The sequence below is a fragment of the Hevea brasiliensis genome, chromosome 15, assembly GCF_030052815.1.
Source record: "Hevea brasiliensis isolate MT/VB/25A 57/8 chromosome 15, ASM3005281v1, whole genome shotgun sequence".
Classification (NCBI taxonomy): domain Eukaryota; kingdom Viridiplantae; phylum Streptophyta; class Magnoliopsida; order Malpighiales; family Euphorbiaceae; genus Hevea; species Hevea brasiliensis.
The window spans coordinates 73,619,168-73,730,742 of NC_079507.1; the positions used below are offsets into that span (position 1 = coordinate 73,619,168).

Genomic DNA, 111,575 nt, shown 5'->3' on the forward strand with positions numbered 1-111,575 from the left:
AGGCGCGAATAAAAGAGTGAATGAGAGATGAGGGTCCAGTCCAGTGGAACTGCATGGACGGGTGGGATATTCAAGGCTTATTGTTTTTATGTTCTTTCTAGTTTTGTCTGGTTGTGGGTGGCCTAATGTATTGTCCATTGTAATAAAGGGCCTGCTACTGCTGCCTGGGCTTCGACCATGGACAAGTTGGTAAGGAAATTAATGAGTGATTGTAGAAGGCTGGGACCATGAAATCCAATGCTCTCATGGGCTAAGGTGAGAGATAAGCTAGGCTTGCGAAATATTGGCCTCAAATATGGTTTGGGCTTTGGGTTGGGCTTACTTTTTATCCATGGGAGGAGGTTTCTCTTCTAAGCCAACATTCCAATATATATATATATATATATATATATATATATATATATATATATATATACAAGTCGAATTTCCAAGTGTTTATGCTAAAAACATAAATGAAATATTTAAAGTTTTTACCAATAAGGTGAATTCCTACTAACATTGGACATTTTCAGTTAATAGGTGTAAATTATATGTAAAATAATAGAATTAGTTATATAAATAAAATCACACCTATTAAGCAAAAAAATTTAATATTTTATATTAAATATTTTCTTAAAATAGTGTTAACAATAATTAAAATACAAAATAAAAAAATTAAAATATATATATAATGAAAATTTTACATAATGAATTTTCTTAAAAAAAAATCAAAATCTCCTAAAAGAATAAAATATAAATATAGATACAATGAAATCTTACTTAATATATGTGATTTAAATTTTAAGGTTTTAATTAATGATAAATGAATATTAATTTTTAAATTTGAAATTTTTAATTGGTCTTATCAAAATAAAGAAAAATAAAAAAAAATTCAAAATTTCTAAGAAATGAAAACTAGGATGCTAAATATATCTATATAATAGGTAAATGCATGAAGGAGGGGAACAATGAGATTGGCTAAAAAGCCCATAGCAATTTAATATTATTACAATAAAAAAAAAATAAATTTAATTGGCTACTATAATTTTTATTAATATTTCTCAACAATTCTAATTCTAATACAATCATAATTCTAAATTATAATAAACATGTATAATTATAATTCAAAAAATCATGAAAGTTCAAATTTTATTTACAACACACATATATAACTAAGTATAGAAAAATATTAAAGTCTAATTTATATATGCCATTTTTTTGTAATAAAACAATTACCTAATAAATTAGTATTTTATTAAATTTTTTGACAAATCTCAATTAAAATTCTTTATACCGTTAATTATTATAAAAGTTAATTGATTATTTATAATAATTATTATCATATTTATTTGCTCAAATTGATTTGTGATTGAAAATTATATCATAAAATTATAAATGGCAAAATATCTAAAATTATAATTATAATTATAATTCTAACATAGTTATAATTTAAATTTTAAAAGTTTAGAATTTGATATAACACATTGATGATGAGAAAAAAGCTAAATAAATCAAGCATATATATCATGAAACTAAATTAGCATAGAATTATAGTAATGTTAGAATTCTTATTTCAGTTTGATAATTCTTCTAAATTGATATTACATAGTTATAATTGGTATTTTTATTTATTTATTTATTTATTACATATTAATAATTAAATTTAATTATAGCACATAAATTTTCATGAAAATATAATCCAATCAAAGATATAATAAATTTTAATTTAATAGATATTTTATAATTTTTAATTTAATAAATATTTTTATTCATAAAATTAATTAAAAAATAATATTATTTTAATTTAAATAATAAAATTTAATATTTAATATTTATATGTAAATTATAAAGATAATAATTAAAAATATAAAATTATCATTGTTATTATTACGTGATATAGTTTTTAGCTAAAAATTATTTTAATTTTCATTAAAAAATTTAATATTTTAAAATACTATAATTTTAAAATTTTTTATTTTTAATGGACTGCTTATTTTTTAATTAAGTAATATTAATATAATATAATATATTAAAATTATTAAAAAATTACATGTAAATAAAATTAAATTATAAATACTAATAACAAATATAAATAAGGAATATAACACATTAAATTAAAAAAAAAAACTAATATATATATATATATATATATATATATATATATATATATATACACATATGCATGTGTATGCGCGTGTTCGTGTGCGTGTTGGGTTTAGTTATAGATGAGAGTGGTAGGCTTTAACGATTGATCTTTTAGTAAAATAAAAATAAAAATAGTTGTGGACTTGTGGTGTTCAAAAAGTTAACTTGCCTACTACTAGCTTAATAGATATTTTGTTTTCGTTTTAAATTAGGGGAATAAAGACTAAATTTGACTATTTGAGATTGATGATATGACCTCAATCACTGAGTTGATTATACACTATAAATCATATCAAAAGTGTTATTAGTGAAATTTTTAGGTAAACATTAATATCTAAATCATAAACAAAAATCCTATACACTCTAAATCATATCAAAACTGTTGTTATTAAAATAGGTGAAATTTTTAGGTAAACATTAATTGCTAAATCATAGACAAAAATCTATTATAGGTGCTATATATATATATATATTTTATCTTATCTATCAAAACTAGAAATATTAAAAATAACTACAAAAATTATCGACTACAGAATTTTGTTAATAAATTGTCAACGCTTTACTGATAAAAAAGAGAAATAAAATTTAAATTAATTTTTACCGACAAAATTACCGATTAATTACCGATCAAAACTTTACCGACGATTTAATTTCATAGGTAAAAGTGGTGCCTAACATTAGCGGCAAAATAAGCGATCAAATAATAAAAATAATGACCAAATGTTTCGTCAGTAATTACCAACGAAACGCTTTTCATAGGTAATAATAATAAAAAAATAGAAAATAAAATTAAAAAAAAAACTTGAGAAAAATTTTTTGTTGGTAATTACCAACGAAAAGTTTTTATAGATAATATTAAGAAAAAAATAGAGAAAAAAATTTCTAAAAAGCTAAAAAATTTTATCTACGAATTTTTTTCGTCGGTAATTACCAGTGAAATACTTTTCGTAGGTAATATTAAGGAGAAAATAGAGAAGAAAAAATCTAAAAAGCTTTAAAAAATTTTTTCATCAGTGATTACCAACGAAACACTTTTCGTAGGTAATATTAAGGAGAAAATAGAAAATAATTAAAAAAAAATACCTACGAAAAATTTGTCATCGATAATTACCAACGAAAAGCTTTTCATAGGTAATATTAAGAAAAAATAAAGAAAAAAATTTCTAAAAAACTAAAAAAAAAATACCTACGAAAAATTTTTCATCCGTAATTACCAATGAAAAACTTTTCGTAGGTAATATTAAGAAAAAATAGAGAAGAAATTTTCTAAAAAACTAAAAAGAAATACCTACGAAAAATTTTTCGTCCGTAATTACCAACGAAAAGCTTTTCATAGGTAATATTTAAGAGAAAATAGAGAAAACAAATTTTAATAAACTAAAAACATTTTATCTACAAAACTATTTCGTCGATAATTACCAACGAAATCCATTTTGTAGGTAATATTAAGAAGAAAATAGAAAAAAAAAATTTAAAAGCTCAAAAAATGTTAGCTACAAATTGTTTTCGTCGGTAATTACCAACAAAACGATTTTCGTAAGTAATATTAAGGAGAAAATATAAAATAAAATTAAAAAAAATACCTACAAAAAATTTATCATCGGTAATTATCAACAAAAAGCTTTTCGTAGGTAATATTTTGAAGAAAATAGAGAAAAAAATTCAAAACAAATAAAAAAATTTATTATTTTAGAGAAAATAGAGAAAAAAATTCTAAACAAATAAAAAAAATTTACCTACGAAAAGTATTTTATCGATAATTACCGACGAAATACTTTTTGTAAGTAATATTAAGAAGGAATAGGAAAAAAAATTTTTAAAAACTTAAAAAATTTTAACTATGAATTGTTTTCGTTGATAATTGCCAATGAAACGATTTTCGTAGGTAATATTAATATTAAGGAGAAAATAGAAAATAAAATTTTAAAAAAATACTTACGAAAAATTTTTCATCTGTAATTACGAGCGAAAAATATTTAGTCGGTAATTCGTCGGTAAATTATAAAAAAATGTGAAATTTTCACATCGTTTTGGAATAGATTGGAGGATAGTAAATTTGTCTATAAAAGGAAAACTACTATCCAACATAGAGTAATTGTGGCATAGTCACATATATGAGGTCTACTTTGGGCCCCACTAGTAATTTTTTTTTAAGTCAATTAAATATTAAAAAATTATAAATTAATATAATTAATAATTAATATTTAATTAAAAAATTAAAAATTAAAAAAATTAAAAATTAATTTGAAAATTTTAAATTAAATTAAAAAAATTAAAAATTAAATTAAATTAAAAAGTAAAGATTAAATTAAAAAATATTAAATAAAAATTAGCTACGAAAATTTATTTTCTTCAGTAATTATCAACAAAAAATTTTATCAGTAAATAATCAATAACTTATAAGAGTAAAATCTCATACGAAATTATCTACAAAAAAAATTTAAATTTACTTATAAAATAATTCGTCGATAAATTTAGCGAAAACATTTTTTCATCGATAAATTTAATAAAAACATTTTTTTCATTTGTAAAAATTACCTATGCTAGTATTTGTGGACAAAAAAATTTCATCGGTAATTCGTCGGTAATCACTAATTACCTACGAAATTTCAGTATATTTAGCCAATAATTTTCATAACTATTTTTTTAATTTCTTGTAGTGCATTCATAATAAATTAAATCTCTCTAAAAAATATTCAATAAATCAAAATTTTCAATAATTCATAATTTTTTAGTAAAAAATCAAAAAAGTGATGACTTAAACTTAAATTTATCAGGTAAACTACAAGATTGAGTTAGGTTGGAAATAATTCATAATTCATACATATGTGATTTTACACTATAATATAAGAGATTTAACATTTACGTAAGTTTTTTTTTTATGAAATATTTTAATACAATGCATAATTTAATAATTATTGAGGAAATTTTAGTAAAGAAAAAAAATATAAATTAAGAAATTTTACTCAGAAAACAACACTAACATCGATAAGTATAACTACTTGCAAAGAAGGGTAATAAAAGCCAATTGAATAGCATAATAATTTTTCTTTTATATCATGTCATACCAAAGTCGGTGTGCTTAATCTCTGACCTCCTTCAGCCATTTCTCGTTATCTTCAAGGCAAAAAAAGCTCACGAAGTAAATTGCATGATGATTATTATTTGTTTTACAGGTGCAAGTATTTAATTATATAATTAAGAATTTAAGATGAAGAAGATGAAGGAGAAGTGAATATATGGAAAGTGAAAAATTCAATTAATTTCTAATTACTTGTCCATTTAAAATATATCCATATATAATTTTTAATAGATTATATTTGTTAAAGGTGGCAGATACGGCTTTTAATTGTTTGGATTCTGATATCCATTTACGTTAATTAATTTGTTTTCTAAGTGCTGTTTTTTAGAGGTTCAAAAGGGCAATTTATTAACTTAATTATTTTTTTTTTAATTAAGTTATACATTACCATTTATTAACTTCTAATTCTATTAATTAAAAGATTAAACCTTTCTCTTGTTATAAGTCACCTAAAGAGTTATAATTTAACTCAATTTTAATTATTTCTATATATGTGCCTTAATTATTTCTATGAGAATTTTAATATAAATATAATTTAAATATATAAAACCCATTTGTATTTAAAATTAAACTTATATTAAATGCATCCATTTATTAATATTATCAGCGGATTTACTTTTATTTTATAATTAATGTTAATTTTACCAAAAAAAAAATTCAGTTTGTGAAGTTGCACAACTAATTAATAAATATTTCAGTTTTCAATTACTAAATCCTGGATAGATAATGTTAGAGTAGGTGGGACATATTTAATTATATGGTTTAAGTTCTGTGCACCATCATTTTCATATATATCTCTATATATATTTTTTATTTTCTTTTTGTAATTAAAGAAAGCAATTAATCCATATATATTTTGATTGGTAAAAGCCAAACATTCAATGCTTTGATATTAGTATGCAAGAACTCAGACAAGTCAGAACAAAAACACCAGAACACTCATGTGAATTTTTCTTGCCTAGAATATGATTTATTATAAATTTAAGATATAAGATATGTAGTAAAGTTATTTATTAAAAATATAAATTTTATATAATTATATTTTAGATTCATAATAAATTAAATTTAAATAAGAATTTTTTTCAGGTATGAACCTCTAAATTAAGAATTTATGAAATGATGTGGCCCAACTGTAAGTGTACAGGCATCTCAAGTAGTATAGAAAATATATCGTTCTCTCAAATAGTTGTATTATAAATTAAATTTTTGATATAAAAAATATATTAATCTAAACTAATTTTGGGCTAACAACTAATTAAATGAAGAGATTGGGAATTAAAGGTTATGTTTGTAAATTCAATAAAAAAAATGCTTGAATAGAAAATTTTATTAAAATTATAAGAAATAAATTGAGTTAAATGCGATATGGCAAGAATTAAAGTAACAAGCAATTAAAATCAATTAACAATCAATAATGATAAAATGATGATTCCAGAGTTTAGGGATTTATATTTAAACTATTTTGGAATTTTGATTAGTTAGCCAAACATATAAAAATTATGGATTTTAAGGAGATTGATTATCAAATCATTTGAAAACTCATTCGAATGAGATAAAGAGTACCTTAATTAATTTAATCTTACTTTCATGGAGTTAAAATTAACCAAGATCCATTAGGTTCTTTAATCAATCTACTAATCCTTAGTCTATTTCTAGATCTAAGTTAATTAAGTCCAGTTTCTTGATTATCTATTACTGGATTTTCTCGTTGGTGCTTCAACCAAGAATTATGAACACAACTTAATGGGATACTATACAAAACATGTCATTAAGCACACAATAAATAGATAAAACCTAATAAAAACCATAAATTTTGGATTAACTAGCTCAAATCCATAAAATATCTTAAATATTACATATCCAACTCCAGAATCTTTAAAATACTACTCACTATCCATATTTAGTATAAGAGATTATAAGCAAAAGAGGAAATAAATTATAAAAATAAACTAAACTAAATAAACTCGATAAATGAAGTGCAGAAAATGTGAAGATGAGAAGAAAAATCCAAAATCCCGATCCAAAAATGGAATTGTCGGCTGCCTTTTCTTTCTTTCCTTATTCTTTCAATTTTTCTTGTTAGAGCAAAAATGAGGTAAGAGTTTTATTTATATTCTCTTATAAAAGCCCTAAAAATAGTGTGTGAGGGTATTGTATGTGTAACAAAAATCCTCCTTCAGTTAATTAATGAGGAAGTGCACAGGCTGTGCAAGTGGTTGTGTAGGATATTGTGCACATTTGGCAGGCTCCAGAGATTTTCTGTGAAGATGCATAGGTTGTGCAAGTTTCGTCAAGTCCAGAGGTCTTCCATGAATGTGGACAAGCAAGCTGCATAGGCTGTGCAAGTTTCGACAATTCTAAAGATCTTTCGTGAAGGTGTACTGGTGACTTGCATAGGCTATGCGACATTCTGTGCAAGTCTTGGCAAGTTTAAACTTTCTTCCATGAAGGTGCACAAGTTGTGCAAGTACCCTGTGTAGATTTCAGCAAATTCAAAACTTCTTTTAATTTATATACAAAAGCTGCAAAGGCTGTACAAATACGCTGTGCAGATTTTGGCAGGCTGTGCAGGTTTTGGTAGGTTTAATTTTTTTAATTTTCAAACTTCATTTTTAGCACTTTTAGACTTGAAAAATACTCTTCACTTGCACAATTACCTTTTAGTCCCTCAAGAACATTATTTTATATACAAAATAAAAACAAAATTATAGATTAGTCTAAAAATTGATAAATATGAAAAATTAAGCAAATAATTAATAAAATTAACTAAAAATGACTATGAAATTCAACCTAAATGATTATATAATATGCATGTATCATGAAACATGCTCACTACGTTGTCAAAGATTAAAGAGTGATTCTATTATGGTCGGTTAAATCATTTTAATTGAAAAATGATTAAATGTTAAATATAATATATTTTTTAATTATATTAATATTAAGATGGAAAATAAATTTTTAAATTAGTTTTTTGATATTTAAAAATATATATATATATTTTTTGAAAATCACTTTTTTGAAAAATTTTCAGACACTGAAATTAAATCCCATGTTGCAACGGCACACTCCAAATTATTTAGAGTTTGAATCCATAAAAAATTTGTAAGAGACAGTTGTCTATCTTTCCTCACTAATTAGGGACATATATGTGTTTCCACAACATGCTGTCCATGTACACGCTACTCACTCTTACATGGTCAGCAATGTCGTTTTCTGCTAGAAGAAATTAACCTAATTTGTACCACCTGCTGAATTTAGTTAGCATGATTAATGCCACTAGCAACTCTTCAAGATTCAAGAATAACCAGCAGGCCATGACCAAACTTCTAATTGAAAGCTTATTTTGAATTCAGCAAGTTAATAAATAATGTCATATACTTCCTTGTCACAGATAAGAAATTAAAAAACAAAAAAAAAATGTGTATGTTTAATTAAGCCGCCAAAATAGTTGACAGCACAAAATTCTAAAGAAATCTATCTACTGGCCAAGGGTTTGTCTTTATTTTCTTAAGACTTAACCAGCAAGTTTTCGCAAATGGTCATGCAACATCCCATAAAATCAAAGCTAATCCATGAGAGATTTATTCCCTTTGTCTATTCACCTTTATAAAAAAAAAAAAAAAGAAAGTATTGTTATTCCTCTATATATAGTGTCATTCAAATGTCACTTACAACTAACATTTTAATATATATATTTATTAACAAACTAGCTAACAGTTGCAGAGTAGATAAATGCAGAAACATTTCAACATCATGAAAATGATAGATCCTTTTTTATTTATTTTTACTAATATTGATTAATCATCATAATCAAATAACTAGCAGATGTATACTACTCATGCATAGACTCATTAAATGTCTAATCTAATCACTGTCTGTAAACTAATTAACCCTTCAACCCCCTGATGTGTATATGTATTGCCTCTTAAAAGGTTTTTCATGGGCTTGATGCATTTATGTATAAAATTTAATTTTCAGCTTCTTAATTATAATTAGCAATAAAATGGCCATTAGTTCCATGACAAGTTTGCATGGATTACGTAGGATTTTCCTTTGTATATATTGTTAGTTGTTCCTACTGTTATAATTATTTAATATATAATTAATAAAGTATGGAAAGAAGAGGAAAGGTGGCACTAAAAAAGGGTCAAAAAGGTAGGCAGAGCGCTTTGTTTACATGCTTGTGTAAGCCATGAACTGGATTCCCTTGTCTCTTAGCAAAGTCTGTATAAAAAATATATCACGGGGAAAAACCAAAGGGCTAACTTTAGGTTTCACTCAAGGCCAAAGAGACATGACGCATTCCTCGTTAAAGATTCCCCATTACTTAAACAAAAGCTGATGGATTCTGATGCAAAATTCATTTCTTTCTCAAACCCATCACTAATTAAGTGGGCGTTGGCTTAAACAACATCAAAGAAATTAAACACAGATAGATTCTGATGATACAAATTAATTTGATGCTCAGCGTTGGCATGCACACATAATTCTTGTTGGCTCTCACTGGCAATTAAAGAAGCTTTTTGTACTATGAATGGTTTTAAAGGCATGTTCGTTTAGAGCTGCCAAAGGTTACCACGTTTGTTTTTTATTTCGTTTCGTAGGGTTGCACATTAGGAATTAGCTAGGACCACATGATATAGTACTGTATAATTAGGTTTCAGTATCTATATTTCTAGGTCTCAGTACTTGAAGCTCCATATGCTTTGCAAGCATCAAGAAAGTCTTGTTTATAGTAGGCAACTTTTCCTGAACTACCCTTTTGATCACAAAAAGAGCAATTAGCTTGTATTTGCGTTAATGACCTTTATCCCCATTGATATTTTGAATCTCTGCGGATGAGCTGTTCCTGAATCGGCTTTTTCAAGAACTTTGCCACTGACAACAGATATGGAGATCAGGTCATCAAAACTTAAAAGGGATGATATGTTCTTAACTTTTTTTTTTTTTTTTTTTATAGGCAATATGTTCTTAACTTGTGACTTATTCTATTTATTATAAGGGGAAATTAGGCTGTACTTACAGAGTCTTTTGAGTTTTATTTATACCAGTTGCCATATTGCAGGCTGACTTGTTTAGGTCGCCCGTCACTATCTTTGCTAGTTGGTCCTTGCTAAGCATTCCGATAAATAGAAAGGCGATGGTCTTATCTATATTTTGGTTCTGCAAATTAAATTTAAGTGTCTATTATATATATAAATGTCAATAATCAGTTAGTGACTACCATAATTGAGCCTGGAGTCCTATATGTGAAGAGAAGATATTGTAGAAGATTATTGCACGGATAAAATCTAGATATATGCTTGATATCAATCTTTTGGAGGATTCCTTGTTTTATGTTTCATTTTAATTTTTTTCTTAATTCTACATTTTGGAGAGTAATGTTGCATATAGATTGTGGCCCTGCCTATCTTTTAGACCACCACAGCCATATTTAGTTGTAATTTTTGACCTAAGTGATTTTTTCTGGCATTGATGATTCATTAAATTTCGATCTTATTCCCTCATCCGATGAAAGGTTGTATGCGCAAGTTATCAAATGATCAGTAGCAGTTTGATATTTGTTGATCAAGTTTTGAAAACATGATGGATTATTGCGTTATTAATTGAGTAATTACAGTAAATGAGAATTTTAAGTATTCCAACTAATAATAATAATTAAACATGATGGAATATGACATAATATTACACAAAAGACATTTGTGAAAACATGTATTTTATAGTTCGGATATACTTTGTTATATAATTATATCCTTCTGTTCCCACCACTGGTTAGTTTAATTGGGAATCAGCAACAGTCATTATCTATAAAAATGGAAGAATTTCTCAGAATATATATATATATAAAGAGACTAGGATTATACATAGATGCACCTCTCTAATTCGAGTCTCTTTCTGACTCCTAAAAAAAAGTACTAGCCAAAATCTTACGGAAAACGGCTATTAAAATAGAGGTTAAGTAAAATGAAGATGAAAAAGAATGTTAGTTCACGCATGTGTAATCACAGAAAGGCAACGAGGAAAAGCTTGGAGGGGTACATGTTGCTTTGATGCATGCTTATGACTGGTGCCATGTTGCAGTCTTTTACTCTAAATAGTGCAACGAATCCTTCATTAAATTCTAAACTTGGAAGTCTCACCCGCAACAAGGCCTCTTTCTTCTTCTTCTTCTAAACTAAAATAAAATTGCAGCGGCAACTTTATAGGCATTAGTTTAAACATTTTAGGGTAGGCCATTTGTTGTGTATCCACATGATTGAGTGCTTCTCCTCTTCTTCTTTTTTCAGCATTGTTTTGAGAGAAGGACAGAAAGAAAGAAAGAGAGAGGATAGGATTCATAAGCACAGGTTAGCACCTAGCCGACAAACAAAAGTTGCATTGGTGGAGGATCACTTCTTTCTTTTTCAAATGGCTTTTAACATGTCCGTACAATTTAGTGATGGTTTGGAAAAAATTTTTTTGGGTTAATGGAAGGCCACACCAAGAAGAGAACAGGATTACGTTTAACACAAACCAACCCAAAACCATTAAACAACTTTTTTTTTTTTTTGTGATCATTCTCTGTCTGAATGATAAACTCTGTGAATTTGAATTAGTTGAAATTTACAGTGCACAATACATATGATGATCACGTTTGAATAATTTGCAAGTTAACATGCAGCAGGTCATATCAGGTGGGACTCACCATGACACACCACCTTTTCTTTGAATCCTTGGTGGGCTCGCTCCGGTGGGGCTGGCCGGTCGCTCTGTCACTAATTTTTTTTTTTTTTTTCCCTCAAACATCATCATTAATCCATGAAGCATATGTTCTCTGCTGAACATTGATTTTCTATTTTTTATTTGCATACTCAACTCCCAAGGTCTGAGGGTGTCACATTTTTACCCTTCACTTTCCACTTCACTATTATTTTCATTTAATTTTGATTACATAAAATAATTATGATATTATTAAAATAATATCTATTAATAAAGACTGGTCAAACTTACAATCCATAATAAATTTAGGCTAAACAGAAGTTGAGCTGACTTTTTATTTCAGAGCTTGTCCATAAATGATTTATTTATTTTTCACATATGAGAATTCGTCATAGATTCCACTTAAATACAAGCAAATTAGAGACGAAAGCATTGAACAATTACGCATGGTCCATTGATATTCGATCGGCATGAATGGCGTGCATTAATAGGATAGAGGGGGTGGACCGATGTTATTCCCTTGAAGACAACCAACCTAGGTTTTAACTCTCAGAGACATGAATCATACACAAAACAATGGTTGGTGTGTTTTCTGTTTTGAGAGAAAAATGTAGGGGAGGGGATCGGGCGGGGGGCGTGGGGAAGAAAAAGGAAAAAACATCACTATCAAAGGATCGAGAAATATACGAGAGAATCCTTTGTTTTTCTGGCGTTTTGTTGGTTTTCTTTTGGAAGCACAGAAAATGGAATAGCAAAGCTGGTAATTTTTGGAGCATTATTACACCTTGTCTGTCTCTCTCTTTATTAACTACATTCATGCCATGCCCATGTGAGGACATTCTTAACAGACCACCAAATTTCTGCCCATATGAGAAATTGAGTGGGATGATTTTTTTTTTTTAATTTAAGTCAAAAACAAGAATATTATAATAAGGATCTCCTTTAGTTCCCCACATATTTTATTTCTTTATTCTCCTTTTCAGTGTGTGGCAGATTAAGAATTGAATATTTCAAGTGGTGTAAAAGCTCCCCTCCACCTCTCTCTCCACACTATGCCTCCAGCACTTTTTGGAGACTACAAATTCGCACCCTAACCCTCACTTATCTTTCATGTTCAATCTCTTCTCCTATACTTCTCCTTCTATTTTTCTCCAGGCAACAAAATCCTCTTCATTTTAAACTCAAAGCTTCACTCCTCTGTTTTTCCTCTGTTTTTCCTCTGCGTCCATACACTCTTGTGGGGTGCCTTTTGCTGTTTTTTTGCCTTTCACTAGTCATATTTGTATCTTACAACTTGTTATAATGTCAACTATAGTTTGCCAAGGTTTGCAGTCTTGTCTTGAGTCTCAACTTGTAGAGTCAAGGACACTGAGGCTCAGATTATCTTCACCAAAACCCCACTTCTCTCAATCCCTTGGATTAGCCTTAAAACCTTTTTCCTTGGACTCCAACACTAAGGAACTCGGCGACAGACTCCACGATGAAGATAAGCATATATCTTCAATCCCAAATCCTGATATGGGTGGGTGGAGCTTCCTTCAGGCTCTATCCAACGCCTCTCAGTGTTCTAAAGAATCAATGGAGAAAGAGAATACATATGTACATCCTCTAATTAAGCGTTACCCCCCAACACTTAGCGAGAAGAGCCTGGAATTATGTACTGAGAACTTAGGTAGCGAATCTGGCACTGATTCTTTCGAGAAGAGCATTTTCTCACTGTCTTCATTCGAGTCAGAAGCAGGAAATTCACCAACAAAGGAGCAACAAAAGCCTCGTCAACTTTTGGGAGCTAGGAAAGCGAATTCTCGTAGTTTTCCACCTCCCTTGACAACGATGAGTGGATCGGAATCCCTTCGAGTTAGGCCCCATCGAGAAGATGGGAGGTTGATAATCAAGGCCGTCAGGGCCCCATCAACCCATGCTTATTTTCAAGCTGAGAGAAGCCATGGCCGCCTTCGATTGTGTTTTGTCAAAGATTCTGCTTCAAATTTTGACTCTATAGAGGCAGCCTCCGCAGAAGAAAATGAAGCAATCACTGAAGCCAAGAATGACAAAGATGAGATTGAAAATGACGTGAATCAGGATGAAAGGGAAGACATGGAAGAAGAAGATGAAGAAGAAGAGGAGGAGGAAGAGGAGGATGATTTTGAAGAACAAGTAGAGGAAGGAAATGAGGCATCCACTGGAAAAGAGAAAGAAAATAGTGGGTACATTGAAAAAGAGGTGGAAGGAAATCATTTGAATGTTGGGGCTGAAATGGGAATGGAAGAGTTACAAAGACCAAGCAGATGCAAAGAAGGTGAACTAGAGAACAAGGGATTGTTAAATTGGGAACCTTTTTGGGTGGCTATATCCTAAAGTTTTATTTTGGATCTCTCTACTATAATCAAATTTTACAATTTTAAGTTTGTCCCTTTCCCTTTTTGCTCCCTTTTAATTTTCTAATGAATTACCCTTTTCTTCTTCTTCCTCTCGTGAATTCCCATTGTTGAGTAAAAACATGCTTGTGCTTGTGGTAGGTAGTTATTATCGTTATCTGAATATCCTTTCTCTTTCCCTGGCCTATCTCTCTTCCCAGACACAGAAAACAAGGTAGGACTCACATCTGAGTTTGTGTGTATGGTTTATGAAACTGAAGAAATCACACACTTACAAATTATTAGATTTTTTTAGAAAAAAAAATTGAAAAAAAAATGTGTTAAAATGGAGAGTTTCAACTATATGAATGTATAAAATTTTAATAAATTATTTTATTACATTATTTTATTATGTCTTACTAAACACGATGTTAATATGTAAAATACCAATTTACAAAAATTAATCAACCTTCTCGCAAATGAAAAGCTTAAATTTAAGTTCTTTTATTCCTTAAATATTAAAAAAAAAGGATGAATTGAAATTAGGAAAAAGACATGAGTTATCATTTTGTTGAGAAATTCTTTTATACATTCATTCCACGGTAAATTCAAAATATAAATATGAAGGATCATATATTAACAAATGAATTCCACTATATATATTATATTTTAAATTTATGGTGAATGAGACTGACGAGAAAATTTTCATTTTATATAGTCTAAGTTTATTGCCATTTTGATCAACTACCATTGCCAAATATTGGAATAAGAATAAAGTTTATGAGGATTCCACCATTAAACTTTTTCCCTACTAAATTAATGTGAAGGAAGCACTTGTAACTCAAATGTGACAGTGATGAAACACCTTGGAAGACATTTTGTATTTGCATGATCATCAAGTTCTTTTTCTTCACCTAACCCACATGGTAAAATTATTATTTTTCTATAGAAAATTGTTTTCTTTGTTTGGAGAGAGAGAGAGCTATATGTTTCATGATCGCGTTATAAAAGTTCTTGCATGTAAATTTTAGCATAAATTTAATTAAGAATTTAGCATTATATTTTTTTTAAAGAATTTAACATTAATTTTTTTTAAAGAATTTAACATTAGATTAAAAATAAATAAAATAATAGATAAAACAACTAAATTAAATTCAGGACCTCATATTAATATTAATATGTAGTATAATCCAGAACCCTAATATTATAATATATGATACAGTAACATCCAAAATATTTTAATAATAAAATTATAATCCATAGATAAATATCCTACTTTATTAGGAATTATGAATTCTATTCTAATAGAATTTCCTTTGAAATATAAATTTTATCTCAAAAACTATATCATTCTCCAAATATAGTCTACCCGATGTCTATATAAAAAATTTAAACCTTCACAATTAGGTACACAGTTCTTTCTAGTCAATTGTTTCCGACTCAATACCAATACTAATTTAAACATATAAGAAGTTGTTCAAATCAATTCACCCAATAAATTCAGACCCACAAGAAAAATCAACAAACAATATCAATATGCAATTTCCACACTATGATGACAAAGAAGGAAAAAGAAGCATCCAAATAATCATGTTCTAACATCATTTTCCAAACCACTGCCTTTTGTTTTTTGTGCTATAAATATAAGTTTTTCGTCAGACCAAAGATCAAAGCATTTACATGAGAATACGATTTTGTCCAAACAAAATAATTAACGTTTTAGTGAAGTCATAATAATTATAAATCTTTCATTTTCAATCAATACCAAAGAATCAAATTCAGTGTTTCAGATATTAATAATTAACACCTTCTTGTCACTGAACTTAAAAATTATTGGCACAATGTCATGTGTTTGTTTTCCCTTACTCATGGACTTAATTTATGATAAAATTAAAAAATTATAAAAGTAATCATATTATATATTTTATATTTTCATATGCATATGTATAAAAATGTAGAAGCAGAGTAACATCTCAATTATATGAATGATAGTAAGCATAACCAATGACTTATCCTCTTTTAGACAAATCAGCACTCAGCAGTACGTGTGATGGTACACTGATGCAAATTAAATCCGTACGGTGAGAGTCTGACAAAATCTTGACATAAACGACCAAATGTCGTCGATAGTAAAAGGTGATGCGTGTTGCCCTCAGCCCTTCACCTCTCAACTTGAAAGCCCAACTCCTCCAATGCAGACTTCACAGAGATAGCAAATAAAAAAGTAATTAAAGTGCAAGTTGAGTTTTCCTTTTTTTCCTTACGAATCATTGTCTGCCAAAACCACATATGGACGATGGGTGTAATGTCCAGTAGCTATCTGAGCGAGGCATTACTCTCTCCAGGCAGCAGCCCCCCGTGATTTATATGCAGTTATGCACACACCCACCTGTCTGCAGAGATTATTATCTTCCTTTTGGTGTCCTCTTCATGAATAGGCATGGTGGTCATTTAATTATGGCAAAATACTGCAAAAATATCTCGGTGATTCTTCGTGCAGTACATAGGTTAAATTTTATGCTGTATATATGGTCCTCATTTTAACACGTATATATACAGATACATCAAGTCTTGCCACTTGTGCTCAAATTTTCAACTCATGGGACTCTTCAATAATTGATTTTTTTCTTCAATACATATATATGAACTCAAACCCTAATTTTCTTTCTTCTTTAAAAATTTCTAATCTTGTGAGCACGTGCATGAACAAAGTGGATAATGGAAGAAGCTCATAATTAAAATAAATAAACCAAAAAGAAGAAACTCTCACTATCCACAGAAACTTAGTGGATGAAAAAGATACGGAATTATAAATTGGAAAAAAAAAAAAAAAAACCCTTCATCTAACTACAAAAGGAAAAGAAAAATCAAAGAGGTTAAGATAGCTGATGGCAATAGGAAAGTGGAAACAAGCATAAATAAAAGGTGATGATTTTAAGGGCTTAAAAATCTCCATTAATGGATGCTTTTGGTGTAAGTATATATTCCACAGTGAATGCAAATGCAATATCCACAAAGCCATCAAGTTTGATATGCTCCATAAGCAAGTAAAGGAAGGTATAGCTGAGGCATTTATATATAAGAAATTAGGTAAAGTCTAAACATTTTTGTAATGAGGGCCATTTGCTAAAAGTGCCATTTTCCTTTCACTTTTTCTATGGATTTCTTGGAAGTTAAGCACTCAAAAGGTTTTGCTTTCTTTTTATTTTCTCTTATTGGGTGCATTTCCAAAGCTTTAATTGAGTTCCATTAATTATTTTCCCAAATTAAAGATTCATATATTATTGGGTGCATTTCCAAAGCTTTAATTTGAGTTCCATTAATTATTTTCCCAAATTAAAGTTTCATATATAAAAACAATTTTAAAAAAAATTAATCATATTTTTAATTAGAAATTTAAATTTTGGTGAAAATTTTGCCAATTTCTTTTTTCTTATAAAAGGGGGAATAATTTTTATGTGGCAAACTAATAGTTTAAATTCTTTTTAGCCGTGTATTTCATTAGATCACTCATTTAGTCTTAGAAATTTTGTCCACTATAAGTAGAGAACCACATCAATTTGCTCAATTTGTGGTTTTAATTGCAAATTTCTTAATCATAATAAAAATCTCAAAGCGCATACATCTAATGGATTTTTCTTATCTAAATTTAATCCATCATAAATTTAAAACACAAGATATATGATGAGACTTATTTATTAAATATATGAATTTTACATATTTATATCTTGAATTTACAATGAATTTAGTTTAGATAATAATTTTTTAAATTTAATTATATACTTCAAATGAAGGGTTAAAAATGGAGAATTATCATAAGAAAATTCAATTTTCTTATGAAATAAGAAAAAAAATGAAAATAATTTTCACAATTTAAAAGAAATTAAACAAGTTAATGAATTTGGGGGTGGAAAGAAAAGAAAAAAAGAGAAAAGAAAAGAAATGAAATTGAAAAGGAAGGGGTTTTGCATTTTTGTGGGCGAAGTTAAACATGGGGTCACCAACGAAAGGATCCAAGCTTAATCATGGAAAGCTACCCTTCAGCCGCCTTAGACCCCACAACAACATCCACTCAACCTTTAAAAATCTAATAATTTTAAATATTTATTAAAATAAAAATAATTAAATAATACTTATTAAATATTTCAAAATTTTAATTAATTAATTTTTTTATTAATTTAAATTGGTTGAACTAATGAACCGGTTCACCGACAGAAAACATTTTAAAAGGCTATATCCAAAGGAAAATTGATGTATTCATTCTTTGGCTATGGATAATATAATACAGTAGGCCCCTCTGCTTCTCAATCACACACAAGACGTACAATCAATTATTTGAATGAACATGCCTTGTATTTTCCCTTAAAATAGCAATTTTACTAATTTTCTTAAGAAATTTTTATTTACACTTAATTTACCTTAAATTTATAATACAGATATAAGACTTATGTACTTAATAAATAGATTCTATTATATATTTTATATTTTTAATTTATAATAAATCAAATTTAGATAAAAAAAATTTAATTATTCTTTAAATGAAATTTAATTTACTCCTCAAATTGAGGGGAAAAGCTAAATCTAAATCCATATAAATTAAGGCTGATTACGTATAAAAATTTACAAAACAAATTAATTGAATCCTGACTCTCTCAAATGTAACCCAAGTAATTAAAAATTATTTGTATATATATATATATATGTTGTGACCCCCATCCCAAGAACACATATTAGCAAGAAATTAAAGAACGTGTACACACACATATGCACATATATGCATATGAAAATGGGGATTACACGACATCATCAATTGTTTGTTAGATCATTAATATTAATTCTTGTGGTTGAAAAATCATTTAGTCACATCCTGCTACTATATGGGAGTGAAATCCTGCACTCCACACATATATAAAGCAATTGAAGCTCTCCTCTAACTCGCTAATTGAATGGCTATCCATATCATCCACCTCATACCCGGTTGTCCATTTCCTTTCAATGCAAATCCTTCAATTTCCACAAATTGCTTTTGGTGATAGTAATAAAAAGTCAAGTTTTGATTGATAATGTGGACTATGGCCTTGTACGTCGCATATTATTCAAATATGAGTGCTTACTAAAGAAGTTTACCAGACGAAGAAACTTCAAGATAAGGACTATATATGAGCCATTCATAAAGTTGGTTTGCAACTACGGCCACTGCGTGCTTATCCATTTCATTTCTGTGTAAGACATGATAGTTGAAACCCTAGCTTGGCCTTTCTTCTTTCTCTATGTGATTACTGATTCCCTTTAATTATTATTATCATAAAAATTTATAGTGAACCGCTGAAAATTGAATTAGGGGTTTTATATCTACAACTCTTGACAAAACACTTTTATTTAGATTGTTGAACTAGTCTGGTTGAACTGTTAGAATTGCAAATTAATTACTATTCTACTGGTTTGATTTTTTGTTCGGTTTTAAAAATATTGCTTACATCATACCTAAGAATGACAATTGACAATAGGGTATTCACGAAAATCACGAACTCGATTAATAATTTTAATATTTAAATTTATCCCAAACCTAATTAAAATTAATCATAAATTACACGTATCAATTACAAACCCAATTATTATTATTTAAATATTATCTAAACCTATTCATTTTTATATATTTTAATTAATAATTTATATTTTAAATTTTATTGATCTTATAAAAAATTTAAATTCTATTTATTGAAAATATAATATTAAAAATTTAATTAACTATTTATATAAACATATTTTAATAAAATATATGTAATATATAAAATTAAACACAATACCAACGGTACTTGATAATTATTTTTTAAAATCGAATACATTTCAAATCTAATTATATATTATTCGAATTCATTTCGAGAGAACTCAATCAATCTGTTGTAATCTCTAGCCATATCAATAGTACAGGAAAAAAAAAAGTTGCAGGAGATGATTTTGCTTGCTTGAGAATATTCAAGGGAATCGTGAAAGATTCAAATAAAGGGGAAAAAAAGGATGATCCTGATATTATTCATTGGTAGGTGACCCGTTCTTTATGGCTTTGGCTTGACCCCAATAACAGATCATAAAGTTTACAGGTTTACTTGTAATTTCATTCACAAAAAAAAGTTTAGAGTTCTCTTCGATTTTACGTTTCAGGGTACTATAGAACTATAAAATTTATTATAAATATAAAGTTCAATCATAATTTCGTTGATTTTAGGGTGAATTTGATTCAAAAAGGATAACTTTTTATTAAAAAGCAGCAATAAACAGGGCCAAATTTAGACATTTGTCCCCCTCCAGCAGGTAGCATATAAACAATGAAAAGAAGAAGATGGATGCATGTTTGTTGCTTTTAATTTAATTATTTTCTTTTTCAATATTTTTGATTTTTGTCTGATATTTTGTTTGAAAATAATCATCATATTGATGTATCAGAATCCAGGTCTATCACGTTAAGGGATTCGATCATTTTATGGCACATAAAAGAGAAAAAGACATCCCACACAAACATCTTTTCAAGCACTTTAATTGTCTCTTCTCAATCAAATACAGATACTTTAACTCGTCTCCTAGCCTGCCTGCCTGCCTCCAAGCAAATATTCAAGAAAATAAAAAGGCCTGATTAACTTTTAGTTTGCTTTTCTTGTTTGACCTCACCCACACCCACCAACTTGATAAAAACTGTTAGCTTGGCTCCGCTCCGCTCCGCTCCAGGAGATTAGATTAGATGAGATTTGTGTGAGGGAGCAAGAAGAATTTTTGTAGATTCTTGATAATCATGGGAAGAATTCAAGACAAGTTCCATCCTGTATATGCAGTAGGAAACATTAGCAAATTTCGAGAACGACCGGCCATTGGTCACTTAATAATATTGCCTCTTTGTTCACCACTCACCACCGCTATACTATATACGATCATTCTTCATGCTTCTTTGACTTCTTCTATATAAATAAATAAAGCCTATTTTGGCAGCCCATTTCAGAACATGTTTCAATTATGAAACTATATATTAAAGGTAACATTCAAGAAAATGAATTCGGTGCACCCCAATTCATTCCTTAAAAGAAGCTGCTACGTGCATGCCTCCCTTTTCTTGTTTTCTCCGTATATTATATATATATATATATATAAAAGTTGGAGTTAGTAAAAAATAATTTTAAGTTGAATTTCACTTATTTTAGTTTTAAAAACTCTAAAATAAATAAATAACTTTTTAAAAATATTTTGTTCTCAACAACATTTAAAATATGATTTTTTTTAAAAAAAAAAAATTTAATCGCAATCTTAAATATATTAAGGATAAAAGCTCAATTATACTATGTACTTATTGAGAAAATTTAATTTAACCATTTTTAACTTTTTATTTAAATTAATTAAAAAATTTCAATTTAAACTTAATTTAGTTCAAAAATAAAAAAATTATGCTTCTTAATTTTTAAACTTAAATAAAGAAATTAAGAAATTCAATATTAAAGTTAAAAAATTGAACTTATTAATTTTTTTATTTAAAAAAAATGAAAAAAATTTAACTCATAAACTTTAAGTTTTAAATTAAATTGAACTTAAATTAAATTAAATAAAAAATTAAAAATAGACTAAATTAAACTTTCACAATAAATACAAAAACTAAATTCAACATTTTATCAAAAACAAATCATCACTGAGTTGAAATTTTTACATGTGAATTTCATTATTGGGACCTAAAATGGAATAAAATGCTAATGCTCTTTAAGTCAAGTCCATACGCATCTAATCTAGGTTTAAATTTTGAAGAAATTTAGAAACCACTGAAAACTAACCAACACAAGCTCTACATTTATTAGACCCAGACACCTAATTTTGTTGAACACTTAAAATCATTTTAATTACTGTCAAAATCGATTACTGTTGCAAGAAAATGTGTCAAGAAACTACAAAGTAGAATCAGGAAATGATTGTCTGTATTCGGGTGTATATATCCATATACAACTGATATAAAATTTTACACATATATATTCATCTAGCTAGGTAAAAATTTGCCAATAGGATCAAGGTACAAGAAGTCAAAAAGATCTATGTGGTGGAAACTTGAATCTCGTGACTACAATTCTCAACATGTGATAATGATCCCACCAATCTCGGCTTACTTTGTATCAATCCACATTCCTCTTGTCGGTCGGCTTTCAGCGGTTCTGGTCTCAACATTTTCATGGCGAGAAAGTTGCCATTTTTCTTTTATCAAAATTCATAAAGGCAGGATAATCTATTTTTCTCACTTGATATGCTTCAGCTCAATAATATCAGAGTAGTCTCTAAAACTGTTATGTCTCGAATTTAAAATTCAATCAAATCAATTTATATATATATATAAGAAAACTGACAAACAAATAGTGATCCTGTTGTAGACAGACATCTTATACATGATAAAATGAAAAATAAGTGAGTGCATAACATAAGCATTAGCTCATGGCCCATGGGCGTAGCTTCGAAGCAACTTACCCAGAAGGACATAGGAATCAACAAGGAAATGACAATGACCTTATGCCATAATCTAATGCCACATCTTACTAATAGTTAGTATCAAGAGTAAAAGGTAAGATCCTACCCAAGCCAAAGTGTACGAATCTAGGCAAAAAACGTTCCTTCTATAATAAATCCATAAAATCAGACAAAATTGAAATAAACAATCAAGCCCTCAATACGATGTAGAATATTGATGTGATGTGATATCTAATGTTCATTTCCTACCAAATATTCCATGTACACCACTGAAATGAAAATTATGAATTTATGTACATCGAGAAAGAATCTGTCATTAATGAAATTTGAATCCTAGTTTTCATTTGTAAACATAATATTATACACTGGTCGTTTCTAATCATTTGATGTGATATCAATTCAAATAATTGCACAATAATCATTGCACGCAAAATATTATCAGAACACTTGAATAAAATATTTTAAAGGTTTTAATCATATATATATTAATAATAATAGTAAAGATTATTTCACTACTACTTATAGATTCTGTAACGTGTTATTCTTAATTTTAAAGGTGATAGATAAAATTTAACACCATTCCTTCTTCTAGTTGATTATGCCATTTTATTATACTTACATTTCAATCTTAAACACAAAGGGAAAGAAGAAAAAGATTAAAAAGGATTGCATGAAGATTGATCAATCGGCTCTTATCCGATCAAAGGGATCCATAAGACAGCATCCGATTAGCATATCTAGCAAAACTATGTTTCACAGTTATGATTTAATTGTTTAATTTTCTAACAATTCAAATAGAACTAAAAAATACTTATCTATCTGAATCTCGTATTAACTTACAATTTAACCTTAAATAGGAGAAGAAAAATTAAAAAGAATACATAATATGTTCTTAACAAAATAAATTGAGCCTAATTCACTTTTAAAGTCAGCTCATAGAGAAGAGTGTCAAGGCCTTTTAAGGAGCATATTACCTTTATCTCAAATTAACGTGAGATATTAACACACCCCATTATGTTAAAAATTAAATACTTATGCAAGAACCAAACATTAATTTACCATTTTAAGAAAATAGGGCGAGCATAATTTACCTCCAAAAACCAAAAACTAGCTCAAAACGATGAATGTCAAAACTTTTTTACATTGCCCCTGGTTTAAATCAATGTATATACATGTATATATATTTGTTCGACACCATTTTCACCAGATACGATCACATGCAATAAAATCTCACCGGAAAATCGTAATTTTTCCAGCAAGCTATTCAGGACACGGGAGACACGTATATTTATTTGCCAGGGAACACAAATCGTAACCGATCTCTTTGCTGAGTCAGAATCCGATCCTTTGGAGATGATGTCTTCCCACCTATTCCTGCCTGGCGCATCATCTCTGCAATAGGCACATAAATGTCACGCTAAAATATGAGATGAATATAATGAAACTCATGCAACTCGATCTAACAGAATCAAATGCCATTTTTAGGCAAGGAAGACTTCACACAGGTTCAATTCTCCAAATTTGGTGTCAAGTGTACGTGGTGGTGTCCTGTATGATACTTACTTGTAATAGTTCAATTTTACACGCCTATATTTTTCATCTGAGATTGCCTTTCCAACTAATCATTCGTGTGAACATCTCTCTCATCGTATTTCTTGTCTTATAGAAGTGATCAGAATAGTAATTCATGTTCACACAACTAAGGCAACTTCATCCATCAAATATTCAGTTGAAGTTAAGTTTGCAAAAAAGTACATCTCTAACCTCTTTGAAACTCAAAAAGATAAAGATATCCCAGTATAAGCAGGAGTATGATTTCATTTGCTTATTCATTCAAGACAATTCCTCACACACGTAGTCCAAGGAGTTGAAAAAGAGTTCAAGCCTATTCAAGCACGTTATTTCTTGTTTTAAAAAAATTGAAATTTTAAGAATGATAATGAACATAGAGTATAGCCATAGAGGAAAGATCCTTTTTAAGTTTAACACAACAGCAATTGGTAAGATCATACTTATTGTGACATAAGATAGATTTTAAATTGAGTGATCAAAATAACTTACCTCGTTTTCTTTCAAGCTCTTCATCGAGCTCTTCTTTCCATTTTCTTTGCCTCTCAGAAAATCTTGCACTGGAAATTAAATTAATTTCATTTTCAGGAAGAGAATGAGGAAAGACATGATTCCTCAGCAAATGTAAACTAAAAGCAACATCAAGTAAGAGCAAGCAAACCTAGGAGTAATTGTTTCCTGCTGGGAATCAAGAAGGAGATCTTTCCACTCATTAACTTGAGGCTGCTGAATCTCCTGCTGAATCTCCTGCAATGCTCGTTTATGAATGCTACTCCCAACTGATACTTTATTGTTGGCACGACCAGGACTAGCTGAGTTGGTGGCATCAACTGCAGAGAGTCTTCTTCTTGGTAACTGTCTAGGCGACTTGCTTTTAGGAGTTAAGTTGGGTAAATTTGCAATATTTTCATTATTTGCAGTTCCAACAGTGCTTGGAAGACCCACTGCATTCAACGTATTGTAGAACTCTTCGTATAGAGGTGTTTGCAGCTTCTTCAAATCTAAAGCCTAGTGAATTTTTACAGAACAAGCATTAACATTTCTATCACACTACTTGTCGCAATGTGTTTTGCGGTCGCCTAGATGAACACTCACCGAAGTGGGAAAAGTGAGGAGTCGCCACTTTAATTTTGAGGGAAATTAAAGAAAACCATTTGTGAAAGTAAATTAAAATGAAACCACTTCAAAAACAGAGATTCTAGGTTCGGGGTCCGTAAACGGGCGGGGAAGGTGTTAGGCACCCCACCTCGTCCCTCAACGAGGGTAAGTAGATGTAACTTCACGTTCTTTATAGTTAGGAGGGTTTGACTGGAAATGTTAATCCTTTTGATAAAAGGAATATTTGATTTTTCACTAATCCGGATTACTTAGATACATAAGTAAATGAGATAACCTTAGTGAGTTGCTATTAAGTATTTGTTTTATTTTAGGGGGATCATCTTATGTATTTGTTAAAATTTAATTTGGAAATTGGATAAGAACTCTCCTCCGATCTCTTTAAAATATTTGTTAAAATTTTTAAGTGAGAATCGGATAAGAACTCTCCTCTGATTTCTTTTTAAATATTTGTTAAAATTTTTAAGTGAGAACCGGATAAGAACTCTCCTCCGATCTCCTTTTAAATATTTGTTAAAATTTTAGATTGAGAATCGGATAAGAACTCTCCTCCGATCTCCTTTTTAAATATTTATTAAAATTTAAGTGAGAATCGGATAAGAACTCTCCTCCAATCTCCTTTTAAATATTTGTTAAAATTTTAGATTGAGAATCGGATAAGAACTCTCCTCCGATCTCCTTTTTAAATATTTATTAAAATTTAAGATTGAGAATCGGATAAGAACTCTCCTCCGATCTCCTTTTTAAATATTTATTAGAATTTTAGGTTGAGAACCGGATAAGGACTTTTCCGATCTCTCGAAACTTGATTACAGCTACCCGTCACGAGATCCTAGAACTAAGGGTTCTGGCATTTAAAGATGCCGGGGCTCGGAATAAGGCTTCTTTTAACTCATTGGTACCTTGTAACTAGTCAGGAGATACCAAACCGAATTTCCGACCTTCCTATGTGGTCGTCTTACCAGTACCTTTTGATACCCGATCTATCCCATTTATCTATCTTAAGGTTCGGTTTTACTCTGTCTTGTGACGTCTTACTCAATTGTCTTGTGCATTATTCTAGTGATTCGGCCTTACTATTTTCCCGACTTATTATTCAGACCTTTCATTATTTTAAAGAGACCCTTAAGATACAGTTACCTACATTTTATCCGACCACTTATATGTTACTCGGGACTAGAAGACTTACGTTCAAAGATTAACAAAAAGAATGGACTGGTCAACACGGAAGTAAACTCGAGAATGACCTTCTTCGTGTTCTTTAGCGCAATATAAACTTGGAGAAAATTATATATATATAAAGAATAAAAGAAATACGTAAAATAAGAACGAGCACTTAATAAAAAAGCAATATGAGCACTCACCTGTGGGGAGTCGGATCTATTGAACTAACTATGGGATCACAGAACGTAATGGGGGCAGCGGGCTGGTAACCTGAAGACTAAGGTTCGCCTTGAAATGAAGAATACCTTGTTAAAATGCAGTCTGATCAATATTATAACCAAGTATGAATGAAGTTGAGCTTGGACAACGGAAGTGGGAATAAAGATAACAAAGATAGAAAGTGAGAGTGTCACAGGATAATGAACGAACTGAAAATGGAGAGTTTCAGTGTTCAGAAATCCTTTGCAAGAAAATACTTCAGAAAACTAGTTTTAAAAGTTTTTCTTATGAAAGCTTCAAAAATAGCAGAGTAACGAGCTGAATTAAGTTTCAGAAGAGTCCTTCCGCTATCTTCACTATTTTTCCTCCTTTGAATAGTTTTTCATGCAGGTATTTATAGGAACCGGGTGCTCCCCATGGAGGGTCAGGATCTGTTTTGAGGGAGATGGAGGGTTAAGATTTTGAAGGACATGATCTAAGGGCTCGGGAATAAAGAGAATCAGAACGGACGACTGAGATCCCTTCCGGAGTATTTGTCCTTTTCTCTCTTCTAATGTGACGGCCCAAAATTTCTTGTCAAGAGCGATCTGAGGGCTAGGAGTGAAAGGCACTGATCTTGTCGTTTTCTTCTTCGATCCGAGGGCTCCGAGCTCGTCCTTATAAGTAAGATCAACGGTGGAGATTAGGATGTACGGCGCTGTCCTGATGTACTCTGGCACATGTCAGTAATGCGGGCGATTCTGGGGCGTGCGGTGGAGATTTCGTTTGCGACGCTTTAACTACCTCGGCCCTAATTATGACAATAATCAGCAGGAGCTATCTTATTCTTTTTGCTATCCGACCTCCATTCTTTTCCGATCTTCCTAACACGCTCTTTTCCGATCTTTCATGCCGGTCTCCCTTCTATCGATCTTTACCACACCGGTCTTCCTTTTATCGGGTTCAGTCCAGTCAAAGCATTTATTTTCCTCAATTCTCGAGGCGTCCGCTTCGTTTTCTGCTTGCAATAAATGCTCAAATTTTCCTATATATACCTTCAACCGGGAAGCCCTACCTCATTTGACTTTCTCTCCTATTCTCCTCATTTTTCCTGTTCTAACTGCTCCGGTAACAATCCCGGACAAGATGACCGCTTTTAATCTTTTTCCGGTTGCCCTCTTTGTTCCTTGCCTGAAAATTTACGATCCCGGTGATCGAAAAATCATGATGACCTTATCTGATGACAGTGAGAGAACTGGACTAATTAACCGATCTGGATCGAGGACCTCGATCGTGCCGATCTCGAATCGTTCGCCCGATATAATCGGCGAACTGATTTCGGGTGAGAAAACTGCTAATATTCCCCTCAACACCGGTGACTGCTCTTTGGCGTTCATCTGGCTCCTCTCCACTCTGGGTGTTCCGACAGCGGCTCGGTTTCGAGTGGTAACTTTGATGACGACCTCTCTCATTCTCATAAGAGTCATAGTCCCCCCAGCCGGTCTCCTGGTCAAACACATCTTTTGACCCAGCCACGAGACTAGGCTTTGACATAGGCCTTTTAGATACGATGTTCCACCGATCTCTAAACTAAAGATCGCCCTTATGATGCAATCAGACCTTTAATGTAATCCGATCTCTAGAGATCGCCCAAATGATGTAATTAGACCTTTAATATAATCCGATCTCCAAAGATCGCCCAAATGATGTAATTAGACCTTTAATATAATCCGATCTCCAGAGATCGCCCAAATGATGTAATTTGACCTTTTGGAAATAAAATTTATTTTGCCAATTATCACTTTATTATTATTGATTATTTTCCGATCTCTGGTGTGTTTATCCGATCTGATTTCCAGCTGAACAACCCTTATCCGATCCGCACTTCCAAACATTTGCCTTAATTAGCCAATCTCTAACTAGCCGGTCTCTCCTTATGGAATTTTGGAATATTCGTGAGACGTGTCAGAACAGCTGGCGAATCCCGCTAACCGATGCACTGCCTGGAACATCGTGAGCAATAAATGCTCGGATGAGTATAAATAGGGGTGGGGGTTAGCCAGTTGCTCCCTTATGTCATTTTCAGTCTCTCGCGAATAATTTCAAAATTCTCTCGTTTCCTCAAGTTCTTTTGACACCGATCAGACTCCGGTAAGGGTTTTGATCATTCTTTTAGTTTAAATTTCTTGTTTCCTTTGAAAATGAGCGGCGCCGAGGGTCAGAGAGCGGCAAGCCCCCCTTCCGTTCAGATCTCGTGGTCATCTGATGAAGTGGAAGTGGTCGGACCAAGCGTGCGACCTGAACCTTCTAGGGTCCCTGTTCCAGCTCGAGGGCAAGCAGCACCATCAAGGCCTGTACCTCCTGTACGAAGGGGAGGGAAAATCTTCCCATGGACGAGCTACCATCAGTTCTTCAAGAAACCGACTTACAATCATTCAGCCAAGAATACAACATTCATCCTGATTCATTCGAACTCATCCGGTGTCACGGAGATATCCGAGCCGATCACTTCTTCGAAGGGAACGACATGATTATAGTATATGAAGAGCAATTAAAAGCCGATCTATGGTTCCCTTTGGACGACTTTTTCAAGGAAGTTTTAAAATATCACCAAATGTACATCGCTCAAGTTCACCCGAACTCGTGGCGGATCTTAGTAGCCTTCCGAGGCCTATGCTGAGCTAAGGGACTCCGACCCACAACTAAGGTATTCACCGAACTACATAGATTAACTCGTCGAAAGGACGACGAGTATTGGTTCTTCCAGGCGAAACCTCATTGTGGACTTTTTACCGACCTGCCTTTCTCCCTGAAGAATTGGAAGAATCGCTTCTTTATCCTGAGGAGCAAAATTCCGAACAGTTTTGAGGGCTTCCCCCGCAGCTGGCTGCACCAGGGCCCCGTACTTCCGAAGCGCATCACCTTAAATAGAGAAGAAGGCCTGATGGCGATGGAGCTAAAGGATCACGCGGGCAAAGAGAAGTTTTCTTGTCTGGATGCTGTGACTGCCGAAATGCATCACTGGACAATGGAGTTGATCACTGGAGAAGATCGCAGGCTTCAGCTCTCTGACCTCGGCATCGGTATTTTCTATATCTTAGACCTTTGGACCTTAGTGATCTCATTGACCTCTTCTTTGTGCAGGTATAGCAAGCGGCGAAGCCTCCAATGAGAGCCGGAAGCGAAAGAGAGAGGTCTCCCGGAAAGTGCGGGAGATGAAGCGATCCGAGCTGCTCCAGACGCCCAGCCATGAGCCCGGGGAAATACAAGGGGGCTCATCTCAACCTTCGGGGCAGCCGATCCCCAAGGTAGAAGTGATCCAATCTCCTCCTCGCCAAGAAGAGCCGCCTCCAGCTCCTCCAGTTGCTTCAGGTGCGGAAGGGGGTCCTTCTCAACCTACTACACGGACCCTCTCCCGCGGTGCTCAAGTGCTGATCCATTCCTTGGAGAAGAACCGAACTGTTCGGGAGAATCCGGGTTTGGCTAAAGTCCTGGGTGCTTCTATTTGCCTTCGGGAGGATCGGGATAGGTTGTCTCCGGACAACCTTGATGATATCCTGACCCGATCCATGAGCCTGAACGTGGAGTGCTTGGTGAATCAGCACATCGTCCGGGAGAAGGCGGTAAGGAGGTCGAGAAGATGGGTCATGAAGTGGCTTCCCTCCGATCCCAACTCTCATCCGCTCAGAACTATATATCTGAAATTGAGGGGCGAATGAAGTTCTACGAGGACAAACTGGCCGAGCAAGCTCGTGTTCTAGCCGAGCGAGCTCGTGTTCTAGCAGAGCGAGATCGTGTTATTGAAGAACTTCAAGCGCTCCGGGCTGGTGAAGTTGCTCAGCTCACTGAGGAGCTCAAAGCGAAAGAGGAAGAGGCGGTGAAAAGGGAGGCCGGGGCTTATGTGAATGCTCACAGGGATCTCCTGGCCGAGCTCAAAAATCGATACCCTGAAGAGGACTTCTTTTGGATGGTAGATCTGGCTCCTCAGGACGAGGGTGAGGATAGCGAGGAGGAGGCTGAGGGTGAGAGAGGAGATGAGCAAAATGTAGATCAGGCTGGGGGTGATCCTCCAGCCGAATGACTTGTACAAACTTTAATATAAAATGAAACTCGCTTTTGTTCAGTGAATGGATGTGATCGAAAAATCTCTAAATTACTTAAGCACTTGATTGTCTGAGTATATTAAAACAACTAAAGTTGATTATTTATCTAAGTGTATGAGGTCGGAAAATACCATAAACATGAGATCGGCAGGGAACCAACGCTAAACAGGACTTAATTTAAAATTGAAAATTTGGCTTGAGTACTTAAGATCGGGATCTCCATTAAACCGGATTGGAACCTTAACTTGATTATTCCTAAGCTTTTAAAATGAAGATCTAGTGCTGGTTCAGTTTCGTCTGACGAGAGAGATCGGGGATGCTTTAAGTGACATGGGGACTTAGTATTGGTTTGATTCCTTTTGAGGAGAGGTCGGAAATGTGATTGTTTGGTAAAGAGAGATCGGAAATGTGACTGGCTGGTAAAGGGAGACTTAGTGCTGGGGATTAGTTTCGAACTTTATTGATTTTGGGGATCGGCCAAAATATGGTGTCTACACTACTTAATGAAAGTGGAAAAAAAAAATAATAAACATAACTTTTATTAGACTAATTTGTCTAATTAGACTAACTTTTATTAGACTTGGTGTCTAATAGAGCTGCATAGCAAAAAAAGATCTATATAACCGATTCCAACAAGTTTGGTGTTAAGGCTTAGTTGTTGTTGTTGTAACCATTCAGTAATTTGTGCCCATATTACTCATTTTTTAGTTTTGCAGATGAATTATGCAGGAAGAAATAGTAATATAGAGATAAAGAAGCTTCACCTTACAAGTTCTTAGAATAGTTAAAATGCAAACATGAACGTCAACGGAATAGGAAAACAAAGAAAAGACGGATGCTAGGGAAGTACCTAACATTTTTGTATTCCCTGTAGATGCAAGGATGAGACAGAAAACTATTTAAGCAATTTTATATCAAGGAAGTAAGGCAAAAAAATACTGAACAATAACTGCTACTGTATTTTAAGATTGAAAGATATTGGTTGAATTTCCACCTCCCCAAATGATTGAGGTCTTCTCAAATTGAGGGCTATTTTCTATATCTATAGGAAGGATATCAAATTCAATTGAGTGCTAACATCACTAGCCCCAAACACCCCTCACCTTAGTCAAGGCTCTTTCCTAGACATTGAATAAGAGTGCCTTAGTAAAGTCGGCAAAAGTTGCCATGAGACTATCAAGGTACCCTAACATTACCATGCCTCAGTGCCCAGCAGCCAGGGAGAATCTGGCTGCCAGGGACCCTAACATTACCATGTTAGGGTACCCTAACATTACCTCAGTGCCCAGCAGCCAGGCAGAATCTGCAGCTCACCTTTAACTACAGTCCTTTATGCATTCCAGTCTTCATGTCACTAACATAATGCAAAATGATAAAACTTGTCCATTCCATCATTTATTCCTAAAATGAAAGGTCTTGTGAACAAAATATTACCTTCTCATCCAAAAAGGCCCTAATTTTTGATTCTGTAACTTCATCATCATCCTCAGTTGCTACTGGTCCACATGGAAATGTGAAGTCATTCTCTGTTTTACCAGATTCTACAGGGCTGACAGCAATGTCATGGATTGACTGATTAGAAGAGAAGTTAATTCCACCTCTATTTGATTCTGGACTTTCATCGAACTTGCAAGGCCAGCCATCAATAGGTTCACTCATAGGATTAAAGCTCTGGTTCAAATAAAAAATTCTGCCAATCGTTACTGAAGGGAAAAAAAAACATCCAAACTGCATGATCAAAACATATAGTTCATTACCTTGCTCAAATCAGCAGATGCAAATGCAGAATTGAACCTAGCTGATGCACTAACCGCAAAATCATCTTTATCATCTATCTGACACATATCATCATCAAAATTGGCTTCAGAATTGACACATATCACCATCAAAATCAGCAGATGCAAATGCAGAATTGAACCTAGCTGATGCACTAACCACAAAATCATCTTTATCATCTATCTGACACATATCATCATCAAAATTGGCTTCAGCCCAATAGGATCCTGATCCTGGCATGTTCTGAGGATATACAGTTGAGGACCTTATGCTACCCATTTCACAAACATCCTTCAGGCCTGCACAGGTTGACCCTCTAAACACAGGATTCATGGTGCTCCATCTATACATTTCAAGAGTCAAGATAAGAGGCAAACACAACTGCAAACAAAACGCAAAGTTAAATAGCTTACGAGTTCCTAAGATTCAACCCTGTTGTTGCTATCAGATTCCCAGATTCCTGAAGATAACAAAGATACAATAATTGATGGATGCAAGGTCAAACAAACACAGTAGTCAATAAACAAATCTGACCATACTTACCATAACGGAATTGCGGAATATTAAATGAGGTTCCTTATACTCCCCAATGACAAATGGATGCTGCAGATTTTTAGAGAAAAAATACAGCAATGTGAAAATCTTCTTTGTTTAATGAGGCAAATCCCTAAGGTAATTCTCCATGAAATGATAAATCTCCATTAAAAATGCACTAAGACCCACGAACATGAGAATATTTTCATGTAGGCTTAAAAATGATTGAACATTTTTATAATACACAATGTATCTTGTATATGCTCTCACTGTCTCCACTTCCTACACATAACTTTTCATTCTGCTGACCCTCTTTTCTCCAATCTGCAGCATATAATTCTTTTCCATTCCCTCCCATTTTCATTTCAACGTAAAAGATCTCATTTTGAGAGTGGTTCATGCATGGATTTTCATATGTTGTTGCAGTTTATTTTACAAAAGATTTTCGTAAGTTTTCTTTATGTTAGAATTACCTGCAACAGGTCTGATGCAGTAGGCCTTAAGTTCGGCTCCCTGCCACCACACCATGATTCATATGAGATGATGATAAAGAAAAATTGCAAAGGTTTCATCTCAAAATTCATCTATGATTTATGTTTAACATTATTTCTACCTCAAATTTATAAAAACTTTCAACTAAAAATCAACGAATTAATGGCCATTTCAGAAACAAGTGAAATAGCAAAACATAGGAGCCAAAAAAAAAACAAATAAATAGAAATCATGACTGTACTTCTGCAAACATCTTAACAGAAAGTCCTTTGCCTCAACAGAAAGGTGGTCAGGAATGGGAGGATGAGATTTAGTTGTCCCAATATGGAAGAGGGCAGCAACCTGAAAAGACAGCCCTTCTTAGATCGCAAAAAAAAGGAAGAACACAATATTGACTTCAGTATTATACTCAGTCACATATGAATCAAATTGATAAAATATTCAACAAATGCCATCAAACAAGTACCTCTTGATACTGCTGGCTCCATGGAGGTTTTCCTGTAGCCATCTCAATCACAGTACATCCAACGCTCCATATATCAGCAGAGCTAAGAAATAGAATAACAAAGTTAATAAACACGAAATATTCAAAGTCAGTAAAAGCCATGAAAATCAGCTTTAAGGTGTTTTGGTTATAGAAATACACACTGCACAAATGCCTATAATACTCAAGAAAAAGTCTGGATAAATATGGTCATCACGAGAAGAAAACTTACAAGCTATGCCCAGTCTGAAGAATAACTTCAGGAGCCATCCAGTATGGAGTACCCTTCATTGACTTGGCTCCATTTATAGTTGCCTGTAGCAAAATAGCAATCTCAGAGATGACACCCACCAAAACTCCACAACGAATACAAAAATCTTCAAACAAAAAGCATTGATATGGATACCAGTTCGACTACTTTCTTGGACGCTCCAAAGTCAGCAAGTTTAATGCATCCCTTATTATCAACCAGAATATTTGCCCCCTGAAGTATAACACACCAAATATTAGATATGAGAGTGAGAGAGAGCAGTAAGTCTCGTACATACATCTTGCTTAGTAAACAAAGCTATACCTTGATGTCTCTGTGCATGATTCCATTCTTATGTAGGTATTCTAGTCCCACTAATAGCTGTTTTGCATACATTCGTATAACCTGCTTGGTAAACGATTTTAAGAAGTAACCATCAGCATTTGAAATACTCATATTCTAAAATTACAAAGCTAATGTTTACTCACGGACTCAGGGAAGGATCCAAATTTCCCCAGAAGTGATGATATGGAACCACCCGGAACAAATTCCAACAGAATGTTTAATGAGTCATCCTCTCTAGCAGTTCCCAAATATCGCTAACAAGCAAGGGGAGAAAGATAACCAATTAAGAAACCAATCAAAATCACTATCAAAACGGACTTGAGTATCATACTCACAACAATATTTGGATGAGAAAGATTCTTGAGAAGTTTCACTTCTTCCTCAAGTTCCCATGTGTAAGCCTATTCCAAATTCAAAAAGAGGCACATCTTCAATTAACTCTGAGAACACTTGCTTCGAGTAAAAATCTCTCAGTTTCTAGCCATAAGCATGTCTACTTCAATTGACCAAGCTATCGTTGTCGTTAATATTCTCATTTTTTAAAAGTAAAATCAAAGCAAGTTATGAGCTAATAACAAAAAGGCTAGTTTCAAAACTAAAATAACCACTAACAATACCAAATTATAATCCATATATAACTAAAATTAAAATCCAATACTTACCTGCGTTTTCTCTTTCAAAGCACTATTGGCCGCAATCAAAACCTACGGTACCACAATTAAAACCTCATTGACATCAAATCCACACACAAAAAAAAAAAAAAAATCAATAACCAAAAAATACTGACCTGTTTAACAGCGAGAAGCTCTCCAGAATCGAGATTCATGCCCATATAAACCCTACCAAAAGCACCACATCCAATCAACTCCCCTTTTCGCCACCTGATAGGCGGCGTGTCGTCCTTCTTACAAGGCCGAAGCGCCGGCAGAAGTGGCGGCTTAGAGAAGAGACCAATTCGCGAATTACGAATGCTGGAGCCAATCTTCTCCACTAAACCACTGAATCCTCCATCTTCTCCAGTAGTGGATTTAAAAACTAAGGATCGGCGAACCGATCCAAATAGGTCTTGCATTTGATGGATGGTTGCTAGAGTCTGGAGAGGCCAAGTGTGGTTTGAAAGAGAAGGAAAAAAAAAAAAAAGAGACGTTGGAGTAGAAGTTGGAGTGAAAATTTGAAGGGAGAGGGAAAAGGGGACGTGGTGACTAACGAAATGAGGGATCTTTTTTCAAAAGGAAAATAAATGCCATAAAATAATCGCTGAGTTGTTTGCGTTTTCTATCCTCGAGTTTTTGCATATTTATGTTTTCGACCCTACATTTTATTGTGTTTTGCATATTTTTCCTGTTATCATTATTTTTTCCTTCAAAACTAAAATCTCTATGAATTATGTTTAGGTTTGAAGGATTATACACGCAATTTTTTTTTTCATTATATGAATTATATGAAGAAAATTTTAATTAGTTACTATAAATACTTTAATTTTTTTTAATATTATTAATAAAATTTAATTCAATAATATTAATATCATTTTAAGAATTATTGGATTTTGAATTCATATCTCAATTTAAATTAAATAAATAAATAAAATTATATTATTATCACACTTTACACCCTTCTCTTAAAATCATATTCACAATTTATTTCTCACAAAATTATGGTTTATGATAAGAAAATATAATCATTATATACAAATTTGTCTTTTATGTTAATTATTAATATTAAACGATAATAACTAGTAGATTAATATTAATTATTTTTAAGTATTTTTTATAATAAGGAAAGAACCATTATTTTATTTAAAAAAAACCATTTTCCTCATTCTTAATTTTGAAATGAAAATATAAAATTAAAAACTAAAAATATAATTATTATTTAATTTAATTTATAAGTCAATTAAATTTACTTATAAATGAAATATTATAAATAAATTAGTATTTAATTTAATTTATAAATTAAAAATTTACTTAAAATAAAATAAGTAAAAGATTATAAAGATGTCTTACTTATAATTTATTTATTTATTTTAAAATTATTTTTTAATAAATTATAAAATTATATTTTTTTATAATTTTTAAAAATATTAATATAATAATCATTTTAATAAATATAACACTTAATTACATATTTTTTTATAATTTTAATTAATTAAATTATTTTTAAATATCTTTTAACTAAAAATTTAAGTTATTTAAAAATTATTTTTAAATAATTTTATTAAATAATTATTTATTTATTTTTAATGAGACTCATAAATTAAAAAAAATATAATTTATACCATTCGGACTATTTGTGAGCAGTAGTAGTGATCGAAGCAAGCAATCAGAAGCAAGAAGGAGAAAAGTATAATAATGAAAAATATGTTGCAAAAATGGAAATTATTAAAGAGCACAACACGCCGTCAAGTAACCGTTAGTCTACAGCGCTTAAGAGGAGAGAGAGAAGGCCATTCACGTTTTCGGTTCCCAAAACGATACACCAATTTGCTTGTCAAAACAAAACTCAAATTTTCTATCTACAGCGTCACCCTCAATTCCTCCATACTTTGTCACTGCTCTTAGCTCGCCTCCTTAATCGCTGCTGCAATAACACCGCCATTTCAAATCCTAAATTGGTAGAAATCTTATCAGCTCCTCCTCTTCCTCCTCCTCCTCCTCCCTTTTCCTCTGTGTGTTAGTTTGTCCTGTTTCCAAGGCATACACATATAGAACATGGCCTTTGATCTGGAGTCCTTGTCAGAGGCAACATCGGGAGCCATCGGTGCTCTGGTTAGCACCACCATCCTGTACCCTCTTGATACCTGCAAGACTAAGTATCAAGCTGAACTTAGAGCTCGTCATCGACAAAAGTACAGGTAAGATATTTTGTTGCGTCCCACTGTGAATTTTTCATTTTTTTTTTCATCTATTTGATTCTCTCCTCTGTTAGCACCTGTGGATCTATTTGCTGTTCTGTTTATGAGGGGTTGGTTTCTTCTCTAATTTATTGGTCAGCTTTAGATTTCAGTGTCTTCTACTAAGCTTTCATTATGTATTAGTCAGCTCAGCTGTATTATATGGACTGATGACTGATTTTCATTGGAGAGTAAACGGTATTGCGACCCTTTTTAATTGCTATTTGCCTTATATCTTACTACGAAATTTTAAGGGGGCATACCCTTTTCATGGTCATGGAGAAGAAATTGAGATTTTATACTTACATCGTGGAATTGTTACATATGAGGATTCTTGCAGTTATTTTATCTTTGCATGTTTCTTTTCCTCTCATGATTAATTCATTTTAAGTTTAGAAAGCTCCTATCAAAAGGAAATGTTGATTATATGGACAATTGTAATTCCTTCAATCCAAAACCTTCACAAAATGCGTAGGAGTACAAAACACAATTTATTTAACCTTTTGACATGGCTTCTGGATCATAGAACGTTGAAGTTATGAGCTTTGATGAAGCTTCACTTAGGGTAGATCACCGATAACAAATGATTGTGGCTTATGCAGGAATATTTCTGATGTTTTTTGGGAGGCAATTTCTTCGGGTCAGATTCTTTCATTGTACCAGGGCCTTGGAACAAAGAACTTGCAATCTTTCATTTCACAATTTGTGTATTTCTATGGGTACAGCTTCTTTAAGCGCCTGTACTTGGAGAAAAGTGGCAACAAAAGGATTGGAGCAAAGGCAAACTTGTTGGTTGCTGCAGCTGCTGGGGCTTGTACTGTCATTGTGACACAAGTGAGTCATATGTCTTCTCTTTTGCGCTAAGGATGAATGTTATGATTACACTATTTCCATTTGATTTCTTATGTATAGCATGATTTTTGAATTGGTTGGTTGAGAATCAAAAGGAAGAGTGATATGTGTCTAGAGGATATCCGTTGCTAGACAAAAGTAAGGTGCATGCAACCACATCAACTTATGTTAGCTTTGGTTAGGGTTAGCGCACCTATAATACCTTCTTTATGCTGTCTAAAATAGCATTCTATTCTACCTAGATCATTCCGTGGAGTATTGATATTTTCTTATTTCTGTTGCAGCTTTTGGTAACTTCTTGAATTCTAATACGAGTCATCTAATATCTGTTGTTGTTGTACAGCCCTTGGATACAGCATCCTCAAGGATGCAAACAAGTGCATTTGGAAAATCTGAGGGACTTTGGAAAACCCTTTCTGAGGGCACATGGAGCGAGGCATTTGATGGTCTTGGCATATCCCTTCTTCTGACATCAAACCCATCTATCCAGGTGTCTCTACTATGCTTTCTAGTATTAGGTTGACTGTGCAGTCCATATTTAGATTTTAGAGTGTGACTGGGTTGCTCTCTCATCATAGATCATAGAAGTTAGTTATCAGCACAACTCTGATTTACTGCAAATGGCCTTTTGGATAACAGCATATGAAAGGGGAATAATGGTGCTTTTGAACCCACTTCTGGAGTGGGAGAGTGCATATCCAGGAACAATTGAGGGATATGATTCTGGTTTTGGAGTTGCCCTTTTATTTTTTGGATGAGGGGAATATGAAACATTGATTTTACTTGTTTTTAAGATTTAGTACCTTTAAGATTTTGGTGTGGTGGGACTGTTTTTCACTTCTTCCAAATTTTAGGAAGACTATTGGCTAATGAACATGATTTTGTACCCTAAATTTCTGGTTTGCATTTTTGGGTGATTCCAAGTGAAAGACTGAGAGTGACTCTATTTTAAAGATTTTATCAGTTAAGCTGAAATAAGAACTCTATGTTTTACAGTACACAGTGTTTGATCAGTTGAAACAAAGACTGTTGAAGCAGCAGCTCAGCAAAAAATCCATTACAGATTCATCTCCAGAAGCTCTTTCTGCTTTTTCTGCTTTTGTCTTGGGTGCAGTTTCAAAATGTATGGCAACTTGCATCACATATCCAGCTATCCGGTAACTGGTCAATTCAATATTTTACTGTTTCTTGACATTCTTTTAAATATCTTCTGTTATGCTTTCACTAATCTTTGATTAATAAACTCAACTTTATTTTTTTATAAAAATGGATGTGAAGATAATTGATGTGAAATCACTCTTATTAAAGGTATTCTTCAAACCTGTTAACCCATTTAAGATTTGAACTTTAAGCAGATGTAAAGTGATGCTCCAGGCTGCAGATTCAGATGAAAATGGGAATGGGGAAGTTAAACCTAAAACCAAAAAGACAATTTCAGGTGCAATGTATGCTATTTGGAAAAGGGAAGGCTTGTTGGGGTTCTTCAAAGGATTATCAGCCCAGAACTTGAAGACTGTGCTAAGCTCAGCTTTGCTTCTGATGATAAAAGAGAAGATAGCAAAGACTACATGGGTCCTAATCCTTGCACTTAGAAGGTATCTGTTCATCACACCCGCCAGAATAAAGAGTGTGGGATTGCAGTGAGAATCAAATACATGATATCCTTGTAAATAAAGAGGCTTCACTTGAATGTCCATCTTTAGAGGAAATATTATTGCAAACGCAGTAATAATGCAGCAGGCACTGGGAAACTCAAAGTCAGTTTTATTTCTCAGGAAGAAAGTTCAATTTGTAGCAAATAGGGATCTTAAAAATTCTCATTGTCCTTTTAAAGATGAATAGTGTCCAATGGATAACTTGTGCACTGATCAAGAAGTAAAAATTTCAAATTGATTCTTCCATGGGCAAAGGATTGTTTTTGTCGAGCTATGGATGATAATTAAATCAGGCAGTGCCAATATTCAGTCTAGATCTCTTTAATCGGTAATGGAAATATGCAGTGATGGACATTGACCTTTTGCCAATAGCAACACAAAAATCATATGCTCTTAGCCTTTAGAAGAATCGATTTTAGTCATCTTCCACTCTTTCATTCAATCTCACAAACTGCCGCACTGCAAAAACGCTGGAAGCTCCCAAATTTTATTTCTAGTTAAGCAGAACTTTCCATGAAACTTGTGAACTGCCATAACCTTGCACTTCCATTTGTTTTAATTCTGCTCTGGTTTTGCATTGAAAAATGAACTTAACTCCAATTTTGCTTGTGAGAAAGCTGCAACATTTAATCTGGAAGCAAATTCATTTTTGCCCCTAAACTTTTTATTCATAGGAGAGAGGCTAATTTAAACTAAAATCTAATTGTTTTAGTAAATTATATCAAAAACTTAAAAATAGACAAAACTGGATATGGGCAAAAAGTTCAAAGGAAAAAATGAGCTTTTTTACCTTAATTCCCCATGGACCCTTTCCTTCTTTATAATTTCTATGTTTTACTCAAAATATAATATTATAGCTTCTATCCATCTTTTGAACATTATATGATATAAATTTCTTTTTCCCTGAACATTGATCTCAGGCAAAAAATTACCTTATGAGCTTCAAACTGTGGTATTATCAAGCCTGTAATTGTGTTTAACAATTTTGTCATACTAAAATAGAATAGAATGCATAGTGCCACTCGTCAAGCTACAAATTTCTAATAATTAACACTTCATTTGAGAGGAGTATAAAGTTAAAACACTTCATTTGGGAGAAGTGTAAGAAGATAAGGTAAAATTTTTCAAAGCAAGGTCAGGTATAAGGTAACTTTTTTTAAGTATTATGTTATCTGAGAAAAAAGATAAAGTAAGCGATGATTTACTAACATTATGTTAAATCAAATGTATGAGAAGGTAAAAATTAATAATAATTAATATTTAATTTATAAAAAATCTTTCCAACACTTTAATTTAGAGAGTTTAGAAACTGAGGATTTTGAAGGTTTTTAAAAACTCTCAAAAACTTCACTTTCTCTATAAAACTTTCATTTCAAATGAGTCTATATATCTTAATTATATTAAAAAAAAATCTTACCGTACATCCCAAAACTTGCTCCAAACGAAGAATTAATAGAAAACCATACACCGAAACTTTGAAGGGCTCCAATTCTGTCTTGTCTATTCATTATGTGCATTCAAGATTTTTTTTTAAAAATTTTTTAAATCTATCTGTATTGGCTGAATTGGCAATTCCCTTGCAAAATTTCACAGGACGAGAAGTTTCTGCTGGACTGCAAAATTTATTTGAACCATCACTGCCATTTTAGCTTATTGACACACCATTAAAGAATCCTATGCAGTATTACAATGGGAAAGTGAGTATAAATATTAAAAACCAGCAGAATTGTGGGAGAGCTGTTTGCACAAGGTCAGTTCATGTGCAGTCCTCGCCAATGTCAACAGCATCAACAGGCTGGACAAATATCCTCCAAACTGCAGGAAGTAAAGGAAAACGATGCATCATAAATATTCATTTTAAAACAATAATATATTTTGATTTTCACATCCGAGTGCTAGATAGATGCATCAAATCTGATAGTTATTCTCGAAGAATATGGTGAACAAAGTTATTTTAAGAATATGACACAGTATCATACTGGAGATCTCTCATATGGGGCATCTCAGACATTCAAGAGCTATATTATGGACAAGCAAACATGTACACTCAAGTGAGCTTCCCTGAATGCCTAGCAAAACAATCACATCAGACAAAGAAGAGACAGTGGATGAAGCAGATTTTTTTTTTTTTATTCTTCTTTCTGGCTTTTTGTCTGAATAGGAAAAGAAAAGCAAGCATGCCATTACAAAGTCAACTGCATTAATGAAGAAACAAAGATGAAGAAATACATAAATGAGCTATCCATTCTGAAATGTTATTATCAATAGCAACAAGTAAACTATTTTGCAACGCTAAACATCAAGTTGTAAACAGGTAAAATATTTTGCCAAAAGAAGCAGGTGTAATCCATATTTTTTTTTTCTTTTTGCCCACTGATCTACAGGACATTAGTAGGAGGCGCTCTATAATTGATAACCTTCCAGGACTAATTGGTAGTTAGGAGAATCAATGCTAACCACAAATTTAGTTTACAACAGGAAGAAAGAAGCCATCAGCAAAAACAATAAGCGAGATACAGGACCAATCTTGGTTGTCAGGCTGGCTGCATTGTAAGTCACAAAGCTTCCTTCAGGTGTGTTAGTAGTCAGAACGACAACAATCCAGCTGCCGTCAGAACCAATTCCAGCTCCAGTATATTTAGTGTCATTGAGTTCTCCCGAGTATTGAGTCTCTGTGAAGTTAGTGAGTACAAGACTTGGATCCAAGTTGGGAACACAAGCAGGCATTACATATCCATCCTTTGTGTTGGAGACATTCAAATGACATTTGGCTAAAAGACTTTCATAATTGGGGATCTGAGGCTCAGTGCCTGGCACTGTATTGGAGCCTGTGCTGTTCGTACAAGGCTGACTCTTAAATTGATCAGCTACTTCCTCAGCAAAGCATTCTGCATTGTCATTCTTTGTAAGGACTGTCAGATTCAATGATTTCCTGTAGCTGTTAATGCCTTCAAGAAGTGTATCCTCCTCTACAGACAAATCACGCAGATGGAAAGGTTAAGTGTTCAGATATCAACCGGAGTGGGACGATAGAGAGGTAAATAAATAAATTACAAGTAAGTACTGTGGGTCTTGCCACTACAAAGATTTACAATAGATTTATTTGATCTCATTAAATTTCAGCTGCAGAAGATGATAGAGAAATCAATATTTACAGCGAAAAGGAAAGCCACAGAAACACCACAACTTCAAGAAAGAAGTAACACAAGTCCCAATTCTTTTGCATTCTGAACAAGCAGCAAAACTAACTTGTCCTCTGAGAAGATTAGGGAACTCAAGAAATATTCTCGGATAAGCAAAAGGCAATACAATTTTTGATGAGCACATAACTCTAGTTCTAGATTCCCATGAATAGCAACCCACAGTCCAACTTTTATGCATAATTGCAACACAGAATCGACCAAAAATTTACATGCAAAAGAAGGAGTATACACATTTATTCCCTTGGAATTTCATTTACAGTCTCTTCCTTTACCTATCTTGGAACTTGCTAGTAACTACTGAAAAGGAAAAAAAGATCACAACAACACGACGATCTATGGGTACATAACATAGAAACACATCACCAATCGTACAACCCAAGTAAACAGATCAGAAACACCCATTTTTAGCAAACATAAATAAAGGACCAGCTAAACAACTCAGACACACTCAATTCCAACCATTAGTAATCAGATCTCAATCCTCATCGAACTCGGGCTTAAAAGATAATGCCAAAAAAACAAGACGCAGAAACCAAGGAAATAAAAAGGGAAAAAAAGTGAAAGAAGGTTCTTGAAATTCTACAGTAAGAATAGAGAGAGAAGTTATATCTTAAAATGCTTACCATCACATTTGACTGGATGATTGATAAAAAGAATGAAGCAGAGAAAGAATAGGAGGAGAAGACAGAGTCTTGAAGAAGCCATTGTTGTCATAATTGTTCTGCTGTTGCCGCAGAATCCAGATGCGAGAGAGAGTCGGTGATGGGTCTTAAAGAGAAAGTAGGAGGATTGTTGCTTTCTTTAGTTCGGTGTTAGTGTTACTGTACATCTGCCTCCTTTTCTTTATCCAGAAGTATTGGCCAACCCAGCTCGACACGACGACGTTGATAAAAGTCAACATCACGACTTCTTAGGTATCCTGCCGCAGTGCCGCGTTTTCCTCTTCTCGATCGGGATACGGCGTCGATGATGGACCGTCCAAAAGTCATTGTGGGCTCGTGGGCTTTTGGCTTCTGGAGGCATAGAGTGTATACCGGACCCGTAAAGCCCATTGTGCTACGAAATTTTGTTTATGAAAATTTAAAATTGAAATATTCTGCTACGTGAATGAATTTTTTTTTAATGTATTAAGAAAATAAAAAAATAATTCATAATTTCTTATATTAAGCATAATACAAACTGGATATGCAGATTAATGTTGATGAATCATGCCATACTAGCTCCCCATGTAATTTTCTCAGCCTGGTGGCTTTCTCGCGGATGAAAAATGAGAAATCCTGAAGCAGCAGCCAGCGGAAGGAAGCAACTCGCACACAAATTCCTTGATTCGTAATTAGTGGCAAAACAAGTGGCCTTTTAGGAATTACATTATTTGCGCACAAATGCTGACACATAAAAATTGGTGGATGCAATTGAATTTGGATAACGTGGCACCAAACCACCAATGGCATCAATTCCGTGTAAGCAACTCTGCGTCCCAACAAAATTTTTGCAAATTTCTCACTCACTAATGACTATACGTACAATATTTTAGTTTTCACATTTCAATTTTCTCCTCCATTTTCCAAGAAAATGGCAGTATATTGCCGGTTCTCCCTCTCGCCTGCCGGCCAGCTGCATGGGGCGGTTGGATTAGCGGGGTGGAACTCGAGACTTTTGCAATATGCTAATGGAGAGTTAATGGGAAATAAGGTCAAGCTAAGCCTAGTTCATCATCAAAGAGCTAGCAGTAAGAGTATTAAGCGGCATGTTTCCATGTCTCTCGCTACTAGCGTAGCTGGCGAGTCCAAGGTTAGAAAAGCTCCCATATTTCTTTTATCAAAATGTATCTTGACAAAGAATGATACTGTTCTATAGTTAATTATGAATGAGCCTCCACAACTCCTGTCATGAAATCTCTCTCTCTCTCTCTCTCTCTCTCGCTCTCTCTCTCCATATGTGCTAAGAATTATTATTATTAATGGCATAAATATATTCAATTCATATCTTTTGAGTATGGGTTTGTTCTAGTATGGACTTGAATGCAAGGAAAAAAAAAAAAGGAAAAAATCGACCAGAACAAGATCTTATTTACACTTTTCTATATGTCGGTGTGTGTGTGTGTGTATTAGTTGAGGGACCTAGACATGGAAAAGAGGGACCCAAGAACAGTTGTGGCTATTATTTTGGGAGGAGGAGCTGGTACTCGTCTTTTCCCTCTCACCAAGCGCCGAGCCAAACCTGCTGTAAGTTCTTTCCCTTCATCACATTATTTAGTGAAAATGGATATATACATTTGTATTTGGCTGTAACCTATAGTTTCATACTGTAAGTTAGAAATTGAGTCGTTTTGAAGTGGTACTCAAAAACATTAATTGTAGGTGCCAATTGGAGGTGCATACAGGCTGATAGATGTACCAATGAGCAACTGCATCAACAGTGGAATCAACAAAGTCTACATTCTCACTCAGTTTAACTCAGCATCACTTAACAGGCATCTTGCTCGTGCTTATAACTTCGGCAATGGTATCAATTTTGGAGACGGCTGCGTTGAGGTAATTCAACTCCTATAATTTTTGACGCATACTAGCTTTAATGACAGGAGAGAAATGTAAGGGTAAGGTTGCTTCTCTGTATTAGGTTCTGGCAGCCACTCAAACTCCTGGTGAGGAAGGCAAAAGGTGGTTCCAGGGTACTGCAGATGCGGTCAGACAGTTCCATTGGCTTTTTGAGGTACCATTGGATTGGAATTTTTTTTCCCATGAGGCAGTTAAATATACATTTTCACAATGTATTTGGTGTCATAGGATGCAAGAAGCAAAGAGATTGAGGATGTGCTGATATTATCTGGAGATCACTTGTATCGAATGGATTATTTGGACTTTGTTCAGGTAAGAAACTTAATTAGTACACTTCATTTGAGACATTGTTTAATTCTCTAATCATCAGATATTAAGATTCACCTCTTCATTGGCAGAATCATAGGCAGAGTGGTGCAGATATCACCGTTTCTTGTTTGCCAATGGATGACAGGTATGCCTGGCTTCTTAAAAGTTGAAACTGGCCCCTCTGAACTAGTCTGAGCTTCCCTGCCAATGTTTTGAGACTTTCCTCTGTTTTCATGATAGTCGAGCCTCAGAATTTGGTCTCATGAAGATAGACAGCAAGGGGAGAGTCCTTTTCTTCAGTGAGAAACCTAAAGGGGATGACATAAGAGCGATGGTAAGTTTCTGTTTTGTTTTATATTTTTGAACAGAAGAAAATGAGCGGTTATGCTAGTTGACTTAACTTGACTACATGCTTTAGGGAGTTGACACAACAGTGCTGGGGCTTTCAAAGGATGAGGCGCAAAAGAAACCATACATTGCTTCAATGGGAGTGTACGTCTTCAAGAAGGAGATACTTCTGAATCTTTTAAGGTACTAATCACTTGAAGTGGTTTATGATTCTATGGACTAGTGGCTAGTACTAATTGTTGTTAATTCAGATGGCGTTTTCCGACTGCAAATGACTTCGGATCGGAGATAATCCCAGCCTCAGCAAAAGAATTTTATATTAAGGTTTGTTTTCTGTTTCTTCCTTTGGCTTTTGGACTTTCTGTTTGCCTAAGGGTAAATTTAAGATGATGTTCGTAATGGAATCTCTGAGCAGGCTTATCTCTTTAATGATTATTGGGAAGACATAGGAACTATCAGATCCTTCTTTGAGGCAAACCTTGCCCTCACTGAGCATGTAAGCAGCATAATATTGCTGATTTTACTTTTCATCCAGTTTAAGCTTATCAAATGAGATGTTAAACTCATCCTTAAACTATTACTTTATTGAGATTCCTTAAAATTTCTCAGCTCTTTATCTCTGTGTCCTTGAAACTTTCAGCCGCCAAGGTTTAGTTTCTACGATGCAGCAAAGCCAATGTACACATCCAGAAGAAATCTGCCCCCAACAAAAATTGAAAATAGCAAGGTTAGTAAATGACCTCTTGTCTGTCTGATTTTTGCTTCTGATTCCTCCTTTGTTTGTGTTCTTGAACATGAACATTCTTCATAATTACTATTGTGCAGATTATTGACTCGATCATATCTCATGGAAGTTTCTTAACCAACTGCTTCATAGAACATAGCGTCGTCGGTATCAGATCTCGAATAAACTCTAATGTCCACTTAAAGGTTTGTTGAGTTAATTCCTCTAGTCAGAGCACCTGTGAGCTTGTTGAAGAACTATCTCTAAATTTCAATTATGAGAAACAACCTTCTAACGTCTGACATTGGATCTTTGCTTCATTTCTGTACTTTCACAATTTAACATCCCCTTTATTTTCTCGCATTTTCTTGGTATGCTGTAAGATTGAAGTACTCTTATGATCAAACAATTGCAGGACACAGTGATGCTTGGTGCTGACTTCTATGAAACTGATGTTGAAGTGGCAGCATTGCTATCTGAAGGAAGAGTACCCATTGGAATAGGAGAGAATACAAGAATCAGGTACAAAACAAGCTTAAACATTTATAAGTAGAAGACGGAATCCAATTCTTAGAATATGATTATAAGAAAATTATTGTCTAAATTTAACTTATCTATTGTAGAAAATACAAGAATCAGGTATTTAAGAGTGGAAGATGGAATCCAATTCTTAAAATATGTTTACAAGAAAATTCTTGTCGAAGCTTAACTCATTTATTGTAGACTTAAAACACAACACTTGATTATTAAGAAATGAACTTATTGGGATGGGAATCTTAAACACGACACATTAATTTCTGTTCACACTGGAATAAAGTGTGCTGTATTGCGTTAAATAGGGCATGCATCATTGACAAAAATGCCAGAATCGGGAAGAACGTTGTGATTGCTAACTCAGAGGTATGGTTCTGCAAACCACTTATTTTATTGAAGAGTTATAGAACAGTTCGCAGCAGGGTTGAACTTCATATATTGCTGATAATTTCTGCGTATGGGTTGAATTTGCAGGGCGTACAAGAGGCTGATAGACCTTCACAAGGCTTTTACATTCGATCTGGTGTTACCGTAATCTTAAAAAATTCAGTCATTGAAGATGGATTTGTAATATAATTGATTTATATATCCTTTCATATTTTTTTGTTGATCAAGATGGAAATCAAGAAGATGAGTATGAGAATGTGAACCCCATAAATAACAGCAGTTTTAGTGCAAGAAAGCCCAAGGGCAATCAAGATTTGCTTATGGAGTGAACGTGTACAATGATGAAAGAACAAGTGAAAAAGGAATCCAACTGTCCCAAGCCATAAATTTTAAAAATGAACCCTAAAATGCAATGGCGTGTGAATCCTTGAACTAAAATTTCCCATCTTCTTTTTGGTCAATGAAAGCTGCTCGATAATCCCTTGTAGAAGTGTAAGCACCGACATCATGGACTGGGCCACACAACCCTCTTCCGTCACCGACATTTTTCCCGATTCTTTTGCCTTTTCTTGTTCTTCTCCTTTCTTTCCCCAGTGGCTATGGTTTCCTTTGTTTGGACCCCCTGTCTGGACCCAAATTCATAATATATTTTGCAGCAAGTTTTTTAAAGGATTTTCTTTATTGGAATGGCTTCAAGTAATATATTGAATATATTATTAAAATTGATAGTTCTTAAAATCATTTTCTCAGTATTATCCAAAACCGGATACGCATGACTTTTGCCACACGAATTATTCAGGCACTTAGGAAGTCAATATTACTTACTGATAGCGAAGCTGCTCGTAAATTGAAGTTCATGTCTTCCTCCAGAAGAAGGATATCTGAACAACCCCATATGAAGTTTTCAGAAAATATTGATGAAGCATGCTAATATTTTCTGAAAAAAAGAAAAAGTATGCTAATATTTGATCAGGAACTCTACTCGGAAAAATGGCACATTGTTCTAGCCCAGTCACGGAGATTCTAGCTGGATTCAGATGTATTAACATACAATCATATCTGACATTTGCTACATGCTGTTCTTTCGTGTTATGTGTCGGACTATGTCTAATCACTTGAATGGCATGGCATACAATTAACGAGCAAACCAGAAAATATCAGTTTCACTGATTGACATGATTCCCAACAAAATATTTACTCAAAGTAAATGATTGCCTATGTACTGGGGTTACTACATAGAAGACGAATCATACAGTAGGAAAATTTATTGTAACCCAACTTTCAGAGATAGTACAAATTCTCTCGTCTTAATTTGAACTTTGTCATTAAAAAGACAAAACACTGAAATGAAAATGGAATCAACAAAATGGTGCACCTTTAGCCAACTCTTAAGTCTTCTAACCATACCGCCATCGACAAGAGCCGTGACAAGTAATACCCATGGGCTTCGCAACCAACATCCGAGCAACTTTTCTACACTTGGCAATTTTGAAATTTCTCGGAGATTTGAAGCATCGTTCTGTTAACGGCGTCTCCTTCTTTGATTGTTGAGTATGATAGTTGAGAACAGCTTGTAAAGGCTTGAAATTGGGTGTATAGAATAAAGCTCGGTTCTTGAAGTTAAAAATTCAAATCATGTGCCTTGAAATTACATAACTAAGATTGAAATTTTCATTACATTTCGCATGGTATGAAATAAATTATTTTCAATAAAAAAAAAAGTAATTATATAGCATTAAAATTATGCAGTTTGTTTTCAATATTAAATTATTTTTTTATAATTAATAATGATATTTAAATAATAAAAATGATTTTCATTATATAAAAATATATAAAAATAAAATACTAAAAACCAAAATGATCATAAAAGATTTTTTTTTATTTAAATAAAGATAAATTTTTGTCTAAATCCAATTTAACTAAGAAAAATTCATAAATGAAAATTAAACAATAATTTTTCTTTTAAAAAAAATTATAATTTTCTTTCACAAGAAAGATTTGTATTGAACGAGTTAAACGACAATGGAAAGGATGGGGCGATAATTACGGGAAGGCCGGAGCCCGGAGGGCATGAATTGAGAAATGAGGTAAATAAGGAGGAGTAAATTGAAAAGAATCCAAAATCAGATTGATTCCATCAAACCGTCTGAATCGGATTTTTCCCTTCGTTTCCTCCCTTTTCTTCTTCTGTACATTATTCTTTTCTTTGACCATTTACTTCACCCCTAATACTTTTTCTAGGGTTCCTTTCTGCTTCTCCTCTTCCACTCCTGCCTAACAAGCTCCCTTCATTCCTCTCTTCCTTCTCCATCAACTCTGAACCTCTCCGATGGCGAATTTTACTTCCTCTTCCTCCTCATTATCGGACGACCCGATCATTTCGGCTGCTGCTGATACTGGTGGTTGTTCTTCTTCTGAAGCTGCTATTGACGAGGCGTTCGAGGATGCTTGCAGTATCTGCCTCGAGCCTTTCACTACTCAAGACCCTTCCACCGTATGATACTGCTCTTATTACACTGTCACTCTAGTTCACGTTTTTTCCTGAGTCTTTTTAGTTGATCTGTTAATGAACTGGAAACCTTTTGAAATTTTTTGGGTGATCGTTGACCTGTACTGTTAATTGATTTTTCCGATGAGAGAAAGGGGAATAAAGCTGAAATGTTTTATTTGTGTTATGAAAACTATTACTCTCTCCATGTGATTGCAGTAATAGAGTGTCAAGTTTGTACCTTGTTTCTTATTTCAGGTCACCAGCTGTAAACATGAATATCATCTTCAATGTATTCTTGAATGGTAGGCTCGCTTTCTCTCTCTCAACAATCTATTGATTTAAGAGGATTAGAAACTTGTTATTACAGCCTCTGCTGGGAACGTGCATTCACAGCATAAAATTATGATGCTTCCAGTCACTATTGGTTGAACCTGTTTCTTGTTTAGGTCACAGAGAAGCAAAGAGTGTCCAATCTGTTGGCAGCTTCTTGTCCTCAAGGATCCTGCCTGGTATGTATCTTAAAAATTGCTGTCACTTCTATGTCTGTTTGTGTATGAGAATAGACGTGCATGCACAAACTTGCGTACACATACAGATGCTATTGAGCTTTGTGCTGATGAAAACAAGTTAACCGGCTTATGCAGTTATGCTTTTCATTTACCTTCATTTCTGTTACTTTTCTAGCCAAGAACTTCTAGCTGCTGTTGAGATTGAGAGGTGTTTAAGGTCAAGGAACACATCTTCTGCTGCATCCTCAAACCTGCCACTTCTTGTTGATTTTGATGTAGAACAGGTTTTATTCTCTTTTTGAAACCATTTGACAATCCTATTTGCTCCATGATTGGCATTTAAATTTCTTCATTGTTTACTAAGTATGATATGGAACCTTTCAGGATTCCTTCTCAGATGACTCAGATTTTGATGAGCATATTATGCAGCATTTTGCTGCTGCTGCAAGCAGAGCTCATTATCTTCGCAGAAGGGAGAGACAGAGATCATCTGGACAGGGTCCCTCCCAGTTTCTTGTCTTCACCTCGCCTACAAACTTACCTACTGCTCAGCAAACACAATCTTCTTCAGACGAATGCCAAGATGTATATAATGGGTTGTCTGGGGCAAATTCACCAACTTGTCTCATGACACCAGAGCCTCTGCCATCTGTGGTCCCTCCTGTTGTGAATGTGGTCTCTAGCTCTGCTGTCAACGGAGACATTCCTTCCAAACCCAGGTATCAGTCTGGAATTGTAAGTTTTGATGCAAACATTCACAGTTGTCTGTTAACTTGCTTTTTGTGCCCTGCTTTTGGATCAAATTTATAAATCTCAAGTTTCGTTTTAATAATTGATACTATGCTTAGAACAGTGTGGGTGGGTCTGGAAGTCTTGAAAATAACTGGGATTGAGGTGAAGAATAATGTGCCCTTGCTTGCTCTAGTTATATGTGGTTTTCCTCTTATTTATTGAGAGTTCATTATTCAGAGTTTTGTTTAGACAACCACCAACTGATGCTCCCCGAGCACCATCTGAGGTGTCATCTTTCTCAGAGTCCATTAAATCTAAATGGGTTGCAGCTTCAGCCAGGTAGATGAACAACTTAGTTCCTTCAGCACTGGTAATTTTTTGTTCTATGGATGCTGAAATATGTCGATATGCCAAAACAGATACAAGGAATCAATCTCTAAAAGTACTCGAGGTATAAAGGAGAAGCTACTTGCACGTAATAATTCAGTTAAGGAGCTCAGCAAAGGAGTTCAGAAGGAGATGCATGCAGGGATTGCTGGCGTTGCACGAATGATTGAGCGGTTAGATCTTACCTCAAAACGAACTGGAGCCTCCAGTCCAGTTTCTGATTTGAGGCCAGGGGCATCAGACTTCTCCTTGAAGGGAAAGGCCATGCAAGAGAACATTATTGCTCAGGCACTAGAGAAAAGAAGTGAGGAAATTGCACTTGCTACAAGCTTGGATGTTTCTTCACATGTCTCCTGCACTGTCCCAAGTCGACTGGATGTTCTCCATGTACAGGTTCAGAAACCTTGATGCATCATTGCTCATGCATGTCATCTCACCATTCAATAGAATATAAAAGCATAATATAGCAGAACAACATAGTAATATGGACCACCTTAACTTGTGTAACTGGAGGGGTGGGAATTTGGTTAGACATCTGTTCTTTGGAACATAGTGCTCTTTGTACCCAAAAGAAAAAACTCATTTCTGGTTTTCTTTTGCCTTCTATTGCAGAGAGGTCATTGATCCTGTGGAGACAAACCTGAATGTTTAATTGTGTTTTTACCTGTTCTTATGAGAAGGGCAAAGGATGCAAGTGACGTGCTGTGAAGAAACCAATTTACCTATTGGTTTGCGTCCTGCATTGCTTATTTATGCACAGTAATGACCTTAGTTGGCTGTAGAAATTACTGTCCAAGTGAAAAAGTAATTTCTTTTGTCATGAACTCGGGAGACTAGAAGATTGAATGGTGAAAGGTTTCATTCTCGTGCATTTTTATTATTTGCTTTTCAATTACAGAAGAACTAGATGTTCTGCGCTGGCATGTTTGCTTGTGCTCTTACTCAAGTTTCATAATTCTTCTTTGATGTGAGATTGGTGATACATTTTAACTTCTTATTTTATGATCTTGTAAAACCGTGAAAAACAGTGCTGAACTGCTGAATGCTAATCAAACGCTCTTGCTCTGTAGCAAGCAGCACACAAATTTATTGGCATAATACTATTACTAAGATTGAAAATTTAGTAAATTATTCTCTGGTGGGGATAATGTGATAATTGTGTGTAGACTTCTGGCTGGCGTGTTAAATCAGGTGTGTGGTCAAGGACGTTAATGCTTCTGGGATAGAATGGTGCTTATGATGTCGCCATTGCGAAGCCTTGCCCTGTGATGGCATTTAATTGAAGTCTGGATAAGATCCTCCGTATTTAACTATTATGGGGATGGCACTTGCAATTAGCTGGTTCTCACCATTAACTTAAGAGGACGAAGTTTAAATATTTAATAATGGTCTCGATCAGTTGAGCTGCACAACAATAAGAGCTCTGTTTCCACGTCTTAACTTCAGAGAATGTTCTTTCTATGAGATGAATGAGAAACAAAGCCAGCAGTTTCGCTTAGTTATTCTTAAATTAATGCCCTCGGGTCGGAAGATAGTATGCATGTATCTAAGAAATTTCCTGCGTGCTTAGGTAAGTGAAGAGTTGATCTTGATTTTAATTTGTATTAAATATTTGTATCATAAATCTCTATCAATTCGTCTCACCAAATTATACTCAAAGCCTTTCTTTTCCACTCGCTATTCTCGCCCAACTCAACTCTCCCTCCATAGTTCCTTGCCTACCCCGCCATCTCCATGTTCTCCAAACTCTTTCCTTGTTTTTATCTCTTTCTTTACTTGTTTCATCTATCCTCTTCCTTTCTCATCGATACCATCTCTACCAGATATCAAGAATAAATCAATCAAAAAATACAAAATTAGTAAATTCAATCAATAAAAAATTTTAAATGCCTGAGGTATATAGCCATGTCTAACTCTTGGCTTGGATGATAAGGTGGGGGTGACGCCGAAACCGTGATTCTTATTTAAGGTTTCAGAGAACCAAAATCGGAATGCCAGATCCTCTTAATTCCAATTTCGATTAATTTAACGCTCTTTTTTTTTTTTTAATAATATCCTCTTGAAACTGAGGCCCTTCTTCGTTGCGAAAATGAAATGGAACGGTGAATCATATGCGAATTTGAGCAGGATTCGGAAATTTTCGCCCCTTTTCTTCATCAAGCCATAGGATTAGCTTAGGACAGGGCCCTTAGGATTTATCTATTTATTTATTTATTTCTGAGCATAACCCTATCTGAAAGAGTAAGTAATTAGCTAAGTTAAACGAAGAGAGATAAATTAATTATATATAGTAGATCAAAGATTGTTACAATTATTATGCTATAAGATGACATCAACTTCATATTCCTTATTGACCAAAGCCCAATTCAGACATTCTCCTGTCTCTCCATTTAACCGAATTCAGAGAACACAGATATATATTAAGAGCTTAAGACATATACATACTGCCACTGGCAAAGAAAACATAAGAAATTATAGGCGGAAGGAACCCACAACCAGAATCAAGCATTCACGATGTAACCACCTGCAGTATCGACAACGTCAGTGAAAGTGACCAGGTATAAATAAATGTTGAGTAAAAGCACAAAAAACACATATACCATTAGGATGTAAGACTTGGCCAGTGATGTAGGAGGAACACTCATTGGAAGCCAAGAAGACATAAGAAGGTGCAATCTCATAAGGCTGTGCTGCCCTGTCCATTGGTACCTCACTTCCTAAGGCTGCAATCTTCTCAGCAGGCAAAGACGCCGGTTGCAGTGGCGTCCAGACAGGACCTGGCGCCACAGCATTGACACGAATTCCTTTGTCAATAAGCTGCAGGGACAGACTCCTAGTGAAAGCTACAATGGCTCCTTTAGTAGAGCTATAGTCCAGCAACCCTGAATAGCCAGCATAGGCTACGACAGATGTGGTGTTGATGATACAGCTCCCTTGTTTCATGTGCTGTAAAGCATACCTGCACCCATTTGAGATTGAAAAGGATTAATAAATCCTGCTTGACCAGAAATAAATGATTATATTTCAATTTTCTTCATTTACCTGGTCATGAAGAACTGACCAAAAATGTTGGTTCTAAACACCCTCTCAAGCCTTGTTTCAGTGATATCTTCAATGGTGGTAGAATAATATTGTTCAGCGGCATTATTCACCAGAATATCAATGTGTCCGTATTCAGCCATAACTTGATCAACAACACTCCTGCAATTTTCTTCGAATCCAACATCAGTTGGTATGGCAATGGGGTCTTTTGCTCCTTCTGCCTTTGATTCGCTTAATATCTTTAGCGTGTGATCCGTGTCCATATCCTCTTGGCCTTTCACATATGTAAAGGCCACAGTTGCACCCTCTAAAGTAAAATAGTAGGATACAGCTCTTCCAATACCAGAGTCGCCCCCTGTCACCAGAGCTACTTTTCCCTGCCACAACATATCAGTCACAATTACATATATAGTTTAGATCAAAAGGTATCGACAATCACACATGAAATTAATAAGCAACAAGAGAAACTGAAAAATGGGAGTGTTTACAAGGAGCTTGTTAGAGGGCTTGTATTGAGGGTTTAAGAATTCGGGAAGTGGGTGCATAAGATATTCTTTCCCAGGCTGCCTGTCCTGAGTCTGCGGTGGAAAACGGAACCCACGTTGTGTGGCCATTGATCCTGCTGAGACTCAAACTCTGAATTCTAGCCAGGTGAACCAAAATTTGCTTGAATTGTGTGTTGCGGGAGTGGAATTTATACAGGCAAATGCCCATCCACGTGTTATTAATGTTGACAAGGAATATCATGGACCATACCCACAGGACTGAATGCGATGCTATCCCATTTTGTTTTGGGTTATGTACGTATCATTCAGGCCAGTGTTTTACTGTGGGCAAAGTTATATACCCCGCTCATGAAACCTATCAAATGGCTCCATCAAGCAGTCAAATGATCAAATTATCCCGTTAAAATCTCAAAGCAACAGTGAAAATATCAAGCGGTCAAGATGTTCGATCAAGCTTCAAATTATCCAATTGAGTATGGCCGAATTCAGATAGCTCTGAATAACTAATTAGTAAGAAACATGCAGTTTATGATAATCATATTCGCTGAGAATTTCAGAATCATCAAGAAATGACTACTAAAATTACAACTTATAAATAAGAGAACAAAACCATAAGTTAAAGATTACTTATTTTATCTAATTAATTACAGCATTTTATATTTATTTTGCCATCCTCTCAAATATCTAACTGACCTTGAGCGTAAAAAATAATGAGCTATAAGCTGCTTGCAGGCTAACATCATCATCATCATCATCATCAAGCCTGCTAAAGGAGCTCACGGCATCACAAAGTTACTCTGTAAATTAAAAAAAATAACTAATATTTAAAATTTTAGAAAAATGTGATAACACGTTCCCTGGAAGGCATTTTCTATTTGTCTTTTGGCGTAACACGCGTCTCTTAAATATAAAACACGTTGCCTTAGTCGGGTTGTGGGAGAATCTATCCAAATCCAACTGCAGACCTCTTTTCTCATGGTCCACAAAGTTTTAAAATGCGAGTCAATCATGGAGATTATTTCACGTATTATTTAAAAAATAAAAAATAAGAGTGGGACTCTAATGTCAAAAAAAATATATATATATATTTCTTTAACTACTATTAAAATTAAATTATGTTAAATTAAAATATATTATTATATTATTATTTATTTTTATATAAATATAAACTTTCGTAAATTATCCAAATAATCTCATAAATCGCTAAAGCTAATTTAACTTAATTTTCATATTATTAACTGAAAATTTTATGAATATTATCAAATAAAAAAAAAACTTACGTTATTAAATTAAACCGTATAATCCAAAATAAAATTAGCAAAATTTAGATATTTTGTAATATTTCAACTCAATGGATTATGAATAAATATATTCACAGCCTATTAACAAATAAAGCATTCTCAATGCATATCTTCTTAAATAAATAATTGAGATTGAAAAGAACATGTCATAGATTTTAAAATCAAAATAAATTTTTAACTTTCTTTTTTTGGCAATCAAAAACCGACATTTGAATTTCTAGATTAGATCACCCTTGAAATTTATGTCAATTAAAATTTCTCGCATTTTATAATTACAATTATTACTTTTATTGCAAGCAATAATTTCTCTGTCGACAAATTATAGGTTGTGCTTAATGTACTCATCACTTATAAAAATTAAATTATTCATTAAATTTAAAATTATAAAATCATAATTTTATGAGTGAAAATATACATATATCGATAATGCTCAGTAATTTGCCTCGCTTTAAATTGCAGAGTTATTCCATCCTAAGTTTTCTTTCATGGCATAGATTTAGGTTTGCGTTTCTTTCATAACATAGATTTAGGTTTGCATTTCTTTCATAGCAACAACCTTTATCCAATACGTTATAGCTATGCCATTGATCACCTCTTTCCAAGTTGAAACATCACAATCTAAAATTGTTGAAATAATTGTATCCGAAATTTAATTTGTCTGTTGCTAAAGTAATGATTGAGAAAATATATATATATTAATTAGAGGATATTAAAAAATTATTTAAAGTTAAATTTAATATATTTTATTTATGAAAATTTCAAAACAACTAAAATATTTTCTTAATAGCATATAAAAATATATTTTTTTCAAAAAGCTTTTTGTGACTTTCTAATCTAAACTCTAAACAGACTTTTTATGATCTATTTGATATTCTGCATTTTTTTATATGATTTTAATTTTAAATAATTTATCATTAAAAATAAAAAATCTGAGTTTATTAAAAATAAATAAATTAATTAATTAAAAAGGCATTACCCTTGATTTTCAACAGTAGTTTCAAATTAAAAATTAAGTTTGAAAAGATTATAAAGAGAATATGTGAGAGACAGAGAGAGAGAGAGAGAGAGAGAGAGTGAGAGGGGAAGGTCTAGTGTTCCTTAGTTTGAAAAGGGCGGCTGTGGGGAAATAGTTGTGTTGTCACCACTTAACACGTACAGGAGCAAACAAATCAATGATTCTTGAGAAGCAAATGCCCGATGATTCAAGTAAAGGCTAATATCTACCCTTAATCACATAAATGACAAGATAATATTGTCAGTCTCATAGTTTCTTTCATGTCAGTTGAGCTGAGCATTCACTCCACACACACACACACACACACACACACACACAAACTACAGCACCTTGATCCCACAAGACAAGAATGAACAAACATAAGTACCCCTAAGAAGAAACATCTGATCCACTGCATTCCCATTTCACAGAGAAAGGTAAAGCTAATTTATTCCATGTAATGTATTGAATGTAACAGACATGACGTGGCTAATTAAGATAGCCCTGGAATCAACACATCAAATATCAGCAACTCTGGATTTATTAATGCATGTAGTCCCACTTTCAACCATCATTTATACATAGGCATCTCTTGAAAAACGTTTAGCGTTCTCGTTGATTAGAAATCAGACTGAAGCAGCATTAGATCTGTCCCAGAATAACCTCGCCACCAGAAACCTTGAAGTCAGATGGAGCTTCCTCCACATTAAGAACCTTAACCTTTCCATCTTCCACATATGCTGACCATCTACATAAATCATGGAAGTGGGACTTTGTTATCAAAACATGGAACATTTTGCATGAGATGGACGTAATAATGGACCAATATAATTCGTGCATTGCATTTTCAACCAACTATGAAGATGAGAAAACTTAAAAATCTATTTGAATTTACTTGGTCAAAGCCCATTTCCCAAATTGCCAAACAAATTAAAACACTAAGAAAAAGCAAAATTACCAGAGACCAGAGAATAAATCATACCGTTGAGAGCGAGGCCCAAGCAAAGCAACAGATAGATCTTTATCTAGCTCCAAGCTTTTGTGAAAGCTCCCATCAAAGTCCCCATAAAATTCAATCTATAATAGAAATAATTGAGTTAGGAAAAGAAAAACATACAAATGATGCCACTCTATCAGCACAAATAGCTAGCTTTCCATTTAATAAGATAAACATAATCACCAACAGCTGATATTAAACACCAGTGCCATCTTGGAAAGGCAGTTGTCTTTATGTTGACCACACGCAGACCAATTGGAAGCTATGTTAATTGGACTCAGTCACTCAGGTACAAGTGTCAGACGTGGGTACATGTCCAAAATATTCACAGATTTTTCTACTAATTGTTGAATTGTCAAAGTGTCATTAATCAGAAATAAAATGTTGGCATATTCAGAACAGCAAACATTACGTAATTTAACATTAACCTCATAATTATTGGGGAAGAAAGATGGAGAGAACCATCAATTCACTAAGGGCATCTATTCATGTATTTGCAAGGTAAATGGAACACAACCATACGAGTTTGGGGGACCACTCACAGCATCTTTAGCTTGAAGTTTCTCTGCCCAGCCATTCAGGACGTACGGATCATTAACAGCCACACAAATCACCGAATCAATCCCTTTAGCCTTGAACTTATCAATGTTGTTTTTGTAACTAGGCACGTGTTGTTGCGAACAAACCCCCGTGTATGCACCCTGGAGATAGTAAGTGCAAAACCCATCAAATTATTGAAGCACTGTATCAATAAAACGAAATAATTCAGCTCCAGACAATTCAGATGCAGGTGAAGAAAAATGCAATGCTTGAAGATAATGAGGCAAGCAGGACAAAGAAAAAGGCAGAAGAAACTTACAGGGAGGCCAAAAATCACGACTTTCTTCCCCTGGAAATATAAAATTAAACAAAACTCAGAAAAAATAATAATGATAATAATAATAATAAACAAATCACCACAATTAACCTAATTCGAGAAAAAGAGAGAAATACAAGGAAATCTTTTTCATTTTTAGATTACTTAACAAACCTTGAAAATGTCTTTTAGAGCAGTGGTGGAGAACTTAGAGGAGACACCTTCGTCCCAGGTCCGGGCTTTCTGGAGGGATACATCTGGCGCAGCGGAGACCATGTCAGTGCCTACCGAAAGCTTTGCATATGACCTCGATGACGCACCGATTCGGAGAGCATCAACCATTGACTTTACAGCAGAGGAGCCAGTTCGCCTCAGGATTGCAGATGCCATGGCTCACTCACTTGCTACTATTCGATATCTGCCGCTTCTCGATGAGTTTCCGCTATCTCTGGAAGTTGAGGTTCGAGTTCGACAATACGGGATGGTAGTTTGGGAAGAGTTGATTTGGGGTTTCCTCGTTGAATCTGGGCCTGAAGCCTGTTGTCGTTGGGTTCTGGACCCAATTGCGTGGACGTTTTTCGGGTGATTGGGCTTTTTACTACACCTTCTTTTAGAAATGAGATTCTTTCCTTCCAAGAAACGGTGGATTTTTTTCAACTACAAACTAGCTAGAAAGCCTTTGGAATGGCATATTTTCCTTGGGAAACCATGCAAAGGCGCTTAATAGAAATTGTATTTTCATTTAACTGAATTTGAATAGGACTCCCGCCTGCTGCCTCCATCAAGTAGCAGGAGCAGCAGCATGCGGCATTATTCATTTATGAGCAATTAAGTCCATAGTTTTCCCTGAAGAAAAAGTTTTGAGGTTCAAGTTAGAATATACTATTCTCAAAAACAAAGGGTTTTGACATTTTTCTTCCATCATAATCTCCCAAATTATTTACTTAATAATGCAAAATCATTGAACATCTTTCCTTTATCCGAGCTAGTGATATTATTCATAAAAAAACAGAGGGGACAAAAGAACCTGAAAATGTATGCATTTGCTTTACTTTCCGGATGCATACAATTATTCAAGGGTTGTATGATCAATCATGAAGGTGACTGGGGTCAGTTATTGATCTATAGAAAGGGTAGTAACTAAAAGGGAAGAGTCATCTTGGACCAGATAACTCAATTGGAGGTAGATTCTCTGTTGAATCACCAGTAAAGTGAAAAGGTTGAAAGCCCTGTCCCAACTCCTGGTCAGAACTCTCCATTTCCTGCCATTCATCCCACCTCTCTGATAAGCCATAACCTCCAAGCATTCTCATCACTTCTGACATCTTACTCCTGTACAAGTGTGATCCTCGTGTGCAAAGCAATGCGATCTGGATTAACTGCTTCATCTCAGCTTCTATGTAATTGCCTTGGAGATCAGGATCAACTAGCGCTTCTAAACTATTCTCTCTCAGGAGGACTTTTACCTGTCACATCACTCAATTACATTAAATGTATAACATGCAAAGTAATCATCATTGTTGAGGTAATGTTGCTGGGCAACTGACATATGGCCCTAAATTTAAAAATCTAAGAACTTGATCCCTACCACCTGACTCCTTGGATTCGTTAAAACAGCATAATTTCTATTGTTCTTCCTCTTTCAAAAATCAAATAGAGCTTAAATCAATGTTCCAAGTATGAGTAAAATGCAAAATCAAGACAAAACTCCAATGGAACTACAGCATTAACTAAAGAAAAGAAATAGAAAAACTGCAATGGACAAAAATGGGACAAAACAGGGTTCAGATATACATACCCAGTCAAGCAACAAAAGATCGTCTTCAGCTGCAATCCAAGCAAGGTCAACAGCCCTCTGTCCAGTAATTAGCTCCAGAAGCATAATTCCATACCCATAAACATCAGTTTTCTCTGAACATATCCCAGCATAGAGGTATTCTGGAGCTATATGCCCTGCTGTACCACATACATCAGTGATGACATGAGAATCATTGTAGTCCATCAATTTAGCCAGCCCAAAGTCCCCAACAACAGCTTCAAACTCCTCATTCAACAAAATATTTGCAGCTTTCACATCACGGTGAATAACTTTTGGATTACAGTGAACATGCAAATAAGAAAGACCCCTTGCAGATCCCAATGCAACTCTCTTTCTGGTAGGCCAATCAAGTGCAGGCTGTGATGGAGGTCGCTCTGAAATAATGCAACAGCTTGTATGAATGCATCAAGAAAATCAATATGGATGTGAGAAATGCTATCTAAATTTACCTCTTAAGTGGGAGGCAACACTCCCATTAGCCATGTAGGGGTAAACAAGAAGCTTTTCAGAAGTTGTCATACAAAACCCACGTAGCCTAAGAACATTTCGATGCACAGCCCTGTTGATGATCCCGGTTGTTGTTTGAAACTGAAGTTCCCCATCAGGTGTAGGTTCATTCTCCAGTCTTTTTACAGCAACAATTGAACCATCTTCCAAACGCCCCTTGTAAACCTTACCAAATCCACCTCTACCCAGTATGTTTTCATTGCTGAAATAATCTGTTGCAAGTTTCAGTTCCTCCAATGAAAACCTCCTGAGTTGGTCCACATCAGGATCCCTATGCGGATCCGGATGAACTTTCTGTTCCTCTCCAGCTGCAACAAAATTAAGCAAAGGATAATCAACCATCACACATGTTTTATTCCACTCAATTTTCAGTTAAGGATACTAACCAAAGGATAAAATTCGAGATTCCCTCCAACACCAACATGAAAACACCATTGCAGAGACTGCAAAATTGGATAGATGACAGAAGCATTAGCAATTGTTCTGTGGCAACAGAGAAATTATTACAGTTTACTTAAATAAACAGAGAATAGAAATCATAATCATTAACATATCATTATTCTATTCCTTCTTCCGTTTATGAGAACCATCGTAGTTTGCAATGGCAGAAATTAAGAAACCAATAAAACTATCAAGAAACAAAATTGCAATTTGCAAGTGAGAGTACTAGAATTACCAAAAAGTAGGGTCCCTCAGAAATCAAATTTCTGAGTGTAAATTGTATTTATATTTCATGGTTGACTCAAAAGTCCACGGTCCAGTCCTGTATCATTTATTGTTTTATCTCTAAAGTCTACTGAAAAAAACCATGAAGCACGAAAACTTGAAACGTGAATGATGGGAATATAAAGACTAGAAGTAGACTTTGACCCACAGGATTTATTCACATCAAATTATATTAGTCTAAATACAAGTTGCCATCCTTTCATCTTCCTGATGAAATTTTATTAGTTACATTAACCATGTTTAGTTCAAAATGAGCATTGATTTTGATAATAACAAAATTCAAATGGAATCTATCTAACTCAATTTTAAGTGATGTGTAGATTTTTTTTCTTATTCATGAAAAATCTTTGAGGTTGCATCAAAGGTGGAGGAAGAGCATTAAAATGCATCTCAAGATGAATCAAAGAACAAAATTGTGAAAGCTAAAACTCAAAGTAAAGGTATGAAGTCATAGAGTTAAGAATTGAGTCTTAGAACTTGTGTAAAAAGAATAGATGAAAGTTTTAGTTAAATGAAGCTCAAAATTAAATTTTTCTTTCAATTACTTTATAAAATTTTCTCTCATCATGACCTTGGATATTGCTATTGGAACATATATTTTTCTTAAGGTCTAAATTAGATTTTTAAAGGTTACAATTTGAAACAGCCATCTGGTAAATTAGTTTGCTAACTTATTTGCTAAAATATTAGTTTGCTAATATTTTAGCTAAAACATTAGTTTCCTAACTAGTTTACTACTGTCGCTAAAATTTCATTAGTTTGCTAAATGATCAGAGTTGCTCAACTTCGTACAAAAAGATAAAATAACGGCTATTTTGCCTAGAACAGAGTGTATAATATTCCAAAAAGGTTTCAAACGTTTTAAAATGATTTGGGACTATAAATACACATTCTTTACTTCATTTTACACTTGATGAAAGCTTACAATTGCACTCCAATAGTGATTTTTCATTTATTACTTTCATTCAAGAGCTTTAAAATGTTTGAGCTATCATTGGCAAATTAACTCATCTCTTCTTTATAGTTTGACTTGTATTGAGTGAGAGTGAGTGTTAAAACATTAAATTGCATTTAAGAGAGGTTGTACAAGCACCTATTGAAGCTTGAGAGTGTGAGTGCTTAAGATAGCACTTGTCAAGGGTTCAAGCTACCTTAGTAAAAGCTTGGTGTTGAAAAAGTTGTAAAGGACTTTTGGTCTCTTACCTTTAAAAGAGCAAATGGTGAAGAGAAGACTCAAAGAGGGTTCTTTGAGAGAGTGGATGTAGCCTAGTTAAGCCGAACCACTATAAAAATCATTGTGTTTGATTTCTTTAACCTTAATCTCTTTACTTTTGTGTAATTTAATTTCTATGCATAATATTGAATGTTGATTGAATAGATTGAGTTGATATACTTGAGGATATATTGAGTAAGTTGAGAAATTAGTTGAATATTTTATGATGCATGTTATGTTAAAAATTGCTATAAATATTGATTGAAACTTGAATTGCAATTTAGGGATACATTATTGAAACACATATCACTTTCACTATATATAAAGGAGCACCTAGTTGAACAAAGTCATAATTTTTCATTAGGCTACAAGCAAGGGCCAAAAATGAAAAATTGTAAAGTCCAATTCACCCCCCCCCCCCCCCCTCTTGAACTATTTTGGGACAACAAATTGGTATCAGAGCTTGTCTCTCTTGCTTAAGGTGTCACAACCTTGGAGTGATCCCCAATGGCTGGTTCATCTAGCAACACTACCGGAATACCCACACCACTAGCTGAAGGCTACTCAATTACTAGACCACCACTCTTCAATGGCACTAATTACTCATTTTGGAAAGTGAGAATGAGAAATTTCATACAATTTGTAGATATTGATGCATGGAGAATTATTAAAAATGGTCCACATGTTCCTCAAATGAATGGTTAAGGAAATACTAAAGTTCCTAAAAATGAAGATAAATATGATGACAATGATTGGAAGAAAATTTCTGTAAATGCTAAAGCTATTAATATTTTGCATTGCTCACTTGACCTTAATGAATACAATCGTGTTTCAGGATGTCAATCTGCTAAGGAAATTTGGGAAAAGCTTGAGGTCACTTATGAAGGAACGGATGTCGTCAAGGAGTCTAAAGCAAACCTCCTTATCCGAGATTATGAGCTATTCGAAATGAAGCCAGGAGAATCAATTGCGGATATGAGTACAAGGTTTACCGATCTTGTCAATCTTCTCAAAGCACTTGGTAAAAGATTTGAGGAAGCTGAACTTGTGAAAAAAATTCTTAGAGCACTTCCAAAATCTTGGGAAGCAAAGACTACAGTTATCTAAGATACCAATGATTTTAAAACATTCACCTATGATGAACTCATTGGATCTCTCATTGCACATGAAATGGTATATAAGAAAGATGAAGTTGAAAATGAGCAAAAGAAGAAGAAAAGCATTGCTCTCAAGTCAAATAAGGATGAAGATAAGAAGAAAGGAGTTGTACTTAAAGTTGACTCAAGTGACAACTCAAGTGCTTCAAGTGATAATGATGATGAAATGGCTATGCTTGCTAGGAAATTCAAAAGAGCTTTCAAGAAGGGAGGAAGTAAATACAAGAAATTCTTGAAAAAGTATACTCCTAAGGATAAACGTTTCAAGGATTCAAAAGAAGAAGTTGTATGCTATGAGTATCACAAACCAGGACATATCAAGCCCAAATGTCCATTGCTCAAAAAGAATAAAGGAAAAGAAGACAGGAGCAAGAAAGCTATAAAAGCAGTATGGAGCAACAGTGAAGAATCTTCAAATGATGAATCAAGAGACAAGGAGACTACTCACCTTTGTATCATGGCATTTGAAGAGAAAGTCGAGAGTTCACAAAAGGAAGAAGAAAGTGATAATGAGGTAAACTCTCTTAAACCCCGTAATGTAGAGGATCTTGAACTTGCATTTGCTAAAGTATATGATGAGTATAGAAACTATAAGAGAAAGTGCACTAAAATGAATTTAGAAATTGAATCATTGAGGTCACAAAATATTGCCATGACTCAAAAGAAACTTGTGAAAAGCTCATTGAGAAAAATAAGGTTCTTGAAGCTAATATAGAATCTTTGACAAATGATTTGGTAAAATTTACAAAAGGAAAAGAAACTCTAGATATACTTCTTGGAAACCAAAGAATTTCAAATGAAAAATATGGAATTGGTTTTGATGGTTTCATGAACTATGGTAAATACAAAAATCATTTCATTAAAGCATCTACATCCTCCTTGCCTAATGTCACATGTTATTATTGCAATAAAAGAGGTGATATGATTAGTTCTTGTGCACTTAGGAAGGGTCCTCTTAAGGTAAAGAAGGTATGGGTGCCAAAGGGAACCTTACCTAAGGTCACTAACCCCCAAGGACCCAAAGTTGCTTGAGTACCTAAAGCTAAATGATTAAATTTCAGGTTTGTTTCAAAGGGATGAAGGAAAGTGAAAAATGGTATATAGATAGTGGTTGTTTAAAACACATGACTAGTGAAAAGGACAAGTTTTCAAAAATCACAATGGTAGATGGAGGACATATGAAATTTGGAGATAAAGGAAAAGGAAAAATAATTGAAAATGGCACAACTGGAATCAAACCTTGCATTGAAGATGTGTCACTTGTTGAAGGTTTGAAATATAACTTGCTAAGTGTAAGCCAACTTTGTGATAAAGGTTTTGAGGTAAAGTTCACTTCTTGTCTTTGTACAATCAATAACTTAGATAATGACACATTGTTCATTGCCAATAGATCTAATAATGTTTACTTGCTTGACATGTATAACTTTAAAACTAATCATGGTACATGTTTAGTATCTTTTGATAATTCTAGTTATTTATGGCATAAAAGATTAGGACATGCAAGCATGCATACACTCTCAAAATTGTTTAAGAAAGTACTTGTTAAAGGTCTTCCTAAGATTAACTATGAAAATGAATTTCAATGTAGGGCATGTGCACTAGGAAAGCATACTAGAGCTTCTTTTAAATTTAAAAATATTATTTCTACCACTAGGCCATTAGAATTGCTTCATCTTGATTTGTTTGGACCCGTGTCTCCTGCTAGTCTTGGTGGGAAGACATATGCCTTAGTTATTGTTGATGACCATTCAAGATATACATGGACATTCTTCATTGCTCACAAAGATGAAACTTTTGAGAAATTCACCTCTTTTAGTAAAATGGTTCAAAATGAAAAAGGGTTTTGCATCACATCTATAATGAGTGATCATGGAACTGAATTTAAAAATCATTTATTTGAGAAATATTGTGATAAACATGGAATCAACCATAATTTTTTCAGCTCCTAAAACACCACAACAAAATAGGGTTGTAGAAAGGAAAAATAGGACTTTGCAATAAATGACTAGAACTATGTTGAATGAAAATAATTTGCCAAAGTATTTTTGGGATGAAGCTATTAATACTTCTTGCTATGTGTTGAATAGAATTTTGATTAGACCAATTTTGAAAAAGACCCCCTATGAGCTTTGGAAAGGAAGAAAATCTAATATTTCACATTTTAGAGCATTTGGATGTAAGTGCTATATCTTAAATAACAAGAAGGATAACTTGAAGAAATTTAATGCTAAATCCGATGAAGGAATCTTTCTTGGGTATTCAACAAAGAGCAAAGCATATAGGGTGTTTAATAGAAGAACGTTAGTTATTGAGGAAACTATTTATGTTCTGTTTGATGAGGCTAACCCTTCTATTAGAAGGAAAGATGTTTTTGATGATAATAATGAGCAGGTATTTGGAAAAGATAATGTAAAATCAAGTCAAGAAATGGAACAAATTGATAACAAAGATGAAGAAACTCAAGGAGATACCACAACAGATGTCCATAATGCCAACAATGATCAAATCAATGAAGAAATGCCAAATTTGGAAGAATTACAAGTGAATGAACTCCAACATGAAGATTTACCTAAAAAATGGAGATTCTATAGAAATCATCCCCAAGAAGATATCATTGATGATCCATCTCAAAGGATGATGACTAGAGCACAATTGAGAAAATATTTTGGTAATGTTGCCTTTGTTTCACAAATTGAACCTAAATGTTTTGAAGAAGCTCAAAATGATGAAAGTTGGATTCTTGCCATGTAAGAAGAATTTAATCAATTTGAGAGAAACAAAGTTTGGAATTTGGTGCCTAAACCCAAAAATCATTCAATTATTGGTACTAAATGGGTTTTTAGAAAGAAAATGGATGAAAAAGGCAATGTTGTTAGAAATAAAGCTAGACTAGTGGCTCAAGGCTATAACCAAGAGGAAGGTATTGATTTTGATGAAACCTTTACTCTGGTTGCTAGAATTGAAGCTATTAGAATGTTGTGTGCCTTTGCATGTTACAAGGATTTTATACTTTATCAAATGAATGTCAAGAGTGCATTTTTAAATAGTTATATTGAAGAGGAAGTGTATGTTGCACAACCTCCGGGTTTTGAAAATCATGAGCATCCAAATCATGTTTATAAACTTACTAAAGCTCTATATGGTTTAAAACAAGCTCCTAGAGCATGGTATGAAAGGCTTAGTAAATTCCTTTTACAAAATGATTTCCAAAAAGGTAAAGTGGACACAACACTTTTTGTTAAGAAGCATCATAATGATATGCTTATTGTGCAAATATATATTGATGATATAATTTTTGGTGCTACTAAAGAATCTCTTTGCAAGAAATTTTCTAAGATTATGCAAAATGAATTTGAGATGAGCATGATGGGGGAGCTCACATTCTTCCTTGGACTTCAAATTAAGCAAATGAAAGATGACATATTCATAAGTCAATCAAAGTACATTAAGGATATGTTGAAGAAATTTAAAATGGAAGATTTAAAGAGCATGGGCACTCCTATGAGTTCAACAATTAAAATGGACAATGATGAAAAAGGTAAAGAAGTAGATACAAAGCTTTATGGAGGTATGATTGGCTCTCTTTTGTATCTTACTGCATCAAGACTAGACATACATTTTAGTGTTTACTTGTGTACAAGATTTTAATCATGTCCAAAAGAATCCCATCTAAGTGCAGTTAAAAGAATCTTCAAATACCTCATTTGCACACACTCAATTGGTTTATGGTATCCAAAATGTGAATCATTTAATCTTATTGGTTATAGTGATTCAGATTTTGCTGGAAGGAGATTGGATAGAAAAAGTACTTCAGGTACTTGTCAATTTCTTGGTTTTGCACTAGTTTCTTGGCACAGTAAGAAACAAACTTTAGTGGCTCTGTCTACAGCTGAGGCTGAATATATAGTTGTTGGTAGTTGTGTTGCTCAAATTTTATGGATGAAACAACAATTGGAAGATTTTGGTTTAAAATATAATCTTGTTCCAATTAGGTGTGACAATACAAGTGCCATAAACTTGATCAAAAATTCAGTCCAACATTCAAGAACAAAACATATTGAGATCATACATCATTTTATTAGAGATCATGTTCAAAATGGAGATATCAAAATTGAATTTGTTACTTCTGAAAATCAACTTGCAGATATTTTTACAAAACCACTCAATGAGGAAACTTTTTGCAAAATTAAAAGGGAAATTGGCATGAGTGAACCACTTACTTGAAATTCAATTCATATAGATTTAATATATTTGCATATTATCAAATGTGTGAGTAATTTGTTATGATATTAATTTGCTAGGAAAACTCTAAATAACAGTAGCTAAATTATTTTTGTACTCGTGAAATTAGTTTACTAAGTTGTATGCTACTGTTGCGTGCCTAAAATTAGTTTACTGTAACGTGTACTATTCAAATTTTAAACCAAAAAGTTATTGTGTTTTGAACTTTCTGCGCGCCAATCAATGCACTTACCCATTCACATTTTCTTTGTTGTATCAGATATATAAATATAAATTTAAATAAATAAATATATATATATATATATATAAAATAAAAATATAATTCAAATAAAAGTACACTAGAAGAGGGAAAGCGCGGGACTTAAGAAACCTTACCCACTGCTACACGAAATCCTTACCTATCAACACTCTATTTTTTCTCTCTCTCTCGTCATACCTAAGTCTCTCTCTCCTCTGCATTGATTCAAGGTATTACTCTTATCATTTTTTTTGCCATTAACACTGAACCATTCTCATCAAAGCGCCTATCTCACTCTCTAATCATCACTTAAAATGCTAATCTCGCATTCATTCGTCACTGCGCCAGAAGCCCTTTTAAAATTCCCAATTCTTCATCGCCTCTGGTTCACCATCTATGGCTCGCACCAAACGAAAAATCCTTGCTGCTGCTGCTGCTGCCTCGCCGTCCTCTTCTTCATCTGAAGAACTCCCTATTGCTGCATTAAAGAAGAAATTGAAGGAAAAGAAGAAAATACCAAAAACTGAATCCACGAGCATATCCTCTAACCCATCTAAGGAAGTCGAACCTGCTGTGACGGCACCAGACAAGAAAAAGGGAAGGAAAATGCGTGGGATTGATATTCAACGCAAAAAGGGTGCTGCAAAATCATCGGGCTCTGTTGTTGACAAAGCGCTTCTCGACTGTAAGTTCATTAAATGGGACAATTTTGATCAGGTTGATTTTCAATTTAAGGAACTCTTTGAATTTCAAGAATGGATGAATGTTTGTGAATGCACTGATATTTACTACCCTAGACTAGTCCAAGAATTCTATAGAACTTTAAAAGTAATTGATGAAGAAGATAGATTTGAGGTTTTTTTGAATGACAGAGTGTATGATATTTCTGTTGAGTTGATTGCTAAAGCCTTAAAATTGCCGAATGATGGAAATAGAATCTCTGCTCATAAAGATGTTGCTAGAGTTTCAGGTTTTAATTTGACTGAATTTGAAAGTGAAGTTTTTCCTACCAACACTGTCACTAGTGAAAAATCCACTAGCACTAAAGCATTTCATCACATTAAGATTATTCACAGTATGGTGAATTATATATTTTGTCCTAAATCTGGCAGCTATGGATATTTGAGTTACTTGGATATGTGCATCATGTGGCATATTGTTAACAGAGTAAGAATGAATTTGGCATATCTGATTTTCAAGAATATGTGTAAAGCTTATGGGATTGGTAAATTACCCTATGCACACCTCTTAATTGCCTTGTTTAGAGAATTGGAGATAAATGTCTCTAAGGAGAGTTCTAGGGCAGATTTAATTGTGCTAAGAGAAATTCATTCTAATACTAATGGAAGAAAGAAACGTTTTGAAAAAAGTGGATCTTTTAAAGCTAAAGTTGATTCAGATTCGCCAAGTGAGATTATGAGTGAGCTTCAAGGGCTAAGAGCTTTCATTAATGAGAAATTCAGTACAACAAATCAGTATATTGAACTTTTGAGAAAATTTGTGGATATTCTTGATTACAAAGTAAGTCATTTACTTACTCAAAATGAGGAGTTAAAGAAATAGATTGCAAATCTTAAGCAGGCACAGGAAACTAATTTTGCAACCAAAGTTGAGACTGATGTGCCTGCAGGTGACCCTTCTACTCATGATGCTCATGTTTTTAATCATGGTAATGTTGAGTGTGAAGGTACTGGGCTTGGTGAGTCTACTGCTGCTGTAGAACATGAAAGGGAACAGGTTGTAGAACCTGCAGTTGAACCTGTTGTTGAGCATGTTAGTGAACAGGTTGTAGAACCTGTAGTTGAGCCTGCTGTTGAACTTGAGAGTGAACAACTTGTAGAACCTGTAGTTGAGTCTACACAGAAGAAGGAAGACTCTCTAAAGGATCAGCAGGAGAGTGCTCCACCTAAACCTTCTGCAGCTGAAGCTTCTCAGGCTAAGAAGGGTAAGAAAAGAGTTAAGTCTACGGTGTCCAACCCATACCAGACTCTGGTTGCTACCCTTCAAACCCCATCTGATGAGGATGAGCCACAGGAGCATGAGCCTTTGGCTGACCAAGTTTCTCAGCCACCTGCTGCTAAACCCTCCAGGAAGAAGATGGTGCCTTCCAAAGCTATTCGAAGGAGCAAAAGACTTAATGTTTAGAAACTGATATGCACTTTTAGTTTACTAATATGTTTACGACTGTTGTTGAATGCTTTTTCAGTTTGCTACTGTCTATCTTACTGATTTTCAGTTTTTGCTTATTTGGTTATTTTTGGATTAATATCTTCTATTTTCTTTTTGGCTGATGACAAAAAGGGGGAGAATGGATATGTGCTTTTGTTTTGGGAAATTGGATGTGTGCTTATACTTTGAAAATGGAAGTCTGTTTATGTTTTAAAAATATTTATGCAAACTATTGTGGCTTATGTGTGCAAACCAATAAGTTTAACATTTTGCATATTGAAATTATGGATATCTTATGAATATTTTTTGTAGCATAAATTCAGGGGGAGTTTTGTATAGCTGTTAATACTTTTATTTTTTTTGAACTTTTGTGCATACATTTAGGGGGAGTATTTTCTGCATACTAACTTGCTTGGATATACATAAACTTATGCACACTTTTATTTATTCTTGATTGATGATTTAATTGAGTTTTGTCATTATCAAAAAGGGGGAGATTGTTGACCCCGTGTAGCTCAAAATGAGCATTGATTTTGATGATAACGAAACTCAAATAGAATCTATCTAACTCAATTTTAAGTGATGTGTAGATTCTTTCTCTTATTCATGATGAATCTTTGAGGTTGCATCAAAGGAGGAACAGCATTAAAATGCATCTCAAGATGAATCAAAGAACAAGATTATGAAAGCTAAAACTCAAAGTAAAGGTATGAAAGTTATAAAGTTAGGAATTGAGTTTTAGGACTTGTGTAAAAAGAATAGATGAAAGTTTTAGTCAAATGGAGCTCAAAATTAAATTTTTCATTCAATTACTTTATAAAATTTTCTCTCATCATGACCTTGGATATTGCTATTAGAACATATATTTTTCTTAAGGTCTAAATTAGATTTTTAAAGATTACAATTTGAAACAAGCATCTGGTAAATTAGTTTGCTAACTTGTTTGCTAAAATATTAGTTTGCTAATGTGTTTGCTAAAACATTAGTTTGCTAACTAGTTTACTACTGTCGCCAAAATTTCATTAGTTTGCTAAATGATCAGAGTTGCTCAACTTCGTACAAAAAGACAAAATAACGGCTATTTTGCCTAGAACAGAGTGTATAACGTTCCAAAAAGGTTTCAAACATTTTAAAATAATTTGGGACTATAAATACACATTCTTTACTTCATTTTACACTTGATGAAAGCTTACAATTGCACTCCAATCTTGATTTTTCATTTATTGCTTTCATTCAAGAGCTTTAAAGTGTTTGATCTATCATTGGCAAATCAACTCATCTCTTCTTTATAGTTTGATTTGTATTGAGTGAGAGTGAGTGTTAAAACATTAAATTATATTTAAGAGAGGTTATACAAGCACCTATTGAAGCTTGAGAGTGTGAGTGCTTGAGATAGCACTTGTCAAGGGTTCAAGTTACCTTGGTAAAAGCTTGGTGTTGAAAAAGTTGTAAAGGGCATTTGGTCTCTTGCCTTTAAAAGAGCAAATAGTGTAGAGATAACTCAAAGAGGGTTCTTTGAGAGAGTGAATGTAGGCTAGTTAAGTTGAACCACTATAAAAATCATTGTGTTTGATTTCTCTAACCTTAATCTCTTTACTTTTGTGTAATTTAATTTCTATGCATGATATTGAATGTTGATTGAATAGATTGAGTTGATATACTTGAGGATATATTGAGTAGGTTGAGAAATTAGTTGAATATTTTGTGATGCATGTTATGTTAAAAATTGCTATAAATATGTATACAGTCAAAATATGTGATGTAGGCTTTTGTGAAAAAAGTTTTCTTCTCCCCCCTTGTATACAGGTTCTCTGTACTCATAAGATTCATGTCAATATGGCTGATACAGTTACTCAAAAAATATATAATTAATTTAGTAACTCAAATTTTTTGATAGCCCATGAGTTCAATGATATTTAATGGTTCAATCACGAAATTCGTTCAATTAGTTCAACCACTGTAAGACCCATTCAATAAAAGAAAAGAATCTTAATTAAAGATAAGCAATATTGATAAGATTGCTAAAGATGTCAATGCCTATAATTATACACTATAAAAAAAAATATAATCCTATAATTATGCTAGCTAATAATATCTATATAATTACAAAATTGACTTACCATAACCAACCATTGTTTATATCCTATGGAAATATGTTCTTTCTCTTTAATCAATCTAATACACTATTCTCTTATATCAGCTCTAACTTTAGCATCTGAGAGTCTTTATTGGTTCCATACCCGATGGACCTCTGACCCATTTATTTTCTGTTTTGCAGGTACATACGCACAAGAAATTTTCACGAACCGCAATAGTGGCACCGTCTATAGGAAAACGACATAAGAAGTTGTAAGAAGTTTTGTCTCTCCTTTATACTCTTTATATTCTGAACTCAAAATGGGAGAATGAACCAAGTGAGAGGATAACTTATGGTTTGCAACAACCTAGCCAAAAAAATTTTTATCATGTTCAAGAAATTTCTAAATTTACTCAAGTACGATCTAAAAAATTTATTTATAGTCTTTAAATTTGCAAAAGGGCTATATATCTTATTGCATCATGCTATTACGTGCCTATATATAACCTATGTGCTTCAGACGATATTTTCATATTTTATTTTACAAAGATTTGACATTAAGTAAAAGAAAATCACATTTTCAATTTTCAATTGCTATGGAGTATTTTTAATAGTTTAACAATTGACAGAGATCATTGTGAAGTTTCAGAATTTTCAAATTATTTAAACTTATAAAATTTTTATTTAATAATTTTTGTTTATTTTACATAATTGTTAATATTTCTATGGTAAGGAAACTGTCTCAATTTATGCTAATAGCTATAAAAGAGTCATATTTAATAAGTTCATCACTGCACCTATAGTTTTATATTTTGAGTCATTGTTTTATTTTGTTGAAAATTATCTATAACACTTCCAATCAATATTATATAAATTTTAGTAAATTTTCTTGACACAAGAAATTTTCATGGACTGTAATGACATTTAGGTGAAAGTTGGGCATTGATCTTGGTGATTGATTAGATGCTTTGGGCAAGGCTTTTAACGGGCTGGTTTTTCCTAAATTCACATTCGATTTCGATCGCTGGCTTGCTTTGGTCTTCATGCCTGCAAATGCAAGATTGCAAGTTATTTAGGTGCTTTGACAAAAAAAAAAAAAAAGAAGTCATTTAGGTGGGGGGCACTTGGCTCTTTTGTAACTGCATTTGCAGCATTATGAGCAGTGCCATCGTGAACCCTCTTTGTAATTGAAAGTGATAATGATTTTCCAGCTTTTTGAGCATTTTTGTTTACAGAGTTTTTATGTTCAGTATAATTAGAAGAATAGTTTGATTACTAGGAGATGTTGAGGCTTTTGTTGTCAAGTTAAAATTATATTTGACAAAAAAAAAAAAAAAGAGCGAGTAAAGACTTATCTTTATCCCCTATCTACTTATTGCTTCCTGATCTATAGAATTGGTAGAAAATTTGAGGATACGAGAGGGGGGAAAAAGTCATCTTGGACTAGATATCTGCATATAAGTCCAAGCAAAACTAAGATTCTCTCTAATAAAAGAAAATTCACTTTTTAGTGTAATCAAAAGTTTCTGCAATACAAAAAGATAAGTTAAGCTCATATCAACTAGAAACTAGTTTTATCAAGTAGCATGACAAAAGAGCAACGCAAATAAGGAACAACTAAATTTTTCAGCTTTTAGATTCCAAAATTTTAAGTTGTAAAAGATGTTTCAGTGACTTTCTGATTCACAATAATGCCAGTTCCACTTTGAAGCACTAATTCACCGAGCTCATGCAACTAAAGATGGCAGATTTTTTGTAATAAAGAGAGATGGCAGTGAAAAAGGAAGCAGAGTTCTGCTAGTAGATGATATCTTCGATCATAGGTATAGCTAAAAAACCATACTACAGTTAGCATTTTCCGTTATTCCATAAGACAAAATCAAATGGTTCAATTTTCAGTATTTCCTAAACAACATGAGACCAGTCAGCATACACAACTATGGAAAAAAAACTTATCTAAGGACAGCATATACAACCATGGGAAAGCAAAGAAAGATAACATTGGTAATGCTAGAAAACTATTTATGGGACAGATGAAAGAGCACTAGGGGTTGGTAGAGAGCTAGAGCATTCTCTTGTGAGTTCTTTTACGACAGCAGCCAATGCCTCAGGATTTAAACCGAAGTCACACAAAGCAATGAGCACCGACAGCACTTGTCGATCAAGTCCTGTGTCCATAATGTTTGATATGCGAAATGCCAAATCCAGAGATTCTCTTGTGGTCTTTGCAGCATCAGGATCCATGGACCATGCCAAAAACTTACAAAATCTGTAAAGAATGAATTTACTCAACTTGAATACCTCACAAAATCAAATTAATTTAGGTAAAATTTTCCGAAGTATAAATTTAGACAAAAACAAATGATAACTCTTTATTTGTATCCTTAATTGTGCAGGGAGATGAAGAGAATTTGAATAGAGGAAATGAAAAGAAGAGAAAAGCAATCTAATTTCTTTATGATGTTTAGATAGATTATTAGAACAGGAAATTATTTGAGTAGGGAACAAACAAGTAATTATTATTAAAAAAAAATTAATTTCTTCCGTTCCCCTCCAATTTTGAGAGAAATTTTTTGGATAATACAATGAGTTCAATTTAATGTCCAAAGAAGAGAATTCAATGAAACCTTTTTTCTTCTCTCCATTTCCCTCAATCCAAACAAAGGGTTTGGGTTTGGAGAAACTGATTTGAGAATTCTCTTGGAAAATTAGTAGATCAAACTGTGTGAGCTAGCCAATCCAACCCAATTTATCAAAAATAATACATATTATTCAGGTAGATTAATTACTTTAACACTAAACATATATCTCAATTTCTTAGTTCATATGCACATTATGTTATATATATGCAAGTTTCAGAGCTAAACCAGAATGAGGAAACAAATAACCTAATACATAACCACCTCTATATGCAAAAAATATTTATAAATATGACAATCAGTTTAATTTAGAGATATTGCAGTTCAAAAAAATTGAGAGATATTACCTCAATTTATTGGAATTCGAATTGGGGAAATTATTGAATCTATCCCGAATTGACTTCCTTGAATCGCATAGTTCTTTTGGGCCAGTAAAGAGCGATAAACTCTAAAAGAGAACGATTTTCTAAAAAGGAAACCAGGCAGAGGAGTGGGCAGCTATTTAGGGTTCCTTGCTTCCTTTATTTCAAAAAAATAAAAGCGGCTCCAGAGAGGTGAATGACAACCACAACGACAACGGAGCTAGAACGGCAATCGCGAAGGGAAATAAGGTGGTGACTTCAACGTGGTGCGGCGAAAGGCTTAAGCTTTAAGCGTTTGTAAGAGGAAATTCTCCGTTTGTTTGAACGGTGTCAGAAGGGAAGCAAAGAGTTTAAAGTTGAAAAACACGTTTTAACATAAACGACGTAGTTTAGATGTTATCATTAACTCTTTTTTTTTTATCGGAAGCCAAACTAGACTTCATTCAAATAAACGCGGGATTAGAAGAACCACAGAAACAAAGGCCCAAAAACAATGCATCGACTCTGAGCTAAAGTCCCAAACCCAGCCCAACAGAGAAGGCAAAAGCCCACAACAAAAGAAAACCCTAAGCAAAACAAGAGCTTGACCCAATTCCTTGGAATTAAACCTCACTTAATAATTTAAATGATAGTTTATATATATATATATATATAAATTAATTCAGTAAGTCCTCTCCCTGAAATAATATGATTAGACATGGTGGTGATACGAGGGCACAGCTAGCTGTCATGTCGAAGAGCTTTTTATCTGATGAAGGATTTCAATTTCAAATGCTGCAATATTTGCATCTTGTTTTGGTTTATTTTCAATCTGAGCTGGCGCACATGGCGCCCGTGGGTTTTCTCTTTTTGAAGCAATCTCTTCCCCGAGTGGATGCTTGAGATATGGAGAACAACTTAGTGTGGCCACCCACAAGATCCATTATTTTCATTTAATAATTCACCGAATGTTTCCTGTGCAAGTTGGCAAGTACTAGATTTCAAACCACTGATATATTGTATATATGCTCACTTTATCAATGCAAAGATTCCATAACCATATCATAATCTTTCCACTTTCTTCTTCTCGGGTTACATTTATGGTCCCCTTAAGGGTTTTAAAGCAAATTTGTGGGCATTACAAACGGTTAGCTGCCCATCTAATCAAACAAGGTTTTCTTCAGGGTTCTCTGCCCATTAAAAATGCTGGAGTGAATGATGAAGAATTTGCCAGTTTGGGAAAATGGAACTGAAAATTAAATGGGAATCACGGAATGAAACGATGCTGATTCAAGATGACAGAATATTAAAGTTAAACTAACAAGAGAAAATAGCAAGACGCGTGCTCTTGAATCTTGAAACTCTCTTCCTATTGGATGTTAGACACTGATATGTGTGACATGTAAAAATCTAAATGACTAATTAATTTTCCTGATTTCTTTTCTCTTTATAAAATCATAGTATGATTCACTTGATCTTCTTGCATTGATGCGAAGGGAAGAAAATTCTCATTCCACTGAGAATGTATTGTGACTAACACCTACCCTGATCATTTCAAGGACTAAGAGACATCAGCATAATTATTAAAGGGAAGAAGGCTCAGATTAAGCATGTCATGATTTTAGAGCTTATTCCACCCGTTATACAGCTTTCCAGTGTGGTTCTCAGTAGAATCCAAGAACAAATGGAATCATATTTTTTGACATCTTTTGTGTCTTTTGAGGTTGGCTTGCAACTAGCAGAGATTGCTTCTACCTGTCACTTCAGTTTTATTTTTCTCTTTATCCTTTCAGCTAGCAAATTAATTGTACTAGGAAGTAACGCAGAATTGCTCACTTATGGTCATTCACTTTAATTATGTTGTGGGTAAATCTTGAAAATTCATAAAATCTTGAAATTGATTTTGGGACGAACTTCGAAACTGGAACTGTTGTTTTCTTGAAGTATAGTAAGATCAAAAAGCTAGAAAGGAACAAATTTTACATGAACCAGATAGAGAATAAATTAGACATTTGCAAAAATTATGGAATAAATTAGACATTTGCAAAAAGTATGGAATGAAATAATCAATCACATTAATTAGTTAAGTAACACAACCGTGTACAATACTTAATAACAACCATACATTTCCATTATTGGAGAGGTGCTATCCTTGGGAACTGAACCTCATTAAGACCTCCTAGCTAGGAACAGAGCAAACAGCTTTTATCCCTGTACATGTCCATATCATGTATATACTCCATAGCCTTGCGTTAACACCTTATTGGCGATAAGATTCGTAAAACTTATTTGAATACATATGGCCTTAACTAGCCTTTCTTGGGGTACAAAGAATTGTTATAAGAAACTTGAGAAACCATTCTTGTATTCTCTTGCTGCCTATGAGATTTTGCGTTGAATGAAGAATGTCTTGCTTGCCTGTGTTTCCTTCTTGGCTGTGATGACCTTGGAATGAAAACTCCTGTTCCTTTGCTTTCTCTTCTTTGCTCATACATAAATGGCGATGGTGCTGTTGGGTAATTCGCTCTTGAGAAATTCTGCGAGAGTTTGAAAATTAATGAACTATAGATATTGCAGGAAAGAAGCAAGATAATGTTGTTCTTTCATGAAAAGAGGACATGGAGATGGACAAAAACCTGGAAAGAAACTGAAGGATAATTTGCAACTGAGTCCTCATCATCTTCCATGATTAGTAGAGAAATTTGCTTGCTTAAGTCTGCAAAGAACAAATCATCTTCTAACTCCATAGCAACTTCCGGTTAAAGACCACTCTTTGTTTCTTTGGTATGCTACTGAGAGAGTGTTAATTGAGCACAAAAAAAAAAAAAAAAAAAAAAAAAGGTTGATTCTCGGTTCTATATCACTTGAGTCTCAGCTTTTCCCTTATTCCAGTGAAGAGGGGATGAATGGGTTATATAAATAAGGAAAGGCAAAAGAGATGGGAGAGTAAAAGCAAAATGAGGAGGGTTGCATGTGGGGTGGTGGGGACTTGGTGGCTGTTGGGCAATCTGGCTAAAGCCCCACAAGAATCATGAAGTGTGTTATGATGACATTATCCAGTTGGGGAAAGGGATGAGGAACGGCAAGCAACAGCCTACACCCAGAAATCTAATCCAAGATTGACTCAATCTATAAAAATATACTTGGTTGTAAATGGATGGGAGGTGTCCCTCTCTCTCCCACACATTCACATACACATACCTCTCTTAAAGCCAGCCTACAAGTGTAAGAGATGGTTCAGAATTCATAGTCAATCCACAAGACCACAAGTGTATTATGGGTGAATACCTGTGAAACCAAACCTCCTTATTCAATATGTTAGAAGAAAGAATACAAGTAATGAAAGAAAGGATTGTATATTTGTCTGTGTCTCATTTACAGAGATATTACATCTATTTATACATGAGAATATGAACTAATTTGGACAAGAATAATAATTGCTATAATTATGCTACACAAATCTCCTATAATTATGCTAATTGCTGTAATTATGCTACACAAATCTCCTATAATCATGCTAATTGCTGTAATTATGCTAACACCCCCCCCTCAAACTCAAGGTGGTAGCACAGGTGCCAACTTGAGTTTGCTTAAGAGATCCTGAAAGCGAGTGGGAGGATGCGTTTTGGTGAATATATCAGCGGTTTGGCTGACAGAGGAGACAGGAATCAAACATATGGTGCCATGAGCAACATGATGACGTACAAAATGACAATAAATTTCGATGTGTTTGGTACGCTCATGAAATACATCATTCTGAGAAATCTGTATGGCACTTCTATTATCGCAATGAAGCATTGTGGCAGAAGAATGAGTGACACCCAAATCGCTTAATAACCACCAGAACCAAAGTAATTCGGATGTAGCATCGGAAGAGCACGATATTCAGACTGCTAGAACGCAACAACAGCTTTGCTTTTTGCTACGCCAAGAGATAAGAGAATTACCCAAGAAGAAACAATAACGATTGTAGAGCGACGATCCGCCGATCACCAGCCCAATCAGCATCAAAGTAGCCAGATAATACTAGGGAGGAGGTAGCAGAAAAGTGCAAACCATGAAAAAGAGTGCCTTTGATATAACGAAGGATTCGAAGTACTGCAGAGAAATGAGTTGAGCGAGGAGCAGACATAAACTGGCTGACCAGATGAACAGCATAGGAAATATCAGGTCGAGTAACTGTGAGATAAACAAGACTCCCGACAAGCTGTCGATATAAAGTAGGATCATCAAGAGGAGTGCCATCAAGAGGTGTGAGTTTGCAATTGAGCTCCAATGGGGTTGATACTGTTTTGCTATCAGTGATGCCTGCTCGAGAAAGTAAGTCGGATGCATACTTGGCTTGAGATAGATAATAGCCATCAGAATTTTGAGAAACTTCAAGACCCAAAAAATAGCTGAGAGAACCCAGGTCTTTCATTTCAAAATGTTGATTGAGATAATGTTGTAACTCTAAAATACCAGATGAATCATCTCCTGTTATTATCATATCATCAACATAAAGCAACAGAAGAACAATACCACTGTCAGTTCGGCGAGTGAATAATGCAGAATCATGTGGACTAGAGAGAAAACCAAGTTGAGCAAGAGTGGAACTAAATTTGGCAAACCAGGCCCTGGGAGCTTGTTTTAATCCATATAAGGCTCGCCGAAGTTTGCAAACCTTATGAGGAGAATGATAACCAAGAGGAGGATGCATATAAACCTCTTCTGTTAAATTACCATGAAGAAAAGCATTTTTGACATCCATCTGGAAAAGTTTCCATTTACGAACTGCAGCAATAGCTAAGAGACTGCGAATAGATGTTAATCGGGCCACTGGAGCAAAAGTTTCTTCATAGTCGATACCATACTCTTGAGTGTACCCTTTGGCTACTAAGCGAGCTTTGTAGCGTTCAATAGTTCTATTAGAACGGGTCTTGATTTTGTAAATCCATTTGCAACCAATAGGGGTCTTGTTTGGTGGAAGATCAATTAAATCCCAAGTATGAGTTTTCTCTAAAGCCTGAAGTTCGTCAGTCATAGCTTGCTGCCAAAGAGGGTCAGTACTTGCCTCACGATAAAAACGAGGCTCATGAAGGGTTGCAATAGTAGAGTAACAGTGAAAATCAGAAAGATAATGAGGAGTTTCTCTTACACGGGTAGAACGATGAAGAGTAGTGCTAGGAGGAGATGCAGGTGCATCGGATCAACAATCGTGCCGATTCAACAGGCGGTGTGTAGTTGGGCTAATATTGAGCACATCACAATCACTGGATCAGACTTGGAAACAATTCTTTGGAGGAGTCGTGAAAATAGAGAGTCGATGATTGACAGAGTGATGAAATTTGGAAAGAGAAGAGAACATAGTATTTTCCCAAAAGGTAACATGACGAGAGATGCGTAACTTATTAGAAACAGGATCCCAACAACGATACCCTTTGTGTTCAATGCCATAACCAAGAAAACAACATAGACGAGCACGTGGTTCTAATTTGGTATGTTCATGAGGTTGTAAAAGAACAAAAGAAACACATCCAAAAGGTTTAAGGATGGAATAGTCAGGAGGTTGTCCAAACAACTTTTCAAAAGGAGATAAATTATGAAGAACCAAGGTAGGAAGACGATTAATAACATAAACAACATGAAGAGTCGCTTCTCCCAAAATTTTTCTCGACATGAGGCGTAAAGAAGAAGAGTACGTCAGAATCAAGAATATGGCGATGCTTATGCTCGCTCGCCCATTCTGTTGAGAGGTGTGAGGACAAGAACGTTGAACAACGGTGCCTTGTTGACTAAGAAATCAAGTAAAGAAGAATCCCGATATTCCATGGCATTGTCATTCTGAGAATTTTAATGTCACAAGAGAACGAGTTTTAATCATTTTTGCAAATGTAATGTAAATTTGTGATAACTCGATCGATGTTTCAAAAAATATATCCAAGTAAACCGAGAATAATCATCAATAAATATTACAAAATAACGAAAACCATTTATCAAGAAATAGGAGAAGGACCCCAAATGTCGAATGAATTAAACCAAAAGGAGTTCAAGTATTATTATTATGAGAAAAAGATAATGCAAAGTTGTTTTGCAAGTGACAATTTAAACAATTAAATGACTCAAACTTAGTAGATCCTAATAATCCACGAAATTAAAGGTTGAATTTCTTGGTAGAAGCATGACCAAGACGAAGATGCCATTGGTGAATGGAGGAATTAGGGATTGTAGCTGCAGACACAAATATCTGAGGAAGATGTAAAGATGTAAGCTCAAATAATCGACCCACTCTGCGACCCTCCCCAAGAATCTGTCCCGGTTGTGGATCCTATACCTGGACACCATCGTGAGAAAAATAACATTTAGTCCTTTTTCACACAACCGACCAAATGAAATAAGATTGAGTGCCAAATTAGGGATATAATAAGTGTCGTGGAGATGAAGATTTGAGGTAGACACATGACCAAGATGTGTGATGTTCATTTTAGTACCATTTGCGGTATGGATTGATGGTAAGGAAGATACTGAGTTTTATGTAAGACAAGAATTTAAGATTAGTGGTTATATGATTACAACATGCAGAGTCAAAAGCCAATAAGAATTACCCGAGTGGCGGACATGGCGGCAGGAGAATTAGAAGAGATAACTGCTTGAATAGTGCCTCAAGATCACTCATGGTGATGGCAGTAGAGCCCTCAGTAGCAGCAACAGCAGTGACAGAGGAAGATCCAGGCTTTGAGACATTCTTGAATTTAGAATGCCCTCCTTTTGGTCTTGGAGGACGTGTGGGACAATGTTCAAGAATATGACCGTAACCATGACAATATTTGCATTTTATAGTAGGACAATATGCAAAAGCATGACCAATTTGATTACAATTCTTACAGAGTTGATTGCCAGATTTCTGATGTGAGGATCTAGTAGTTGCAAGAGCAGCTTCAAATTGAGGAGCTTTATCCAAACCGAGACGAGTCTCTTCAAAAATAATCTCTTGAATAGCAGTTTCCAATGATGGGAGTGGATTTCGATGTAGCAGGGATGCTCGAACGGCTTCATATTCTGAGCGAAGAGCCATTAGAACTTGAATGAGATGAAGATGATCTTCACTGATTTTGGCCTGAGATATTTGATTCCAAATAGGTTGGACCTGGGCAAGAAAATCATTAACAGATTGACCTGCTTCTTATTTCAGATTATGAAGAGTAGTCCACAACTGATAATAGTGGGCAAGTCCAGTGGTCTGATATCGATTAGCCAAAAAATCCCAGATTTCTTTTGCAGAGTCATAATTAGCAAACTGGATGTGGATGGACGAGACAGAGGTATTGCGAAACCAGGTGATGATCTGATGATTTTTACTATCCCAATCCTCAAGACGGTCAGCAAATTTTGCATCAGTTTCATCGTTCTCTCTTGTCGACGTAGTGATATCTCCGGTAACAATACGCCAAAGCTTGCGACCTATCAAAAAACTTTTCATTCCTTGAACCCAAAGATTATAGTTGGAACCAGTCAGAACTGTTGCAATAGGTTTTGAAATATCAGATTTCTCCATTGATAACAAGATGAGGAGAAACAAAAAATGGTATAATAATAGGTATGAAATAATGAACCAGAACAGGTTGTAGAGAGAGCAGAGAGACCCAAAAAGAACTAGAAATAAAAGCTTTATGGCTCTGATATCATGTTAGAAGAAAGAATACAAGTAATGAAAGAAAGGATTGTATATTTGTCTGTGTCTCATTTACAGAGATATTACATCTATTTATACATGAGAATATGAACTAATTTGGACAAGAATAATAATTGCTATAATTATGTTACACAAATCTCCTATAATTATGCTAATTATTGTAATTATGCTACACAAATCTCTTATAATCATGCTAATTACTGTAATTATGCTAACACAATACATATACTTGTCTTGGTATACGCTGGAAATTTATCGTATATGGATAAGAAACAAGTAGTCAGACAAACAAGTTTTCCATCTTTATTTCTTGCAGACTTTATAGTGGGGCCAATGCCCAATAGTCATAAAAGAACTGAAACCTTTGGGGCCGCCTCTACATGATTCTGAAAGGTCACGGTTTTAATTACAGCTGTGATGGCATGTGGTTAAAGAACATGAATAGGAAAGAATGGCAAGGATAGATCTCAAAAGGGTACTGGCGTGCAGCCTGCAAGTCAATTAGATGCCCTAACTCACTGAACAAAATTTCACCACCCACTTATCGCAGCAGGAAATTTACCCTAGTACTTGGAGAGCAAAGAGATTCAATCATGGATGGTGTTATGGTCCACACTGTGTTGGCTGGCCAGGGGACCCGTCCTCTTCAATAAAATTATAGAAGAGACCGCTGAATCTTCAGATGACCCCCTCCATATATGCTGTTGCTTTTACATTCTGATCTTAATTATGGCATTCAATAGACATTATGCAAATGCACATATACATCTAGCTTCCTGTGGCCTCAGAGTAGATATTAGTGTGCCGGTGGCAAGTGCAACATTAATTTCTAAGTTATTTAATATTATCCTAAACTTCTTGGAGTGGACTGCTGTTTTGGGTACAAACATGGATCTCAATTTCACTAAGCTACAAGATTAGTGGGCTCAATGGTACTGCCGTCCCATTGTCATCAGAACCTCTTTTTGAACGAAGCTAAATAAAATATTGAGCCGACATTTGCATGTTAGTAACAAGGAAACTGTTCAAAGCAAGGAATTTTCCCTCACGCCAGAGCCAGACGTAAGCTTGTCTTCACCGACAAGCCCTCCCTTTCCATTCTCCAATAAAAATTAGAAAAAAAAAAAAAAAAAAAAAGAAAGAAAGAAGAAATCCCTCAATTAATAGGAAGCAGCGGCATACATGGTCAAAGAATGACTTTCAGCTTGCCAAACTATTTTCAAACCCTGAAGAATTGGTTTAACTTAGATCTGAAATTGAATTAAAATTAAATCCAAATGGATCGAAAATTAGATTAATTAAAATCAAATTTAAACTGGACTGTAATTAACCTATTTAATTTGATTTGAGATCCAAAATAGATTTTTTCTTTTTTTAATTTGAGAGAATCTTCCAATCTAACACTGATTACCGCTCCAACATTGATCCATCCAACCGTTGCTAATACTCTGTTTGAATGGGTGAAAAAAGGTAATGGGAGGGTAAGAAAGGGTAAAGAGAAGGAAGGATAAAGAAGGTTAAAATTAAAAAAAAAATTTCATAATTGGAAATGGATGAATTAATGAAAAGGTAATGTATATTTTTTATGTTTAGAAAGAGGTGAAAAAATGGTAAATAATTATTAGAAGTATAAAAATATCATTTCTTATTAGATAAAAATTTATTCTTTAGAATAAATTATTTAAAAAAAAATTAATAATTGAAGCATAATAATTACAGCAAACTATTGAACAAATGATGTAACAACTGAAATTAAATAGAAATGTAAAAATAACTTTATTTCTGTAAAAATTTGAAATGCACGAGAGGTAGCGGAGAGAAGACATTTGTTTGTATTGATAGACTAAATTTATTTTTAACAAGTATAATTAAATTTTTAACAAAAAAAATTAAAGACAATAGAAAAATAAAAAATAAAGTTATTTTCAACACTCACCTCCTTCTACTTACACTTCAATTTGAGATATAAAAAAAATTGATATTTAAAAAATAAGAAAGAGTAAACATTACCTTTACTTACTCTTATTCTTCGCTAACTCACTTCTTCTCAAAATAGGTATAAGTTACTTACTCCTTTTTGTCCTTATTTGCTATTTCCTCGTCCCATAAAAAGAGAGCTTAAAGGTAAAGTCATGCATGTGCTTTTCTTTGCCTCCAACTATTTCTGTTTGGATACTAACGTTAAAATAATTATGTGCTTTGGCAACACCAATTACTATTAAGATTACTTTTCTAGACAATCTTCGAGGAAAAGATTGAATAATCGCATTTGCCCTGATGCCATGGCAGTTGAACTACATATAGACACGCTAATGCTATACATACATACATATTAACTGTACATTAATCTCTCTGCAAAAATAATAAAAATTAAAAAACTTGGTGAATAACGTTGCTCTCTTGGTAATAATGTCACATCTACAACTGCATCTTTGATGAAACATATTTTGATAAACTGTTACACATAAAAATGGATTTTATGTTGCTCACCAACTTCTGCCTTCAGTAAAGAAAATTTCTAAAGGAGTATCTTTCTGGAGTTGAGAAGTTACTGCAAGAAAAATCCTGGTGCTGTGCTGCATGCAAAATTATGCCCCACCAGCCATGTCCATGTCCGTGACCCCGTCAATTGCCTTGAAAACAACTCGTAATTTTCTCAGACAAGACCTTTTACTGTCGTTTTGGCTGGTGATACCAGTCACATGAACAACATCTTTTGGGACTTTACCCATAAGTTCAAATAACGGTAAACTTAGATTTGATCGAGTCATCTCTTCTAGGACTGGAGGTGCTTGCATGTACAAATTCTTCCCTAGGTGTGTGACGCTTGCTTTTGATAGGAACAGCTTAGGATGCTCTTCAAGCATATCAATGAACTGTTTACACAGAATCACAGCAATCATTTTGAATTGCACAAAGCAAAAATAAAACTAGAAATTAATAAAGGTACACAGGTGGAAATCTATCAATCTATATATATATATATATATATATATATATATATATATGATAAAAAAAGGGATCCAAACTAACTTGAAAATGAAACAAACAGTAGACTACAAGAAAAAATGTTAAAAAATTTAAAAGGACAGAAGAAAATATAAGGAAAAGGAAAAAGGTAAAGGAAAAATATTTTCCTTCATACTCAAAAGATTTTTGGATTTCCCCCAAAGTACCACTTCTGAAAACCTACTATAATGATTTCACAAGATTATTGGTATTTCAAGCCCAGAAACAAACAGGCATACAGTGTTGGTTCAATGTTTTCAGATTGCACCAGACCGACTAGCATCATGAGTCATCATGGGCAAACATTAACGAAATTAAAATGACTGGGAAACTTATAATCACTTCCGACTGTCATTATTAACCAACCATGAGAAATGGAAAATAACCTTTTGTAATGTAACTGAAGTGTCTAGCTCGATAAGAACGCCTGGACCACAAACAAGACAGTCCTTGTCCTTCACAAATTCAGTCACTTTAATGTGGAGACCTTCCACGCCATTATACCTATCAAAGGTTCAAATCATTCAGTCCACTTTGCCAAATAGTTTCACTGGAGAAACAGATTAAGTGACATCAATTAATCAATCAATCAATGAATTAATCCTGGGGAAATGCACTCACGTTAGGTAGTTGGATAGAGTTTTGCTGCATCCTGATGCAATCTTTAAGGTTTCCAATGCACACGCAGCTGATATAATTGCATTAGTGGAAGCAATAGCAGGTATGATATTTTTCACAACACCCTGCAAAAAAAAAAAAAAAACCTATTTGTCCACCAATAATAAATGATACTTCAATCAGGCATTTTAATAGAACTTTCCCCTCTGTCTCTCTCTCTCTCTCTCTCTCTCTCTCTCTCTCTACGAGGAGTAAAGCAGGCACCAAAAAAAAAGGAATTGGGGATGCCCCAGCAGGAGTTTTCCAAGGATCACAGGTAAAAAAAGCACTGGGGTAGTCCAGCTGATTGGTCAAGGAGATGTGTTCCAACTTCCAAGGATCAAATTAGAAAATTTAGGATAACATCTAAGTTTCTTTTGAGTCTTTTCAGTATACAGTACAAGATTAGAAGAAAGCCAACCATATTGTGATCAGGCAGTTGTATAGATTTGGAAAATTAAGTTCCCAAAATCTAAATGTACCTGAGTAAGTGAATACGTAACTCCTTGAATGCCAAAAAGCTCAGCTCTCTTAACAGCCTATGGGATACAGGTATAACATAAGTAGAAAGGAACGAAATAAAATCAATATTAAGAAAATTAGTTAATAAGTCGACCATTTCACCTCTGTATAAACCCACGTCATATGTTCTGGATCATCTGGATCAAAATCCTTTCCACTATGAACCTACAAATACAGTGATCATAAAAGAGGAACAACTAACTGGAAAATTTTCACTTTAACGGAAAAGGATGATTAATGTATTACCTCGTCCCATTTAATTAAGTGAGCATATTCAATACAATGAGGAGGAGTTCTAGGGGTTTCTGCAAGAGTGCACAAAGGAAACTTGACTTGAGGGGGGAAAAGCCAGATGGTACACTCAAAGCATGGTGTGACTCCTGGCATAATAACTCTAGCATGGCCTTTGAAACCTTCAGTACCACCATCTACCATGGGTTTGATTGTTTCTTCCCGAGGGTTGTCATCAGAATCATACTCTAAATTTCCAAAAACATAAATAAAACATAAGCTCCAGAAGAATAAAGGAAGCTACTTAGAGAGGGGAAAATCTTTGGTTCTTCAAAACATCAACATATTATATCCAAAAATTATAAGTAGGATATTGCCAAAGACATCAAGGCAACCAAGTAAATTTGAATCGTTCATACAAACCTTCAAAAACAGAGTGGTGCAGACCCTTTTACAATCACTCTCACTTACATGGTTATCAAGAAAACTAATGCAACAATACGCCACATCCAAATTAGTCCTGACTACTAAAGGAAATACAAAAGGAAGAGAAGACTAGTGATGCTACAGTACAAAGACAATGCAAATAACTTAAACAAAAGTTTGATGTCTAATTCGGCATTATATACAAGGATGTGAGCATGCCTTGAGGTCCTAAATTGTTTGTGCCATCAATAAGAAAATGAAATCCTCTTGAGCTTAGAACCAGGTTTCATGAGAAGGTAAAAAGTTTTACTGCAAAATCTCTCTTTTGAAGTTACACATACTCACTAAGTTATAAATAATTTACCATAATAGACTGTGTCTTTCTGAATTCACATCTACGTGGCAAGTGGTCTTTATTCTAGTTGGGATTGGTATCATATACTTCTCAATAAGGTTTACATAGTTGTTGCTTCAGTTACCATTCATATAATTAGCATTTCTAAATTATTTAGAAATATGGTACAAGAATACAGCAATAGTGGATGCATTAGCAGCATAGACACTATGCAAAATAGAAGTCAGATGTAAAATTGCTTCACAAAATGATATTTAAAAGAAGTAAAAATTTAGGTTGGCACCAAAACATGGGGGAAAAGAGTAAACAGAAAATATTTAATTAACTTAATAAGGTTAAAAATCACATACCAAGAAAACTACAAGCTACAGCATTTATATAGCTCCGCGCCTCAATGGAATCAAGACCAAGCACAATAATACTAAAATCATTATAAAAATCCAGTTCTTTGTCCTCAATCCGGCAAAAATGTGGCACAATATTCACACCACTAACTCTTTCCATGACACGCTTGGCTGCAACTTCAGCCTTTGGCTTACCAACATCTTCAAGCCTGCAATAAGCACACTAGTTTTTTAGAGATTTTCTAATAGAAATTAAATGCCAAGCAACTGCATATATGCAATATTTACATGGCAATTGCCAAAGCAGAATTTTCAGATTCTCTAGGACGCTATACAGCTAAAATAAACACTAAATGATGAGAAAATACAAAAACGAATGCATTCAAATGCTAATTAGTAAAGTTATAACCATTTGCAGACATGACAAGGAAAAAGCTACAACATATAAGCCAACATGTAGGCTTTCACACATAATCTACTTCATCTAGAACTAGAAATGCTACATGTTGATTTGTGTTCTCCCTTAGTATTTGCCAGTTTTGAGCCATAAAATTGTCAAAGTTTTTTTAAAATATTCCAAATTGAAAATGAGAGAGAAACAACCGGTTAAGTAACCCTCTATATAAACTACAACTGACGGTGATCCGCCTGGTGGTATCAGCACATTCTAATTGACATATAGAAAATAATAGCATATCAAACTGAAACAGCACTAGTAAGAGCATAAAGCAAGAGATATCCAACTGTAAAGGCATAATAACATAGCGAATAAAATCACAGAGGTTTAGTTTAGAAATAAAAAAACCTGAATAGGAACTGGCGATTGAGATTAGAAACTTCGATGCGGTCCATGTCGATGACCTCCAGATTCTTAAAACCAGATAAGGCCAAGTCCTTAAGTAGCTCGCAGCCCAATCCACCGGCTCCCACCACCAATATTCGAACGTACTCTTGAAGATCATCTCTCAACTGCCATCCAAGGAAATAACAATAAGAAAGCAAAACCCAAAACCTAAAATTAAATCAGAAGAAGATTGAGCACGAAATGTCTGTTAAATTGCCGCAAAGAAAAGAAAAGTAAAGGGGCTTACTTGGGTACCGGGTTCGAAGGTAGGGGCGACGAGATTGCCGGGCCTGAGAAGCAGTTTGTCCAGGTCTCTCGACCGGCTCGGCTGCACCGTCGAGTGTGACATTGTCCAGCTCTCTGTCTCTCGCTCCTGCTTCTGTTTTAAAATTCTCCTCTATTGGTATTAAGCTTAAAGCCCAAAAGCTGAAAACCCAAAATTGGCTTGAATTTTACGCTTGGCTTTGTTAAGGCTTAATAAATTTCTCAACCACTGGCTTTCCGTAAGAAAGTTATTTAATTTAATCAGCGCTCACGAAAACGGTAATTTACACCAACTTCAAATCACCTCTTTTTTTTATCAACTCAAAGGTGAATCTTATCATGTTATTGTTAGGACAATTCATGGACCCCACTGAGGAAAGATGTTTTATCAAGAAGAGAGAGGAAGAGGATAAGTGGCATTCGATTAATGTCAATGCTCGATCTGCCTCCTTTTTTTTTTTCGGTCGAATCTGGCTCAATTAAATTGAGATTCAGGTTTTTTTTTTTAAGGTATACGTATAAAATATAAGTTAATAAATTTAATAATTATTAAATTAAATATTTAAATTAAAATTATATAAAATTAATTAATTAAAAAACATATAATAAATATATAAATCTAAATTAAATATTAATTTATAAGAGTAATTAAATCCATTTTCATATCCACACCCTTCTCTTATTATTATTGGCATTGACAGACAAAGAATTGTTAATTACATTTCCCTCAATGAAATTACACCACTTGATTGTAATCGCAACAACCCTATTCTTGAATATATCTCTACAATTTAGTCATTTTATTCCCAAAATCTTCAGCCAAAATCCAGCACAAATATCCACTCAGCTCATATCTTTAATCTCACTATCAAAATCCACAGTACAGTATCTGTTTTTTAACTTTTCTGCCAAACTATAACAAAATTCACTGTGCATGTTCTTATCTTCTATCTACTGCAGGAAAATTGGAGTCATTTCTAAGCATCTAGCTCCTGGCTTTAGTGTTGGCAATGGCATATAAATCAAAGCTTTATCTTAATCAAAACTGTATGCTCTATATGAGGATATGTTGTACGTCTTCATATGTTTGTGCTTTAATAGCAGTGCATAGAGGAGCTCATTCCATGAGTCAGGGACCCCAGGCAGGCACCAATGGCTGCAGTCTTGCCGACGAAATGGCGCAGGTTGTGAATGATGATAGTATACAGATGAATGCCCATCTTTTCTTTGTGCAGACATCCTGGTTATATTCAATATATCAAATTTTAATTCTTGGTTTGAGTAAGCTGATAGCACATCAGCAAATATTTTGTATTGAGCCCAGGTTTCAGATGGCACCAATGATGAACCAAGCTCAGGCAATGTCTCCAAGTGACAGCTTCCCCCTGTCCTCCAGTCTCCGCCTCTGTGATGTAGAAGGTATTAGTTATTCCCAATTCTAAGCATATAACCCACAAAGAGAACAACTTGGCCAAAACAACACATTGTGATACAAATGGGTATCCTAGTTCCTAATATGAATGACCACTGGAAATGATAAGAATGACCGCTGGAAACAATTAAATGTATTCAGCCTTCCCCATACACTGGAAGGATATTAATACCTGAACTTAAGCACTTGGGCTCAAGGTAAGGCATAAATTACTTTGACAAGCTTCTGCATGTGAAAACCTTAAATATCAGATCTTAAAGCTAAGAATTTGGGAGTCCCAGTAAGTCTACATGAACATTGACAGAGGTCAAGAACTCAAACACGTTGTTAGAAACAAAATTCACCCCTAAAATGAATTACTGCAGCATTCTTGACAACTTAGGCTTAGTTCAATTTCAAGGAAAAACTGACGTTCCCTGGGGCAGCCCCCTTGGGCCTCTACTGAGGGGCAACCCTTCTCGAATAGGCCAAAGTTTCAAGATTTGACAAATTATAATCAAGATGTATAACATCCAAACATTAAGCACAGAAGAAAGGAAGGAAAAAGATAACATAGAACACTACTAAAGTCGGTGTGAAAAGAATAGTATACTAAAATACCTGAAATGCACAGGGGCAAATGTGCGGAAGAAAACTTGGGTCTTGCTTGTATTCATTTGATTCTGTATCCACTGAAAGACAGTCTCAATTGACCTGTGGTATGCTTGTTCGACCCTCATTTCCAATTTCACCTCTGTCCCCTCTTGAAAGTAGGTACCTCTGAGCAATAAATTGAAAATTAAGGACAGTCAATTGAAATTATTCACAATTGGCCTTATCCTTCAAGCCAATTATTTCCCTTGTATATTCAAAAGATTAAGACAAAAAGGTCACATCACTATTCACTGATTGAACACAGATATAAGCAAATCTTATCAAAATCTGAATTAAAATGACCTCCATGGTCCATTTTTCTTCAATCATCATTTGAAAAGAATATAAGTACCCACCAACAACAAATATAGGTGTTGCAGTATCACCTCCATGGTCCATGTTGGCCTTGATTGATCCAAATCTATTACATAGTAGTCATTTATCAGCCATGAAATAGATTTTTTCCATTCTAGGATTCCTCACAGGAAGCAACTGATCATGCTAGTCTTCACTCACAATAAAATAGCATAAAAAATTCATCAAATAATTGGTTTTCACTTTCTTTTTAAACATTAACATCTTGATCTAATTGAATTCAAATTCTTATTTGACAGTTACCTATGTCTAAGTAGTTTTCTTCAATGAAATGTAGTAAATAACAAAACTAGATAAGTAAAAGCTCATACAACATAAATGAAAGGTTGCAAGTCTACAACTACAAGAATAACAGGATCATTTTACCCTCTTATGGTTTTCTCATAATTCCACCAGTGCCCCATGTTGAGGACCAGTATGTCGGCATCTCTCCACTTGCCAGAGTTCCAATCCATTTGATCCAATTTTAGGGTTAATCTAACATTTCCTGGAACACCAGCAGGAGGCCGACTCTGCAATACAAGAAATGGAGACCTATAGTACTCCACAGTGCAATTATAATCCTGAAACTTGAAAACCAAAAATCCTTTATGCTTGGTAATTGGACTGCCATTCACTTCGTAGATGGAGTCCTCATTAGGAACTGCAGAAGACAGCATACACATAAGGGACTCCCATTGATTCCTTCCAATTGAATCTCCAGCAAACACTAGCCGTTTGTTGCGCAGTTTCTCCAACATCGCTTTAGCATCAAATCTGTTTATATAGGTGGGGGAAAATGAGGTTTTTATCTCACTACTTTGAAAGATTTCAGAGCAATGCAGTTCAAACCAAAAAAAAATTTCCAATAACACTGGGAATAATAAGTCCACATGAAAGAAATCCAACACCATGGAATCAAACAGCCACTGATGATACATTCAAATTTAGAAGTAAAGTTTACCATTATTTTTAGATTGTCTCAATTAAATAGAAAGTAATTTGGAGAGGTAGAGCAAAATAAGATTTTTTTTAAAAATAAAATTTTATGGTTTTAAAAACTTTATAATTTCTTATTATTTAGAGGAAATAAAGCTTGTCACCTTAAGTCGAAGACAAAACTTTCAGCAAATCAGGGAAGAGAGCTTTGAGTCTTATTTTCCATCGATACCAGAAGAAACTAAATGGACATTTCCAGGTAGGAAGAAAACTAATATAAAAAAAAAAATTGAAAAGAGGCTTTTGTTGTCATGCAAGGAATAAATTATTAAAGCTTGACAATTACTCCTTTAACGAAAAAGAGAAAGTTAAAAACCAGAAAAAAAAAAATTTGAATTTGAATTTGAATTTTTTTTTTAAAGTATCTGTTTGGTTGCTTAGAAATGTAGAATACGCATACGAAACAGAATTTTAAAGCCTTATTGATTGGAAAATGAATTTCCTTTGCCTCGTTCCTCAGGTTTAATGACTATAATAAAAAAAATAAGAATATTTAGTTTCTCTTTTATTTTTCCCACACTTTCGTGGCTAACAAACAACCTCAACAAGGAATAGAAGATGAATAATCACCTGGGCAAGTTGCAGTGCTTTGGTTGCCATCTCCATTTGGTGTAGAACAAATCAGGCCTGCCATTTTCGGTGCACCTGAACCCCTCATCCAAGAAGCTGCAATCTTTAGAGTGATACAATGGATAACTCTCATCCCACACCCACTCCCCATCAAACACATCACACCCATCACCCTCCTGTCCCAAAAACTCAAATCTTCTATTTGGACCCGACCCATTAATCTGCAGCCACATAAACCTCTCTGATTTACCCGGAACTCTATACACCTTATTAATTACAGACCTGAAATCTAAGTAAAAGAAGCAACAAATCACACAAACTGTAACCAAAAAGAACCCCAAAACCCCTACAGACGGCTCAAAAAGTCTCAAACGCTTGAATTTCTTAAAAATTTCAGAGAATTGCACGGTTTCATGGTCTTGTTGAGATGGGTTCTTCGACATTTGAACTAAAAAGATATGATTTTGGAATCTGGGTATGGTTTCTGCAGGCGTTGATGATCAAGTTCCGATGGAGAAATAAAAAGAGAGTACGGTAAAAAAAGAGAAGGGTAGTGTGCAAGAAAAATAAACTTCATGACAAATGGAATTGTACCATGGCTGTATGCTATACCTGTTCTCAGGCTTCTTTGCTTGGTAGGTCAGTTATGTAAGGGAATGAATGGGAAAAGGGCTAGAGAGAGAGAGAGAAAGAGAGACAGAGAGAGAGAGTTATGGGTGCCAAGGAAGCAAAGGAACACTTATGGTTTTGACAAAAAAAAAAGAACGTTTATGGCAGAATTATGAAAATGCACTCTGTTTTCTCTCTTTTCCGTTACTGGTACTTCTGCTTTATATCATTACAGAGAGAGAGAGAGAGAGAGAGAGAGAGAGAGAGGTGCTCTGTTCTGGTTTTGGATTTCGTAACGGTGACAGAGTGAGAACTGAGAAGTGCACCTGTGGCTGTGGCCTGTGGGTATACTACTGGGAGAAAGGACTCAGTTTCAAACTTCCAAGTCTAAGAATCTGAAAAATGCTGATCATATGGTAATCTATGATCACTTATATTAATTTAGTAATCACACAGTCCATATTTAATTGCTGATAAAAAATTTGTCATCCTTAAAAGGAAAAAATATTTGATACCCTCATTATTCAATTAAAATATATGTTAAAATAAAAATTAAAAAAAAAAGTCAAAAACCTTTCACCATTCTGTCATCTCACTAATGTAGAATTGTAATTTCCTTACATTTTGCATGCGTGTAAATTGAGACTAACAGAACAGTACCAGATTCAGTTACTGTCACCCTGAAAGTAGCACCTAACAGCATTTCCTTGAAAGATTTTATTTTTATTTTTATTTTTATTTTTCCTTGTAGCCAGAGAGACCCAGTCACCCAGAAAGGGGAGAAAATTTCTGCAGCCGGAGACATTGGTGTAGACATGGATGGGTGAGTGTGCTTTGGTTTGAGACTTCGTCTTCACTCGGTGACTGGGTCCAGCGGGCGATTTTGGTTCATTCGCGAGTGTGTTAGTCATTAGTGGTAGAAAGCGACGTGACTGGCCAACGGGCAGGAAAGTCAGAAGCGCGGTCCCGTCATGATACTGCAGCTGCTCAATGGAAAAGGGATTTTCTTAATTTTCATCGACATTAATAAACCACTAATATGCACAAAAGAGAATAATTAACTGCTAATATCTGCTCCTCTGCTTGAATCCTAATGTCCAATGCTCCATTTTCACACAAACGAATACGATGGCTAATTCCATCTTCTTCACAGTGTTGATAATCTTAGACTGATAATTTGGATTTCTATTTGAATTCTATTGAAAAGTATGTTGGTTGGGAGTTGGGCAATCATGCATTGGCGGATGTAATACAACAAATGAGGGTCCATTGACTCCATCTCCTGTGTATATTTAAATTGATTATTTATATTTTTTTATTATAAAAGGAGAAGCTAATTGATTTTTTTATTTTAAAAAAAATCTTGAACATAAAATAAAATTATAAACTTAAGAATTTTTTTGTTTTTTAAATTAGCCACAGCAATGATGAGAAGGAAGGTGGATGTCATGGATATATCTCAAGCCTGCTGCTGGAGTCGTTAAAAGCTTTAATGGCATTCGATCCTTCCATGACAGCCATGGGACCTAAGAACCATGTTTATCTAGAATTATGGTTCGTTATTATTATTATGGTGGTGGTTGCTGTTATTGTTATCATTATTAGTGGTAGGAGGGTGAGGGATTCCTTTGATACTTTACATTTTAGACGCAAGCATGGAAATCATAATCCTTATCATCTTCACATCGAGTGCAATATAATGGAGGTTTTTCTTTGTTTTTTTTTTTTTTTTTTTTTAATATTCATGTTTGTTGATTTCATGGGTCAATCTTCACAATATAATTTATATTGTATATCTGTATAAATTAATATATTAATTATTAATATATACACACACTAAAATGGCTAGCAACAATATCCATCTTAATGTTAAAAAAATGGAATTGACAAGCAATTATTTGAAACATATATAAATAATATATATAGTATGGTTGTTGACAGTTCTTGGAAATCTTTAACCAAAATTATTTTAATATTTTGGTTTAATTTTAGTTCTTTATAAAGAATAGTATTAAAATTAAACAATAATCATATTGAATTAGAATCAAATCGATAACTAAAATTATACATATATTTTTCTATAATTTCTTTGAATGAATTATGCACTTTCAATATAATTATATATATTTATATATGCATATATAATTGTAGACTAATTACAATATATTATTATATTTTATTTCTCAATTTTTTTAATAATTTTAGTTATAAATATATTCAATCATTTTATAATTCTTAATTATAAGTGTAATATTTTATTATATATATATACTTAATTCATAATTATATGTCATCATATAATTAAATATTTTCTAATGAATAAATATCTAAAAAATATATTATATAATATATTTTTATTACTGTATTATATAATATATTTAATTTTAAATTATACATGTACCTATAATTAAAAGTTATATGATTTAAAAATAACTAAAAAAATAAATTATATGATATATTATATATTAATAACATACTTTAATACTTAGCGTCTCCTCAGGCTGATCTTTATTTTTTTCTCCTTCATGATTAATGTAGAGTTGCTATGCCCATTCTTGTATAATTTAGTGTTTTCTTTAGCTATGGCACCCCTTTTCTACTAAAAAAAAAAAAAAAAAGGAAGTTAACATATTTTAATATTTAAATACTAATTCAAATATGATTTTTCATATATTATAAAATTATTTTAAAAATCAATAATCAAACTGAAATTTTACCAAAATGAATTGAATTCGAAGAATCAAGAATTGTACCAAATTAAAATTGTAATAGCAAAGAATCGAATTAGAATCACACTAAAATTTTGATTCAATTTTAATTTCCAAGCAAATCTCAAATTGAAATTAAGACCGCACACCTCTGATATATGCAGTATTGGATCTATGGATGACAACGAGTTGGGTTTTATGGGTACCCGATCCGATCAAACCCTAATATGACGGGTTTAGATAGTATATAATCTGGTTTGATATGGGTTCGAGTTTGAAACTTAATACCCGTAACGGGTCCAGGTCGGGTTCAAATTTTATATGTTGGGTATCTGTTATTCGAACCCGTTTATATAAATATTTAATTAAATATAAAATATATGTTTTTTTAATGATATTTATAAATTTTTATATATTTTATTTTATATAAAATAAAATTGAAATATTGTATGAAATTATTAAATTTTTAAAATATAAATTATTAATAAAAATGATTTTTTATATATATTATTAATTAAATATATAAAATTAAACGAGTTCAGATATATTTCGGTTAATAATAATTGAGTTTGATACGGGTTCAGATAGTTGAAAAAAAATTTTAATCGAATTTGGGATGGATTCGAGTTTTGAGAATATTAATTGGATTCAGATTCAGGTAGAATAATTTTCACGGGTATTCTATCCGTTGTCATCCCTAATTGAATCTCAGGCGGAGCCACAAGCCACTGACGAAGCGACGGTAACCAATAATTTTTTAAAAATTCTTTAATAAATATTATATATCACTAAAAAAATCCTATAATTTATAAGTATTTTTCCTTTCATATTTTTTTCCCTCGATGAAAAGTATATTTTCCTTGAGAAAAATGCTAAAGGGCCCGCTGTACATGTCCAGCCTCTTGTCCCACCACAATTTTTTTTTTTAATTTAGATTTATATTTAGCTATTTAGATTTAGATTCAAAATTTAAAATTTTAAGATTTAATATATAAGTTTAAAATTTTAAAATTTAAATTTAAAATTTTATAATTTAAATTTTTAGGTTTAGAATTTAAAAATTTTAAGGACAAGGGTTTGTATTTTTTAAATTTGAGTTTTTAAGATTTAGAGTTTAAATTTTTAGGATTTAGAGATTATAATTTTAGGATTTAAATTTTTAAGATGAAATAATTTTATTCTATTTGACATATAAATGAATTAGCAGAATACCCGATGCTATATTTTATTATTTTTTAATTAAAAAAATTTTAATATTATTATTTAAAATATTAAAATTTTAAAATGTTAGCAATAAATTTTAATTAAATAAATTAATAATTGCTCTTAAATTAATGAATTTAATAGCCATAAGTTTTTTTTTAATGCCCATAAATTATTCTTCATATACAATAATAATAATAAAATTATTTTAAAATAATAAAAATAAATAAAACTAAAGTAAATTAAAATTTATTAAATGTATAAAAGAAAGAGAAAAAACATTTAAATATTAATTTTTCTTCAAAGTAAATATAATTCTTGATTTTATTACAATTGACTTTTTAAATTAAAAATTAAAAATATAATAACATGTGATAATTATATTTAGTAATTATATTACATCTATTTAAAAAATATAGAAAATACTTAATGTTGACTTTTCTCTTTTAAAAAATTTAAAATTAATGGGTAGGTATTATCTTTAATAATTTGACATGTTTAAAAAAATTTAATTATTAATTTCTCACAAAAATTTAAATATGTTTATTCTAATTTATAGCAGATATTTTAAAGGAAATTAAATTTTTAGTTGTAGTAATAATTGGATAATCATTATAATATTAATTAAATTTTAAAATTAAATGTCTTGAGTTGTCAAATTATTAATAATTAAATATTAAATTTAATTACAGTAAATGTGTTCAAAAGTATTTAACTTTCTTTTAAAATAACTGCCATTGACTTTTTAAATTAAAATGTAAGAAACTTGTAATGAATGACAATTATATTTAATAATTAATATTTTTTTATTATTTAAATTTAGAAGATTAAAATAATTAAGAATCGTATTTAAAAATAAAATTATATAATAATTATATATTACAATTGTTTAAGAAATATAGAAAAATTATTATTAATAAATTTAATTAAAAATTACTACTTGCTATAAATGTGACAAATTTAAAATCTTATCTTTTCTTGAATTTGTTTTATAAAATCTGAACAACCTAATCATTAGAAAGCGAACATGAAATATGCATAAATTAGCATATGTGTGTTCATTGAGTATAATAAAAAAATTAATATGATTAACTATTAATTTTTCCTATATATAACTAAATTAAGTTTTTCTAGACATTTGTAATGATAATAATAATAACAATAATAATAATAATAATAGCTACTTATTATAATATTAAAATGTAATAATTACATAATTTGTAACTTACATATAATTAAGGAATTAATAACTTAATCATAATTTATAGAAATTATATCATTAATTAATTTTTTTTAAATAATAATAAAATAATATAACATAACATGATTAATATTAACTAAATTAATAATATTAATTATTTATTAATATACTATAAAAAATATCAAAAAAATAATAAAAATTGAATATTAATATAAATTTATTGTTTACCATAACTATGAAAATAAATTTTTGTTTCATTTCATTTTTTCACAATTTATTTTATATAGCATTCAATATATAATTAAAAATATGTCTTTATTAAATGAATACTAAAATAAGATTAAAGTAAATTAAAAATTATTAAATATATAAAAGAGAGAGAGAAATAACGTAAAGTATTTAACTCCATGTGACTACTTTCATAGTATAATTTTAAATTATTTTATTAATTTTAAGATATATATAATTATTAAATTTTTATAATTAAATGAAATAATTATAAATTTAAGAATAATTAAATGAGAAATTTATAAAATTAATACAATATGTCTAATATCTTTAATTAGTCAATCATAAAAATTGTGATAATAATGATAATAGTAAAAATAATTAATGGTAACAGTAATGGTAATAATTAATTATATTAATTAATATAATTATTAAATATAACCTCTATATATATACAAAATAAAGAGTTTTTCCTATATCTAATTAAATTGAAGTTTCTACATAATAATAATAATAATAATAATAATAATAATAATAATAATAATAATAATAATATTAGCTACTTATTATAATATTAAAATAATAACTAAATAAATAATTTACAACTTATATACACATAATTAGGGAATTAATAACTTAATTATAATTTAAAAAAATTTTATCATTAATTAATTTTGCTAAATGGTAATAAAACAATATAACATAATTAATATTAACCAAAGTAATAATATTAATTATTTATTAACATGTTATAAAAAATATAAAAAAATAAAAAATAAATATTAATATAAATTTCCTACTTGCCATAACTATGAAAATAAATTTTGATTTCATTTCATTTTTTCATAATTCATTTTATATATATATATATATATATATATATATATATATATAATTAAAAATATATCTATTGATTCCTAATTTTAATTTTGAGCATATATTTTAAAGAAAATTAAACTTAATAAAAATTGTTATCATTAATTTTTTAAAAAAATTTAAATATCTTTTGATTCTTAGTTCTAATTTTAAACATATATTTTAAAGGAAATTAAACTTAATTATGGAGTATATATATATATCTTAATCACCAAGAATCTTGGTCATAATTTAGAGTAGATATTTTAAAGGAAATTAAAATTAATTAAAACTATTTAGAAAATATAAATAAAATTTAATGTTTACCTTTCTTTCTTTTTTTTAAAATTGAAGATTAATTACCTTTCAAATTTCAAACATTAATTTCTCATAAGTGTTCAAATATCCCCTTATTTCTAATTTTAATTTAAAGCATATATTTTAAAAAAAATTACACCTAATGAAAATTTTTATCATTAATTTCAAAAAAGAATTTAAATATCTCTTGATTCTTAATTTTAATTTTAAGCAGATATTTTAAAAGAAATTAAACATAATTATAATAATTAATATTTTTTTATTATTTAAATTTGAAAGATCATATTAATTAAGAATTATACTTAGAAAATTAGATTATTTAATAATTATATAATACAACTATTTAGAAAATATAGATAAAATTTAATTTTGATCTTTTTTTTAAATAACCTTTAATAATTAGATTTTTTTTTTATAAAAATTCAATTATTAAATTTTCACAAATATTCAAATATCATTTATTCTTGGTTATAATTTAAAATATATATTTTAAAGAAAATTAAATTTAATTAAAACTATTTATGAAATATAAATAAAATTTAATGTTGACCTTTCATTTTTTTAAATTTTTTTTTAAATTAAGATATTTAAATTTAGAAGTTATATAATAATTATATATTACAATTCTTTAGAAAAATACTAAAAATATTAGGTCTCTGAGGCAGAGTATTTTTTTTTTTTTGTAGTTACCATTCTTTTCTTCTTATTCTTCATTTTATTAGTGTTTTGCTTTAAAATGATAATCCCCTTTGTAATTCTTTTTGGATTCTCACTTCTTCTACCATTATTTTATAGTAATTTTGCTATTTTTTTTTAATTTGACTTGGTTACACTCGGTTCTGTGATCTGTTTCTTGTTAGGATTGTTGATTTTCTACTTAATTTCTCTAAAAAGAAAAATATTCTAACTTTATTTTCAAAGAATATGGAAACCTTCCTTACTAAGAAAATTATTTTTTTTGGCTTGTTCATTTGTAAGAACATGATCATTCTATTCTAATACCAGTTAAACAAAAATTGTATTTATTTATTTATTTATTTATTTTTAATACTATATGAGACTTATTTTATTTGTTAAGGTGAATCTTATGATGGATCTTCCTAGTGTTTAATTTGTAAATTTGAGGTTGTAGTCTTGATCTAATAATATGTTTGTGGTACAACCTCCAAATAAAGACACATGACTTGCAGTGACTTCTTTACTTCACTTCAAGCCTAAAGAGTCATTATAATTCATAAATGATGGAATTTGGATCACAGAAAATATAATATTATTCTCTTAATTTGTAACACCCCTGATTTTTTTATATATTATTATTGGGCTTCGTGTAGGTATCCTCAATTCGCGGAAATTTGTGATTGTCGGATTCGTGAATTTCTGCCGAACAGACCACTCTAGGAAAAAGTCTCCGAATTGGATCGAGGTTTTGGCTACCCCACCATTGTCATGCATCCCGAGCGCGTTCCCGAAGTCGGAATTGGCAAAGGTAAACCCGAACCTTATTTTTTCGTAATTTTCTAGTGCTTAAATCCATAAAATATTCGTGGCAGTTTAGAAAATTACGATTCTTTTTGCAATAGCTTAGTAATATTTCTAAGGACCGCGGGGCAGAGTTTTATAATTTTTAGAGCTTATTTGAGCAGTTTTTGCAAAAATGATCAATTATAATGACTAAATTGAAATTTTACATATTGTGATGGATGATTGATTTGGTGGGCCCAGGAGGGGCTGTGTGATGTGATTGAGTTGTGGACATATGGATTGTGAATATAGAAGTGTGTTTTGAGCCCTTTTGCAGGTTGGATAGGTCCTAGGTATAGGGGAGACTCTGCCGGATTTTCGGCACGACTTAGGACGTAATTGGTCTTTTTCTTTGTTTGTATTGAGTCAGATTGTATTAAATAATTGTAATATAATTGTCAGGTGAGCCGGGACAGCCTTCTTCCTCCGCCCAGCCGCCACAGTGATTGTCGTCAAGTCTGTGAGTAAAATATTAATTTTAATTGTAATTTCGATATTATTATATGTTCAACATGCCCATGCATCACTTATATGCATATATTTATGTAGTTAAACTCTAGGCACGATTTATGATGCATTGATAAATGTTAAAGTGCCATGATGTTGTTGTGGTAATTTGGAGCAGTGTGCGTGCGTTGGCGTGCGTGTGATGTGGTGTGGACTATGGATAGGACGGGTAGTCACGGCTTGAGTTCTTCGCTGGGACCTGATCCTTCGAGGGGTAGTCACGGCTTGAGTTCTTCGCTGGGACCCTCGATTTGGCTTATTAAGCGAAAGTCCGGCTTGAGTTCTTCGCTGGCACCAGGTTGGATTTAAGAGAGCTGTATAGGGGATCAGCTCCCATATGTTATGATTGATGCTACAGGGTGCGTGAGTGCTCCAAATTACCTTTTTGATGTTATGATGTGAAAATGATGTGGATGTTGCATTTCACTCTACAGGGTGCATTAATTTTAGATAGTTATAGAGATTATGGTTAAAATTGATATTTTACTCTCTGAGTCGAACGCTCACTCCTGTTCAATATTTTTTTCAGGCTATAGGAGGATTTTATTTTGGTTAACCTGCTTTTCTCCTTCGCAGGTTGTTTATCAATATTTGTGTAATTTTATTTACTCCTAGAATTTCCGCATGTGTTAGAAGTATTTATTTGATTATGGTCTGTAATATTATTATCATGTTGGACCTGTAAACGTATAATAATATGCATGTTTGATGGATTGGATGAGGGAGCTGATCTCCCATTTATTATTATGTTGTTGAGTATGTGGAGGGTGAGCTGAGCTCCCCAATTGACTATATATTGTGTTTACAGGTCGGGTGAGTCAAAAACTCCCCGTTGGTAAGTCCATTTTATGGCCGGACTCTGTCCGTTTGTTTTCTTGAAATTGGGCCCAAATGGGCCTTAGAGTTGGGTAAATGAATAGTTAAGGCTTACTACGGGCCTCGGGGGCTTTAGGCTGGCCTGTGTCCTAGTCTTGGGTCCGGCCCATAGGTTGGGTCGTGACAAATGTGGTATCAGAGCTTAGGCTCCAGATTCATAGGGAAAAATTATCTAAGTGTTGGGAAGAGTCTACTAGGAGTCACATGCGGAGTATAGGATTCTGTTTCGTCTTTTCCTGTAATTCTTCGTTTCTAGATTCTACGTTATACCTCGGGAAATATAAGATTACCTCAGTTAGTGTCTTGATTTTCGTGGAGTACATAGAAACATGAAATAGATTTAGCAAACTTATTGAGGTCTACCTTGGAAACACGTACTCAAATAAATACTATATTTTCGTCAGTATGGGTTTAAATGGTGTGCCCATTTCGTGCAAGGCACGAGTACATAAAAGTGAGTCTTGAAAGTACAGTTGCCTAGATAAGGATGAGGATACCATTCTTTGGCGTCATCGGTGGATGACCTGCAGAATAAGTTTATGATAATAGAAGATTCAAGAGAGATAAGAGATTAAGAGACCTAGTCTGCCAGGACGTATCGTAGTAAGTATACAATATTCTCGATGTGCATTACGTAGCTGCAGATTCTGATGCAGACATGAGATTATTGTGTAGAGCTGCGTACTTCCCTGTAGTGCTTATGATGAGGATGTTGCAGGCAGTCTCTGTTTTGGTACAGTAATGCCAGAACAGAGTTATATATCTGCAAAGGAGTTGGGAACTCCTGGTTAGGGATCTAGAGCTAGAATATCGAAGGTCACAGTTGTGTGGTAACTAGAGTCGGTGACCAGATTACCTAGCATGAGCTAGAGTTCTGAAGAGTTGCTATCGGACTGCAGGTTTGGACTAGTTGCAAAGTAAAGGTGACACCTATAGAGTGAGACCATCTAGTCTTCGGTATGGAATTTTGGATGGTTTTTGCAGTATGACAAACATTTTGCTTAGAGCTTAGTGAGAATAGTATACCTTGTGTGTATCAGTATGGAATAAAGTACAACCCTACTACCTAGAGAAGGTCAAAACTATGAATATATGATTTACAGAGCTATGATATGATAAGAGAGACATTAGTTTGACATGGTTTTGGGCAAGGTGGTAAATGTAGTACCTTTGTTGCAGCAAGTTAAGGTATAGTCCTATCTTTTCAGAAGGGATCAAAAGTTATTACTAATAATGGTGACCCACAAAATAATGCCCCAGATGGGACTGTAGAGTGTGGTAGAGAGTAGTTGGCTCAGGTATCCTGGAGAGGATACAAGTTCCATTATAGGAATCATATATAATCAGATCACGATGGATATAAAACCTTTGAATTGGATGACGGGTTTGGGTGCTCGAAATCTTAAGTTTTGGAATTGAGTAAACATGGAAAATAATAATAATAATAATAATAATAATAATAATAATAATAATAATAATAATAATAATAATAATAATAATAATAATAATAATAATAAATAAAATTACTGCAGAATCAGTTCTCGAGGTAGTAAGGGTATTATGTAAGCTAAAGGATAAGAATAGAAATCATACGATAAAGGTATGACTGCAATTTCCTGAGTTCCTTTCTGACTTCATATTGTTCAAACAGTAGTATAATCTAATTATAATAGTGTTAAGAGTAATAAATTAGCGAAGATAAATCACAGAAGGCCAGTAGATAGAGAAAGTGTAGAATGAAAATTGGGATAATTGATTACAGATGCAATATAATCTAAGTGCCAGTGGGAGTACTAGCTAGAGTGGTCAAAGGACCAAATCTGAGTAGCACAGACATATGATAACGCGATAGAGACTCTGAAAGATATAGTTAGCAAGTACAGCTGTTATGTTAGGAAGAAGAATGGAACCAGGGATAGAATAGTCAAGTTCTATTTTGGGTAAGACAAAGGAAATAAATGAAAGGACAACTTAAAGAGCGCATAATAAAAGGAACAAAGTTAAGATATAGGATAGGCTAAGTGTTATTCTTGGCAAGGAGAATGACAAGGATGAAAATCCAAAATGGGATCACATTAGTGAGAAAAGTGATGGAGGTATGGAATACAATAATAATGAGTAAATGTTAGAAGGTGTGCGATGGTATTGTGGACTACCTAAATAGGTAGAGAAAGAGAAGTTAGTAAGCAGTAAGTTGAATAAAAGTCAGTCTAAGGGATCAAATAGGTATGATGAGAGGAAAAGAATGATAGATAATGACACATAGGTTTTAGGTTAGACTTTTGAGATAGTGAGAAGGTAGTTAGAGGTTCGTTATGAATGTCAGGCAAACATTTTTAGTGTGATCAACAGAATCACTTTGCAGTGAAGCAATAACGATAGAGCAACAGTAGGGGTAGAATAAAAAGTGACAAGTATGGATGGTAATAAATCACTAGAAAGTTTAAGGATCAAATTAATGACCATAGATAAGGGTGGAATTAGTGTTGGAAGAATTTATTAGCGAGAGAAATCTTTCAGGATTCAACAAGGGTTAAGGGCACAATATAAACGATGATAGATATGAATCATAGGTCGAGTATAAGTAAAGTTAATAAATTATAAAATATTATGTCAAGAAGGACGATGGTATAGTAAAGGGTTCATGCAGATGATACCTTATAGGTAGAGCACAATTGTGCTAGGAGATGATGAAATTTGAAGAGAAAGACTAAGAAACATAGGTTAAACGTTATTATATGGACTATCGGGCGTAGTTGAATATAAAGGATATTTTTCTTTCTTTTCAAGTTTAGCTCGTGTTTTTTATTCCAGAGCGTTATATAAGTAGCAGAGACTGAGGCAAGGAGACCTAGTTATTTGAGATTTTGATAGGCACCAATTCATATACAATTTCCTGATATGAGAATGACAGTAAGTGCATACCTAGTATTAAGTATGAAAGGACGATCAGAGTAATGACAGGAGTTAAATTGAGTTAGCTACTAAGGCTTGCGACTGTTTTAAACTATGAGCTAGATGAAGTACTATTTATGGATGAGTTTCAATTGATGAAATTGTTGCTAATGGGTAATTTGAGGTTGAAGTTTAGAAAGCTATGGGCAGTATATATGATTATATTAAGGAGAATGAACACGTGAAGTATCTTATTTGGAATTAAGGCATGACACATATTTCCTACAGCCGTGTTAGTTCAGATGGAACTTATAATTTATGGGGCTCATATTCATCCAGGATAAGCAATTTCCTACTAAGGCTGGTAGGGAATGATAATGTTCTGATAGTTAAGTTGGAAAAAAAGGGGATACAAGAAAAATTTTCTATGGGTAATTATAAGTGTTACATAAGGTGAAGAATGTGCTGGTAGGAGTAAATCATAGGGTTAGAATTCTCGAAGTAATGAAACTAGTAATCAAGATAAGACTAAGAAATAAAAAGAAAGTTAAAGTTGATGATGGGATAGACATCTTTGAAGGAAAAGGTGTAAGGATGAGATAGGACTAAAATTAAGGAATAAGTACAGCAGGTTGAAAAGATACCAACAATACCAAAAATAGGAAAAGGGAAGATAAGATGCAAAGGACAGGAAGAGAGCTAGATAGAGTCAGTTATAATGATGAGGATAAGGAGTGTCTAACCACTGCCCCTGTGTTAACACTACCTATGAGCGGTGAAGGATACACCGTGTACTGTGACGCATTCAGAGTTGGCCTAGGGTGTGTTTTGATGCAGAATGGAAAAGTAGTGGCTTATGCTTCAAGGCAGCTGAAGAGGCATGAGCAGAACTATCCCACCCATGATTTGGAAATGGCGACTGTAGTCTTTGCACTAAAAATCTGGAGACACTACTTGTATGGTGAAGTGTGCGAGATATACACCGACCATAAGAGTTTGAAGTACATCTTCCAACAGAGGGATTTAAACTTGAGACAGAGGAGATGGATGGAGCTTTTGGAAAACTATGATTGCACCATCCAGTACCACCCTGGGAAAGTCAATGTAGTAGCAGATGCTTTAAGCAGAAAATCTTCTGGCAGTTTGGCGCACATTTCAGCAGAGAAGAGACCGTCGATTCAGGAAGTACATGAGTTAATGGATCAAGGTTTAATCCTAGATTTTTCAGATGAGGGGGTCTTGTTGGCTCATTTTTCAGTGAGGCCAGACTTGTGAGATAGAGTTAGAGTTTCCCAATACAGAGACCAACAATTAATGAAGATCATAGAAAGAGTACAGCAAGGTGAAGGTGGTGAGTTTGGATTTGCCAATGATGGTGCCCTAGTGCAAGGTTCTAGGATGTATGTGCCCGATGTGGACAATCTCAGAGATGAAATCATGCGAGAGGCACACTATACACTGTACAATGTCCACCCAGGTTCCACCAAGATGTACCATGATGTGAAAGATAGCTATTGGTGGAATGGCATGAAGAGAGACATAGCAGACTTTGTGTCCAAGTGCTTGACTTGTCAGAAGGTGAAGTTTGAACACCAGAGACCGTCAGGGAAGTTGCAAGAGCTCCCTATCCCAGAATGAAAGTGGGAAATGATTTCTATGGATTTTGTGACTGGGTTGCCTCGTACCACGCGAGGATATGATTCGATATGGGTAATTGTAGACCGCCTAACCAAATCAGCTCACTTCTTGCCTGTGAAGACTACATATTCTGTGGCACAGTACGCCCGGCTCTACATTCGAGAAATAGTCAGATTGCATAGAGTTCCGGCTTCCATAATATCTGACAGAGGGCCCCAGTTCACTTCTCGGTTTTGGAGAAAGTTGCAGGAGGCACTTGGCACACTGATTGAACTTGATGCGGCTTTCCACCCTCAGACAGACGGACAGTCTGAAAGGACAATCCAAACACTGGAAGACATGCTTCGCATGAGTGTCTTGGATTTTGGAGGTCAATGGGATGAGCAGCTAGCTTTGGTGGAGTTTGCCTACAACAACAGTTACCACTCCAGCATAGGGATGGCACCCTATGAGGCATTATATGGAAGAAAGTGTAGGTCTCCTCTGTGTTGGACAGAAATGGGGGAAGCGAAGGTGCATGATGTAGACCTAGTGCAGTACACTTCAGAGGTAGTTCCTTTAATCAGGGAACGACTGAGGACAGCTTTCGATGAGATGTAAGAGTTATGCGGACCCAGACGGAGGATGTGGAGTTTGCGATGGCGACTATGTATTCCTGAAGGTTTCTCCAATGAAGGGAGTCATGAGATTTGGAAAGAAGGGCAAGTTGGCACCTCGGTATATCGGACCTTTTGAGGTTACTGATAGAGTTGGAGCAGTTGCCTACCGGTTGGAGCTACCACCCAACCTTTCTCACGTTCATCCCGTGTTTCACATCTCCATGCTCAGGAAATACATTCTCGATCCTTCTCATGTACTACAGTCGGATGTAATAGAACTAAAGGAGAACTTGACATTTGAGGAGCAATCTGTAGCCATAGTGGACTACCAAGTGAGACAGCTAAGATCAAAACAGATCCCTATAGTTAAGGTTTTGTGGAGGAGCCAGTCAGTGGAAGAGTGCACCTGGGAGTCAGAACGGGACATGCGTAGCAAGTACCCTTATCTGTTCAATGTGTAATCATGTACTTTATTCTGCCTTGTGTAAAATTCGAGGACGAATTTCCTGTAAGGGGGGAAGAATGTAACACCCCTGATTTTTTTATATATTATTATTGGGCTTCGTGTAGGTATCCTCAATTCTCGGAAATTCAACAGTTGTCCGGATCTGTGAATTTCCGGCCAGACAGACCAGCTACCGGAAAAGTCTCCGAATTGGATCGAGGTTTTGGCTACCCCACCATTGTCATGCATCCCGAGCGCGTTCCCGAAGTCGGAATCGGCAAAGGTAAACCCGAACCTTACTTTTTCGTAATTTTCTAGTGCTTAAATCCATAAAATATTCGTGGCAGCTTAGAAAATTACGATTCTTTTTGCAATAGCTTAGTAATATTTCTAAGGACCGCGGGGCAGAGTTTTATAATTTTTAGAGCTTATTTGAGCAGTTTTTGCAAAAATGATCAATTATAAGGACTAAATTAA

General features: G+C 33.5%; 13 protein-coding genes across 20 annotated transcripts; 5 read left to right on the top strand and 8 right to left on the bottom strand.

The window, feature by feature from the left end:
- The first annotated feature begins 12,839 nt into the window (after window positions 1-12,839).
- Window positions 12,840-14,374, top strand: LOC110657785 (protein FANTASTIC FOUR 3). Its single transcript, XM_021815145.2, has one exon. The coding sequence runs from the start codon at window positions 13,208-13,210 to the stop codon at window positions 14,261-14,263; it is 1,056 nt and encodes a 351-aa protein (XP_021670837.2). The 5' UTR covers window positions 12,840-13,207; the 3' UTR covers window positions 14,264-14,374.
- Window positions 14,375-23,870: 9,496 nt separating this feature from the next.
- On the bottom strand, window positions 23,871-35,989 carry LOC110657784 (mitogen-activated protein kinase kinase kinase NPK1). 2 transcript variants are annotated; one of them, XM_021815144.2, is made up of 18 exons: window positions 35,568-35,989; window positions 35,443-35,484; window positions 35,116-35,181; window positions 34,924-35,034; window positions 34,760-34,840; window positions 34,592-34,669; window positions 34,418-34,500; window positions 34,168-34,249; window positions 33,943-34,043; window positions 33,683-33,722; window positions 33,219-33,278; window positions 33,089-33,135; window positions 32,835-32,991; window positions 32,657-32,734; window positions 32,334-32,570; window positions 24,980-25,326; window positions 24,811-24,878; window positions 23,871-24,141 (listed from the first exon to the last, which is right to left on the bottom strand). In XM_021815144.2, the coding sequence occupies exons 1-18, from the start codon at window positions 35,850-35,852 to the stop codon at window positions 24,038-24,040; spliced, it is 2,067 nt and encodes a 688-aa protein (XP_021670836.2). In that variant the 5' UTR covers window positions 35,853-35,989; the 3' UTR covers window positions 23,871-24,037. The 2 variants fall into 2 exon arrangements, with proteins under 2 accessions (XP_021670836.2, XP_021670835.2); XM_021815143.2 differs by having other exon boundaries at window positions 32,835-33,018.
- Window positions 35,990-37,227: 1,238 nt separating this feature from the next.
- Window positions 37,228-40,431, top strand: LOC110657782 (peroxisomal adenine nucleotide carrier 1). Of its 2 annotated transcripts, none has more exons than XM_058136712.1 (5): window positions 37,228-37,631; window positions 38,396-38,504; window positions 38,866-39,012; window positions 39,519-39,679; window positions 39,878-40,431. In XM_058136712.1, exons 1-5 carry the CDS (start codon window positions 37,489-37,491, stop codon window positions 40,164-40,166), a joined length of 849 nt encoding a protein of 282 aa, XP_057992695.1. In that variant the 5' UTR covers window positions 37,228-37,488; the 3' UTR covers window positions 40,167-40,431. The 2 variants fall into 2 exon arrangements, with proteins under 2 accessions (XP_057992695.1, XP_057992694.1); XM_058136711.1 differs by having other exon boundaries at window positions 37,230-37,631; window positions 38,273-38,504.
- Window positions 40,432-42,360: 1,929 nt separating this feature from the next.
- Window positions 42,361-44,245, bottom strand: LOC110657781 (uncharacterized GPI-anchored protein At3g06035). Its single transcript, XM_021815141.2, has 2 exons — window positions 44,004-44,245; window positions 42,361-43,146 (listed from the first exon to the last, which is right to left on the bottom strand). The coding sequence occupies exons 1-2, from the start codon at window positions 44,092-44,094 to the stop codon at window positions 42,647-42,649; spliced, it is 591 nt and encodes a 196-aa protein (XP_021670833.1). The 5' UTR covers window positions 44,095-44,245; the 3' UTR covers window positions 42,361-42,646.
- Window positions 44,246-44,828: 583 nt separating this feature from the next.
- On the top strand, window positions 44,829-48,561 carry LOC110657780 (glucose-1-phosphate adenylyltransferase large subunit 3, chloroplastic/amyloplastic). Its single transcript, XM_021815140.2, has 15 exons — window positions 44,829-45,171; window positions 45,492-45,605; window positions 45,741-45,914; window positions 46,000-46,092; window positions 46,167-46,250; window positions 46,337-46,392; window positions 46,488-46,581; window positions 46,666-46,778; window positions 46,847-46,919; window positions 47,011-47,091; window positions 47,236-47,322; window positions 47,421-47,525; window positions 47,735-47,841; window positions 48,159-48,219; window positions 48,328-48,561. Exons 1-15 carry the CDS (start codon window positions 44,953-44,955, stop codon window positions 48,427-48,429), a joined length of 1,563 nt encoding a protein of 520 aa, XP_021670832.2. The 5' UTR covers window positions 44,829-44,952; the 3' UTR covers window positions 48,430-48,561.
- A 1,788-nt stretch (window positions 48,562-50,349) lies between these two features.
- LOC110657779 (E3 ubiquitin-protein ligase RHF1A) lies at window positions 50,350-53,356 on the top strand. Of its 3 annotated transcripts, none has more exons than XM_021815139.2 (8): window positions 50,350-50,734; window positions 50,987-51,033; window positions 51,178-51,240; window positions 51,416-51,524; window positions 51,625-51,959; window positions 52,210-52,311; window positions 52,392-52,746; window positions 52,972-53,356. In XM_021815139.2, exons 1-8 carry the CDS (start codon window positions 50,570-50,572, stop codon window positions 52,981-52,983), a joined length of 1,188 nt encoding a protein of 395 aa, XP_021670831.2. In that variant the 5' UTR covers window positions 50,350-50,569; the 3' UTR covers window positions 52,984-53,356. The 3 variants fall into 3 exon arrangements, with proteins under 3 accessions (XP_021670831.2, XP_021670829.2, XP_021670830.2); XM_021815138.2 differs by having other exon boundaries at window positions 50,351-50,734; window positions 52,392-52,752; XM_021815137.2 differs by lacking the exon at window positions 52,972-53,356 and having other exon boundaries at window positions 52,392-52,949.
- Window positions 53,357-54,617: 1,261 nt separating this feature from the next.
- On the bottom strand, window positions 54,618-56,104 carry LOC110657778 (NADPH-dependent aldehyde reductase 1, chloroplastic). The gene is made up of 4 exons (XM_021815136.2): window positions 55,890-56,104; window positions 55,402-55,778; window positions 54,960-55,318; window positions 54,618-54,883 (listed from the first exon to the last, which is right to left on the bottom strand). The coding sequence occupies exons 1-4, from the start codon at window positions 56,013-56,015 to the stop codon at window positions 54,861-54,863; spliced, it is 885 nt and encodes a 294-aa protein (XP_021670828.2). The 5' UTR covers window positions 56,016-56,104; the 3' UTR covers window positions 54,618-54,860.
- Window positions 56,105-58,625: 2,521 nt separating this feature from the next.
- On the bottom strand, window positions 58,626-60,713 carry LOC110657776 (peroxiredoxin-2F, mitochondrial). The gene is made up of 5 exons (XM_021815135.2): window positions 60,230-60,713; window positions 60,059-60,088; window positions 59,742-59,900; window positions 59,185-59,279; window positions 58,626-58,950 (listed from the first exon to the last, which is right to left on the bottom strand). Exons 1-5 carry the CDS (start codon window positions 60,443-60,445, stop codon window positions 58,845-58,847), a joined length of 606 nt encoding a protein of 201 aa, XP_021670827.2. The 5' UTR covers window positions 60,446-60,713; the 3' UTR covers window positions 58,626-58,844.
- Window positions 60,714-61,078: 365 nt separating this feature from the next.
- LOC110657775 (somatic embryogenesis receptor kinase 1) lies at window positions 61,079-63,095 on the bottom strand. 3 transcript variants are annotated; one of them, XM_058136922.1, is made up of 5 exons: window positions 63,058-63,095; window positions 62,768-62,824; window positions 62,324-62,689; window positions 61,854-62,248; window positions 61,079-61,521 (listed from the first exon to the last, which is right to left on the bottom strand). In XM_058136922.1, the coding sequence occupies exons 2-5, from the start codon at window positions 62,814-62,816 to the stop codon at window positions 61,210-61,212; spliced, it is 1,122 nt and encodes a 373-aa protein (XP_057992905.1). In that variant the 5' UTR covers window positions 62,817-62,824; window positions 63,058-63,095; the 3' UTR covers window positions 61,079-61,209. The 3 variants fall into 3 exon arrangements, with proteins under 3 accessions (XP_057992905.1, XP_057992903.1, XP_057992904.1); XM_058136920.1 differs by lacking the exon at window positions 63,058-63,095 and adding an exon at window positions 62,932-63,016; XM_058136921.1 differs by lacking the exon at window positions 63,058-63,095 and adding an exon at window positions 62,932-62,986 and having other exon boundaries at window positions 62,324-62,683.
- Window positions 63,096-70,353: 7,258 nt separating this feature from the next.
- Window positions 70,354-72,102, top strand: LOC131174129 (uncharacterized). The gene is made up of 2 exons (XM_058137205.1): window positions 70,354-71,478; window positions 71,539-72,102. The coding sequence occupies exons 1-2, from the start codon at window positions 70,354-70,356 to the stop codon at window positions 72,100-72,102; spliced, it is 1,689 nt and encodes a 562-aa protein (XP_057993188.1).
- A 7,134-nt stretch (window positions 72,103-79,236) lies between these two features.
- LOC110657773 (uncharacterized) lies at window positions 79,237-80,361 on the bottom strand. The gene is made up of 2 exons (XM_021815132.2): window positions 79,820-80,361; window positions 79,237-79,720 (listed from the first exon to the last, which is right to left on the bottom strand). The coding sequence occupies exons 1-2, from the start codon at window positions 79,928-79,930 to the stop codon at window positions 79,493-79,495; spliced, it is 339 nt and encodes a 112-aa protein (XP_021670824.2). The 5' UTR covers window positions 79,931-80,361; the 3' UTR covers window positions 79,237-79,492.
- A 6,843-nt stretch (window positions 80,362-87,204) lies between these two features.
- On the bottom strand, window positions 87,205-91,807 carry LOC110657772 (NEDD8-activating enzyme E1 catalytic subunit). Its single transcript, XM_021815130.2, has 9 exons — window positions 91,491-91,807; window positions 91,205-91,368; window positions 90,406-90,608; window positions 89,290-89,522; window positions 89,146-89,208; window positions 89,004-89,060; window positions 88,486-88,607; window positions 88,251-88,368; window positions 87,205-87,731 (listed from the first exon to the last, which is right to left on the bottom strand). The coding sequence occupies exons 1-9, from the start codon at window positions 91,590-91,592 to the stop codon at window positions 87,444-87,446; spliced, it is 1,350 nt and encodes a 449-aa protein (XP_021670822.2). The 5' UTR covers window positions 91,593-91,807; the 3' UTR covers window positions 87,205-87,443.
- Window positions 91,808-92,201: 394 nt separating this feature from the next.
- LOC110657771 (protein trichome birefringence-like 11) lies at window positions 92,202-96,512 on the bottom strand. 2 transcript variants are annotated; one of them, XM_058135940.1, is made up of 5 exons: window positions 95,496-96,220; window positions 94,314-94,703; window positions 93,540-93,698; window positions 92,846-92,912; window positions 92,202-92,747 (listed from the first exon to the last, which is right to left on the bottom strand). In XM_058135940.1, the coding sequence occupies exons 1-5, from the start codon at window positions 95,936-95,938 to the stop codon at window positions 92,637-92,639; spliced, it is 1,170 nt and encodes a 389-aa protein (XP_057991923.1). In that variant the 5' UTR covers window positions 95,939-96,220; the 3' UTR covers window positions 92,202-92,636. The 2 variants fall into 2 exon arrangements, with proteins under 2 accessions (XP_057991923.1, XP_021670821.2); XM_021815129.2 differs by having other exon boundaries at window positions 92,202-92,912; window positions 95,496-96,512.
- Window positions 96,513-111,575: the final 15,063 nt, after the last annotated feature.

Excerpts from the sequence above, each read along its gene's own strand:
- LOC110657782 (XM_058136711.1), top strand. The coding sequence starts at position 37,489 with ATGGCCTTTGATCTGGAGTCCTTGTCAGAGGCAACATCGGGAGCCATC. Across the intron at positions 38,505-38,865 it reads GTACTGTCATTGTGACACAA|CCCTTGGATACAGCATCCTC; the intron begins GTGAGTCATATG and ends GTTGTTGTACAG. Across the intron at positions 39,680-39,877 it reads ATCACATATCCAGCTATCCG|ATGTAAAGTGATGCTCCAGG; the intron begins GTAACTGGTCAA and ends AACTTTAAGCAG.
- LOC110657779 (XM_021815137.2), top strand. The coding sequence starts at position 50,570 with ATGGCGAATTTTACTTCCTCTTCCTCCTCATTATCGGACGACCCGATC. Across the intron at positions 50,735-50,986 it reads CTACTCAAGACCCTTCCACC|GTCACCAGCTGTAAACATGA; the intron begins GTATGATACTGC and ends TTCTTATTTCAG. Across the intron at positions 51,241-51,415 it reads GTCCTCAAGGATCCTGCCTG|CCAAGAACTTCTAGCTGCTG; the intron begins GTATGTATCTTA and ends TTACTTTTCTAG.
- LOC110657785 (XM_021815145.2), top strand. The coding sequence starts at position 13,208 with ATGTCAACTATAGTTTGCCAAGGTTTGCAGTCTTGTCTTGAGTCTCAA.
- LOC131174129 (XM_058137205.1), top strand. The coding sequence starts at position 70,354 with ATGGCTCGCACCAAACGAAAAATCCTTGCTGCTGCTGCTGCTGCCTCG. Across the intron at positions 71,479-71,538 it reads TGGATATTCTTGATTACAAA|GCACAGGAAACTAATTTTGC; the intron begins GTAAGTCATTTA and ends AATCTTAAGCAG.
- LOC110657780 (XM_021815140.2), top strand. The coding sequence starts at position 44,953 with ATGGCAGTATATTGCCGGTTCTCCCTCTCGCCTGCCGGCCAGCTGCAT. Across the intron at positions 47,092-47,235 it reads ACCTTGCCCTCACTGAGCAT|CCGCCAAGGTTTAGTTTCTA; the intron begins GTAAGCAGCATA and ends TGAAACTTTCAG. Across the intron at positions 47,526-47,734 it reads ACTCTAATGTCCACTTAAAG|GACACAGTGATGCTTGGTGC; the intron begins GTTTGTTGAGTT and ends AAACAATTGCAG.
- LOC110657778 (XM_021815136.2), bottom strand. The coding sequence starts at position 56,015 with ATGGCCACACAACGTGGGTTCCGTTTTCCACCGCAGACTCAGGACAGG. Across the intron at positions 55,779-55,889 it reads AGCCCTCTAACAAGCTCCTT|GGAAAAGTAGCTCTGGTGAC; the intron begins GTAAACACTCCC and ends ATGTTGTGGCAG. Across the intron at positions 54,884-54,959 it reads CCAAGTCTTACATCCTAATG|GTGGTTACATCGTGAATGCT; the intron begins GTATATGTGTTT and ends TCGATACTGCAG.
- LOC110657784 (XM_021815143.2), bottom strand. The coding sequence starts at position 35,852 with ATGCAAGACCTATTTGGATCGGTTCGCCGATCCTTAGTTTTTAAATCC. Across the intron at positions 35,035-35,115 it reads TTTCTCATCCAAATATTGTT|CGATATTTGGGAACTGCTAG; the intron begins GTGAGTATGATA and ends CTTGCTTGTTAG. Across the intron at positions 32,571-32,656 it reads CATCTGCTGATTTGAGCAAG|AGCTTTAATCCTATGAGTGA; the intron begins GTAATGAACTAT and ends TATTTGAACCAG.
- LOC110657772 (XM_021815130.2), bottom strand. The coding sequence starts at position 91,592 with ATGTCACACTCGACGGTGCAGCCGAGCCGGTCGAGAGACCTGGACAAA. Across the intron at positions 88,608-89,003 it reads TTACGTATTCACTTACTCAG|GGTGTTGTGAAAAATATCAT; the intron begins GTACATTTAGAT and ends TTTTTTTTGCAG. Across the intron at positions 87,732-88,250 it reads CTTCAGTTACATTACAAAAG|TTCATTGATATGCTTGAAGA; the intron begins GTTATTTTCCAT and ends CTGTGTAAACAG.
- LOC110657773 (XM_021815132.2), bottom strand. The coding sequence starts at position 79,930 with ATGGAGTTAGAAGATGATTTGTTCTTTGCAGACTTAAGCAAGCAAATT. Across the intron at positions 79,721-79,819 it reads ATCCTTCAGTTTCTTTCCAG|AATTTCTCAAGAGCGAATTA; the intron begins GTTTTTGTCCAT and ends AAACTCTCGCAG.
- LOC110657775 (XM_058136920.1), bottom strand. The coding sequence starts at position 62,971 with ATGGTTCTCATAAACGGAAGAAGGAATAGAATAATGATAT. Across the intron at positions 62,690-62,767 it reads ATCTCGAATTTTATCCTTTG|CTGGAGAGGAACAGAAAGTT; the intron begins GTTAGTATCCTT and ends ATTTTGTTGCAG. Across the intron at positions 62,249-62,323 it reads TGTTGCCTCCCACTTAAGAG|AGCGACCTCCATCACAGCCT; the intron begins GTAAATTTAGAT and ends GCATTATTTCAG.
- LOC110657781 (XM_021815141.2), bottom strand. The coding sequence starts at position 44,094 with ATGACAACAATGGCTTCTTCAAGACTCTGTCTTCTCCTCCTATTCTTT. Across the intron at positions 43,147-44,003 it reads TCATCCAGTCAAATGTGATG|AGGAGGATACACTTCTTGAA; the intron begins GTAAGCATTTTA and ends ATTTGTCTGTAG.
- LOC110657771 (XM_021815129.2), bottom strand. The coding sequence starts at position 95,938 with ATGTCGAAGAACCCATCTCAACAAGACCATGAAACCGTGCAATTCTCT. Across the intron at positions 93,699-94,313 it reads TATGAGAAAACCATAAGAGG|AGGTACCTACTTTCAAGAGG; the intron begins GTAAAATGATCC and ends TTTATTGCTCAG. Across the intron at positions 92,913-93,539 it reads TTTGCCCCTGTGCATTTCAG|AGGCGGAGACTGGAGGACAG; the intron begins GTATTTTAGTAT and ends TCTACATCACAG.
- LOC110657776 (XM_021815135.2), bottom strand. The coding sequence starts at position 60,445 with ATGGCATCTGCAATCCTGAGGCGAACTGGCTCCTCTGCTGTAAAGTCA. Across the intron at positions 59,901-60,058 it reads TCGTGATTTTTGGCCTCCCT|GGTGCATACACGGGGGTTTG; the intron begins GTAAGTTTCTTC and ends TACTATCTCCAG. Across the intron at positions 59,280-59,741 it reads AACTTCAAGCTAAAGATGCT|ATTGAATTTTATGGGGACTT; the intron begins GTGAGTGGTCCC and ends TTTCTATTATAG.